Below are 144,179 nucleotides of genomic sequence, written 5' to 3' on the forward strand. Positions count from 1 at the left end.
TTTGAACTACAGGTTGAACCTTAAGCAATTCTTGCTTCTAAACTCATTTCATCAACATTTGACAAGGTTTGCAGATAACAACCATACAAAACTATTTAGAAGTATACAGTAAAATTGAATCGTTGTAACTAAATGTACTTACAAAACACAAACTAAATCAAACCCATGTTTAACAAACAAATTTGTATGCTTACAAAGATTTTTGCCTTGTAAAATTTTAAAATGTTTAAATATTTTCTGTTATGTATATTTAACATGAGTCGTTGTACAAATCGTTTATAATAAAAATAAATCTTGTAACCTTCCATCTTTTATTTTCTTTTAAATAAAAAAAGAAACAATAACAAGTTTAAGAGTTGGTTGAAATTGATTAATACACATTCAAACTAGGTTCAGCACGTGGTAAGATAACAATTGAATCGTGGATCCATTTTAAATTAATTAATAAAACTTAATATAATGCTTAGAAAGGAATAATTAATGAACAACGAAATGAAGTATAACCAATATCAGAATTGTGGGTTTAGGGCTTTTAAGCAGAGGAACCAAATTTTATTTATTTTTTTTAATTGGGAACAAATATAATAATTATTAAATTTGAAATAATCAAAAAAAGTACTAATATTAATATAAGAATGAGCTCACAGATACTGATGATGTGGGGTAGATGTTACTAGTCAAGCAATGATGGATCAGATACCTCAGATGGGGGAGCCCGTTACGGTACGATATGTAATGTCCTTTGGTTGCTGCGGATTATCATTGTGATGATCTAAAGCAAAGTAATCAAGAAAAATTAGATTGGATATGCATGGTTGGATTACACTTGTAATAAATCAATTATTTGTTACCTGATTTCAAAATTAAAAGTACTCTTCAGTATGTTATAACATTTTATACAAGGAAAAATTTTAGTCACTACTTATAAAATCAATTTTTTAGATGTTTTAAATGCTCACTATTTTGAAATATATGACGAATTCCTAAAACTTGTATTTATAGATTCTATCAATGTAAAGAGGTTACTATAGTTTGGTCACAGTTTGTTGATTAATTTTTTTTAAGTTTCTTGTGATAACGCACGTGGTTCTTTGTTTTCTGCAGAAATGTATTTTTATATGTTTATATGGAAAGAATAGTCTTTCATATACAGAAATTACCACCGTCTAAACATTTGAAGAATGGGACTTTAAATGGTTATACGTCTTAAATTACAATTATCATTCTAGAAACCATCGGATAATGTCTGACAACAAAATCTGCCCACACTGCTACTGAAGACCGAAAATATCCCTGAGGATATCAGGTATAAGATCAAAATTCTACGAGGACTTGATCACGAATTCTTTACCTCTATAATGTTCCTTACACTGCTAAGAAAATTTTGGTGACAAATGAAAAACATGTCTAGATATAATGTGACTTCCGCTGAGTGAACAGCACACTGTGTTATTCTTTTTGCTTTGAATATTTTTCTATTTAGAATAATTTATACTTTCTTTTTAAATTATGAAAATACACAAAATATATAGTAAATTCCTGATTAGTGTACTACGCTACAAAAACTAATGACTTAGACTTGGATGCAACAAAATTGATACAAAAGGTTAACTCTTCACGTGTAAACAAAGGTTTAACTATAAGTTTATTTGATGATCATAATTATTGTGCTAGCATGAAACTTGAGTCATCTAGAACAACTTTCCTAGTGAAATTAAGGATGACAACCAAAACCAAACTGGTGCCAACTAGGAATAAGAGTCAATCTAAATGAATAGTGTTTACAAAATTAGTCTTTGCAATGCCAATGTCTGATTAAACGTACAGGGATTAATAATCATAATTTGTTATCAACTGGATGTCCAGCTTATTGGGTAACAAATTGAAACTAATCTTTTTGTTTTTTGTGAAAAAGAGGAATTTTGCAAAACCATATGGATATCATTTCATGATCTTTTGTCTGATCACTTGTCTATGATATTGACCATCAACTTAAATATAATCCTACACTGGTAAACAAAAGGGCTAACTGGGACAGGGATTATTGAATAGTTGTTCTAAGGCTGAACATTCTCTTAAAATCCGGCAAGGACATAGATGATGCCACTGAAATATTTACTTCTTCCGCAGAGGCTTCTGCTTGATAATCAACTACTAATGTAGTTAATTATACATTGTACATAAAACAAAAGATCTCAGAGAAACATTGCTTGCATAGAATCTGACAAAATTCAAGGTACAATATAGATAAAACAAATTTTAATAAAGTTTTAAGACAATTGAAAATGATGTTAATCAAACAATGTATGGGTTCAGGGACTCCCAGTCAACCTTGTCCTTACTGACAGACTACTCGTGAAATGTGGCCAAAACCATGAAACCGCCTCGGACCCCAATCCCTTCTACTTCTAAGCCTGACGGTAATTGGGCGAAAAGTGAGGTAGATAAGGCAGAGGTTTTTGCCAATCATCAACATTTTAAAATCTAACTCTGTCCTGTAGATAACAAATTAATGAAAGCCCTGCAATAAAGGACTTCTAGAATCATCTAACAAGCTTTCAATGCCGACGAGCTATTTCACATCTTTACAAGTGAAATAATCAGTAAGAGAGCTAAATGTTAAACAAATCTGAATAAACTCATTGCGGGTGAGTTGAAATAAGAGTTTCCCAGAGAAACATTTATTTTACTAGCTATATTGTTTAGTCCCATTTTAAAACTGTAGTACATTCCATCTCAATGGAAGGTAGCAGAAATAGTGGTTATCCCTAAACCTGACAAACCACCTCATCAATTTTCTTCACAAAAACCTATAAGGCTTCTACCAGATTCTACAAAGCTTTTTGAAATGGTTGATTACTGAGCTAAATGTGATTCGAAATCAGTTTGTATTAAGATGTAGCCATTCAACAATTGAACAGATGCTTAGAGTAGTCAATCAAAGTAAGCAAACTCAAGAAAAAAACTAATTCTGTTCAGCAGCATTTCTTGATGTAATCCAGGCATAGACAAAGAGTGAAAAGTTATTTGTTCCAGATAAAATCACTTGCTTCTACCTCATTTTATATATTGCTATTAAATATATCTATCCGAAATATACTTCAGAAACAAATTTAAAAACAGATCTTCAGATCTGAAAAATATTTAACCTGGAGTTCCACAGGGGAGTGTCTTAGACCCTCTGTTGTATACACTCTTAAAGCATGTACTGTACACCAACAAACTGAAGGATCAAGGGGCAAGGTGATACTTTAGAAAGATTCCTCTGGCCACATAGAAATCAAGAAGATCTGGTATTTTGTTTAAATCTGTTAGCCAACAGGTAGGACATCCAATTGATAAATAATTATGATTGTTATTATCTACATATTTAAGTGGACTTCTTCCTCTAGGATTTACCAGCCTACAACCCCACATTACATGTTTAGCATTGTAATCACCTCCAACCACGAATCAAGAATCTAGAGAGCTGAAAAACTTATTAAACCGTTGTTCTGAAATGTTAAATCTACATATAGATAACATTGTTCTTTACAATAGAGTAAAGAAATAGTCAACTATTGGGCCCATCCAATCTTGAATATTATTGACCCATACAACACTGGTATCTTGAATATTATTGACCCATACAACACTGGTATCTTGAATATTATTGACCCATACAACACGGGTATCTTGAATATTATTGACCCATACAACACTGGTATCTTGAATATTATTGACCCATACAACACTGGTATCTTGAATATTATTGACCCATACAACACTGGTATCTTGAATATTATTGACCCATACAACACTGGTATGTTGAATATTATTGACCCAGACAACACTGGTACCTTGAATATTATTTACCCATACAACACTGGTATCTTGAATATTATTGACCCAGACAACACTGGTATCTTGAATATTATTGACCCATACAACACTGGTATCTTGAATATTATTGACCCATTCAACACTGGTATCTTGAATATTATTGACCCATACAACACTGGTATCTTGAATATTATTTTGCTGGAATTTAGGAAGCTCATGATGTTTTGTAGTGTTCTTAATAAACACAGCACTCTCACTTGGAGTGGTGTTATTGCGATGGTTAGTGCTGTAAACACCAAAATTAGAAATTTTAAACTATGATTCATTGGCATTCCAGAGACCAATCCTATAAAAATTATTTATTTTAATTTTGTGGTGACGGTTGTCGATAGGTTATAATTAAGATATTTGTTGGCCTTGTCGGGATATGAGCATTTCAAATTTGTTAAATATCTTATAGAAATTGAGATTTTCTCCAAACTCAGATCAACCCGATGTTACCCAGCATACAACAGAGATGATACAGATGTTGCAGTAGAGTCATGAGCCTGTTATACAGACGGATTTAGGCTTTGGGCAAGTGTAACAGCTGTACCATTTTCTGGTCATTTCTTATTACTTTATTTTTAAATTGTAATTTACTGGTTGTTCACTACCACTTAAGTTACTACTCGTTTTGGGAGAGCATTTGTACATCAGGAGCACATTTTACTCAATGGTTTGAATGCCGGCAGTAAGACTTGACATGCCTATGCCACTGGAACTTTTTACTTTGTACCACACCATATGTTAATGTAGAGGTTCAAGTACAATTTTGGCAATCAGTAGGAACTCGATATTCAAAATGTCCCTGTTATTTGCTCATGTCCACACCTCAAACAATTTAACATGTCAAATAAAGTCAGTACCACAGCCCATCACGCGTGGTGTACCTCAAGGCTCTGTATTAGGGCCGGTCTTATACATTTTATACACAAATGACCTATCTAGCTTCATGCAAAATCTCGGACAAACGCTGATGTATGCAGACGATGCAGTGCTCCTACTAGGTAAAAAAAGAACCAGATCAACTTGAAATAGCTGCTTACACTGCTCTGAATATGGCTTTTCAATATAGCCATGGAAATGACCTTGTGGTAAATGAAAATAAAACTAAACAGCTAGTCCTAGGAAGACACAAGGAAATTGCAGGGAGACTACCAGAGCTGGAGTTAACAGACACTTCAAAGTACCTGGGCATAATAATTGACGACCTCCTTACATGGACAGACCACATAGACTCTCTGTGCAAAAAGTTGAGCAAAGCATTATATGTAGTTCGCAGGATAAAAAGTACATGTGACACAGCAACAGCCAAGACTGCTTACCACGCCCTATACGAAAGTCACCTTCGATATGGGATTGCTGCCTGGGGAGGCACCTCAGCGAACAACATGCAACGTCTCCTAGTCGATCAGAAGAGAGCAATCAGAATTCTTAGCAACCTCCAGCAAAGGGAATCCTGCAGGCATCCATTTAAAGATCTAAGAATTCTCACTGTTGTCAATCTCTACATCTTGGAAACTATCACCTTTCTCTATATTAAGTCACCTGAAGCAGCAAGAACCGGTGCACAATATCACAATTACAATACTAGGCATGCCACCAACTCCCAGTACACCGACTCACTATGACAGAGAAGAAACCTACCTACGCAGGAGCAAAGTTATGGAACGTCCTCCCAGAACACTTTAGAAAGACTGAAAAACAGCAATTTGTACGAAGACTGAAGAACTGATTACTGGAGCATCCGTTTTACCAACTATAAATGTTGTCCAAAGAGCCATTCTTAAGACTGCCCTGTGTAAAGGTAACCGTTATGCATCATCTACACTTTTTAATGATATGGGAGTTTTGGGGGTCAGGCAGCTATATGTAAAAACATTGGTTTTGTATATGTATAAAAACAATAACACAATTTTTAGACGAACTAACCATAGGTACGGAATTAGGATTTCGGTTTCAGTAAATATTTTAACAGATAGATTAACTAAAAGCTTTACATTAACTAATTCTCATTATATAATGCAAATTTTGATTAGAAATTTACCGAGACCATTAACTGATTTTTGTAATATAAAAATTGGAATATTTAAGAAGCTACTGGTTAAGTGGCTTACGGATTTGGGAGGGGAGGCAACGGAGAACGTCATTGCATCCAATTACAGATAGGATTTTCTTTTTCTTTTACTTCAAGCTCATGTCTGTTACTAGCCTATGCCCGTTACTTTACTTACTTTTTTTTAGCTCTATTGTAATGGGAGCTAGGTTTATGTATTTATTTATGTACGCAAGTGTGTTGAGTGTGCTACATATTGGAATTGTATTTGATTAAAACTTATCGGCAATGTGGGTCGACCTGTCTTTTCAACGACTCGTGCCCACGCACAGGCTTGCCTATGTGGGTACTTTTTTCCTATATTTTAAGTAATGTTAATGTTTTTAATCATACTTGAAATTACTATAGTATATATAACTCTATTATGGAATTGTAATTTCTTTATTTGGAAATAATAAGGTTTTGAATTGAATTGAATTGAACTGAAAGAATTTTATGAGTGGACTAATAACAATGAAAGTCTAACTGTTTATATTAACTTGACAAAATATTCCATACTAGACTTCCATGACCCTTGTTCTTATCTCTATGATAATGTACAACAGAATGTAAATAAATAAATAAAATTAGCAACAGGCTCTAAATCTATACAAAAATATAGATAAAAGATCCTTTGAACTTGCACTTCTTAGGTTCGATAGGTTTCTAACAGTATGGCCATACAAGCTTCTAAAGCTGATTTTATTTCTGTAGCTCAGTAGAGAAGTTCATGTTTTTAAGAACCCATGTAGGACCTGTTTTTATTGATTTGCTAAGTATGAAAACTCACGTTAAGCTCAGTTAAGTGCTTAATAAGAACATGATATGCATCAATGGTTACAGTATTATTTTTACCTTGTCTGTGATAATGCATTTGTACGAATAAGAGTTACTCGTTATTTACTTTTTCTATGTGTGCAAACATAGCCTCCTTTATATTGGAAATATTAAGGACAAATATAGGAGGAGGTCTTACTTCCGTAGGCTTAGTATGTTCTTCCTTTTTGGAATTCAATTTAACATCCATAGATAAATTATAACAATGGAGAATAATGTAAAAGTTCAATATTGTTAGGAAATACAATAATTTATTTAATTAATAAGCATTATGATGTAAGCATGCAAAGATATTAAATTATTGGTACACTGTCTGCAATTTTGTGTAGGGTAAATAAACTATGTATATTGTCGAGTAATTCTATAAAAATGTACATTATAAAAAATGCACACACTTTGAAAGGCTATACATTCAAATTTTTTATAGTATAATATTACTCAAATATTGGTTAAAAAACTAATAATATCACATTTCTTTAATTTTTGGAATTACTTGTACAATTTAAATAATTTTATTCAACTAGGCTACTTGTACATTTGTAATTTCTTTTTCATATTATTAAGTTATCTAACCATGTATTGATGCAAATTTTAAGTAAAATAATAGTGTAATAAATAAAATCTTTATTTACAAAATGCTTATAGAAATGCATCTAATCAGTTTAATAGTTGAACATATAAAACTTTAGGATTCGTTCAGTTGCTGTAAACCATAACATGAACAATGTAAGTTTTTAACTCAATCGTAACATTTAATATTGGTGCAAAACATTTGCACACCATGGTAAGTAAAGTAGTTAGTTGTTTAAGCATTACTATCGTATTAGAGAATTTGAAATTGGTGCCACATACATAAATAGGAAACTCCAACCCGTTTCCGGTGAGCTAGTGAATGTACTGCAACGCAAGAGTGCGCTGAAATCAAATCTTGTCATCGACTTTTAACATTTACTTTCTATTTTTTTTTTTACTTTTTCTTTAATACTCTATGATCGCGACCATTACTCTTATATTGGTTGAACCGAGTTGAGTTGAATCTAATTAGGTATTACAAAGCATAGAGTATAAAAGGAAAATAATCAAAGGCATCAGTCTAGTTTTTGTAATTTTTTATCAATATAATTCAAATATCAAAGTTTGCTTGCATACTTAATTATTAATTATTCGATTTCAACGCAACATCAATGTATATTATTTTTCAGTTCACAACACATAATTAAAACACAGTGTAATGATGTATTTGATAGTCAAGGGCTGTACCTAGACAAGCAGCAAACTTGTATAAGGTGACACACCTTGTGAAGATGAAGTTTGAAAATATCAAAATCCATATACTCTTACTTTTAAGTTCATTATTGACAATGGTTGATCTGACTAATATAATTATAAACATTTTGCCATGTCTAAATTGTGAGATAATAAACAGGTTGTTGTCGCTGTAACGTTACACGTAATTATAACAAATACCCTTAATCTTGTTATCCTCTCAAAAGGAGAACTTCAAATATTGGTGTATCATATCGTAGTTCTTTAGTTAATTTATATTATTTTACAATTTTCTATTTCAACTTCTACTCTGCATATAAACCCATTATGTGTTGATTATTCAGTGTGTGCTACAGAATTACAAGTCGGAAATATGCAATAATTTGTTTATCTAAAAAGTTAAGAAGTTTTTACCAGTTACGATATTTTCAATTTGTACATAAATTTAAATGCTTTGATAAATGGCCTTTCTCTATGTGTCATCGTACGATTTCGATCTAGATCTCTTGTGCGTTTCGTTGACACGAACACTGCACCACACCGCCAACATCTGGGTATGTTAAAAAGAATGTTAATTATAAGATTTGTGCAAATTTTCAGTTTATGTAGTAATTTATTTGAATTTTTATTTCTAACTTTTTCCTAAGTGCATTATTTGTAATAATTACGCATACATTTACAAATAGGTCAGGTGTTTCCTAACCCTAAAATTCATAGGTTATGTGTCATGTTCTTACAAAATATATTTAAAATAAAAAAAAATATATTTAAAATCAAAACTACGTTACAAAGTATTATGTTTGATCAATAAAATAAAGTTTACTTTAATTGTATTAAATAAGCCACTATATTCAAATAACATCATTGCCATTAAAAAAAATAATAATAATGCTTTACCTCCTCAAACAGTATGCTTTGTGCTAGTATATATTTTACACCATGCACGAAATCAGTTTTGAGCTGCTACTTATTAAACTTCTTGTTCAATTGTGCACCTAGGCCTATGGGAATGTCCTCTTATTCATCAATTATAAAAATTTTCAATCAATTAAACTTATATGGGCTTGGCATAATAGGGCTTAAAGCTGGTCTATATGCTGCATTTCCTTAAGAGGCCAGCAAAACAATTGATTATAAATATCAATATTCCAAACAATCTATATAACTATCATTACTGCAATCTCATTTATAGTAAATATTGGAACATACTGTGTTGTTATTACCATATATTTACAATTATTGTGTAAATGGTGAGAAAATCAAATTTCATGGTTGATTACCGTTTCATTTGTGAAAATATAATACTAAAAGTACATTGTATTTTTACAAAAACATGATTTGATAGTGAAATCAGTAAAAGGCTGCAGTTTGATAAGCACCTAACACTTGAATGATCAATAATATCGAATCACCTTTAGAACAATTTAAATGCTGTCAGACATGTTTATCCTGTTAAGGAGGAGACTTTAATAAGCAGCCTGCTACACTCGTTATTCAATTGCGATTATCGAACAATTCAATATATTATCCAACTTCAATGTATGTAAAAATAGTATACAGAGTTATAATAAATTACTGTAATAAGAAGAAAAAAACAAAAAATTTTACAATAAAATTACAAAACAACATAACCAACTATGGCCTAGACTTAGATGTCAAAGAAACCTTACAATATACCTTACCTTATATATATAACTTGCCCAGCTTGATATCAATAAGTAACCTCTTTTGTGAAATTATAGAAAGAATTCTCCCCATCTGTTACCAGGAGCCAAACGCACATGTTGAAGCTTATTAAACAAATCTCACCCTTGTGACAAATATCTTGCATATTTTCCTCATATTCATCGCTATTTTCAAAGTCTCAAAATATTAGTTACTTTTTTTTTCTCTTTTTTTAAGCCTCAGCTACAGCTATGTAGGCTTCGATGTTCACTGGTCTTTAACTTTTTACATGATTGGCCCTCCCCGGGATTTGAACCCGTGATCTCTCAGTTAGAGTTTTTCCTACAGGACTAAAGTTACTTCTTGTTGTTTATTGTTTACATTAATTACTACAACTAAGAAGTTGAAATCATATGATAAGTTAAATAAATTGTAATATTGAATTATCATTCGCATAAAAACAATTGAACCATTTGATAATAGTTATTGAATAACAAGTGTAGGCCGCTTATTAAAGTCTACCCCTGTTAACACGCGAGAGATCGCGCCCGCTGCAGTTTGCCGCGCTTTTTTGATTTCTTTATATTTTTGTTTGCAGTGATGCCCCAGGATAACAGGGTCTCGTTTTATCCCTCCCAGTACATCCCTGCGCCTAACCTTGACAACCGTTAGTCTGTCGCCGGCTTTATTTGCGAGTGGTGGAATTTTTGTCGTAGCTCTGCACCTGCCGCGGCAATATGCCTTCGCGCGATCTCTCCCGTAGTGCATTCTGTTAAATCTGAGAATTTTGGAAATATTTCTAAATCTTCAATATTTTAATGTTTTTGTGTTTTTTGTAATGTTTTCGAATACATACACACTTCTTCAGTTAGTTTAGACGATAATGTCCACTGAAACAAAATTAGTAAACTTGTACTAATTTAGGGGTTTTTATATTTTAACTTTTTTATGAAACTTAGAAAGAAATTTAATTTTTCGTTAACATTTATAATTTTTCTTTTTTATAAAATTGGTTTCTTCATTTGTACATAATATTTTATTGAATTAGTAATCTTTTGCCTAAATATTGATTTATTATTATATTATAACGTTTTTGAGGCAATTTATTTTGTTTTAAGGAAATATACATATTATAAAATTTATTTCTTCCTCATAATAAAATACTTTATTGTAATAAAATGTTTCATTTAAAAGCCTAATTTATATTATTGCGGCAAATTGCTCACACGCGACCTTTTTCGTACCAAAAAGTCACCAATTCCGATCCAAATATACAGTGTATCATAATAATATTTCTCTTTGTTAGAACTTAAGTGCCCAATTACTTTTATTAGTATATACTGAAAGACAGTAATAGAGACAACACACAGTTTTTTTTTAAACTTTTCTCACCAAATTAAAGCTGCAATTTGAGTAAAAGATGAGCGTGAGCAATTTGCCGTCGCGCGACCTCTCGCGTCCAGGATGTGAGTGCGATCTCTCGCATGTTAAGTAATTGTAAGTATTATGGTGCTCAAACTTTGTAAAAACAAACAATCCTAGAAAATAATACAATCTTAAAAGTCTATAACGTAATTTAGTTTGACATTATTGTTTCAAATTAATTCAAACAATCATGTGTATGGTATTTAATTTAGTTTAATGGCTATTAGAGATGGAAAATACTGTTGATTATCAATAACCAATTGCGGAATAACATGTTGAGGTATTACGTTCCAGTAATCTGTTACCTTGGTAACATGTTAGTTTACAAAAATTTAACTAACTTAACTACATTGTAACATAGACTGATAAAGTAATAAAATTATAAAGGGTTAGTTCAAATTTTCACTATATGACATAAAATTGAGTTCTATGAAGTCCTTATCTTCTATACATTATTAGGCTATGCATGCATACGCATTTTAAAGGTTTTAAAAATACACATTTAAAAATATCCTTTACAAGCACTCATGTAATCTGAGCTAGAATTTGGGTACTATCTCGAGGGATGTTTTTCTTATTTCACCAGAAATGCATAGTGGCGCCAAAGTCCACATAATGATCAGGAGCATTTCTGATCGGTATTTTCTCAACCTCAGATCATGTACCAGAATGTCCAACTTCTTCAACGTCAGATCCCATTGTACAATCTAGGATATGATTTGAGGTCAAAATGGCCTCGGCTGTTACTGATAACCGAGAACACCCAATCATTCAGACCAGCTGTTACTGAAATAACAGTAATCCCGGTAATAGGTTACCACTGAATTACCTGTTACTGACAATTGCATCTGTACTGGCAGCAAATAGAAGGGTTATGTACTTGTTTTATTTGTATCTGACATGTTTATCCTTAAAATAACAGTAAGTAAATGTTATACTGTTTCGTTTGTTATATTACACACTTAATCCTAGGTTCTTTTATATTTACCATAAAATTATTACTTTTTATACTGGAATTTGAAATACCTAAAACATAATTCAGTTTAAGTAGTTATATTGATGACTGTTTACTCATAAATATTGATGATTCAATATTATTGATAATTTGAGTATTGGACGCTTATTATATTGCAGCCCAGCAACATGTAAATTGGAAATAATGATGTGAAAAGAAAAATAAAAGAATAAAACAGTATTTTGTTTTGCTACTGTAAAAATCACATTACAGACAATTTGATCAGTACCGTAGACAAGAAGATTTAGAATTTCAATTTTAGCATTAGTACTTATATTCCAAATGTTAATAATGTAATTATTCACAAAATTGTCTTTGAAAATTTTCATGTATACAAATTGCACTCATAGATTTCCAGGTGGAGTCACTGAGGAACACCAAATGAAAAGAATGGCTTTGCAATTGATTTTTTTTTCAATATCATAAGGAAGCTGAACATATTATATTTTCAGAGGACATTGTCACAGGAGTCGAGATGTGGGTTTGACTCTTAGAGTCTAAACTTACGGTAAGTCATGGCCAGGAGCATTTCTGATCGGTATTTTCCCAACCTCAGACCATGTACCAGAACGTCCAACTTTTCCGTCGGATCACATTGTACAATCTAGGATGTGATTTGAGGTCAAAATGGCCTCTGCTGTTAACGGTGCCACATGAACTCACCAGCTAAAGTCAATGCCATCCAGACAATGTTATAGCAATCGTATAGGCAATGTTTGACACAGACATGGAACCTTGTTGTCCAGTTAATGCAGCAAGAGACAGTAATAAATCGAACCAGTTACTACATTATCCCGATTAAACTTCGACATGCGATACAGAATAAATGATGTAGCCTTCTGACATTTAGAGTATTGTTTCTGTATGAATATTCTGCCATTGAAACCCTAAACCTTAACACATCTTATGGATGGGAACAGATTGACCATTCACTGCGCGGAAGCGCTTTCACCACAGACAACAAGGTAAAGAAGCAGTAGATACCGACCATCCACATGCTACAAATTTCTTTCTTAGGCTTACATAACTTGTGTCATAACTTACACCTACGATTTTCTATTCACAGCGTGTTGAAATATTACCCAAGTACATTCTCGAAATACGGTAAAGAAGCCATAGTTGTGACATTGATTGGTTGAGCTTCATCCAATCATTATGAAGCTCCGTCCTTTGTAACTTATATAGATAAGTGTTTATTATAGGCAGTTTCGGTTAATCATCTATTGCAATGTACTTCAACTAGGTCTGTAGAACATTATAATGTACATATATTCAGTTAATTTTGTAGTACGGACTAATTATGTGGGAAATTTAGTAGGCTTGAATCAGGTTTTGTAAATTAAAAAAAGATATGTATAAGAATAATAAGAAAATCTCTCGAAGCATCTTGCAAACCTCTATTTCAATAACAGAACAGATTTTTTAATGTTCACATACAATAACTATAATAATATTACTATAATACCAGGCAGAGGCATTTCAATATACTAATCATAAAAAACTATCCATCTCAAAAAATAGTTAAAATTACTTAGATATTCAATTTTATAATTAATTCACAAAATTACTATGGTAAGGTTTTTAGAGAAAAAATTAAGCAAGTATTATTTAGGAAATACTGTCTAGTAGGAATATCTCCAGCTGGCTACTACTTCCTTCCACAGAGAACGAAAACTAGCATTAGTAGGAAACTCTTCATCTGGTACCGCTTTCTTACACAGACTAGTATTAGTAGAAAAACTCCAACTGGCTACTGCTTTCTTACACACACTGTGAACACTAGTACAAGTAGAACAATCTCCAGCTGGCTACTGCTTTCTTACACACACTGTGAACACTAGTACAAGTAGAACAATCTCCAGCTGGCTACTGCTTTCTTACACACACTGTGAACACTAGTACAAGTAGAACAATCTCCAGCTGGCTACTGCTTTCTTACACACACTGTGAACACTAGTACAAGTAGAACAATCTCCAGCTGGCTACTGCTTTCTTACACACACTGTGAACACTAGTACAAGTAGAACAATCTCCAGCTGGCTACTGCTTTCTTACACACACTGTGAACACTAGTACAAGTAGAACAATCTCCAGCTGGCTACTGCTTTCTTACACACACTGTGAACACTAGTACTAGTAGAAAAATCTCCAGCTGGCTACTGCTTTCTTACACACACTGTGAACACTAGTACAAGTAGAACAATCTCCAGCTGGCTACTGCTTTCTTACACACACTGTGAACACTAGTACAAGTAGAACAATCTCCAGCTGGCTACTGCTTTCTTACACACACTGTGAACACTAGTACAAGTAGAACAATCTCCAGCTGGCTACTGCTTTCTTACACACACTGTGAACACTAGTACAAGTAGAACAATCTCCAGCTGGCTACTGCTTTCTTACACACACTGTGAACACTAGTACAAGTAGAACAATCTCCAGCTGGCTACTGCTTTCTTACACACACTGTGAACACTAGTACAAGTAGAACAATCTCCAGCTGGCTACTGCTTTCTTACACACACTGTGAACACTAGTACAAGTAGAACAATCTCCAGCTGGCTACTGCTTTCTTACACACACTGTGAACACTAGTACAAGTAGAACAATCTCCAGCTGGCTACTGCTTTCTTACACACACTGTGAACACTAGTACAAGTAGAACAATCTCCAGCTGGCTACTGCTTTCTTACACACACTGTGAACACTAGTACAAGTAGAACAATCTCCAGCTGGCTACTGCTTTCTTACACACACTGTGAACACTAGTACAAGTAGAACAATCTCCAGCTGGCTACTGCTTTCTTACACACACTGTGAACACTAGTACAAGTAGAACAATCTCCAGCTGGCTACTGCTTTCTTACACACACTGTGAACACTAGTACAAGTAGAACAATCTCCAGCTGGCTACTGCTTTCTTACACACACTGTGAACACTAGTACAAGTAGAACAATCTCCAGCTGGCTACTGCTTTCTTACAGTGTGAACACTAGGAAAATCTCCAGCTGGCAGTAGTCAGCAAGCAGAAGCAGTAGCTTCCTTTCACATGAGCACTAGTAGGAAAATCTCTGTAGCATGTTGCATCCGGTTGTACTCACTCCTAATCAGTTATAAATAAAAAAAATCAAGCTTTTTTTGATAATACGTTCTTCTAAATCCTTGAAGGGAATTTAAACTGTAAAAAAATATAAAGGCTTTGTTAAAAATATTAATAGTTCTTTCACCATCTAACTTATTAAAATAATTATGGATTCGTAGCAGTAAGCTTGGTTTTTTTTCCTGAAGTTATAAACTTAAATGTTAGCAAAACTCTTGTCACTATAATTTACAAAAGTAAAATTCCTAAATTTGTATTAAAATTTATTATAGAATGGTTTCCAGTTCAGTGGGTTTAAGTTTTAAAGTGGGCTGTGAGAGGATATGCTTGTTGACTAAGTTTTATTAAAATAACATAAACTAATTAAAACATATACTATCATAATGAAATAGGGAGAGGGAAAAACTCCTCTCATAAGTTTTAACTTCAGGGAATTTGGGAAACCCAAGGAACAGAGCCCTATAGATATATTTCAAAGGCACATCTGGTGTGTAAGAGCTTTCCATTGATGCCGAATATATTTATATGCAACAGTTTTAGATACCTAAACTTGGTGTACAAAAATTAAGAAATTCTTGCAATAATATAAATTGTAGATCTGAATTCTAACATTATTTTATCTGCAACTCATACTATACTCAACTAGAACTTAGATGAAGCATCTATTTGAAATGTGTTATATTCTTATGAATGTCTTGTGGTAATAAAGAGTTCTAAACACATTATGTTTGCAATTTCAATAATGCATCAATTTCGCTTTCCAGTCATAATGCCTCGAAACAACAAAGCGACTGAAGAGACGGACAAGCTAACTCGTATTGCCATTGTCAACACAGATAAGTGCAAGCCGAAGCGATGTCGTCAAGAGTGTAAAAAGTCGTGCCCCGTCGTCCGTATGGGGAAACTTTGCATAGAAGTTACGCCCAATGATAAGCTCGCTGTTATTTCCGAAGAACTATGCATTGGTTGTGGTATATGCGTAAAAGTAAGTGTTGCTTTAGAAGATAAAAGATCTAAAATGTCATAATCGAAGATATACGAATTTATTCAGTATATTATTACAGAGTCCATAAGTTAGCGCTAGCATATATGATTTAAAAGACACTTATGGTTAAACGCATAAGTTGAGTACATCATTAGAATATTCTACACATAACACAGCTATGGTGGGAAGGGTTGATTCAATGCGAATGTTGCGTTTAGCTCCAGTTCACTACTTAGTGCAACGTCTGAAATGTGACACTCACAGACCTGACCCCTTGAATCTGGAGTCCACGTTTTCCTGAAGAGATCCGATAAAAAGTCAGTGACACAGACGTTTCAAACGAACTCGGCATCGTTTCCAAAAGAGCTCTTTTGTAGTCAGAGTGTCTCTGATGTGGAAACGATGTAAAAAGTTTATTTTAAAAGTCTTTTATCTCTAACTGTTTTGGATCTCGTCAGACAGACGTTGACTCCAGATTTCAGGTGTCAAGTCTGTGACAGTGTCAGATTTCAGATGCTGCTCTGTGCTGAAGCTAAACTGTATTACATTTGAAGACTCTTGGAGCAATTGGAAAATTTTTAAATATTACTAAATGTTAATAAAAACAATAATTTTCAAAATCGTTAATTTTTTGGGTGAGGCCTTCATTATCAGGTGACTCCGCAAATAAATGTTGTGTTCTGTAGAATATTAATCTAGTTTTTCAAATATTCCTATTAGAAATAATAATTATATTTAGTTGTACTTTATATTTTATGGTAAGGACAAAACTATTTATATATATATATATATATATATATATATATATATATTATATATATTTTGTGAAAAGTTGAATTGTAAAATCATATGCTGTGTTTAAATAAAAAACGTTCCGTATAGTACGTTTGCATGAAAAACACATTTTTCTAAGTTGTTTAAATAAAAGAGGAAACTCCTTTAATTATTTTCCAATATAATAAATAACAATGTGCAGGCAGTTGTTTGTTAAAAACTTATCCAAGTCTGAGAGACACCCTACCAGTGGTGGTGATACTTATAGGCCTTTTTACTTTAATGAAAAACGATAAACATTAGCTGGTAGCAAGAGTTGTAATCTTTTTTACCCAGAGAAAAATAGTGTTTAAATAGAACCAAATTTATAAATATATATATACATATATATAATTCAAGATGTTTCACTTGTAACTAATATTGTACTTGATTTTTTTATAATTAATATATTTTTTGAGCAATTTACAGTCAAATTTATTTAGATGGGTTGTTTTATTTAAGCAGGTAGATTGCATTCCACTATTTCTTATAAACAAAATTAATTACATTCACAAATCTATAAAAGAATCACAAAAACTTTTACTGTGTCCATTAGGATTGCATTTCTTTATTTGAGAATAATATTGACATCTTTATTTACATAATTATGTAATTTTTTTGTGACTGTGTGAATCAGCTGCAGTCAAAGAGTGGATACTTAATCTCATTTACTTCTTAATTTTTCAGAAATGTCCTTTTGAGGCAATTACGATTATCAACTTGCCAAGTAATTTAGAAAAAGACACAACGCACCGCTATTCGCAGAATTCCTTCAAGCTGCATAGGCTGCCAATCCCACGGCCAGGAGAGGTGTTAGGGCTGGTGGGGACCAACGGTATCGGCAAATCCACTGCCCTCAAGATACTGGCGGGCAAACAAAAACCCAACCTCGGTCGCTACTCGGTAAGTCACTGGGAATTTAAATAAAATGTAAATAAAAGTTCAAGCTGCATAGGCTGCCAATCCCACAGGGCTGGTGGGGACTAACGGCATCGGCAAATCCACTGCCCTCAAGATACTGGTGGACAAACAGAAACCCAACTTCGGTCGCTACTCAGTAAGTCACTGGGAATTTAAATAAAATGTAAATAAAAGTTCAAGCTGCATAAGCTGCCAATCCCACGGGGCTGGTGGGGACTAACGACATCGGCAAATCCACTGCCCTCAAGATACTGGCGGGCAAACAAAAATCTAATTTTGTTCGCTACTCGTTAAGTCACTGAGAATCTTAATAAAAGTTCAAACTATTGTAGTTTTGGTCTATGAAAAATAGTCTAATATGTTTTGAGCAATAATTGTTCTGTTTGATCAATTATCCGAAACGTTGGTTAACCATAATCTATACATAAAAGATTTGACGCCATTTATATTATTGACGAATGTAAATAAAGAATTGATTGATTGTTGCTTCATTCTTTTAGTAAAACAAGGAGTTTATGTGTGATGAAAAATTTGTTTGTATCTCAAAGAGGATTAACATGTATATCCTATAAGAAATAAATTATTAGTATTTCTGTTACAAAATCTACCTACTTTTTCAAACTGTGCCGGAAAGACTATATTAACTGTCGTTAGTCATCACACATTTGGGTTAAGTTTAATAATGGAATTATAATACAATAAACTTCTTGTATTTCTCAAATTGTTAATTTTCAAATTGTTTCGTGTCTTTCATTACATAACAAATTTGTACTGTAACCGTTTCCATTTATTTTTTCAACATTCTTGATTTTTTTTATTCGTTCCAATTGTGATTGATCATTAAGTAATGATACATTTTCCACGTTCAAGCTATGACATACTCAAATTTTCATATTATCCCGGAAAGGAATGAAACACTGTAGAATCACCAATTACAAAGCCCCAAAATGAATGTTTATCTCGATATTGAGTGACATGTTCCTCAAGTATTTCATTAACTTTGATTGTAAGAAAGAAATCCAGTGATCATAGTTATATAAATTGTTAAGTAAAAGATTCTGTATTGTTGACAGAGTCCGCCAGATTGGACAGAGATCCTGAGTCACTTTAGAGGTTCAGAGCTGCAGAACTACTTCACTAAGATCCTAGAGGATGACCTGAAGGCGCTGATCAAGCCTCAGTATGTGGACCAGATACCCAAGGCAGTGAAGGGAACAGTTCAGCAACTCATGGACAAGAAGAGTGAGAGGGACAATCAGGCCGAGATCTGTGAACTGTTGGGTAAGTAACCGACCTCTGTTACGCGTGTTAATCATTCATTCTATCACAAGGGATTTTCCCTTAAGTTATTATTAACCTTATGGTGGCCAAATTCGGATTAACTAGAAGCAAAAGTGTTAAATTTCCAATTTGTGGAAAGTTACAAAATAAGTGGTTTTCATTTATCAGTAACATATTCCGACCAAATATTTATGAGAATCCATATGTAAATAACAGAAGTAATGAAACCTCATGGTTTTGTTAATATTTCACTTGAAGTTTTTACATTCTATGTATATGTTTGTGTACACACTAACGGCATCTGGATGGCAGTAAACATATGTACAATCACTAAAATGTACATATGGCATAAACCTACTATGTGTAGCTTCAATTAAATATATTCTGAATAAGAATATAGGTAGACGTGTGTCTCAATATTTTTTTAGATTACGGGCAGGATAGTTCCAGATATAAAATATTAAGTTTACAGTGGGCCATACTTATTAAAACTACTGCAAGTAAAAATTTGTTTTTTTGTTGAACTCAATATATATTTTGGAAGTCAATTTTATAATCCACCAAGGAATGTAAAAGATTCAGGATTTGAATTGTTGAAGTTTCTAAAGTCATTTCTCTCAAACTCTACAAAACTCTTTAAAATAGCTTAATATTTTTTTGTTACTTTTTCTTAACGGGCATCTCGAAAAATTTTGCCACAAACTCCTATTTTTCTATAATACTATATGATTTAGTAATGAAAGTGATATCCTGCACTGGACATAAGACCATAAAAACTATTTATTGCTACCATCAATGGTTTTCTGAGGGATGGTCATAAGGCAAAAACCAACAGTTTCATAATAATTCTTTAAATGCTGGTGAAACAAATATGAAATATTGGGACAAGTCAAATTTAAACAATACTAACAAAAATTGTTAGACTATTTCAATTGTTTCAGTACTGAGTCATTAATTAAGACGTAGAACCATATTAATAGACTTTATTAAAAACCAAAGTTAAAGAAGAAGTGGATTTATCGTAACGTTTTTGTTACTTTGTTGATATCCTAGTTTTAGCTCCCCTAAAGATTTCAAATATTTATATTCTAAAAATAGTACTTTTTCTTTACAAGATTAATACAAAAGACAAATCATGTGACCAATTACTCTGCATGCTGTTTGCAATGTAGCAGCCGGCCAATTACTCTGGATGCTGTGTGTGATACTGCAGATCACCAATTACTCTGCATGCTGTTTGCAATGCAGCAGCCGGCCAATTACTCTGGATGCTGTGTGTGATACTGCAGATCACCAATTACTCTGCATGCTGTTTGCAATGCAACAGCCGGCCAATTACTCTGGATGCTGTGTGTGATACTGCAGATCACCAATTACTCTGCATGCTGTTTGCAATGCAGCAGCCGGCCAATTACTCTGGATGCTGTGTGTGATACTGCAGATCACCAATTACTCTGCATGCTGTTTGCAATGCAGCAGCCGGCCAATTACTCTGGATGATGTGTGTGATACTGCAGATCACCAATTACTCTGAATGCTGTGTGATATGGTGGGTCGCCAATTACTCTGGATGTTGTTTGCTATAATTTGGCCAAATACTCTCTCTGGAGGCTGTTTGTGATATGGTAGCTGGACTTGCAGCACCAATCAAGCATACCACAAAACCGCTGAAAATGAAGTAAAAATTACGTTCACATATGAGTTATGAGAAACTTACTGAAAAATCCTGTCTTCATCCAGTAGAATAATTTAAAAGATAGCATACCCAGTTAAAATACAAAACTTGTTAGTGTAAGTATAATTTTTTTATCGCTTGATCCGATAAATTAAAATATATGGTAAACAATTGTACCATATAAAATATAATGTATATATTTTGATTAGCACTAATTAGAATATAATAGACTTTTCACAGAAAATATACTACAATAAATATAAGCTAAGGACAAAACCGGATGAAAAAAATCTGATTGGGAAATGTTGTGTTGAGCCTGATATTGTCTCTAAAAGATACCAAGAGCTGTAGAAAATATGCTGTCACATTGGCCATGAAACTGTCCTATTGGGTGAAGTTGTCACATTTGTCTATGGTCACATCCGCTTATGTTGCAAACAACATTTAAAAACTAGAATTAAAAAAACAAAGTTTGTGATGTAGATCACTGGCTTTAAATAACTCACGATATGTACACTTTAAAATAACATTGTGGTGCACATAAATATTTAAAATAATTTCCATAAACAATTCAAATTGTCGTGTAGCTTGCATTATTTTGCAGATCTCTCCAAAATCCGAGGCCGGTCAATAGAAGATCTGTCTGGTGGAGAGCTGCAGAGGTTTGCTTGTGCCATGGTGTGTATCCAAGATGCGGACATCTTCATGTTCGACGAACCCTCCTCCTACTTGGACGTCAAACAGCGGCTGAAGGCTGCCGTCACCATTCGATCCCTCATCAGACCTGAGAAGTGAGAACCCTCATATTTCTAAAAGTTGATTCATACCCAGCAGGGATCACTTCCGGCTGGTTTATACCTTATACCTTCCAGTTGAACCTACCACTAGGCCCAGCAAAAGCCGATGTGTCGCTTAAATCTGGCCAACCTCATGGATGACCAGGATCGGCACGTCACCAACCGCAAATGTCGAGATTCTGGGGTACAAGGGCAATTCTTTAGGTAGTCTACTGTGGGAGATGGCTGTTGGAGTTGGTGGGGTTTGTTCCCCAACCTCAAGAGGTTCTTGCTAGCCTCAACAAGGGTGTGCCACCCCTGCCTTCTTTGACTGGAAGGGCTGGTTTAGAGCTGGCCTCCCCTTCTTCCGGGGAGACATGACTTTGAGATTAGTGCCCTCAATTCTTCCTCATGGATCTCGATAGGATGCGGCCACTATCCCCTAACCTTACCCATCCTGAATATCCTGTCACTCCGGAAGCAGCGCTAAGGTTCTTATAGGACTAAGTGAAATTTATAACCTTCTTTCCTAAGAGAAAAAAACCCTCTGATTCCCAGAGCAGATAGTAACACCACCATCACAACTACTATGTTGTCCAGGACCTGACTTAAAGAGTTAAATTTTTTTATCTATTCTATTAACCCTTTTAGGACCGTGCGTTTTCAGATTTTCTATGCCTAAAAGACCGCCTTGTATTTTTAAAAAGTGTAAGGGTTTGGGGAAAAAATGGTATATTCTGAAGTAGTGGAGATATTTTAATAATCTTTTCTGCATGAAGTGACTAACAATAAGAAAATAGGTTTTACTTTGTGCAAATCTAAAAAAGGTTTGTTAACACCTATAAATAAAAGCTTTTTGAAAAAAATTTGTTTTGGTTTACAGGAATTTTGTGTAATCTAAAAAAAATAGAACAGTCCACACATATAGATACATGTATTTACAAGTTATTGCTTACGAGATTGCAACTTATTTCAATATTTTTCTTCAATAAATGGCTGAGATACGAGGAAAAATAATAATAATGGTAAAAATTATAGAAAATAGATAGAAGCAGAAAAAGATAACTTAATGACAGAGAACAGGCCAATTAAGCAGTAATGAAACAATATTTTGTCTCTAACTCAGTTATTTCATGGTCTTATTAAGTTTGAAAGTTCATGAGAACTATTCTAAAACTTACTCATACTAAAAAACTAAAAATAAATTATTTTGCACACAGAAGAAATGTTACAGAACTGCTGACAAGTCCTAACAAATTTTCTGGTCTTTCACTTAGATCGGCATCACTACGTAATAAATCTTCAATACTATCCTCGTTCAAATGTCTTTTAGTCATTTTGAAGCACGATAATCGTCTAAACACAGTGAACAAAACGTAAACAAACTCGGCAGGCCGCGTCAGTCAGCTGGCGCTGGCGATCGCGTGTTGGTCGTGGCCGAGAGCTAGCGCTACCAACTGCGCAATTTATCATTTCCCACTCCTCTGTGGATTAAAATTTTACTAAATTCAAAGACGATTGTGAATGTAGAAACTATCAATAGATGTGGAGTCAAAATTTGGTTGAATCAAAGTTATTAATTATTTTCTTATACCCATAAAACCAAACTACTGATAAATCGTTAGTTGGTATTTTTAGCCTAAAAGACAAACTAACGATATATCGTTAGTTGGTCCTAAAAGGGTTAATCAATGAACGGTTTTGTATTTTTAACCAAACTATAACAAAAAATTGTTTTTATTTTAAGTGATTTGTTTTGTTCTAGAATTAACCATCCATTTTCATTTTTTATGATGACCTGTTATTGAAGTATCCTTATCATGAAAGTGATAACTTTTAGCGACTGATTTTTAGGTTATACCAATCAAAAGCCCATAAGTTGATATGTTTATTGGTCTTCATCTTTATTGTAGTCTTTCCAAATGACTTCCAGATTCCAGAGGTTATTTTCAATTAACGGTGTTCGAACGTGAAGTATTGTTAGAAATGTGTTGTGTTATATATATTTGTATATTTACTAATATTAAAAACGTTTAATTAAAAAAATGTTAAATTGCCGGCAAAACACTTATAACATTGCTTATTATTGTTTTTATAATAAAATTTGCTAGAAAGTAGTTGTTTTGAATTTACTGTACAACTTGTATTAACCCATTGCGGATCACTGACGAGTTGGGCTCGTCACGCAGCGGCCGCACGAGCTCAGGTCGCAATGACGCAGACGTACATGTTGGCGGGTTTAGTCTAGACAATGGCCCAGATGTTGTAATCGCTTCGCCCGAGCCGCTTTATTTAGACAATGATTTAGACATCATCCCTGCCACCCGGAACCTTGCTCACGTGTTATCGTTCCTACATCACGGATACCCTAGCAGGCCCATGTTCCATCTGAACGAATACCTTCACAGCTGAATTTTCTAGTATACAATAGCGAGCCCTATGCGTGCACCATTGCTGTTTGTGTGGCCGCTGATCGTAAACTAATTCGTGTCCACGCGCCAAAACAATACGATCCGCAATGGGTTAAAGCAACGTATAGATACGTTAATATAAAATTATTTTTTACTTTAGGTTTAGTTTTCAAACAATGATTGTTTTTATGAAACCTATTCACAAATTTTGTTAATGGTTTAAAAATAAAATAAATATAAGAAACTTGATTTAAATTCTTCTTTAACTTCTGATTGTGATGAAACAACTAAAAACATCTCGACTTTATTATACCTAAACATTTATTCATAATTGTTGTTTATTACCAATTTTAAATAATATATGGGTGTTTTTATTTATATTCCTAACTTCCATAACGTACTGAATCGGCGTTGAAATTCATATTCTTGAATTGGCACACCAACTAATTATTGGCGGTACTATTTGTATTCCTAAATGGCCAAACAGAGATATATCTGTGTCTCAATTTGTGTTCCAAGACACCTATGCATCAATAAATGTGTGCTATAATTTTAAAATATTACCAGTATATGGACAATATGTCCTTTAAATTAATTTTAACTCTCAAAAATAACTATATGCCATCTGATTCTTTGCATTCCATTTGCCATGACGACAACACAAGTGATGGGCAAATTGAGAGTTTTAAAACCTGATTTCAGATATTAAAATATTTAATCCTGATTTTGGAATTGTAAATTATAGTACCTCTTTTTTACCTAAGTATGATTTAGGTAAAATTATACCAATCCAATTTCTGTTATTCATAAATCTTGAAGACCGGGTTATAACATACCATTCTATTTAAAAGGAAATCACGGAGATTTACAGAAATAGCTGTATTTTAAAAACAGAGTAATATTCCCGCCTTCTTCAATTTTATAAATCATAATATTAGTTTCCTGAATATATTTCTTTAATCTGCAAAAAATACGGGCATAGTACATCCCCCTCCCCCGATCCCCTTTTAGGCCTTATTCTGCCCATCCTCTTGGGCCACTGGCCTGTGCGAGGATCTTATGAAACAGAATAAGGGGGAGAGTCGATACAGTACAAGGTCAATGGTACTGATAAAAAGTGCAACGGTCACAGACAGGATTCGAACCTGCGCTATCTCTAACTCACGACTCAAATTCCAACGTCTTAGACCACTCTGCCATCAGCACTCCCATTTATTTGTATTACTTAAAAAAAGTATTTTGAAGTTAAAATGTTTCAAACCAACTCTAGTTATGGAAATATATTATATAAACCTAATATAATTTGTAGAGGAAATATTTAATAGTGAAGTAAACACAAATTAGCGATCATTTGTTTGTTTCCTGTCGAGCAGCTGACATCAGCTTACATGTCCAGTGAAACTCAGGCTATTACAGTTTTGTTTGTAAAAAGACCCAAACCGTAAAAAAGGAAATCCTAGCTGCTAAATTGCCTCAACAAGTAACAAGTTATTCCTGAATTCAATTAGCACTATTCAAGAGGTGATTTTTATGTCGTCCATTTGATTGTTTGGATATTGTATGGTTGATAATCGTTAGTCTAGACTTGGTTAACATATTATTATACACAAACCATAGCGGACCTCATTGTATACAAAATTTTAAATGTTGTACACAGATTCATCATCGTAGTAGAACACGATCTGTCAGTGCTGGATTACCTGTCAGATTTCATCTGTTGCCTCTATGGAGTGCCGGGGGCCTACGGAGTAGTCACTATGCCTTTCTCAGTCAGGGAAGGTTAGTTCCTCTATTTACTTGTTTTAAGTAGACTATATGATAGAAAGTGCTCCAAATGTAGCGTACAAAGTAAATGTTTTTGGACGTGGTGCTCCTAGGAAACATATACCTGTATCTGCCACAGATGAACCCCTATTTCTATCAACTCTGACATGTCAATCGAGAGATAAATATCATTTATCATTTACCTAAAACTAAAAATGGTACATGTAACTACTGCATTTTTGTTGTGGTACATTTAACTACTACACATTTTTGTGGTGGTATATGTAACTACTGCATTTTTGTTGTGGTACATGTAACTACTACACATTTTTGTGGTGGTACATGTAACTACTACACATTTTTGTGGTGGTACATGTAACTACTGCATTTTTGTAGTGGTACATTTAACTACTACACATTTATGTGGTGGTACATGTAACTACTACACATTTTTGTGGTGGTACATGTAACTACTGCATTTTTGTACTGGTACATTTAACTACTACACATTTATGTGGTGGTACATGTAACTACTACACATTTTTGTGGTGGTACATGTAACTACTGCATTTTTGTAGTGGTACATTTAACTACTACACATTTTTGTGGTGGTACATGTAACTACTGCATTTTTGTTGTGGTACATTTAACTACTACACATTTATGTGGTGGTACATTTAACTACTACACATTTTTGTGGTGGTACATGTAACTACTGCATTTTTGTAGTGGTATATTTAACTACTACACATTTATGTGGTGGTACATTTAACTACTACACATTTATGTGGTGGTACATGTAACTACTACACATTTTTGTGGTGGTACATGTAACTACTGCATTTTTGTAGTGGTACATTTAACTACTACACATTTTTGTGGTGGTACAGTACATGTAACTACTACTGCATTTTTGTTGTGGTACATTTAACTACTACACATTTATGTGGTGGTACATGTAACTACTACACATTTTTGTGGTGGTACATGTAACTACTGCATTTTTGTAGTGGTACATTTAACTACTACACATTTATGTGGTGGTACATGTAACTACTACACATTTTTGTGGTGGTACATGTAACTACTGCATTTTTGTTGTGGTACATTTAACTACTACACATTTTTGTGGTGGTATATATGTAACTACTGCATTTTTGTTGTGGTACATTTAACTACTACACATTTTTGTGGTGGTATATGTAACTACTGCATTTTTGTTGTGGTACATTTAACTACTACACATTTTTGTGGTGGTATATGTAACTACTGCATTTTTGTTGTGGTACATTTAACTACTACACATTTTTGTGGTGGTATATGTAACTACTGCATTTTTGTTGTGGTACATTTAACTACTACACATTTTTGTGGTGGTACATGTAACTACTACACATTTTTGTGGTGGTACATGTAACTACTGCATTTTTGTAGTGGTACATTTAACTACTACACATTTATGTAGTGGTACATGTAACTACTACACATTTTTGTGGTGGTACATTTAACTACTACACATTTTTGTACTGGTACATTTAACTACTACACATTTATGTGGTGGTACATGTAACTACTACACATTTTTGTGGTGGTACATGTAACTACTGCATTTTTGTAGTGGTACATTTAACTACTACACATTTTTGTGGTGGTACATGTAAACTACTGCATTTTTGTTGTGGTACATTTAACTACTACACATTTATGTGGTGGTACATTTAACTACTACACATTTTTGTGGTGGTACATGTAACTACTGCATTTTTGTAGTGGTATATTTAACTACTACACATTTATGTGGTGGTACATTTAACTACTACACATTTATGTGGTGGTACATGTAACTACTACACATTTTTGTGGTGGTACATGTAACTACTGCATTTTTGTAGTGGTACATTTAACTACTACACATTTTTGTGGTGGTACATGTAACTACTGCATTTTTGTTGTGGTACATTTAACTACTACACATTTATGTGGTGTGTACATGTAACTACTACACATTTTTGTGGTGGTACATGTAACTACTGCATTTTTGTAGTGGTACATTTAACTACTACACATTTATGTGGTGGTACATGTAACTACTACACATTTTTGTGGTGGTACATGTAACTACTGCATTTTTGTTGTGGTACATTTAACTACTACACATTTTTGTGGTGGTATATGTAACTACTGCATTTTTGTTGTGGTACATTTAACTACTACACATTTTTGTGGTGGTATATGTAACTACTGCATTTTTGTTGTGGTACATATAACTACTACCCATTTTTGTGGTGGTATATGTAACTACTGCATTTTTGTTGTGGTACATTTAACTACTACACATTTTTGTGGTGGTATATGTAACTACTGCATTTTTGTTGTGGTACATTTAACTACTACACATTTATGTGGTGGTACATGTAACTACTACACATTTTTGTGGTGGTACATGTAACTACTGCATTTTTGTAGTGGTACATTTAACTACTACACATTTATGTAGTGGTACATGTAACTACTGCATTTTTGTACTGGTACATTTAACTACTACACATTTTTTGTGGTGGTACATGTAACTACTACACATTTTTGTGGTGGTACATGTAACTACTACATTTTTGTAGTGGTACATTTAACTACTACACATTTTTGTGGTGGTACATGTAACTACTGCATTTTTGTAGTAGTACATTTAACTACTACTCATTTTTGTCGTAGTACATTTAACTACTACATTTGTGTAGTGGTACATTTAACTACCTACCACATTTGTGTAGCAGTACATTTAGATGTTATACTTTTTAGCGGTTCATTTAGCTGTTATATTTTTGTAGTGGTACATGTAAATACTACATATTTTGTAGTGGTACATTTAACTACTACACATTTTTGTAGTAGTACTTTTAACTGTTTTGATTAGTTTGAAATATTTATCTTGTTTTATAGTAAAATAAAATTTATTTGAAACAAACAGTTTTTTAAACTGTACTTTTTTATTGTTATAAGTAAATACGCTAATTTTAATTAAAATGCCCTGTTTTATACTTTTTTGCTTTTACCTTCTATAATTTAGTTATTAGGTTTATTGTCTAGTTACTCTAGTATTTTCTTTATTCAAAGTAAAACTGTATTTATAAAAAGAAATTTTTTTTAAGAACTTTGCCTTTGTCATTCTTTAAGTTACATCCAAAGAGATAGACTTATACCACAACAGTTACTGTTTTCTAGCCGAAGAGGTTATCATTGAGAAACTAATTCTCCAATTTGGTCTGTTTTGCCAGTACACTTAATCCAAAATGAAGTGCCCAAAGAAATGTTCATTGTTTTTGACCTTTCCAAAGCAGCATAGAATTTATTAATATCATTTTGGCTCTTAAATTATACGTATATAATTTAATGTAATGTAATGTTTATTATTACTAATTATAAAACTGGCTTGTCTACTATACTGAACTCATTTACAACTGTTAGGTGAAGATCAAGCTTCCAATATGGCTGGATATTTTTATTATAGACATTAAGTTTAACGTTGCCAAGTTTGCTTACATTTTTATTTATTGTAAACAGGCTAGGGTGGCGTGTTATTCTTTCATGTATACTTGAATGTATATACTCATGTTCAGCTAAGTAACGCAATGATCACTTTTATTAAAATCTATATCACTCCACTCCACTCTATATCCTCTATATCTATCTTCTTTTTCATTCTATATTGTATAAAAGTCTGCTATATGTATTTATTTTGTTTGTAGTCTTGTGCCGACGTTGCGGAGAGCAGTCTGTTGACTTTTTAGTTTTTTTATGTGAGAGCAAGCTATAAACTGTTTGTGTATTGTTTATCTGTTACACTGACCAGCTACTTGTTTTTGGTCAGTGACTTCCTAATTGTTTTATTTATTAATGGATGTAAATGTTGGAAAATAAATATTTATTTATTATTTTTATTATATTCATAAGTTTGACAATCAATATGTATTTTCATATACGTTTTCATCTTAGGAATAATATATTTGACAATATTGCAACCAGAGAATTTAAAACAACAAACACAGGAATATATAAAAATAATCACAGTTGTAGAATATGTGTTGGAAATGTGTAATTGCTACAAATTATGTTTGAATGAAATTGAATTTCAATACATTGTGTTTTATTTATTTGGTGTCATCAATACCTATACACTGTAAATATAATATTTAACATTTTGACTGATATATATTTAAAAATTAAAAATATCTCTGACATTTTAGTAAGCTAAGAATGTTGTAGAGATATTTGGTTAGTGACATTTCTGTTTTTGGAACGAGTGATCTAGTTGTGGTGTCGTTACAGGAATTAACATCTTCCTGGACGGGTTTGTGCCGACGGAGAACCTGAGGTTCCGGGACGAGTCACTGGTGTTCAAGGTAGCAGAGAGCGCCACAGAAGAAGAGGTGAAGCGGATGAATCACTACGAGTACCCGGCCATGATCAAGACAATGGGGGAGTTCAGGCTGGAAGTGCATCAAGGCCAGTTTACCGACAGTGAGATATTGGTGCTGCTAGGAGAGAATGGTACCGGCAAGACCACTTTCATCCGCATGTTGGCCGGAAACCTGCCCGCAGACTCCGGTTCCGGTAGGTAGCCTAACATTGTGTTTTTGGGATTGAGTTCATACGTATGAACGATCTTTGAACAAACCGTAGCTCATCGTTTACAAAGCTTTAAATCCTTTGGCTAGAAATTTCAAAAGCGGACCAATTATTGAAAATTATAATTTATCAGTAAATTGCTTGTGGTTTAAGGTTAGGATAGGATATGATAGGTTAGGTTAGTTTAGCTTAGTTTAGGTTAGGTTAGTTTAGTTTATGTTTAGGTTAGGTCAGGTTATGTCATGTCCGTCATGCGTCAGGTCAGGTCAGGTTAGGTTATGCTATATAGGATAGGTTGTCCTTTCTGTACTTACACACTCTGTTGTAATTTGAGATTCAACACTCAAGTGCTACAACAGAATTAAAGATGTGTGAATGTTTTGAGAAACAACAATAACTGTTATCGGAGTAGTTGTGATCCAGTCCTAAATCTAGCCGTTATGTATGTTTGCACTGTAATATGGTTAAAGTTTCAGCCGGTCAGTAAAGTTGTATTCATTTCAAGGCACATTTCCTTGCTGAAGTTCTTATATGCACAAAAATTTGACTATGGTGTGTTACAATACGTTTGTGTCATTTAGAATCGTACAGTCCTGTCCTATGGTGGATAAAGTAGCAAGCATTGTAATACTTTTATTGCCGTTGAAAATCACGCATAACCGCCAGTGTCTGTAAAATCAAATGTCAATTTACACCTAAACAGTCTTTGTTCATTTTTCCAAATGTTCTCAGAAAATTGTAAAATATAATGTCACATTGCAGTTATTGTGTTTAGAATTGAACGCTTCACGTGTAAATAAGGATTTTATACCAACATTCTAAGAGTGACAGTTATTTCAGTTGTTTAATTTACACGTATGTGATTTTCATATTTGTATTTATGGATTAAAGAATTTGTATTAGTCTATAAAAAACAACTAAAAATATATTTATAAAGGTAGCTTCTATTTTTTAATATTTTATTTATTCAGAAATGCATTATGTGTCCAACAGAGGAATTTGGACCAAATATTAAGCTTAATTTTTTGTATTCAGTACCAAATCTTTATATAATTTACCCATATATATATTGTGAGATCAGAAACTACTACACTATCTTATAAGTTATAATGTATAAGATTGTAATACTGTTTCTAACACTAAGTTCCCTCCACAAAGAAAAACAATTTGTATTTACCCATCACCTTGTGGTAACTGGGTTCAATATGAAAAATCTGTTTTAAAACTGGGTTGGCGTTTGAAGACATCTCTGGTGAAAAGCTTGGCAGCAAGGAACCACGTTGCAAGCAAATTGCCTGGTGGCAAAATGGTTAAGCTGAACACAACTTCTGGCTGAAATCATAGAATCTTTTCAAATTTTGTAGTTATAACTTGATCAGTTGTATATAGTTTAAGAATGCAAGGAACCAGAATCAGATGAGGTGTTACTAAAAACTGAATTGAGACTTTTCATAGTAACAAATACAGAATTTAAAAGTTTTGCAGTCTGCCGGATTGAGGTTAAAAGTCAACAACTGTTGCAGGGGACTTGCCTCAGCTCAACATCAGCTACAAACCACAGAAAATCAGCCCCAAGTCCCAGGGGCTGGTGCGGCAGCTGCTCCACGATAAGATCAGAGATGCTTATGTTCATCCCCAGGTCAGTGAAACAATGTCATGTCATTACTGCCCCCATAAGAATAAAAGCCCTAACTCCAAGAAACAAAAAATTTTCAGGAAATGAGGATTACTAATTTTTTTTACCTGCATTAAACAAGTTTAGCACTTTAAAAAAAGGTTTATGCTAAAATGTTATTGATAGACCTACAAAATATTTATGTTGATGTGAAATTTCATGGATTAATTTTTTTTTAATAGAAAAAGTGAGTTGGGGCTTTTTATGTCACAGTTTGTTTGGTCTGAGGCGCACCCTTGAAAAGCCCTAACTCCTTCTACGGGAGTTAGGGCTTTCCATCGTCAAAATGGACTTGTTTAGTTGCTACACCTAATTGGCATAAATCATATTTTTAAATGTTCCTTTAGTGTTAAAAACTGCAGTTTAAGAAAACAAACCAACATGTAATGTTATTTATTAGAATTTACTCACATAAAAACTAATTGAAAAAGTACAAAAAAATATGTATCAAGTAAAAGTTTATTTTTAAATTTAAAAGCTTGTTAAAAACAATATATTCCTTTAGTCAATGATCAATTTTTAATTTGTAAGCTAATTAATAGAAATAAGAAACCTATCACGTTATATTTGTTGACATTAATCAATTTAAAAAAGTAAAGTTAACAAGTACATACAAATATTTCAACAATTTACAAAACTTGTAAAAATAAGTTACTTAAAATGAGAAAAAGTGTTAAATTGTAGGCGGCCTACTACTAGAAAAAACTAAATATACATTGTTGTGTTTTAGACATGACTTAAATAAAAAGAATTAGAAGTAATCTATGCACAAACAATGTTTTTTCTGGCACAAAGTAATTAGAATAGATTAAATTGTAGACCTATTACACATTTAAGAGATACTGGTGATAAATAAGTCCCCACTTATTACAGTTTAAACAGTAATAATAATAATAAGATTAATTGAAAACAAAAACACTTCTGCCATTTATAGAATTGATCACTATCTACTTTAACTTTTGGCATTAACTTTTGGAAATTAGTTTTTACTCATCACAGTCAATCAAGTCTTGTTCTCCTGACTCTGGAAGACTTGTCCAAAACCCCCGACGGTTGGATGGCATAAGGGGACACAGTTTTTCAATAATGTCTTTCTTTTTGGTTTTATTGAAACCCCGAACTTTATTTATTTTTTCTGGCATAGGAAACTTTTTGATATACTTAGATTGAATAAAGTTCAACTCTTTTGAAGGAGATTCTTCATATTTCGTAGAGTACAAAAGCGTAGTTTTACCTCTGTCAGCAGTTTACTTTCACAACATCTTTGAGATATGGCACATTTTCTCGACACTTAAGCTTTTGTTTAGAAGAACAGTCTTTCCATTTATACAAGTCACTTTCACCAAGTTCTTTGATGTCTACCTTTCCTACATTAGCTTTTTCAACACATTTAACAAAGTCCTGGAAATCATAGACCTTTCCACTGTGTTTCATAGCTAACTCAACTTGAATGGTGGAAGGAGCCAGCAGCCATAAACGTGTGGCCTGGTTCAAAGTAGAAAACATCAATTTTATCAACGGAAATCTCGGGGCAGTAATTTACAAGATAAACAAGGAAGGTGAACAGAGCCCAATTTTTGTTTTGTCCCGCACAATTGTCCAGCCAAATACAAATATGCTTGATATCCCTGAAATGATAGAAAAAGGAATAAAATGCATTTAAGATGTCTTCTTTTTTCTTCCACTTATTGACTCGTGCCATAAGACTACTAGAGGCCTAGTTTTTTTATTTGGTCCCAAGAGGTACAAAACTTTCATTGAACGCTACCATTCTTCTTGTAAAAACTACCTCCTTGAAGTTGTCCATCCTTGGGCAGCATGATAACTTTTTGTAGATCAGCACAAAAATATAAGGTATCATCAGAAGAATAACTAATGATAACCAAAACACACGTTCATGACAACATTAACTTGATAGGTTGTTGAGTTACTAAGTGAGAACAGCTGCAACAACAAAAAACTCTAGCCTAGTCATGCTGCTATGTTTGATGAAAGAAGGCCCTAATTCCAGGAAATCTCCTACTTAGTCTTATGAGAGAAGGCCCCAAGTTCCTTGATGCTCTCAGGTGGACTATTGAACCATAAGTCTAAAAGGCCCTAATTGCAAACTGCCTATGCACTTAGGGTGTTTTAAACATTTAATTGTTACATAGGGCCATCTTATGTCAAAAACCACGACATTTCAGAGTTAGGGCCAATATAAATTGTAGTAATAGTGACCATGGAGTTGAATTTAGGGCCTTTTTATGTCATAAAAAGACGTATTTTATCCCAGTAAATCGAAAACAACAAAAAAAGTCAGTTTAAAAGATTTTTGGAGTTAGGGCCTTTTAACTTATGGGGGCAGATTAGGCATTATCAGTCGTTTTAAAGTCAGTGATGAACAAGAAAACAAAACTCTGTACTATAATCGCATATCCCATTTATGTCTTGTGTCTAAAATCTTTGCTAGTTTTCAACATGTCAAATTATTTGGCACTATAGTAAAACCTGGGTTGACCAAACTCGGATCAACCAAAATAGTTTCATGAACGATAATGTGTTTATAAATAACTAAGCGAAATAGTAGCTAACCCCCAACCACAAGTTTCATTTCCTATACCTTCTACACTGAGTACTGCATAAAACGGTATGTCATTTAAAACTGGGCAACCCTGAATGTCTAGAAGTGGCACATCTTCTTCTAAGGGACAGCCAATTGCCATGCACTTAAGTCTCAAGGGCCTTATGTGCACCCTGGAAGCACACCATGAGACCTACCAGTCTAGATTTCAGCAGTTCTACAAACCACCGAACACAAACTATAAGGTCCTCCTGGGGAAATTCACCACCCTTGTCCAGACTACCAAAGATGGCATACCGCTCCCTTGCTATTGCAGGACAGTCAAAGAGGTCAGGAGTTTCCTCCTGCTCGTCACACATTCTACAGAGCGGATTCTCGTGAAGAATGGCAACTCTGTGAAGATGCTTCCTCAGATGACCATGTCCTATAATTAGACCTATAACCTGGGAAAACCGATCTACTTAAAAAGAGAAGGTCAGACACCACCCTGAGGGAAGGCGACTGTAAAACCATTCTGCACATTCTCAGATGTGGATGCAACCTTCACCGTCTCTCATATTCAACGTGAACCCATTTCGAGACAGCCCTAAAGGATTTACACTTAGAAATTCCACAGAACGGTTAAGGTCCCGTCATGTTGAATGCTAATCACTAACTTCAAATGTCGAGATATTGGGGTGCAAGGGTAGATCATAGGTCTAGTCCACTGCAGAGGATGACTGTTGGAGCTGGTGGGGTTCCTTAAGGCAGCTGCTAGCCTAGACAAAAGGGCGTGCTACCCCTATCCACTTTGACTGGAAAGGCTGGTATAGAGCTGGCCTCCCCTTCTTCCAAGGAGACATGACTGAGATTAATACTTAAATCCTTCCTCATGGATCTTGAAAGGAGGCAGCCACTACTCCTAACCTTACCTATCCTGAATTCCTGTCGCTCCGGAGTCAGAGCAAAAGTTCTTTTTGGACTGACTTCATTTCTCAGCTTCTTGTCCTAAGAGAACAAAATTATACAAATTCCGCCTCTAGGAAGAAGAGTACATGTGTGATGATGCATTGCTGTAGGGACTGTTTGGACAAATAACGTGTCCTTGAGATGAGATGATCAATGACGTGAATCTTTTCTTCCCTCACCACTACATTTCTTCGCATCAGTTTCTATGCCACTTCGCCATACCAACCGACTCACACCACTCTATTAGTCATAGCCCCTCTTGGTGCCACCCCCAAAGTGTAACACAGGAATTGTTTGTAGGTCATTTATTTCCAATACACACCCATTCTAATTGGTTATTTTTAGATCCAATTGGGTTAACCTACGAATTGACTATCTGAAATGGCTTTCCGCCTTTATTTCAGTTAAGTGGGATTTTACAATATTTCATATCAGTTCATACACAAGTATCAAATTTGTCACGGTTTTCATGTACAGTTATATGTTTGTTGTCAAGACTTTATAATCTATATGAAACAGTAAAAGCACCAGTTATCCTAACTAAATACCTGTGGTGGGAAAGGTGCTCCCCACATGCAGAGTGCTGAAAATGTGTTCCTCTATGTATTCATTCTTGTTTTGAGCATTTTGTAATAATAAAAATTACGGTACTTTGTGATTATACCGACCACACCAGTATGAAGAACACAAAAATATAAATTTATAGAAACAAACACAATAGAACGAAAAACAACTCTTTAATTACAAACTTACAAGCATTTCCAGGTATTGTGATCGGTATTGTTGTCGCTGTTATCTTATCTTTCTCGAGAATCCCGATTACGGCAGGCCGCGTGGCATCACATGATTTGCACGGTACATAATTGCCTTTCCATTACAATTCAATTTATATTTCTGATCAGCCCCTCTAGAATTTGATATTTTACTGATAGGTACTATCTCGAGGGATGTTTTTCTTTCGTTGACATCAGCGCGAGACATAAAGCCCGCGCTGATGGCCGAAGGCACTCGCATTTTGGGTGGCGGAATGTAATTAAGAATAAAAACAAGTTTTGAGTGTTTTTTTCAATAAAGAGTTTAGTTTTAGTTTGGTAATGTTTGTTTTTGTTGAATTTTTGTGTTTGGAGCAATGTAGAGGTAAAACACGGAAGTACAACAAAGCGACGCACCAGGTGAACGGGCGGCGAGACTCTGCAATCACGTTATCTACTAGACCGCTCGACTTTGACCTCTGTCTGAGGATGGGGAGGGGTTTGCGATAAGGCAATTCCTGTTTTATATTGACGAAATATTGTTCTACGCTAATCTAATAATCAGTAGAAGCAAAATTTCATATAACGATTCATGTCTGGGTGTGGTCGGTATAATCCCAAAGTACCAAAATTACATATCTGAGACATTCGACCCCTATTGCAGATTCTTGATTGTTAACTCTTTAAGTGCCAAGTGCTTTTGACGGACAGTGCTGTCAGTGCCAAGCATTTATGATAGTTCTCACTTCTCTCTGTGCCAAGCACTCTTTTTGAAGCTTGTGTAGTATTTCGCTAAATAATTTTTAATTTTATCAAAAATCAACATAACGAGATCATTTTTTTTGTATTATGTACAGATAAAACTGGGCTATAAACTAAAATATCTATTTGAATGATAATACATGTGAACATGTTTAAATACCATAAATAATTTTTTATTTTTTATGATTTAAATTTGTTTATAATTTAATTAAATAAATATTTTCTATATGAATAGGAACTAATATACCAAATTTCAGAAAAGTAGGTATCTGTATACCTTAGTTTTGAATTTTGTTGTGTTTGTGTGCAGTGTCTAAAATCTGCACCCTTTTGGTATAGAAGCCGACTCTTATATTTGGCAAATAGCTTTTACCAACTGTATGAAATTAATTCAAAATGGATGTTCCGTTTTTTATTTGATTTGATATGTATGCAATGAGACAAAACTGGTTTCAAAATCATTTACAGTGCATGGTTTTGTAAAATTAATTAAACTTGCATTACTTCAATTTACAATACAAAATAAAAGACTCACCACATTTTTTATCAGTTTCCTTCAGACGTGATGTCAAAATAAATAATGTTCCATCACACAGAAAGTAGGCTGCTAGTAGTCCGTCAGTTATACTTCAGTAAAATCTATATACAATATACTATTTACAAAAATAAGTTTTTACAAAATGTTAACAATTAGTTACACACCTGGGAAGGCTCACTGTCACTGCCTTTTACAAATTAAACTGCAGTACAACAAGTACTATATAATAACAAACTGTGGATTGCTGCATTTTGTTGCATATTTGTTGAAGTCTCAACAAATTAACCGATAAACTCTTGAGATTATTGGATGCTTTGGTGTGCACTGGAAGGAATTCCTAAAACATCTCCTTAACAATGGTAGACTGGTATAGTAATCCTGTATTTCTATCATATAAAATCTAACTTGCCCAACAAGAGTGAAACAAAACAATCCTATGTTGGTCGTACGGGTTGTAATCATCGGTCTTGCATTGTTCTTTCTGTCACAGTTCTGTACGGACGTGATGAAACCCCTGAAGATGGACGACATCATGGACCAGGAGGTGCAGAACCTCTCGGGAGGAGAGCTGCAACGTGTGGCCATGGCTCTTTGTCTTGGCAAACCAGCTGACGTCTATCTAATCGACGAGCCTTCCGCATACCTTGACTCCGAGCAACGTCTTATTGCAGCTAAAGTCATCAAAAGGTAGCTAACTATTAGTTGTGTAAGAATACTAAAGGACTGATTCACCCTGTCTTCCTTAGCCATCCTGATATCCTCAAATCAGGCAAATAAATTATGAATTTTAACGTCCACACCTAATTTTGTTTTCTTTCTGTTCTCATTCACGCGAGAAAATTTAGCACGAGGATGATTCTTATACCAACTGTTGTCAATTTTTGTGTACTTTTTAACTAATATCTATGTGAGCAGAGTGACACTTTGTTTATCTGTAAAGTAATTAGACTGGGTCTGATAAACAAAATTTATTGGTCCAAAAATAGTTTACTTATACATTAATACATCGCTGCCAACACAATTCTCCAGGATTCCCTTGAAGTCAACTGTTGTAATCTTCTTCAGAGATATACCCTGTAAAAGCCTGTTAGAGGGTGGGAACGTCTTTGGAACAGTAAAATTTCGACCCTTTGCGAACAGAAAAAATTATTACTAGATTCACATCGGGGCACTATCAAGGTTACGATTCCTGCCCTTAGCCACAATGAAGGCAGTGTAGATTAGAGCATTGTCATGGTGAAACTTCCGAAGTCCTCTGTTTTGTCCATTTTACAGGTACGCGTAGGTGTGCGCAGACTTCTTGTGTAAAAACGGCATTGACAATTCATCCCAAAGGTTCAAATTCTTTGTGTAGCACTTAGTGCTCTTAAAGAAAAACAATGAACTTTGCATTTACCTTGGATGTGGACATTCTTACTTTGTTGGGGCCACAAGATTTGCGAGGTATACCACTCAAATCTTTGGCTCTTGGATTTGGAGTCTTACTCAAACACTGTTGTTACCCAAAAAGTTTGGTTCACTTTATATCCCTGTCGGAACATATCCCAGGAAAAGTCAACTCACTGTCATGCAACACTTTCACACAAACCTCCCTCTGTTCAAATTACCAAAATTAAATTTTTTAATCGCAGGTCAGAATCAGGAAATGTTTTACTTTGGCTACATTTTCTACTGACCACTTGTTGAGGGGCCTCCAGATCACTAGGTTTCTCCAATAGTCTCCCATCCTTTCTTGAACCCACTGAAGCACAGGAAAATCCTTGACAGGACATCTTTTACGTTAGCTTCCTCCTAAGAATAAATAATTGTACAATTTGTTTATGTCGGTCAATGTGCACAATGAAGCGTATAACGTATAGGTAAAATTAATAACAGTAAACCTTAGATATACTGAAAAACGTATTGCCCCCTCCTCCCCACTGAGCTTCTAAAGATCCTTGAAAACATTCTTCCAGCAAAGTAATCCATTACCACTTAAATAAAGTCAAGAATCTCGGAAACAGTTTTGCCCAGATTAAAGCAAAATTTTACTGTGTATACTACTCCGGTAAATGCTCTATTTTTAATAACAAATATTTAAAAAGTGCTTTTGCATATGCATGATTCTCACTGCGTCAGAGCTTGTGCGATCGCCGTTCTTCATATAATTACTTTTTTTTCCTTCGTGAGGGAAAAGAACAGTTTGTCCCCGCGCTTAGTCCTAAAAGGACCTTTGTGCCTCCCTTACTTTAATTTTGTGTCTTCAGAATCCGAGGCTTTTGCAAAAACCGATCAGATTTGAGGGCTGCTGTTCTCTGATTTCCTTGGGGCTGAGGAGATATGCTCGCAGGAATCTTTTCCGAGTTTCTAAGATGGCAGGATAATCTAATCAAATATGCTCTGCTGATTCCTCAGAGTCTACATTTGTTAGTCTGGCCAAGGCCTACCCTCATAAGATGTTTCCTTAGAGGACCATGTCTTGTAAACATTCCTAATATTAGTCTTATATCCTCCTTATTCTGATCTAAGAGAGCTGTCCACCCTTTAATGTAAGGAGAGATAAACATTTTGGAAGTCTTAATTCTGAGGCTCTACTCCAATTAATGTTTCTTATCCTCTTTTCCCAATCTTTGACCAGAGCTTTACTGTTGGAGAAGGCTCTCCCGCAACCTGGCTCAGGCCCCACCATTGTGGATTCCGCTCCCTTTTTGACGATTATATTACCTTACATATGATTACCTTACAACCATCACAAATCATGTTGTCAGCAAACTTGTTCATAATTGGAGACGTGAATGACAACCAGTCTCATTTTTTTATTGGCAAACATTAGTTTGGTTTGGCCTCTGATTACATAAATAAATTGAAAATATTATTAATGTGAGTAGTTCAAATAATGCTGGTATTACAGTAAATGCTGGATCAGAATCCACTAATGAAAGTATGTTATTTGTATTTATTCTCCTTGAATACTCATCAGTACAATTCTTCCTAACTTATTAAAAAATATTCTTTGGAAAACTTTTGAGTAATAGTGGTTTAATTATTTGAATTGTGTTTCAATCCTGTTTCTCATGTCGAAAGACTAATACCAATAATAATATTTATAACTTTATAAGTAATTCTTTAATCTATTTAAACTGTATGATTTGTCATCCAAAACAACACCATTCAAATTAATGACCCTTATAAGTTGGATGATTCATTGATCTTATAGACATTAATGAAAATGAAAAGATATGTCAATTGAAACCTTGTTCTTCCGACAAGAAAAACAAGAATTGAAAGGTGATAATTGAACCTTATAAGTGAAGAAATATGCAATAAATAAAATATGCTGTATTAAAATTAACTTATCAATTCTCTGTGTTGCTGTCAGATTTATTCTGCATGCGAAAAAAACTGGTTTCATTGTGGAGCACGACTTTATAATGGCGACATACCTGGCGGATCGAGTAATTGTGTTTGAGGGGTCTCCTTCAGTGAACACGGTTGCCAACACGCCACAGTCACTGCTGGCCGGCATGAACCGGTTCTTGGAGCTGCTGGGCATCACGTTCCGACGCGACCCCAACAACTACCGGCCCCGCATCAACAAGAACCAATCGGTCAAGGTGAGTACCGTGTCACAGTTGTTACAATGGCTGATTTGAAAGTAAGTCCTGATATTGTCCAGCACTCAAAAAGGGACAAAATACAATGCAAAAGTAAGGAATATTTTTTTCACAAATTTAAAGGGGGCAGAGGCCCCCTTCTCTTCCAAAATACAAATAAATTAATTCAAAATGCTTGATGTAGTTAAATAAATACATGTTAACACTAAACGTTGGAGTGAATATCCACGAATATATCCATAAATATATTATAATACCTATTATTGATATATACACTTACACTAATATGGGATCAAATCAAATCAAAATGATCTTTTTATTCATTCATTTGCACATTTTGTACATCGAATAGTGTCAATTTAATGAAAAATGTAGTAAAATTACAAGATATAATTGTAATGTAAAGTTTATAATTTAATTTTTAACTGATACCTAACAAGTATTAAACCGTATGCACTTACTATTACAAAATTTAATATTAAGGTCCTAAGGGAAAGTGCTTAAATTCTTCTAAAGAATATAAAGTTTTTCTCCTACCAAAAACTCTTTTAACTTTCTTTTAAAACAAGTAAATTTACCCTCACTTCTTATATGATTAGGAATTTTTCTTAAAAATTTATTTCCTACATATAATGTTTTTTTTTTTTTTTTTTTTTTTTTTTTTTTTTTTTTTTTTTTTTTTTTTTTTTTTTTTTTTTTTTTTTTTTTTAATTCCAAACGATGACAAGGGATCATCACAAATTCATTTTTATATCTGGTGTCATAGTGATGCACTACATTACTGCTACTGATGGATGTTTGATGTTCATACATGATGGCTTCAAAAATATAAAGTCCATTTTTATATAGTTAATATATTTAATTCTTTAAAACGTTCTTTAACAGACTCAACAAAATTTAATTTTAAAATGGTTCTGACACATTCTTCTTATTGCGTACAAGCCACAATTAATCTTATTTATAATAATTTTGGTGTGAGCATCCCATAATAAGTTATTGTCAACTGTTAGTATTCTTCAATTTCAATGAGTGGAGTAATTGCTTGTTTATTTTGTTTTGTTTTGTTTTAAGACTTAAGCATTTTGTTTTATCCGTTTTTAGATCTGTTCTTTTGTTTTATTCGATATTTTTTAATTCAAATCATCTGCGTATAGACATAAGCTTGTAGACGGCTCAAAGCTTAAACAGTTTTTTAAGTAACAAAGGAAATGGAGTGGTCCTAAAAAGATCCATGGGGTACTCCTAGCTCAAATTTTGACAGTTTTGTTTTGTATTTCAATTTTAAGTTATTTTTCAATTTAGAATGTACTTCTACAAATACATTTCTGCAAATAAAAAAGATCAGCTTATCCTTAAAAAAACTGCCAGTTGTGTAAAAAGAACTATACATATATGTAATATATGTTGTACAAATATATTTTTTTACTCATAACTCCTGCACATTTTGGTGTTGGAGTAATTCATTCAAGTAATTAACAAAATAAATAGTCTTAAAATAGCTTAAAACCGTAAGTTCTGGAGACCTATTCTTAAAATTTTTCTGGGGGAGTACCCCCGAACCTCCCAATACATAAAGGTGTTCCAGATAACCCGGTTATTGCCCCCCCCCAAGTATTTTCCTATATCCACCACTGAAATTTTTCCTCTTATTTCAGGACGTGGAGCAGAAGCGGGCCGGTCAATATTTCTTCCTGGAAGATTAATCCTACAAGGCTATCTTATTGGTTTGGTATTATTATTACAAGCTCATCGGAATAAATAAATATGCCGAGTATATTTTTGTTGTGATTTAACCTTGTGTTCTTCTTTTGGAAAAATCCAAATATTACTTGTACCATATTTTACTTTTGCTCCAACAATGAGAGTGTGTGTATTTCCAGGCAAATAACTGGTCTGGGCTGTTTAAGCACTAATGTATTTGTACGCAAATACGTCTTGACCATGTCCTTGTGCCGGCCAATATTGAATGAAAAAAGTCAAAGATTGTCTTATTTTACTAGGTGAGTTAGGGCATCTGCTATTGTTAGTCTTCAGCTTCTTGAAGCACCAGTGTATCAACTAAAATAAATGTTCATGCAACAGTTGGCTATTCTGGGAATTTCAAAATAAAATTACAAAAGCAAATCAGCTGGTAATGGAGTGGCTTACTGACTTAAAGATGCCTGAAATTAGAATAACTTTTTTTATAAGTGATTTTATGTCATGAAGTTGTACAATAATGTATTTAATGCATACAATAACAGTGCTAAAGTTAGTAGAGCTTTTTTACAAATAATAAAATACCTTGAGTTAAAATTAATTACACGATTATTTTTTTTACACGTAAAAATAACGTTTTACATTCATCTTAAAAGTATTTGTAGACATCATATGGAAATGTAATAGTAAATTTAATGTGTTTTTGTGGATTTCCGCAGTCAGGCTGTGATGTTTTCAAATCAATTTCTTAGCGAGCACCTAAGAACTAAGACAAACTTGTGTGCAAAGGTCGATGTAAATCTGTGATGTCGTTTCAGAGATATTGTGATGAGTCAGTCAGTGGAGATATATATATATATATATATATATATATATATATATAAATGCTGTTGTAAGTAAATGAAGGGAAGATTCAGATGGGGTTGATATAACCAAATAAAACATTAAAGAGGACAATTAATAAAAGAAACAAGGCAAGGATGGTTAGGGTAAAGTCATAGATAACATTTTGAATCCTCAACATAACACATAACATTTTTATTGCCATGGATAAAAATTATCAAATGTTAATATCAATAAGTACAAACCTTCTCAAACTAATTACAAAACTCTGTTAATAAACAAAACAAAAATTACAGTTTTAACATCATAAATACATTATATAATACTGTAAACAATTTTAAATAAATATATACAAAATCTTTCATGCACACTAGATCAAAAGAAATGAGTCATTGAAAAACATTGAAAATATTATTTTTTTATATTTGATTTTTTATAACACATTATGTCAAAACGTAAAGAAACACTGGTCCATTTTCAAGCAATGTGCCTTAAAATTCTGATAAATAACTAATTTAAAATTGATCAAAGCCAAAGCGTGTTTTACATATTTCACTGTGATAAGGATTCACAAAATGTGAATAGCCTTTACAAAATCTGAATTTTGTTAGTTACTTGAAACTAAGAACATATTTAATTTACTTAGCTTGTAATAAATGCTCAAGAGATCAGTCTGTTACTTGGGAGTTTTAATGTCATTTATAAAGATTATTCAAAGAGCAAATGTACATTAATTTTGGCGACTACATATTTAGAACAACTTGACGTTATGATGAAGGAAAGGGAACCTGGGTAGGGTTTTGGACTGCTCCGGCCAGCAGCACAGCATCTGAAGGTGCGTGAACCAAGAAGAACAAGAACGGACGATCAAACACAACTTTGTTCACATCACGTTTTGATCTCCCCGACGAACCCAACTCTGAAACACAACACCAGTATCAAAAGTCAACCCAGGTGATGTATACACTGAGACAACAGACGTGACTGATAGCTCACTACATAGTATTCCCTGAGTACATAAGTGCCACTGAAATACATTAAGAAGCTTTTTCTAAAAAAAATATATATATGGAGTAATAAATTATTACATATGATTTAAATTGCCAGACACGTAAACAGTTATAGACAGCTGACAGTTATAGTACAGATTTTTTTTAAAGTGACATCATTCTTTGTAACTTGTAGGCGGACTTTGATATCACGATTTCAATATTTAATATATGTCTAAGTCAAGAAAACGATTACATAACCCGTGAATAGATTTAAGTATCTTTTAACCCTTTCGCTACTCACCCATTTTGGTGCCCACCAAAACTATTCTCTTAGCATGTTGTGATACAACAGGAACTTACCACCTACAAGTTTATGGCTCTATTGTAGTAAATACATGATCCACCAATTAATATTCCTTTAGCAAATTGTGGTACACTGATTGTTTACTGACTTTATTCTCTTAGTATGTTGTAATACAACAGGAACATACCACCTACAATCTATGGCTCCATTGTAGTAAATACATGATCCACCAATTAGTATTCCTTTAGCAAATTGTGGTACACTGATTGTTTACTGACTTTATTCTCTTAGTATGTTGTAATACAACAGGAACATACCACCTACAAGTCTATGGCTCCATTGTAGTAAATACATGATCCACCAATTAGTATTCCTTTAGCAAATTGTGGTACACTGATTGTTTACTGACTTTATTCTCTTCGTATGTTGTGATACAACAGGAACATACCACCTACAAGTCTATGACTCCATTGTAGTATATTCATAATCCACCAATTAGTATTCCTTTAGCTAATTGTGGTACACCGATTGTTTACTGACTTTATTCTCTTAGCGTGTTGTGATACAACAGGAACTTACCACCTACAAGTCTATGGCTCCATTGTAGTAAATACATGATCCACCAATTAGTATTCCTTTAGCAAATTGTGGTACACTGATTGTTTACTGAAGTCTATGGTTCCATTGTAGTATATTCGTGATCCACCAATTAGTATTCATTTAGCAAATTGTGGTACACTGATTGTTTACTGACTTTATTCTCTTAGCATGTTGTGATACAACAGGAACTTACCACCTACAAGTCTATGACTCCATTGTAGTATATTCATAATCCACCAATTAGTATTCCTTTAGCTAATTGTGGTACACCGATTGTTTACTGACTTTATTCTCTTAGCGTGTTGTGATACAACAGGAACTTACCACCTACAAGTCTATGGCTCCATTGTAGTAAATACATGATCCACCAATTAGTATTCCTTTAGCAAATTGTGGTACACTGATTGTTTACTGACTTTATTCTCTTAGCATGTTGTGATACAACAGGAAACTTACCACCTACAAGTCTATGACTCCATTGTAGTATATTCATAATCCACCAATTAGTATTCCTTTAGCTAATTGTGGTACACCGATTGTTTACTGACTTTATTCTCTTAGCGTGTTGTGATACAACAGGAACTTACCACCTACAAGTCTATGGCTCCATTGTAGTAAATACATGATCCACCAATTAGTATTCCTTTAGCAAATTGTGGTACACTGATTGTTTACTGACTTTATTCTCTTAGCGTGTTGTGATACAACAGGAACTTTATTCTCTTAGTATGTTGTGATACAACAGGAACATACCACCTACAAGTCTATGGCTCCATTGTAGTATATTCGTGATCCACCAATTAGTATTCCTTTAGCTAATTGGGGTACACCGATTGTTTACTGACTTTAATCTTTGAACATGTTGTGATACCATAGTAGCTTACCACCTACAAATCTATGGCCTAGTTTTACACAAAGAACAGAATTGTTTACTGCCTGAATATTTGTGGCGGAGATTGATAATGAACCACCACAATACCCAATGGTTTTTCACAAGCAGTTATCACAAAAAGTGGGTGAAACAATAATCAAACAAATATTTTTTTAATATTAAAACGTGCTAAAAATTTTATTATAGACGATTTAGCCTTTTAGATTTTATTTCCTTTTGACTTGTACTTTTAACCATAAGTGTCTAGTATGTATTTTATTTTATACTATCTTGTTATACTGTGTAAATGTATAACAAAATGACTTTGTCAATGCATTGTAATATTGTGGGACGACAATAAACAGATTCTTGATTTTTGATTCTATTTTTCTAGGGGAAAAGAGACAAGTCTCTAAGACTTTAGCACCTCTCTTATTTAAGTTTAAACCCTGAAAATCTGAGATTTTTACAGTCATTTAATTACTTACTTTCCCACCAAATACAATATGTATATTGTGTGTGATTATGTAAACAGTTCTAAAATTATTAGTTTTAAATTAATTTCCATTTAGGTGGTTTATTGCATTCAAATTTAATAGACTCACTACATTCTTAATTTTTTGTAGTAAAACATACAATCTTATAATATTGGAGATTTACATTTTCCAGATAAATGGTTTAAATTTATATCCAATATGCAAGTAAAACAGTTTTACCAACCCAACTGAGTGGTGACAGAGCCGACTGAGTTGACAGCGACAAAGGATGTGGAGAAGTAGGCGTTCTGTTTGATCGACCGAACATAGTTGTGGGAGTCCGTAAACAGTTGGCGCACACCCAACTGGCGGACAAAGGGGCCCAAGTCCAGGTCGCTGGTCAGTATTGCCAACTGTGGCAGAGACACGTGGGTCTCCACAAGTGGCAGTGACTTGACCATCTGCAGCAGCTTTTCTTTAGGCAGGGATGACACGACCTGTGCTACGCCGTCTGGCGTGTCAGGGAGTAGCAGGATCAGGTAGACTCGACGTGACTGGTACATAAAACCATAGTAGATTGAGAACACCGTAGACCATATGACAGATAACTTGATAAAATATAAAGCAATTTCAGAAAAGAACCACAGATATGCAATTGAAATACTAAAGTCAAAGTCAAATTGTTTATTGCGAAAACATGGTAACATGCATAGCAAACGTCTAGAAATTTGAATTAAAACAATTTTGTCATTTATACCACAATATCCATTCTTACATACAGTTTTCGCATTTTTTCAGTCTCATTCATACGCCAATTCTATCCACTTCCAATGTCGGCATTAATCTTTTAAATGATCTGTGTCCCAGTTGTGTGCCATAAATTCGCTGACATTATAAAACGCCTTTGACGCTAAAAAGCATTTGAGGCAAATTTTTAACACTTGGGGTGTTGGGGCACTTTTTATGGAATGTGGCAATCTGTTGATTAAATGAACAGCAGCCTGTTAGGGCAAGTGCTCGTAAGCAACCGTTCTGTGTCTTTCAGTTCGGTAGCTGCCTCTGCCTCTAGTCTCATACTCATGTATGTATTGGCCCCTTCTCAGGGCACATCTTGACTTACAGAACAGAATTGTTTGCAAAATGTAAAGACTTGGCACAGTCAACAGTTGCAATTGTTTGGAAGCTATTTTGTAGGATTCTTTGAAATCTATTTTTGCAATTATTCAAATCGTTTTTTTTTTTTTTTTTAATTTAAACTAACTAAACGATAAGTTCATATACAAATTCCCCTTTTGCTGACCAAAATATTACAGCTACAGTATTCATAAACAAATTAGTGTGTTATATAGATAGAGACTGCAGTGAATAAAATGTGTGCCACAAAACTTTTGTTTTGTTACGTTATTTAGTTACATTTGACAAAATGTCTCATTGATTTCTTGAAGGCCAGGAATGCAGATGTCCAGTTACTTCTTTTTTATAATCATTGTGGATATGCCCATTTTTTAATTTACGATATATGATCTGAAACACTTTCACACATCATACTCTGCCCCTAAACAACACAAAAGTTATTATCCGTAAATAACGGGCAGCTGCACAGCATGACAGTTGAGACGGTACAACCGGCCTGTACGGAATAGTCCCACCTGCGGCACCAGGGGTACAGTCCCTGTGTCCCCTGTCTCGTGGCTCAGGTACATGAACACTTTCAACTAGTAGAAGTCTTTCCAGTGACTCTTAACTCACTCTAAGGTCATTACCTGGAGAGGCAGCTGCACAGCATGACAGTTGAGACGGTACAACCGGCCTGTACGGAACAGTCCCACCTGCGGCACCAGGGGTACAGTCACCGTGGCCCCTGTCTCGTGGCTCAGGTACGTGAACACTGTCAACTAGTAGAAGTCTTTCCAGTGACTCTTAACTCACTCTAAGGTTATTACCTGGAGGGGCAGCTGCACAGCATGACAGTTGAGACGGTGCACAACCGGCCTGTGCGGAACAGTCCCACCTGCGGCACCAGGGGTACAGTCACCGTGGCCCCTGTCTCGTGGCTCAGGTACGTGAACACTGTCAACTAGTAGAAGTCTTTCCAGTGACTCTTAACTCACTCTAAGATTATTACCTGGAGAGGCAGCTGCACAGCATGACAGTTGAGACGGTGCAACCGGCCTGTACGGAACAGTCCCACCTGCGGCACCAGGGGTACAGTCACCGTGTCCCCTTCCGCCAGTGTGAAAGGAGCCGCCGCCTCGTGGCTCAGGTACGTGAACACTGCCAACTGATGGAAGTCTTTCCAGTGACTCATAACTCCCGAGTCACTCTGCAGCAACACCACATGATCTATACACAGACAACAACCTGTAGACTTGCATCTTCAATGGAGTAACCGAATATTGTTACTTCATAACAATGCATTTAGGAAAGGTTTCATAAAGCTATTATAACTGCTAAGTGATCTCCATTAAAACAGACACCTTAGAAAGCCAAAAAGACTGCCCCGAAAATAACAATCCTGAAGTTACATTTAATCCAAATGTGTTTACATACCGTTAAAACGACAGTGCTGGGCTCATTTCAGTCATTTTATTTCTGCCAGCAAAACATTAGTTAACAATCTGAGTTTCCTTACTGGCCCCACATCCAGGTCCACATAACGCCATGAAGGTAAATATACAAGAATAATTAAGAAGTTTTGTGAGATTTTATATATACTGCATCATTTTCCAGGTTACTAATATGTTGGTAGTGGGACATACAAGACGTCTGATTCAGCACTTGTGAAATGCAGTGGTTCTCTCTTCTTATTTCTGGTGGTGTATTATGATACCTTAGTGGCTTACACATTAGAAAACAATCTTTCAGTAACAGATCAATGTCTTCTAAGGTCATTGGTCTCATTACGGGGCATGGTCACCTGAGGAAGCATCTTCACAGAGTCGGCATCCTTCAGGAGGATCCGCTCTGTGGAAGGTGTAATGAGCAGGAGGAGACTGCTGAGCACCTGCTCTTTGATTGCCCTACAATAGCAAGAGAGCGGTATGCCATCTTTGGTAGTTTGGACAGGGGTGGTGAATTTTCCCAGGAGGACTTGATAGGTTGTTTTCGGCGGTTTGTTGAACTGCTGAAGTTGTAGACTGGTGGGCCTCATGGTGTGTTTCCGGGGTGCGCAAAAAGCCCTTGAGGCTTAAGTGCATGGCAGTAGGCCGCCCCAAGGGGAAAAAAAAGAAACAAAAGTCCAGTAAGTCGTTGCATAAAACATGTTCCATACTTTGTATCATGTAATCAAATTACAATCAGACTACATGTGGGCCACTTTATAGTTCTGTTCCAAAATATTAGGTTACAGGATTCAAATGTGTCAGTCAAAATTACAATATTATTATTATATTAAGCACCAAATCTCACAATACACTCAGTACAATAATAGTTAATAGAACTAATAAAATAGTCATTTGCAAGTAGAGAAATACATGAAAGATTCACTATCGTATGTATCAACAAATCTATAAAAAGGGCACAAATTCTTTAAAGAAACCAATAACGCACAGAGGTACAATGCCTAAATACTGGGTTGTTAGCACCACTACAGATTATTACTTACAGGGTTGTTAGCAGCATTAAGATTGTTAATTAAGGGGTGTTAGCATCACTAAGGGTTGTTACTTAAGGGGTGTTAACAACACTAAGGGTTGTTACTTAAGGGGTGTTAACAACACTAAGGGTTGTTACTTAAGGGGTGTTAACAACACTAAGGGTTGTTACTTAAGGGGTGTTAACAACACTAAGTTACTTAAGGGGTGTTAACAACACTAAGGGTTGTTACCTTAAGGGGTGTTAACAACACTAAGGGTTGTTACTTAAGGGGTGTTAACAACACTAAAGGGTTGTTACTTAAGGGGTGTTAACAACACTAAGGGTTGTTAGCAGCACTACAGGTACATTGATCATTATAACAATATCTTTTGTATTAGACTTCCCATTTAGAAAAGACACTATAGAAATATAATGAGCATACCAACAATTTCAACTCTGCTAGAAATAAATTGAGAAAATGCACATATAAAATCAGTAATTATAAACAAACAAAAAAATTTTTTGAAACCAATCTTTTTCAGCGTTTTGCGATTGTACATATGAGAGGAGAGTGGATTAACCCGTCAATGTGGGGATTTCCAAGACAGGTTTTATCGTAATAGTTTTTGTGCTATAAATGGATTTTTTTAATCTTGAAAGCTATTATTATGGTCATTATTCAATAATGAATGCCTTATACAACATAAAATAGCAGATTTCTTACTTAGGACACCCAGTGTGCTGACTGAATCGTTTGAATTTGAACCGTTACGTTCACGTAAAACCACCGCAGTCGGCCTCTGTGACTGTCTCGTAAAACCACACTGAAGGGTTAAAAGGGCGTCGTTATTGTATGCAACCACGCCAATCCTACTTTTCCAGTCCTGTCCTATTTATTTCCCTTTTGTTTCATTAAGTTACTGGCAATGTGAATCTTTTTAGTATACTTGAAACGTAAACATTGAACAATAAAGTTGACCCGATAATTACTTTTACAAAAACCCTAAGATTGTAATGTTGTAAAAACAATTGTTTCCTTACAAATTCTACTCTTATTAAAAATAAAATTACATTTGTGTTCTGCAATATGCATATTCCAACTGAGTCCCATAGCCTACATATGACACGCCGACATACAAAAACAAGGAGGGGGAGGCCTACCCTACCATTTATGTTGCAAGTAACAAAGACATACCTGAAGTGTTAAGGGGGGTGGAACCGACTGACACATTGGCCCTGTAAGAATCTGTCAGGATGTTGTAGTATTGCTCAGGGAAGTCATGGGCTGTAAGCATCGTTATCTTGTTGTACGTTCCCGCAGCCTCTTCTTCTTGTAAAGCTTTCTGTGGAAGTCAATGTTATATTACAATTTCAGAGAAACCCTTCCAATTACTGTAATTACTAAATATTATCAATCTCAATATAAAAAATGTATTGTTGCCACCATGCCATCATCTGGTGTTGTCATGCCCTCATACTGACAACACATTTGTGATTAATTTGTGAAATATTAATATAGTACGTAGTAGTGTTCAAATAAATAATACAATTGCTAAATAATAATGTTTATAAACTTTTGTAAGATAAACAATTTCCTTATATAGAACTATAGTGGTGACATTGGTACAAATTTAGAAGTGCTTCAGACTGATCTAGTATTGTTGATGAAACAAAGCTACAATATAGTAAGGAAGATATTTTACTGAAAGACTTGGAAACTTTCACACTCAATAAGGCCGCTGAGATGTGCAGCTAGTAAATTGCACCACTAAATTAAGGACTACGTAGGCTAGTGGCATAAAAGCCTTTATAGGACAATTATTTTCATCGTGGACACCTTCAATATGACTGATAATTAGTTCCATTTACGACAATGCTCTAGTACGTAGCAGAGCAACGTTCAGCTGAGCCATCGAGCTAGCAAGCATCGAGCCTGATGGCAGCCATCCAGCTGCGCCATCAAAGGCTCTCGTGAAGAACGACAATAAGAGGTTAGCAGCACAACTAAGTGACCTAGTGTAATAGCAGCCTATTGATGAAACATCTGAAAAACTGAGTCTGCTGATCAAACAATTTGCTGAGGAATAATTTTTGAAAATTTTATATTGTGCGATTATTAGATGTTTGAATAAACATTTTTAACATAGTATATATTATTCAATAGTGTAATATTTTGTAGCATAAATGCATGCATACATATAGATTGATATGTTGATATTCTTGATACACAACTGACATATCACCTTCTGGTTATGTACTAAGCACATGATGGACCTTGTAAAAGAAAAGTACCAGGTCTGAATGAATTACGCTATTAATTAATTCTTCAGTCTAGTAAACAGTTCTTGTTTGTGACCAAAAAGTGTTTCTGAGCCATATTATAACATCTTTAGTATTTGGTATAATCCAGAGGCCACTATTTTTGGAAGAGTTTTTCTTACCGGGGACCTAAAAAAAACTACATTATTAGACAGAATGGACTTTATTTGGCTTACTGTGTCTCTTTGTTAATAGTAACTAAGAAACTAATGGATCTTAAATTTAAAACTATAATTTCATGTTATCAAAACATTTATACATGCATCACACTGAAAAACCTAATTTAGCATTAGGCCTGCTGTAAACAATTTTTAATTACAATTGTATGTAGCCTATTTCCTACGTGACTATGTTATTCTAGGCTTATCTCTGCATAAGTGTACTACAAATTATTTTTCAATTGGTATTATCTGGAGGACACTATTTGACTTACATTGAAAATTACATGTTGTTATGATGGTCGGTTCTTGTTTTCTGCCTCCTAAAAGGAAGAGATGTCGGCGAGAAGTAGGCCACTCTGTCCCTATCTAATTCTTGTTATTACGTGATATAAGTAGGGTTAGATTAGGTTATCATGAACATGGGAACTTTGGGATTATACCGACCACAGCCAGACATGAATCGTTATTTGACATTTTGCTTCTACTGATTACTAGATTAGCGTAGAACAATATTTTGTCAATATAAAACAGGAATTGTCTTATCGCAAACCCCTCCCCACCCTCAGACAGAGGTCGAAGTCGAGCGGATAACGTGATTGCAGAGTCTCGCCGCCCGTTCAGCTGGTGCTTTGCTTTGTTGTACTTCCGTGTTTTACCTCTACATTTCTCCAAACACAAAAAATTCAACAAAAACAAACATTACCAAACTAAAACTAAACTCTTTATTGAAAAAACACTAAAAACTTGTTTTTATTCTTGATCACACTCCGCCAACCAAAATGCCTTCGGTGCTGCCCCGCGCTGATGTCGACGAAAGAAAAACATCCCTCGAGATAGTAACTATCAGTAAAATATCAAATTCTAGAGGGGCTGATCAGAAATATAAATTGAATTGTAATGGAAAGGCAATTATGTACCGTGCAAATCATGTGATGCCGCGCCCTGCCCTAATCGGGATTATCGAGAAAGATAAGATAACAGCGACAACAATACCGATCACAATACCGGGAAATGCTTGTACTTATGTAATTAAACAGTTGTGTTTTCGTTCTATCATGTTTGTTTCTATAAATTTATATTTTTGTGTTCTTCATACTGGTGTGGTCGGTATAATCCCAAAGTACCTGAACATGTTACTAGTAGTACCAAAGTTAAAGATAACCTTTATAAACGCTCACATGATCTAAGCTTGAATTTGAGTACTAATTTGAGAGATGTTTTTTCTTCATTCGCGAGAAGTGCAAGGCCTACTGAAGCTGCAATGATGGCCAGGGGCATTTCCAAGCGACGTCAATCATGTTGAACGATCTGGCACTGATTTAAAGTCGGGAAAGTTTAACTTTAACTTTTTATATTTATAATATGTACTTTTTAGTATGTATAGTCTAAGTACAAATAGTAGATAGGCACTGAGTGGCCACCTTCTTGTCAATATCACTTCCTTTCAGAAGATTGTAAACAAGAACCGATCGCCATAATGACATTTAATTTTCACAGTAAGTCAAACTAAGTATGTTCTTACTAATAATGTAGTTTTAATGAAAAAAAATTGTTAAAAAGCTTACTGGTCTGTGGATAATAGCAAATTACCGATTTTTCACACTGAGTGAAATTAACATTGGGTTTTTTTTGGGTTGATTAGTAAAAAAAAAATAGATCCTCTACTAAAGACGTAAACTTGAAATACAGGTTATGTACATTAAATAGTGTCAGGTCTATATTATACAATGTCAGTGAAATCTCTAGGATTGAACCTGTTACACTGCATGTCTCAGTTTATGGCAATAACAAGGAAAAAGATTAAATATTTAATTCAAATTTGTAGTCTAATTACGGTTATTAATTTTTACTTACCTTTTAATCTAGTGTGCTAAGAATTATTTTATTCATCTGCTTCATCAGACAAATCCTCTCCTTCCTCTGGTTTTTTAATGACTTTCCAGTTTTCTGCTGCTTTTAAACATTCCTCGGCATAAGTTTTTATCTTCTCTTTACCTTCTTCATTTAGAAGTGACAAAGCCATAAGAAGCTCCATCATATTTGTTGACATTATTTTTTCAGCACATTCTTTTCCACTTTGAATGACATTTAACAAAATGACAATGCCTCTGTGTTGCATTTCAAAATTTGGATTGGCAAGTAGTTCCTGGAAGATTTCTAGCCACGAACTGACATCAAACAGTTTTTTACAACACTTTTTACTCATTGAAGTCAACATGGCCAACGCTCCGGCGGCAGCTTGTGCAGTGTCCTCATCCTCTTCACCGCACAATAGGAACAAAAATTTAGTTTTATCATTTTTACCTTCGTACATTTTTATAACATCTGGAGAAAGTATCATGTTAGTCATACACTGTGTAGCAGCCCTTCTTAACATAAGGTGCTCCTCAAACATATAACTTTCTATTCTCGTAACACCACCTTCCTTTACGATTCTATTTCTTATCGTTTCACTCACACCAGCTAAATTACAGAGAGCCATCAATGACTCAAAGCTCTCTAATGCTGCGCAATCTGGATGTAGTAACATTACTAGAGGCCTTATTACCTCTACACATCTCTGGCCAGGAAAAGCGACTTCTGGATTGATAGTAATGCCAATTCGTGATAATGCTTGAGCTGCATATTTCTTCCCTTTCTCCGTTCCCTCAAGAGCCATTGGCAAGAGAACTTTGGCACCACCTTGCTGAACCACAACGCCGCGGAGTTCTTGTACGGCACATATCGCATTGAATACTCGACAAATAAGTTCCTTACAGTTTTCACTTTCTGTCTTCGAGAGAACCACCAAAGCACTTGTTACTCCTTCTTTTGCCAAAACAATGCAACGTTTAGTGATAAAATCTGGGTCATCTAATTCATGGTCCTCTGGGATATGATGTTTCGCAAATTTTGCGAGCTCAATCATTTCTGGGATCACCTCTTGTTTTTCATATGCATTGCACAAATTTACTAAGGTTGTAACAACTGGATAGACACTGGCTTGGTTCCCAGATTTTGCAAGCTCGAGCATTGCATGGATTGCTTTCTTATCTTCAATAAGTTTTTCCTTAACATCAGCATCTAAAGTAAGATAAGACAAGCCTTCAACAGCCCAACGTCTCATATCTGGATCTTTAGCAGGATTTATAAGAAATCGCCTGCACGCTTCAGCAAGCTTTGTTGTCGATCCATCGGCAAACGGACGGATGGAAGCATCAGTTCCTCCCATGCTCCCGAGTTTGCACAAGCCCACTAAAGCTCTAACACGTATTCCGTCATCCTTAGATTGATAAAGTTTCTTTAGTATGTCCACCCCCTGTGAGATAATACTTTTCACTTTATCTTTTTTAGAAGCTGCGGCAATTATACACTCACAAGCCACTTGCTGTTGCAGCTTATCATCAGTATTTGCCATGACTAAGATCATTTCTAACATGCCATCTCTTGCTACAATTGTATTACCTACATCTAATGGACCAAGTAAAAGGCATGTTAGTGAGACCACTACTCTTACTTTTGATTCAATTTCAGGTGTTATCAATTTTCCTTTGATGTAATCATCAACAGCTTCTAGATATCTTTCACGAGCTTTGTCATAGTACATATTTTCGTATATTCGAGCTAAGCAAACAGCAGTAATGGTACGAGTTGACTCTGTTATTTCCATAGCTGACTCGTACTTATATTCTTGAAGTTCACTTGCTACTTCCATAAGTCTCTGTAAACCTTTGATCTCAACTAATGTTTCAGCCCAGTTTATAGCTTTGTAGTGAACGTTACGCATGATAAGCTGAATTATAGCATCCCTAGCTAAACCTGTTATAGTTCGACTTGTGGTAGAATAAACGAGACATGTCAGTAGTGTGTCAATCTCTTTTTTGTTTTCTTCGCAAAGCTTTTCATCTGGCCTAGACTCTGGTTTAGAATCAAGACCACTCAATGTATTCAATATCACTTGCAGACAGTACTGAGATGCATTTACTTGTTCCTCTTTAGAACAGTTCAAGATTTCTAGAAACCAAGGTACCCCTAACTCGACTAAAACACTTTTTGTTCTCTGCACACTATTTTTACAAAGTTCCCCAACAATGCGTACCCCACTGAGGAATATTTCATTATTTTTCTCTAGTTTTAAGAGATTACCTATTTTTTGAATAACACCTGCCTCAACAAGAGCTGAGGCACCTGCAGGTTCACGAGCTAAAACCAACATGTTATTCATAGCAGTTTCACGTTTATCTTTTGGCTCTTGTAAATCAAACGCAATTTGAAACATAGAGGCAACCTTATTACTTGTTTGGGCATTTATTCGCAACTTCTCCTGAACTATTTCATGAAGTCTACTCAAAACAGGTTGAATAGCTTTATTTCCTGGATCAACAGAGTGAATTTGGCGAGCATCTCGATATGCTTCTTCCACCCTATTTAAATTTTCTAATGCCTGACACCTACGAAACAAAGCTTTAGGATCATTAGGCACAATATCCAATGAACTATTACAATCATTAAATGCTTTTTCATAATCATTCAACTTTAAATAAACAGCTGCCCTGTTTTTAAAATAAATTGCCTTCTCTGTCGAATCTTCTCTGGTTAGTTTAATAGCTTTACTGTAACATTTTAATGCTTGGTTTAAGTTACCTTCTTTGAAAGCAACATTACCTTCCTCCTTTAATTTCAAGGGATCTTCTGAGTGAACACTAGCAACATTACCTTCCTCCTTTAGTTTCAAGAGATCTTCTGGCTCAACACTTTCTTTCGTCATTTTATAACGAAGATAGTTAAATTACTTCGAACAACACACGTGCTAAACACTCTGTTTACACTTCGGTCACTAACCTACTGAAAACGGATCAACTATACTATCTAGAACAATCCACTGCACTATTTTAAACCTAGGCACACCACACACCGTCTTACACAATATTAGGAGCTCCTATTTAGGTAAATGTTCTACCATAGATGGTAAACCACCCAACACTGACAGCTGATTCCATCAGACGACGCAATCAGCTGTTTGCATGTTCGGCCTTAAAATTGTACAGCCAGTAACAGTAATAATAAAACTTACTGTATTGTACAGTAATAATAATACAGTTTATATTTAATAATAATAATAAAACCTACTGTATTCTATAATGCTTTTATATGCTATTAATGCATTATAGAAATCATATTTGCATAATGTTATTCTTTGAACTTGAACTGAAAATTAGCACATTATATAAAGTTAACACATGCCTGGTCACAATCTGTTAAAGTAGGTTATTGTGATAATCCAAATACTAGACAGACACTGCGTCATAATTGTAGCGAAAGTGTTAATACATGTAGACTGAATAAACCAAACCTCAGCTTGACGGCAATAATTAATTTAGTTTTGTATTGACCAATGAATTATATAACGTAACATACCAGTCAATGGTATTGACGAATCACAAAACAGAGACTTTCTTAGAAGAAATGTAGGTATTTGTGTGTACTGACTTATACAACGTTGAACACGGAAATATATAATAATAATGATATAGCCTATGTCTTGCAGTTAGTTTAAACAGACTGAAGCGTGATTGAGCTCTGTGACACTGAAAGACTGAAACTTTTTTCGAGTTTACATAATATTATCATTGATAGTCAATACTTTGAGATACGATACTAAGTCAAAAGTTTAGTTATATGTAATAAGTCAGGTTTATTATAGTTATTTTGTTAGTTTTTTTGATACGGTACAGTGTTTTTTAAACCCAATTTGCAAAAGTAGACCTTTACAATCGACCATCAACCAAGATCAGTCTTCCATGTTGTCATTTTGTACATCATATAATCGTAAGCGTTTGGACGTTTAGTATGGGCTTAAAAGAAATAATATAATTGGACTTTTTATTGACTTTGTAAGGTCGTAAAATTCTTCTTTTTTTGTATCGTTGTAATCATTGGATAGTTTACAGTTATATTTCATCATTTCTACACACGTTAACGAATCCAATACTGTACAATGGTTTACATTTTTTGACTGGTTTTTATGACATTTAAGCTGAGAAATTTTTGAAAGCCGAGAGCCAATCGTCATTTAAGAATAAGAATATCTCTATTCATACAAGTATTTCGTACATAGATTTTTAAAAGTAACAATAATTTTAAAGTAATAATGTAAGAATCACTTTCACTATATTGAGCACTTAACACACTCATTTCAATATACCATTTGCATGATGACTCTTACATCAAAATAAACTACAATCAACAAAAAAGGAAACATGCTGTAGATGGAGCTTATATTGGTCACTGTTAAATTACATTAAAATACAAAACATATATTTAATACATATTATTGTGAGGCCTTTCGATATCCAAGATACCTTTCATCAGACACATCACAAATAATTTTGTGATGTGTCTGATGAAGGTATCTTGGTATCTTGGATATCGAAAGGCCTCACAATAATATGTATTAAATATTGGTTTTGTATTTTAATGTAATTTAAAAAGGAAACACTTTACTTATATGATCATACTAACCAAGATTTTAGTTAAACATACTTTTATGAATAAAATAGGGCCTCTAAAGGCAAAGCTTGTGCAGAGGTTCATTTATGCTAAATTAAATTCGTGATAGCTCAGATAGAATGTTGTCAATTAATTTTAATTAGAATAACTCCCATTTATCAAATGTCTGCGTTACTTCTAAATCTATACTTATTTGCCACTCTGATCCGAATAAAACGTTTTAACTAATAGTATGCAGAAGAAAAATTATATTTTATTTACTTAATAGCCATAATTTGAACAGTATTGAATAAATGTGAATAATTTTAATCACACATTTCTTTTAGTATTGTATTAAAACATTTTCGGCCCCCAAAAAATAGCTTTTCTAAAAATGTTTTTAAATTGGGTTTTGGAACTACTATTTTGTCTATTGTGCTTTAATTTTATTTTTGTAGTTAATAATTAATACAGGGCAAATGACCACTAGTGACATTAAACATTTACACCTTATACACAAACAAAATGTTATTGGAAAAAATGTTTAAGCTTATAAATAATGGATGAGATGGCTCGTATTTATATTTTATTTCAACTAATCCAATGAATTTCTTTTGTTGCATTAAAAGAGGCTTTACATTTTTTCCATGGGTTCCGCCCCAGCAAAATATTCCGTATTCAATCTATGTTTACCAATGAAAAATATAACATTCTCATAATTTCCTTCGTACACATATTTTGTAGAAAATAAAAGGTCCTTAAGATACTATTTAGTTTTTTTTTCTTTACCATGTCTATGTGTTTTTCCCAGTTTATTTTCCCTATCCAGCAAGATTCCCAGGTATTTCTAATTGTCTCCCTGTATTTCAAATTGTATAAACAAGCACACAACCTGGGTTTTCTTTAAATCAATAGTTAAAGGAATTTTCCCCAAACAATTTATTTTCAGTCGTGCTACTGTCAGTGAAGATCAAAAATGAGGAAACAAAAGCATTAAAAATGTGAAACAATGATTTTTCTCAGAACAGATATTTCTAGTTTTACTCACTATATACTATATTAACCACAAGACGCATAAAATACATGTTATATCAGCGTTTAGATAACCTATTTTCAGACCCTGAAACTAGCGGACGTTTAGAGACTCAGTCTCTAATCAGTCTGTATAAAAATACTACCAATTGTAGTAAACTCTCGGAGAAGAAATGACGTTTTAAAGTTGAATAGAAAATTATGTAACCAGTAAACAAAGGGAACAAATTTTAAAATAATTTCTGCATTAAAAAAAAATATATTTTAGATTGAAACAAACTTCACTGTTCCTACATAATCATTGTTACCTACATTAAATAGATTAAATTAAATTAGTTTCCAAATATATTAATTTTAATTTTATTGTATTACAATCAGTAAGTTTTTGGTCAGAAATATCGATATTGCTGATCGAAATACTTGCGATAAAGACCACATTAATGCCCAAAGTGAATGGTTTCACTAAAATTATTACTCATGTTGGACACGATATATAATTAAATATTTTATAGTACAGTAATAAAAATATTAAATAAATAAAAACGCATATTAATGAGGATACACGTGAATCCACATTACAAGTCAAAACATTGGTTGATTAAATGCACATCAATTCTCAACTGCCAATTATCACTATGGGCGTGATTTCGTCGGCTATGAATGCGGCTTATTTAATATTTAATTGAGTAACAAGGCAACTGCTTAAAATCCATCTTGACTTCTGATCTACTGATGCAGATAACAAGGTAAGACTTTAAGTGTTCGTGACAGAACTATTGGAAATAGATTATATTAAGTTAGTTACTTAATTTATTGAAAAAAACATACATTAAATTATTAATTAAAAACCAACCTTATTTTGACTTTAGAATTGTATAAATGATTAGTTTAAAATAACTGTGTCAGGAATAACGAAATATTCTATATTAATTTAAAGTAAGACAATTATTTAATTTAATAAGAGTCTGGATTATAAGCTCCTCCATGGTTCACAATCGGTAAGAAAAAAAGCAAAAGATATACGAGGCGTGGCAGAAAAGTAATGAAGACTTTTTATTTAAATTTTGTTTACACTTTGATATTATATCACATTTAAAGTAGTTTCTTTGGGCATCTATACAGCGGTGGAGACGTTGGTACCATCTTTCAACACGCCTTTCTCATATCAAAATCTTATGACAGAATCTGACGAAAAGTGAAACGATTCAAACTCAACACTATACTCATTAGACTTGATGTAAGTCAACGGTCTGACCTCACCAGAGCCCCTCACTCGTTCGATGTTCTCATCAGTTTCCGATGCCTGAGAGAGGCTCCTCCCAGAATGAGCTTCATCTTCAACTAACTCTTGGCCTTCTAAACAAAACTGCCTCATTCCACCAAAACTTGATCTCTTTATGATGAATGTTTCTCCACAACCTTTTTGAAACTTTTCAACAGTCAAAAATCACACCCAGCCTAACACAAAATTTAATGGCACACCGTGTTGCTCCAAACCATGCTGTTCCATTTTCAAAACACACCACACTAGAAACATTTCACTTATGACTTTCTAACGGGGGTTACTACGTCAACTGAACAAGGTTGAAAGCTGTACTGGGTCTTTGGGATAGACTACCAAAGTACAAGTTGTGATAAAGAGAAGGTTGCAGTGTTGCCAGATCTTTCTCAATGATTCCAGCCTCATTACTTTAATGCTACACCTCGTATATCATTAGTCTGCTGACTAATGATTGGTCACACATGTTGTATTAGACATTACATAAGATTAAGATCTTACAAGGTTTACATTGAGAGTAAGAGGAAGAAGGTCAAGGCATTAACCATTTACTTTTTGAATCTACCTTAACATATGGAAAGCGTTAAACATCCCTATAATGTGCATGGCTACTTTAAAAGTTGAACTTCCAGTAGATATTTTTTCAGTTTACATTCGCATAACTTAAAGGTACAATTGGACCTACTTATAAATAATAAGTTTTCAGAGCTTTATGTTATAATTCACCTTTTAAGATTTGCTTTTTATGCTAAGTTTATTTGGATTTACCATAACAAAATAAGTTGTAATTTATTATTTATATGTAACTATGTTGTAAATAATGTTTAAATTTTTGTGGACCTGTCATAGTTTCAAACGAATAACCGAAATAAAGAATTAATTTAAAAAATTAAAAAGCCTGTCTGAGCAATACGTGAGTGTTTGAGTTGTTTTATATACTACATAAAAATACCCTTCTAAGTTAACGTTGGAACTTTGGGAGTCCGCGGGTAGAGCCCAAATAGCTTATTTGATCTTTTATAATCTATGCCCTATAGTCAAATGTGTTTCAAATCCACAAAAGCCATGTGTAGAGTGTAAGAACTTTCGAGTGATGCCAATATGTACATTAAAATAATAGTTTTTAATAACTAAAATCGTCGTACAAAACTGAAATAATTCTTTTAATAACGATGGACAATAAATTTCCCCCAAACATCTTAAACAACTCTACCATGATTGAAACGCATATAATAAAATCATTTAAACACAAAGCTTTACAATTATTTTAGAATGGGCTTTTTGATAAGCATTACTGTAATAGATTTGTATTTCGGTTTAGGAAACTATATAAGTATATGATCTTGTTAGTGTATGGTCAAAAGGCCATAAAAACTAACGAAATGTGGTACTAAAATACTAGTGATACTACATAAATACTACATAAGTTAAAACTTGATTTTCTGTATAAAGAGTTTTTTTTTAATTTTAAATATTTTTATATTTACTTCAGTAATACTAGGGCGTGTATTATAGTGTTTTTATTGCTGAAAACAATTTTATTTCATTTATATGCTATAAATTGAGGCACGCCTGGACTGCCATCTGTTGAGTAAGAGTCTCAGGTAGTAAATATTTGAACTGTAACAATCAAAGTAACGTGCTACAGCCCTAGCGTTGGTTCTCGGAACTAACTGAAATAATTCACTGGACTCTGAGGACACACCTCGTTCATATCAATGATTTATCTCCTGTTTAACTAATACAATCAAAGCAAGCATTTAATGCTTTTCACTTTGGGGAGTGGCAGTGGCCAGTCAAATTCAAAGTGAAATTATTACATCACACAAAATGTTTAACAAGGGTTAAGTTATGTACCTTAGTCCAGGCAATTATCATTTTCTCAAATAACAACAGTGGAGTTTTAAAATTATTTCCTGTTTAATATATCAAACACATTATGTGTACCCGAATTTATGATTTCTGGTTATTAAATTCACACTTACCTCGCATTCTAGAAGAATATTTCTGAAGCCAGTACGGAGAAGATTTTTGTCCTCTGGCCGAATGCGGAGCACTCGACGAGCTTCTTCTGCGGCCTTTGAGTCTAGAGTCTCGATAATCATGGCAAGGCTCGCGGACAGACCCAGAGGGGCAAACACCAGATTCTCTCTGCCGGGGAACAAGGCCTTCAGGAACATATAAAATTGTTATTGCTTCTTAAGGGTGAGTTAGATGTTTAAATAGTATAATCCATCTTATCTGCCATCGTTTTTTTTAGCTCAGCCTTGAAAAATCGTTTTGAACGAAACTCCAGATCTAAACATGTTGCTACAGTTAAGTTTGATAACTGTAACCTTAGGAAATAGGCACTGCATCATAACTATGGAAATGTTAATTTGTGGATGCGGAGCCGATTTCCTAAGTTAGTTTCTAAAGACATGTATAATACAGAATGAGGTACAAACCGTTCAGGGCTTATCATTTACATTTTTACCAGTATATCACATCTAGCACTGTATTAAGCAATGTTTATTAGTATAGTTATATTTTAGACCCTTAGAATTGAATTAAGTTTATTGAGAAAGAGTAGAGTAGGGAGATGGAGACAGAATCGTAAAGGGTAATTCAATCACAAGCAGTTACATAAAAATAACCCGGACTTGGGATCCATATAACTTAAAATGGTCGAGGGCATCCATGAATGGGATCTCTGTAACACACAAGTGTGGGGTAAATTATCTTCAATAGGGATAAGTAGTTGGTTGCTAATAATTGTGGTAATAGTTGGGATGATCAAAAGCACAGCTTAAACAGACACTGAGGAACCAAACAATTTCTGCACACCCTTGTAGTAACCTATGGCAGTAACTAATTCCAAGATCTTAATTGCATGCATGATATAATTAAGACCTATAATTAAGCCATAACGTTTTTAACGTTTCATCGATTGAATGATTAAAATTCGTACATTTTCAATTATTGTGAATTAAACAAAATATATAAAGACAACGTAGCCTAATTTGGGCTATATTCAACAGAAATGTACATATAAGAGGTATGCTTGAAAATTATTACATTGTAATGTACACTATCAATAAATAAACGCAGTGTTCACTGAGCGTTAGTAAAGTCTATCACTAGTGGGGCTGGAAAAATTCCATTTTTGTCACGATAGCTCGAGAACGAAACGACTTACAGATTTGAAGTTGTGCATAAAGCTTCATTTATACGTAAGAAGCATTGAGTTCGATTATAGGGCACGTCACTCCATAGGATATGGCTGAGCGTTCGCATTGGTCTTTTTATCTCTTTAAAGCCTCAGCTCTCGGCTATGCTGGCTTGTTTAATTCACTGTGGCTGCTATTACTGTATGATAGGATCTCCCCGGGATTTGAACCCGTGATCTCTCAGTTAGAGAGCCGTGACTATACCCACTAGTCTACGGATGAGGGCAATGGTCTTATGGGTAGCCATGATAGCAACGAGAAAATAGCGTAGCAAACTGAGTACAATCATATGGTATTTACATGTGACATACAGTAAAACATGTAGCTTATTTATATGGTAAAGAGGGAGAAGTATTAAATTAAATTGGAAGGAATTATTAAGAATCTGTGACAAGATTTTATTTCAACGCACTTCCTAGTTGTAGTAATCTCCCTACCTTACCGGAACCTTCATTATTGAAACACTGATACGTCAGTCAGTGAACAAAAACGTGAATGCATTATGTGGCAAGATATCTCGAGGAGGACTTTATCTGCTGACTTTTTCCATGAAACTTCATCCTACATAGTCAAGAATGAATCTATAATGGTTCAACCATGGAATTTGGCTGAGCATTGTTGAAGCCTATCACTCAGTAAGCTGACACAATTTCTCTTTTGTTTGCCAAATTAATGATGTAAACATTTCTTTTATATGTCATTCTCTGTTATTATATCTGTCAATAGTTGAAATGAGCTTCATACTTGAAATTTTGGATTGACCCACAGCGAAGCCTTGAAGGTTGAAGATGATTTGGCGTACTCCAACCTTGTATTAACTAAACTAACAGCATAAGCTAAATATTATGTTAGTATTTCCTCAGTTTAAAAGGCTCTTCAAGTAAGTTGGCAATTCATTATCACGTAATCGTGCAAAGGATGACAATTGTGTATGCACTGAATATGTTTTCTACATAGTAGTCAAAGTTTGTGGAGGAGTGTATTAGTGGTATAATAATCCAGTTTCAGAAAATTCAACGAATTGGACAAAAGGTTGGTTTATGATTCGTGGTGGATTGTTTTTAGGTGGTTATTAAAACAATTACCTGTGCTATCTGAAGGAGAAACTCTTATTCTTGGCTGTCGTATTGAAACTGGTGTTGTCACTAAGTAATCTAGTTTAAATATAGTTCACCCTTAACTGGTAAGGTGGGTCTCGTAGTTTTGTGATATTTTGTCGCTCAAATTACATGTAAATTCAGTTTAATTGCTCCTGGACAGGACTACGTATTTCAGATCGCAAGAGCTTATATACAGTTTGGGGCAAAATTTAAAGTTGTCGTTGGTCCCTCCGACCCCCACCTCACCATATTCGGAGTCTGCTATTGTTAATTGATTTTTTCATTGCACCTTTTTGAGAAACTGCAAATGGCCCTGACCTTTCAGATAATGTGACAGTGACATGTTTAGGGAGGTAGGGAGTGAGTCTAAGGTAGATAATCAAGGAAAACACTAAGGATGACTTAAATGATGAAAACAGTTCTCATAATACATAATTGGAAGTGATTATTTTAGGACGAAGAAAAATGTGAGCATTTCATGAAGAAAATATATTATATAATTCTGTCTCACTAATATGGCAATATTATAATGTTGGCAAATTTTATCTTTATTTACTAATATTTAAGTTCGTTGAAAAAATGTATTTAGCCTCTGGAGGGTTTCAGTTGTACGAAACAATGCTTGTTAATTTTAGAAATTGATTTAGACCAATTTTTGTATGCTATTAAAATATATAGAGTTGTATTTAAGCCACACACACACTTTAAAATAATTCAGAATTATAACATTATTTGGTGATATTTTTTCTCATACAGATAAAACAGTTTTGTATGTTTTAATTGTATCTAGAAAATTCTCAAACTCATTTTGCATTTCATTGTTTTAATATTAAAGTTTATTCGCTTTATAAAAAGCTTTTGTGTGCGTATTAACCATATCTTTAAAATGAACCATTTCCCACAATTGTACGACGAAAAATAAGCTGTGTAAGTTTTAGAAGTTTAATACTATTCTCGTAGTGTAAATAACAAGGTCATTTCACTACAACAGCTAGCCTTTAATGAAACCTCACTAACATGATATAGCGCGCAATGTAAAATCATAACTGTCTTGTTATTGTTTAGACCTCATCAGCTATCATAGCGATCCATTTATAAGTTTTAAGATTTCATTTAGTGAAATACTCATTGTCAAGTTAAACCAATTTTACACTTTTATCTTGCTATATAATGGGTTTGTAGACAAGCACTTTTTAATTTCATCAAGACGAATCAAATTCCAGCAATATTCGAGAATCCAAAGTACATCAAAACAACTTCGTCATTTTATTATCAGGTACACTTAATTTATAACGAAAATGACAAACATGTTTTAAACCCTTACGTTATAAAGTTGACAATAATAAAATTTTAAAACCTAACTAACCTAACTTTAACTAATAGAGAAGTAAGCTTCGTGAAGGTCGTCAAAGAATCACTTCACGTAACCAATATAACTTACATAACGGATTGATCCCTATATCACCGTTAAGTGGATGAGGACGGCCGCGGCAGGCATGTGACGTAATTCACAGGTATCATGTAGCCTCACGCTACACTGACTAGTAACTGGATATATGTAAACATGGCACATTCAATTTATTTTTACAAGCAAGCCACTTCTATTCTTATACCCATACTACGTAAATCTGTCACATTGTTTCAAATTATGGGCACGTTTTTCCTTTCCCGTTATCCATTAACAGTCCTGCTGATGTTGGAATGCTATGGTACATTAATAATGAAATGTAATGCCAATTATTTGTACTAATAAGGATAATAATTGTCTTTCTTTACTATTTAACCTATTCCTATTCGGTCAGCTGATGCAATTTAACAAATTAAATAAATTACTTATGACTTAAAAAAGCAAAATCATACGAAAAACTGGATTGTCGGTAAACTTAAATTAAATTATTTTAATCAACAGTAAAGGGGAAATAATTGTAACTACTTACAGCACGATGATATTTTTAGTAATTATTCAGAAAACTAAATTTATTTAATACGGATTAGGAACTACTTAATATTTCATAGTAATACATACATCTACACAAACTCCACGGTCGTGTTTTTATTCAAAAGTAACATTTTGCAGAGTTCGTGCTTTGTTTCTAGTTTATCAAACGGCACTACAGTTTTATTTCCTTGGATATAATCCATCCCGGAATCCTTGCATTTAGAAGGAACGACTTTTATTTATATATATCCAGATATTTCCAGTAATCTAATATCCAACCGGTAACCGGTTTATCTGAATGATTGTAAGATACTTTGATTGGAACGTCACCATTAAGAAAACGATAGAAATTTGAAGCTCAATTTACCCTGTAAGTACAAGTTGCAAGAATTTCTAATCTCGAAGTAGACCTGCTTCACCAAACATGCAATTAAAAATGTTTTACAGAAATATGGTTTGCCGTAAACACAATAAAGAAAACACTACAGATTTAGAAATTATTAATACAAACTATATATATATATATATATATATATATATAGTATATATATATATATATATATATATATATATACCAAAATATTTAAAGCAGGGTTTTATTTATTAAAAAAAGTTGTAATACGAATTAATGGTCTCAGAACATCTAATTGGTATTTGTTATTTTCATTTGCTCTGTCTTAGAGATTAAAAAAATATAATTAAAAAAATTATGAATTACGCTTGAGTAAAACAAATTTTAAGTTGTGTTAGTACAATTTTTTTAAATAAAAAGTACATAACACGGATTTTGTACTAACTTAAATATTATACAAGATTCGAAACACGGAATCTGCAATGAAATAATTTTCCGCGTTAAAACAATTAGCTTTAGAGTCAATTAAAGTACAACATGAAGGCACAAATTTTAGTCAGAGCGTAAGCTCTTGGCATTTTCAATATATATATATATATATATATATATATATATATATATATATATATATAAATAAACTATATATATATATATGTATAATATTATGATATATTATACCTAAATACAATAATAATTAATAATTATTATTATTATTATTTATTATTATTAATATTATTATTAATATTATAATATTATTATTATTAATAATTAATAATAAAATAAGCTATAGTTACAAACACATCAAAGAATGTGGTTTTAATTATTTCTTTTAACTTGTAAGTCAAATTTGTAGATGTGCAAACATTAATGATATGCCCATGGGCAATGACTGAGGAGGTGAATTTATAAAATGTTCTTTGGCCAAATATTAAAAACATAGCTTTACTGAAAATTTTAGGGTGTATTTTTTGTTCTTTGTAAAATCTTCGTTAATTTGATCTTTCATTGTACTATTTTGTTATTTCGAGTACATAATTTTAGCACTGTTGAATAGAGTAAAAAAGTTACAGTTAAAGTTAAATTAGTATTATAGGCCATTTTGTTGTCTGTTGATGACGTCCTTTAAGAGAATACTAACCCCAAATTTTTTCTGGGAAGTTACTTTATATAGAGCTGACCTGGGAAAGTTATCTTCTTAAAGTTTTTTTTTTTTGAAGAGTTTGGTCAGGTATTTATGTCATGGCTATTAAAATTTTGTTCTCAAAAATGTACAAAGTGACCTACTATGGCCTAATCCATTCAAATTTTCAGAATAATTGAAAGTTAAATAAAAGAAAATCTTGTAGACATTCTTTAGGGTATTACAATTAATTGCTGACTGCTTCGTCTCTTTACCTTTGAAGTGATTACGTACTTCAGACCGAATGTGTAATTCCATTAATTGCAGGAATGTTCACCAATATGATACCAAAGACAGGTTTATACTTTCGAACTCAGCATCACTATTACATCTTCCGCAACCAGCGGTCAAACTAATCAATAAGCTAATTATTAAACATTGTAATTTTCTAATTTCTAAAGCTTTCTACTCTGTTGATGACCTTATGATGGGGCGGTGCAATGTCTACAACAATAGTGGACCTGAAATACGGTAATTGTTATAATCGTATAAATTCAACTCTGACTATGTGTATAAGGGTGAACATATTGTAAGTTACGAATGCAAAATCAATGTTTTTATTATTTTATCTTCAACTAGAAGTTACCCTCGGCTTTGCACTCAATTTCTTAGACGTTTCACCTGTATGAGCACTTTTGGTTCGAGTGAATTATATTTCCAACGCCAATGTTGAGTTTTACCCTCTTGCAATGATCAAATAAATTGCCTAAAATATTTATGAACATTTTAAATGACTTCGGATCTAGTATATTTGTTCCATAGTTTATTTTGCCTTGTTTCTCAATCAAGAATATATTTATATATATATATATATATATATATATATTAGGATTTAAGTGTACTAAAATAGCATCTCTACTAATAGGTTTTAGTTAACCTTAGTTAAAGGTTAGTTAATCTTGAATTTAATTTTTATACTTCGTAATGAAGTGTGATATAATGCCCACTCAACCAATCAGAACAAAGGCGCCGTTTTTTTGCCATAAGTAGAGCAACCAAAACACGCGGGCTTTTAAACATAATACATAAAATATTGATCGACATTATTTGCTTAAAGAGTACTTTGACCCAATATTGAAGTATCTTAGCGCATTGATATGGATACTTTATTGATTTAGTAAATAGCTTCGGAAATGCCAAAAATGTAAACTTAAAAAAATGGTTATTATGGGCTATTGTTTGGAGATAGATATGTGCCATTGCAGAGTTCTTTGTAGGCTTTATGAAATGTGCAATTCCTTAGCACATTATTTTGTTATAAGTCGTAAGGTATAGTCAGTGTTAACAATGAAAGCGTTCAAAATATCAATTTTTGCATTATATAAACTGTTCTCTACTTTCTATCATTAAAATCATAGTATATCATATCTAGGAACCTGCCCTAGTTTATAAAGAAGCCGACAGTGAAAACTGTACCAAAATATACCAAAAATCAGAACGACACAAAAAGCGAATTTGAATTTATACTGTGTCTGGTGTCATGGACATCGTAACGTAATTTACGAAACATTAAAACCATTAAACTAGGTGTTTTTTGAAAGGGGGTACAAGTTCGACTTCGTTGAACAGAAACAAGAAAAGTATCAGAGCAGTCTTTGATTGCATTTCACTTCTGTATAAAAGAAACGCCAAGGATCAGAGTTACCTGAAACATCTTGGGGACGAAGGTGTTGCTGAAGGCTGCGGCTAGGGGAACACCCTCCGAATCCATGTCAGCTGACAGCACCCTCGCTGTCAGGGCTACCAACGTGATGAGCTCTGTAAGTAATGCATGTAACATGTATATGGTGGAGAAAACGTAATTTGTGTTTAGTTGATAAGCAAATGGCAAATGAATAGTACAAATCTAAAATTATCTTTTACTATAGGGTGGAATATCGAATATTCTTTTCACAATAGCGGGATCTTGGATATTGAGTTTTAGTTAGGGGCTTTTGGCGAGGGTTGGCCTCATCACAATTGTTTCTATAAAATTACGGTCCGCGCATGTTTTTAGAAGAATATTCAGCTGTTTCTGGTTTTGAATTGATTGCATTCTACTCAAACAAATTTTGAAAATTCAATTCCGAAATTGTCTTTAAAGAGTTGCTAATCACGTTAAGTCGTATTTTCAATCCGTCTTAGTCTTTGATTTTACTATGATAATATTCTTTGTTTGAAGGTTATTTTTGACGATGGAAGGATTGTGAAGGAAACAGGATTTTTCCAGACATTTACCATCGTTCAGTGAAACAAGAAATCAGTAACACTACGTTTCGAGATCTGCAATCTGATCTCTTCTTCAGGTAAAGAACTAACCTAATACATAATTACAAACTAGGTTAAAATAAACAAATCTTACCAAAGCGTTGTGTGGCACGCCTTAGTCAGGAATCACAACCTACATGTTGTTTGTCAAATTCACTAACTCTATAAACAGTTCTTGGTTAGTTCTTTACCTGAAGAAGAGATCAGATTTCAGATCTCGAAACGTAGTGTTACTGATTTCTTGTTTCACTGAACGATGGCAAATGTCCGGAAAAATCCTGTTTCCTTCATGATAATATTTATGATATGTACAAACGCTGGTCAACTACTGGCCTCACATCTGTGGGTCCACTTATATCAAGGGAATAAACTAAAAATGTCTTTAAAAATAGGAATTCGAGTAAAAACCATGATTGTTTCAATTCAAAAACTTAAATTTTAATACGCATAGTCGAAAGGGTTGATTCAATGGGAATGCTGAGTTTAGCTCCAGTTCACCTTCCTCTTAGTGCAGCGTCTGGAATTGTGCACTCTGATGACGACACAACTCCAAATTCCAGGAGTCAAGTATGTCCTCCTGCACTAGGAGGAAGCCGAACTGGAGCTAAACTTAACATCCACCTTAGACTTTAGTGTATCAATGATAATAAATGGTTAAACATGCAAATATTTCAGAATTAAGTATAGGATGTTCCCTTAAGAAACTCAGTTTTCAGATACCGTACGTTTAACAGTACGTTAGTATTGAGACACAAAACTCAGAGTTTTTGAAGTTAAATGTTTATGAATTTGAGACATAATACTATTTATAATCCTGGTTTAAACTTATTACAAGATGCGTGCACATCCGGCATCTGACAAGCGTTTCGTCTCAAACGTTGGCTCTATTGGTCTCTTTATTCATTCTATGTGGTTTTAAAAATGCATATATACAAACAAATATTAAGTATATAAAATATTCATTGTTGCTCCGTATCATGTAACTTTGATGGCAGTAAAATACAAAGCTAAAAAGGTCAATTACGTTTTGGAGAAAATATTTAATATATATTTTTCATAAATATAGGCTACATGGTTTGTCAGAAGTCTGGCTACGGATGTAATAGTATGTCCACGAAGAAATCATGTTCGTCTATGCCTCACACTTTTACAACACTTCTTTTCAAATGAGACATATACGAGTACAATATTTCCTATTTGCTTTAAGAGTTACCATAGAACACTATTCGAATTTGTATTGTACTCATTTATATGATTAACAGAAAACTATTATACAAAAATAATTATTTTAATTTTATTGTTAATCAATATAAGACTGCAACAATAAAATATTGTTAATGTTGAGTTTACTGGGCATGATAACCTAAATATTTCAACTTAAACTGTCATAAAATGTATGAAAAACTTGGTAGAAATGTAACTGAAATGTTTACTGTTACAATACGTCAATAAATTAATATGTAATTGTGTACATTGTTAGTTAACTGATAAAAGTCATTAATAGCTCTTTTATAATAAACATTTATAATTTATAATGTCAAAAACAAATGTCAGAATAGTAACATAAATAATTGAGTAAAAATATGACTGTTTTACTTCATTTAATTAATGGACCATTGTGAATTAATTTCCACATACCCACTGGAAAAGAAATCTTGCGGTTACTATCGCAGTAACAGTCATTCCCGGTAAGAACAAATTTGTACACATTCAAGGATATAGAACATGTATGAGCCATAGAACATGTATGAGCCATAGAACATGTATGAGCCATAGAACATGTATGAGCCATAGACATGTATGAGCCATAGAACATGTATGAGCCACGCATATGGAGCCTCAAGCCTCCTTGCCTCAATTATGTAGTATCATTTATTTAATTTGTGAAATTCGATTAGGCGAAGGTATTTTTGGATGTTTTATAGTTATAAAAGTATACAGTTATAAATTACTTTTTCTTGATTCAATCAAAGGGAAAATCGTGATTAAAGCCTTAACAGGTTAAACTAATCGAACTTGATATATGGCAATACGTACTATGATTTGAATTTAAACACCTTTGAAGTAGATATAATTTGAACATTTTTGACGTGACAACGTCTTAAATTAGGTTGCGGCTCGGAGTCACTCATGAAAAAGTGTAACGCCCGGTAACGTTACGATGCCCGTCCAGTGGGTCCGCCGCACGGGATAAAGCAGATAACTGTGGGTCCGCCGCACGGGATAAAGCAGATAACTATGTTTATTCGTGAAAATGTGGAGTGCTTAGATTCGTCATTTACAACAACTACAACAATAAAGGTAAATAATTGTACACTGATATTTCATTATCGTAAACTATGATTGATTGATTAATTGTTAGATTGACACAAATAAAGGTAAATAATTGTACACTGATATTTCATTATCGTAAACTATGATTGATTGATTAATTGTTAGATTGACACAAAAGTTGAGAAACTGAGTTTATAGGTTATGTCATACTATTGACAAATGTTGATAGTGTTAAGTAAATTATTAGTTTAAATCACTCTGCAATCAATCGTAATTCAGTCGATTGAGAAGAAACAGCGCGTATTGCTAGTCAAACATTTAAAATAACAAATTATAACCTCTAACCTGTCATAACAGTGCGACCAAACAAACGAACTAAACCGACCAATCACCACGCGCGGAGTTAGAATTTAACTGTGTTTAGCAAGAATTTCAAATTCCAATTTTAGTAAATGTTTTATTCAACTTTACCATTTACAATAAAAACTTTTAATTAATTTCAAATTATGTACAATGTTTTAGTAAACAAAATATATTTCTATAGTTAAAATTTGTGCAATTCTTATTTTCATTCAATTCCTTGTTCCTATTGTGCAATTTAATAATATTCATATCAATAAATATTCTACCGAGAAAAAGACGTTGTCACGTAAAATCTTCGCCCGTAAAACCGACTTTACAGGCAACCATAATTTTTTCTCCTACATGGGTTAGTGGGTATTTTCGAACTTTATAACACTTTTTTTATTATTTATTGCGAAATGATAATTAAATTTTTAGACCTAGGTATCGCGTCTACTAAATGTACCTTATGTGTTCCATATTGTATACACACGTAGACTTTTTGTAGGAGTTGTTTTTTTATTTATTACATAGTTATATTTTAATAAATAAATATCCACTTAATAATAACACGTATCCCCCTTGGTTTACATTGTATTATTCAATTCGAAACTTTTAATATGCTCAACTATGTATCAAAGTTTTATAGATTTCTAATTTCGGGTTTTTATTGTTTATTTTGCAAACTGTGTATTTTTTCATTAGATTATTTATTTTCTTGCTTTTCTGTATGTGGTTGGAGGAACTTTTACAACGCTTTTGATTACTTATTCCAAGGTTAAAAATATCTGCCTTTAATAAAACCTAAATAATTGTAACTATTTTGTACTCTTTGATAATTATCCCCTCTCGGCAGCTAAACATAATAAATGTTATTACTATATCAAAAAGGCAGTGTCTGTGATTCTTTAATTATTTTTATAGCTGTGTTATTTTATTTTGGAGAGTAGTCAATTTGTCTATGAAGGACACAATTAGTTATATACAATTTAGTTTTTTATTCTAACACTTGTGTACATTTGTGTGCGGCCATTGGCGCTCCTGGATTTTAGTATTGTTTCAATTTGTTCGGAAAAAAGTTCATTTACACAGATGTCCTACTTACAGGTCACTCCACGTCGAAACAATTTCAGTGTAACATCTGTTAATGAAGTTGGCTCTACCACAATAAGGCCGAAATATTTCAAGAATCTAATTGTGTAAGCAGTGTTTCGTCGCAGTGTTAACCGGAAGTCGTGGATGTTTATTATGACACCGGTCACGTAAGCCTAATAACCAAGAAGACTTTACGTGATGTATTTTTAATTTGTTAGAATAGTTCAAACTGTTTTCACAAGTGTATAAATAACATAATTGTATAACATTACAGAATTGCACCGAAAGTGAGTTGGCATTTTGTAACGCAGCTGTTTACACACAGTTTCGTTTCTCAGACTGTGTGGGAGATTTGCTTTTGTGAAACAATTGCAACTTTCGCATCAACGCGATTTCGATCTTAATTTGCTAATGAGGGAACTGACACACAGTATCACTTTCACCGTCCACCTTGCGACTCCTTGGCTTATCTCAACTACGCAGCTTTACGCTGGAAATGTCCAGGAAACTTGTTGATCTTGGTTGTCCAACACCTGAAATATTCAATGTATAACGTAGATCACGGGGACAGTTTAAATATTAAAATAATTATTTAGTGTTAAGCAAACGTAACGTGTTTATACTGAAATTTCAACTTTGCAAACATTTAAGGTTATGTTTTAATCGTCGAGTAAAAATTGTTATTATTCGTATGTATAACAAATTAATGTGTTAATATGCATATTATTAATATATCTTAATGAAAAAGATAAAAGTATCCACACACCTTAGGACAGGATGTGGACGGTAAACAAAAACATTACCCTAGCCAAAGTACCGCATTATGCTAATCTTATGTCGTGATTCAAGTCACACAGAGATCGCTTACCCTTTTGGGATCTGTAACACTGTGACGATCTGACGGTCTTTTGAGACTATATGTGTCTTTTAATAACAATCCGTCAATAAGTACGATAACACCATAACCATCTGATAGTTTCTCGAAGGGTATATTCATGTATTTATTCGTTCAATCGATTTATTTGTTCACATTATCTAGATAACATCGGTTGTCAGTGTATTAATACTTTATTTCTACAAAAGGCCACCTGTTAAATGATTACTTTGAATTATATATTTTATGAAATGTAACGAAGTAGGCCTATTTGTAAATTCTTCTAAGCGTACGATAAATTTAACTAAATAGCAGTAAAGTTGCATTTTCAATTTGTTTATTTTTCTTAAATTAAAGAGGACGATTATTAAAACCCCAATAATTAAAATATTTTGAAGGATGTTTTCTAATTACTGTAATTAGTTGTGTTTTAATCGCCAACAAGGATGTGGAGCGCGCGAGAAAGTGAAACTGGTTAATAATGGAGGCCGCAAAAACTCAAGGACGAATCTGCGTAAACATTATGCCGCAACAAAGTGTTGGAATCACGTGACTGGTGAGTTGACTGTAAAACGGTATAACCACCGATAACAGCTGATATAGAAAAATGCACAGTTTTTTGTACACAAAATTTAACAAATCAGCTGTAGCGAACTGGTGGGCAGAGCTAACCTATACACCTAACCTATAAGGGCAATCGACTGAGACAAGAGGAAAGTGAAAGTGAAAGTTACCTGATAACATAGTGCGGGAAAGATGCACCCTTGGTAGCGGTAACACAGATACTGGCCGCCGCGAGACGAAGTAGGTCGCACAACCGGTTGTTTGACACAATGACATAACCTCACTCACCACTTGCACTTGAGCATTAGCATAAGCGATGACGCTGTGTCAGGTGGGTCCTAAGTCCATTTAAATGGTTATTTTACAGTTTTAATTGCCTCTGACACATCCCTCAAGAAATTCTGTTGTTTATTATGACTGCGTTAACCCCTAAATAAGCGATGATGCTGTGTCAGGTAGGGTCCTAAGTCCATTTAAATGGTTATTTTACAGTTTTAATTGCCTCTGACACATCCCTCAAGAAATTCTGTTGTTTATTATGACTGCGTTAACCCCTAAATAAGCGATGATGCTGTGTCAGGTAGGGTCCTAAGTCCATTTAAATGGTTATTTTACAGTTTTAATTGCCTCTGACACATCCCTCAAGAAATTCTGTTGTTTATTATGACTGCGTTAACCCCTAAATAAGCGATGACACTGTGTCAGGTGGGTCCTAAGTCCATTTAAATGGTTATTTTACAGTTTTAATTGCCTCTGAAACATCCTCAAGAAAAGTCTGCTTTTTTATTATTACTGCTTTAACCCCTAAAACGAATAAATCACAGTGAAGATTTTATACTCGTAGTATTAATTAATGCACACAGATTGAATATAATTCAATTTGCGTTCAGGAAGCGAGGAACTTATTCCACTTCTAGTCGTAGCCCAGACCAAAGTGGTCAACAGTTGAATTAAAGAACTTTGGTAATGTTGTCAATTATGACTGTAAAGTGTAATTGAATTGTTACATAGGCCAGTGGCAGTTCTTTATTTGCAAAAGTTGTTTTGATAGAATATTTATTGGCCCTGTCAGTTGTTGGTAGCGAAATTATGAGGTGTTATTGATTGGGACTGCATCCACATGAGTGAAGATTGTGTGGCAGAAATAGTGTGTGGCAAAGCTAGTCTTTTTAAATACATTTGTATCTTTGTCAGAGCGTACTAAATATCTTGTGTTTTTTCTTTTTTTTTGTAACATATTATAACTACTGTTTCTACCGTTTGCCAGTAGAAAGCGCAAAGCCTCGGTGAAAGAAAAAGGTACAGCGGAATATAGCAATGCAGAAATATCTTCTCATAGACCTTTACATAATCAAAGCCAGTACTGCATTCGTGACGTTTGCCACCCCCCCCCCCTCAACCTGTTTAAAGCTATCGGATTTCCTTTGTTTGCTTGTAGGAAATCGTCGAAATTCAATATAAAATTATTGCATACCACTCTATTTAACAAGACTTATTTCAATATGTTCGGTGAGGAATGACTAAATTAAATTTTACGTCCAAACCAAGCGCAACACTAAGTAGGCTACTGTTTTCAAGCCACGTTTAGCATATCGGGTGTATTTATTTGTCTTATAAAATGCATACTTGTTGAAGTACGACGTAAAACAAGTATTTTTGCACAAACTTAATTTTTTCTGAATTACCAATAAATATATAGAACAAACTAAAAAGGTGTTTGGGCGAGTATCAAACACATGTTATAAGACATCTTGCCATTTTATGATTAACTAGCTGTTTCCCGCGGCTTTGCACGCTTTTCGTAAGCTTTGCCCGTGTATGTGAACTTCTGGTTTAATTTAATTATATTTACAACGCCGATGTAGAGTTTGCCTTTTTGTTACGATCAAGAAAATGTGTTTATGTTTATAGCCATTGTGCACGTACATGTACTTTATTATAAAGTGGTCTAACACTCAAACTTTAAGTTCAATCAGAAATGTATCTTAAAAACAAATACTGCATACATAATAACTTAGCGCCTTCAAATAGTGCTTGGCTATGTAATATACGTAACTGTCTCGTAATTGCAGTTTATAGTGTGCAGGCGCTTTGAAACCTTTTATCTTTTGCAGCGCCGCTTGGTGGTGAGTTACATCAATGGGCATAGCTTATAAACCTTCTCCGTGGAAAAATACGTATACATACAAATTTCTCATAATGGTCTGTCTAGTATTTTGCGATTACACAAAGGACAAACACACAAACATTAATTTTTATACATATAGATAACACTGCTCTTGTGAGGCTAACATCATCAAGATGGCCACCAATACATCGCCGGATCTTAATTCTCTGTCTATTTAACCTATGCGATTCTTTAAGGTACACCACTCGAATTTTTGCGATAGAGTGTATGCAGTTGTTAAGATTAACTGGCAATAAAATCAAAATGAGGTAAAAATAAATAATTAAATTTTATATTTTAGCCAAAAATACCGGTTAAGAACAATCGTTACAATCGATGAATTTGATGAAATCCACACTAAACATCGAAGCTTCCCAGTTATAATTAAGAATTATTTTACAAATAAACTACTATATACAATTGGAATTCCGAATTTCTTACTTATCGGTAAAATACTTAGATCTCGGCTTTAAAAATACATAAAACCCGAATCAATCAGTGTAATAGTATTTGTCATTTAGTAATCTATGTTTATTTAAAGTTTAAAATGCGTTAGCTTTATTGCTTTCTGGTCACAGCAAAATTGGTAATCGGGTTTAAAATGGGAATTATTACAGCATGGAAATATATTCAATTTCCCATACGTGCCTGTGTACTATCAATCTTGCTGTGTTATTATATAGAACACACTAATTGTCAATTTTAATGTAATATGTTGTGATATGGCCAACGAATATTTGTGAAGGGCGTCATTTTGGGGAAAAATGTAGTACTACAGTGTCTGATTGATTCTGTAGATTTGTCCATCATGCCAACACGATTAAACGGAATCTTATTTAGTCCTTTTTTTTCTTATATTACTCGTATAACCCGTAATTTTAAGTTATATATATATATATATATATATATATATATATATAAACAAATATTCAGTATTTAAATATTCGTCGTAGTTCCGTACCATGGAACCTTAATGGTAGTAAAATATTATACTAAAAAGGTCAATTGGATTTTTGAGAAATCTATGTTCCGCATAAATAAATTTTGCTAAATCAATAAGTGCAGTACAGTATATCGCAAAAAGCAAATAAATAATTATCTTGAGTTTACTTGGACCACAGTACCACAGACGCTGCTCTAAGGTGAAAAGGAGCTAAACTCAACATTCTAAACCTCTGTTATTTGAGGATTAAGGATCAGTCACAATAAAGGAAGCAGTAAATGTTGTGTTGATAAATATGCGAATATCCTTGAGAAAGTCTCGTTTTTATAAAAGACACATAGACTACAGGATGATTTTGTAACATTACATGAAACCTCAGCTAATTACTTGTACCATAAAAAAAGGTCTGTAGGCATTGTTTCCAAAATGATTTGTTACGACCATACGTGTGTATGTAATGTTTAATTATAATTAATTATTGAACGCTTGTAGATGTTATTTTATCTAATTAAGTTATTTATATTTGAATTTATTGATTTTCCACTTACTTGAATACAACACTACTAAAAGTTTATGTACGGTATGTTTGTGAATGGTTTAAAAGAGTTTTAACATGAACTTTATAACCGATGACGGCGGAGGGTACTATCTTGGACACTTGCAGAATAATCAAGTTAGGATGAAACATAATTTCAATCCATAGTTGCAACTGGTAGTAACTTTTATTTCGGTTAATATATTTGATGATTTGAATTTCTTACTTACGTTTACTTATTTACTAACGATGGTGACAATTACAACATTAGTGATTGTGCCTGACGTATTATAGCTTGAGGCACTGATTGGAAATGTTTTCATAGCGGTTAATAGAGAGAGAACTGAAATGTGAAAATACGTAAACAGCTGAAGGTGGCGGAACGATGTTACGCGCGTGCGCATTGCTGACGAACACTTCTGCGCATGCGCGTCTCTCCAACATTTTCTGTACTCACTTCACAGCCAGTAGGCCATGTGATTTGTATGTTAGCTTCACTATTTATAGACTTGAAGCGGTATCATTCTAATATTCAACCTTTAGAATCTAAATGACAACACTATTACAATGTCTGACACAACCCGTTGAATTTATGTTTTTGAGGTTATTATCTGAAGAAGAGTTCAAAGTGGAATTAAATTATACAAGTTAATATTTGTAAAAGACCTCTTTTAGAGATAACGATGTGTTAGAAAGCAAATTGTTACATGATTATGTAACAGAAGAGTTCAGAGATTTTATTTACATCAACCTTCTTTGTCGTGTAGAATCAATTATGATTGAGATAAATTAATTTTTTGAGTTGAACTAAACAAACTCTGAAAACGCACTTATCTATAAAACACGAGATAAGTACAAGTGTATTTTAGCAATTATGTAATTTTATTCAAATAAATAGGGTACCAAGCGTCTTACTTCTTTTGGATCTGCTTTTCGTGTTTCTTGCAATGCTACTTCGGACACACGAACCACTACTTGAAATATTCTAACTATTTCCTCTACTTCTCAGGTTTTATTAAAGGAAATCACTATATAAAGTAGCAATTCCGTAACTCCAAAAGTTCATGAGTTACGGTTGATTAATAGTCCTCCAAACTTCAGATGGTTACTTTCTCACACCAGAATAAGCAAAAACAGTAAAATCAAATTGTTAACAATATACATTGCATAGCAAACTTCAATTATTAAATCTAAAAGTATGTTATTCAACCCACATCAAGGCTACATTTAAACTTACAACATTCAAACATTCACTCCACATTCATTCCATGCCAATTACGCCCACTTTCGGCGCTGGAGTCAGTTTCCTCATCGCGTGGTCTCCCAGTTGAATGCCAAAAACTCATCAACACTGTAAAAAGCGTTTGACGCCAGGCAGAGTTTGGCACGAGTCTTTAACACCTTGGGCGTTGAGGCAGTTTTAACTGAGTTTGGCAATTTGTTTATAAAATGAACACCTGCATGTCCATAAACCACCGTTCTGTGCATTTCCGAACAATAATTATATATATATATATATATATATATATATATATATATATATATATACCTCTTTCCTCATATTCATGTATGTTTCGTCCTCTGGTTAAGGCACATTTACACAAACCAAATAAGGTCGTATCTAAATGTAGAGACATGGCAAAGTCAACAGTTGCAAATTTTTGAACGCTATGCTGCGCAAATACCGTACATAAACTTTCGGTATTGTTTTATTCAAGTAAGTGGAAAAATCAAGTTCAAGTTAACACTCTTTGAAACCATGCTTAAACGTAACGTACATAAACTTTCAGTAGTGTTGTATTCAAGTAAGTGGAAAAATCAAGTTCAAGTTAAAACTCTTTGAAACCATACATAAACGTACCGTACATAAACTTTCGGTAGTGTTGTATTCAAGTAAGTGGAAAAAATCAAGTTCATGTTAACACTCTTTGAAACCATGCTTAAACGTAACGTACATAAACTTTCAGTAGTGTTGTATTCAAGTAAGTGGAAAAATCAAGTTCAAGTTAAAACTCTTTGAAACCATACATAAACGTAACGTACATAAACTTTCAGTAGTGTTGTATTCAAGTAAGTGGAAAAATCAAGTTCAAGTTAAAACTCTTTGAAACCATACATAAACGTAACGTACATAAACTTTCAGTAGTGTTGTATTCAAGTAAGTGGAAAAATCAAGTTCAAGTTAAAACTCTTTGAAACCATACATAAACGTAACGTACATAAACTTTCAGTAGTGTTGTATTCAAGTAAGTGGAAAAATCAAGTTCAAGTTAAAACTCTTTGAAACCATACATAAACGTACCGTACATAAACTTTCAGTAGTGTTGTATTCAAGTAAGTGGAAAAATCAAGTTCAAGTTAAAACTCTTTGAAACCATACATAAACGTACCGTACATAAATTTTCAGTAGTGTTGTATTCAAGTAAGTGGAAAAATCAAGTTCAAGTTAAAACTCTTTTAAACCATACATAAACGTACCGTACATAAACTTTCAGTAGTGTTGTATTCAAGTAAGTGGAAAATCAAGTTCAAGTTAAAACTCTTTGAAACCGTACATACATAAACTTTCAGTAGTGTTGTATTCAAGTAAGTGGAAATTCAAGTTCAAGTTAAAACTCTTTGAAACCATACATAAACGTACCGTACATAAACTTTCAGTAGTGTTGTATTCAAGTAAGTGGAAAATCAATGAATTCAAATACAAAACACGTAATTATATAAAATAACATTTACAAGCGTTCGAGAGTTAGATTAATTAAAAATGATATACACACGTATGGTCGTAAAAATCATTTTGGAAACAATGTCGTACATATCTGCACGAGTCTATGAAGTTCAAATTAGCGATAATGCGAATGGCTTTTTTGTAATTTTAAAACTCTCAAAAATTGACTGTGCACACAGGCTCCCCATTAATTCCACAAGCAAGGTGAGATGAATTAAGCCGTAGTCCGCCGTAATCAGTACCTGACTCGGGCAATATTTTGCCAAAGATCTTCCGACATAAACTCCTAAGGATAATTTGGCACAAACATTATCAATGTGATTTTTCCATATCAACCCTCGATCACTCCATGACAGCCCTGTAAAGTTGCCCTAAAGTGCTTGGGTTTTCGTCTAACAGCACGTTTGTGCTTTATCTTTACAGTCTAAGAACGGAGAGACAATTTGTAATGTACAAGCACAAATCTTAACTTCCTCCGCATATGATTATTTGGGAGAAATCAAAATGCTGCAGTCGCTAAATAGAATAATATTGTCGCGGGTCCCAAAAAGCATTCTTGAACTTGGTGTAAGACAATGTCATGCAATGATCAACTCTGAAGGGAATTGGAATATGTCATGGGAAGAATTGCATTGGTCGCACGTTGAGGACTGATGCAGTGTGGATCCGGAAAAAGGAGACAACGTTGGAGAAAAAATTGAAAAAAGTGCAGAAAACACGCAAATTAGCCAAATGGAAACCAGGATCATTATGAAAATCAGGAGGACCCGGACAACACATTATGTGTTCCAAGAATGTACCAAGTTCAGGTTCTCTTTCCTAACAGGGAATATTTTACAAAAAGTTGGATTTCCAAAACTGTTTGTATTTTTACACTCAATGTACCTTATGTCAAGAACCACTCAAGATGTACTAATTTTTAATCAACTAAAGTTAAACTAAACATGCACAGGAAATCCCCAAAAAGTTAGTACTATATTTTAATCGTACTGTTTACCTAAAGAGAAATTTTATTTTCAAAACGTTTACTTTTTATTCGTTATGTGTGCCAGAAACGTCTGTCCACACAAAAAAGCAAGGCAAAACTTTCAAATAAATCATGAAAATTTAACTTGAGCGAGATAGGACCATCGGACTCCACTAATAAATAATTATTAATTACCTAAAAATGAGTGCATAAGTTTTGTACACAATTAAAAATAAGACTTTTGTCTCCATATTGCGCATACCGTGTATACATATACGATAAAGTAATTTGGTAGGTTGTTGCGCATTTTATGTTTGTAGTTCAAGATATTCTAATCTACTTTGAAGTCGTAGTCCTAAATAAATTATCTACGTGATTAGTGCAATTTAAAGTAATGGAAGTATACGTTGCTTATGTAGTCCTACAAGTACTTAGTCTCCGATGTTTTTGTAGTTCTTAATACATCAGTGTACTTTGTTTTGCAGTTCTAAATACTACAGTGCACTTGTTTCATCTGTGCTGCAGTTCCGTTTTATTTGTAATACATTAGTTGAATGGCAAAATGAAATATTAAGTAATAACAAAAAACTCATTATCCGAGAACATTGAAAAATTTTGACAGTAAAATTACACACAATACTTGAAAACACCAACAGGTTTAATTGAAGAAGGAGCTCTTCCTTTTGGAAAAAATATTTTCTGTTATTTTCATAAAAGAAAACTCACAGTTATCCATTAATTTTAATGTTATTGGATAATTGTGAGTTTTCTTTTATGAAAATAACAGAAAATCAAAATGTTTGTTTTTATTTTCGTAAATCAGGATCTGCATCCAGTGGAATCTGTCCGGAACTAGTAAACCTCAAGTTGTAATTTTAGTGTCCAATACAATTAAGAGTGTAAATTATATCTGTAAATAAAGACGCTTAGATGATATTTTAAATATTTCCAATGATGCATTAGAATTTTTTATCGATGAAGAAGCAGCCGTTGCATTGCTAGAAAAAGGTAAACACTGGAAAAGTCACATGGGCAGTGTTCCACGAAGCTGTGTGGCAATAATTATGGGAAATATTTTTGTGCCGTAAGGTTTGCAGTATTGTTTTGTATTTAAAGATTCCCAATGTATACACAGGAATGACGGATTCAGTTAATTGGCTGAGCGTTAGATAAGCCTATTACTCGAGGGGATGGAAAATTTCATTTCTGTCTGTCTATCTGTCGGACGATATATCGAGAATGAACTAACCTATAGAGCTAACGAGTCCGATGACAATTCATGCCATGGGCTTTGGCTGAGCGTTAGGAATGTTTATAACCCATATATACTCAGAATGGGGAGCAGATACACTGTTACGCTAACATAACGGTTGTACTAGTAGAGGGAAGATACTGACCCCATGGGCTTATACAGGTTAAATTGTTCTTATGGGTTATCATGATGACAACGAAAAAAATACCAGGATAAATAAATGTTTAAACAAAATGCATCCTATCATATGAACATGTGACATTTATATTCGTAGAGTAAAACGAAAAACTAATAGAGTGAAAAGACAATAAGAGAATTTTATTTCAGCACTCTTGCTTTGTAGTACCCCCCCCCCCCCCCACCAGCTCTCCGAAACTTTTATTATTTGAATACCACTAGTTGCGTAACTGATCCTCACAGGAGTTTCGTGTAAAATTTTAAATTCTACGGCTCAGTTTATTAGGATACATATGCTACTATGTCATATAAAAATGTAGTATGACTGTACTCAGTTTTTTTCAAATTGATTTATTCTGACATTTTCTCGTTTCTGCCATGGTTATCCATAACTAGAAATGCAAAAATATTCACTAACGCTCAGCCAAATCCCATGGAGTGACATACACCATCATCGAACTCAGTGTCGCCTATATAGAAATGAATTTTTATGCAAAATGTTTAGGTAATTTTTTTCGAGATACCGTGCGGTCTGTGGTAGACAGACAGACAGACAGAAACGAAATGTTTCCCGCCCCTCGAGTGATCGCAGAATTTGTAAACAAACTAAGTACATCGTATGCCATTTTAACATAAGACACATAGTAACAATTAATGTAGCCTGGCGAAAAGAGCTATACACCTAACTAAGCCCGATACACGACATGTGGTTTGCGTACTTTTAAGTTGTAATTAGATCAAATGTATTGTAGCTATTAATGGAAACCATGTATAAATATTTGTTTTAAAACTTATTACCACTTAGTTTGTTTCAAATCTGGCAATAGTTAGTGATTTTTTTTGTTTGTTTTTTGACTTACAAAAGCTTAAGTTTTTCGGGGTTTTGTATGTTTGCCTGTCAGTATTATCATACACAAAATGCTTTCTAATATCGATTAATATGATGAAATCAAATACAACATTTATTGCTTTAAATATTTTTGTTCCTTGGACAGAAAAAAATTTGCCTCACCTAATAGCATTTTATGTAATTTTTTCGTTATGTATAAACCACAAACTAGATCCAAAATCATTTATAGCCTAGCTAGTGTACTATTGACGATTTCATGCGAATAAAACTTTTGTTATTAAAAAACAAATTTTTGAATATATTTTCTAGGTGAATCTACCTTTTCATGAATAACTATCAAACGCAGATCCGCAAAGTGGGCGGCCCTAAGTTTTCTACCTTTCCTTCCCCTTGGAAAAGGGGCAAAACATTATGATCTTTGAAAGAAGAAAACCTGTACGGCAAGCTTTTATATTACATTTTTTCAGTTACTAAAATGAAAGTTAAAATTCTAATCTCGCATGTATAAAAACATAAATTCAATTTAACACTCGGAAAAAAGACTGAACTGCTGTTGACAATGTTAAAAACGGCAAGCATTTCTAGGATTAAAGTACAGAAAAGCCAGTTTTAAGAATTCTGGACACGCCATACACACAACATAACTTTAATTTTTTTATCTCTGTTCGGAGCTGAAAATTTCAGTTGTACAGTCAACTCGAACAAATAACTTTTGGTGGGACGGTGTAACGAAAACGGCAACAATGACTTTTTATTTAGTACCGAGGACGGTGGTGTAGAGGTATTCTGATCCCGCTTCAATCAAAGCAGCGACGCTCCAGGGACAAGAAGCGTACGGAAATAACGACCACAATCTTCCGAACCACCGGAGCCGATGAGGTCGAGGTTGAGTCAACGATGTGCGTTCATTTGCCACACGTCGCCTGTCGACCGAGTGACTGCGGTACGGAGAGTGTGTACTCTGAAGCGCTGCTCTGAGGACGCGTGAAATGTATTAAAAGTGAGGCGATACTGGGAGCACAAAGGAAAGTTAACAAAAGCATGAAAGTAGCGTAACCGTAACACAACGAGGGGGAGGGGAGGGGGTGCATGGATGGCTTCCTCGCCTTCGCTCTCAGACGTCGTAGTTTAGTAGACCGTGGTGCGCTCTACAGTCTACCGTCATCACTTCGGTGCCAGTAATCCGGTAGGTGTCAGTAAATATACCCTAACCTATGAAAATTCCGTTTACAATATTAGATAATAAATTAAATACAATACTTCTTTTCAGGAAAATTTTAAATCAATAACACGTCAACAGATAACAAAATAAGATGTGTGTTTGAGTGCTACCAAATATAACGTAGAGAGTACAAATTATATTAATCAATTTGACGAAATAGCAATAGTGGGTTTCAACGAACAATGACGTTTTTAGTATTATCGTAGGGAATATATTTTCCATAATTGCTAAATCTTACACTCCATTTCACCCCTGTGTACGTTAAATATACCTTTCCAAGTTTAAGAAAGGGCCTACTACTCCTAACTATACAGATAAACTATTAATTCGTTCATCCATTTCTTTATGTCATTTAGTAAAAACTGCTCAAAACATCAATTTTTATGTTAAAATCGCCTTTGATTTAACTACAAAAAATTTAAAACTTCCGGTATATTTAAAACCTTTAGATTCTATTTAAAATATAGATCTTCAGTGTCAGAAGAAATATGAAATAGTATATCTAAATTTAGTAAGCAATCGCATTTTCCCATACCTTCATACTCTTTTACTACCTGAACACTTTAATGACAGCAAATAAAACCATATCAATGTCCTATATTAAAAGTACTGTACAAGAATGTACAGTAATATGAATGTCTAACAAAGTTGGGCCCAAAACGAACCTTGCGGATTACCGTATCTCACAATTTAAAGTTGTTTTTTTGCCGAGAAAATATCTGTACTTTTTTAAACAAAAATGTTGAAATGGTTGTTGCGTGAGAACCTGTCTCAGTCGATGTTTTCTTCGCATTGATGATTAATAGGAAACCATTCGTACCTGTCTTTCCTCTTTTAATGTACTTCTTTCAAAATTTGGTCGTGTTTAATGGGCTCATTTAATGAGCGAGCAGATAATTTGGAAAAATTCCCAACAATGTCCGATTACAATAGTAGATTGTTATACTCACATGGAGGTGCTTTCATATAATCGTGTGGCTTCATATTCAGCTCAAGACCATCTTGTTGCTGTGCCGAGTCGGGTCCGAGAAGATGCAGGAACTGTTCACCCCCAGTGAAGAAGACTTCCCCCAGCATGACCGAGATGTGGACCGCAAGAAATCCAACCGCTGGTTCCGTCGTCGTTCCGAGCCTTTCACGGTCCACAAAACAGGTGAGAACTTAGAAGTGCAAACGTACCCCAGTTGTAAGGCAGTAAGGAACATGAAAAGTCTGGCTTGCTGCGCTCATTCCAGTGAACAGCCCTTAATATCCTTGGCTTGGTAAACTGTATTGGCAGCTTAGTGTAATATCCCCCTTCACTTCCGCAGGAAGCCGTACGGTTACCGGATCGCTCATACACACATATTGCACTTAGTTTGCCGGTCAGCTAAGACCAGCTGTTTACTGGACATATCCTTGTTCTCAGGGCCGTACTCAGCTTTGGCGGGCCCCGTCCAAGAACGTAGCTAGGAAAAGAATTTAGAGGTGGGGGGGGGGTTCCAGACAACTGATATTTTCCCGTAGTGGACAAAGAGTAAGGCCCCATTTTGTTCCTTGACCCTTTTCTTTGTTGAGAACGATCTTTCAGCAGTACATGGCAGTAATGCTGAATTATTTAAATAATAATAATCGTTTACTATAAAAAGTATTGAGAAAAGAATTTTGGGGGGGGAGGTGGGGTGTCAATACATCTGATATTTTCCCGTAGTGGACAGAGAGTAAGGGCCAGTTTTGTTCCTTAAAAAGTCCTTGACCCGTTTCTTTGTTGAGAACGATCTTTCAGCAGTACATGTCAGTAGTACTAAATTATTTAAATAATAGACTAATAAACGTTTACTAATAAGTAATTGAGAAAAGAGTTTGGGGGGGAGGTGTCAAGACAACTGATATTTTTCCGTAGTGGACAGAGAGTAAGGGCCAGTTTTGTTCCTTAAAAAGTTCTTGACCCGTTTCTTTGTTTAGAACGATCTTTCAGCAGTGCATGTCAGTAATGCTGAATTATTTAAATAATAATAATCGTTTTCTACAAGTTTATTAAGAAAATTTAAAATTTGGGGGGTTCGCACCCCTTGAACCCCCTTGCTGGCTACGTCCTTAGCCCCGTCATGTACCGCCCCGTCACACTGCTACACCCCCCCTCCCCCGTTGACCCATTGATAACTCTTATTATTTTTTGAATGATAGTAAGATGCAGTAGTAAGTTACAGTTTTACACTGAGATATCTCATCCGTCAACAAGATCCCTTGAAATAGACGTGTGGCGGGGCCGTGCCCGGGCCCCCTGAGAGCCGGTGTGAGTACGGCCCTGCTTCTACTATCCATAGCATGCAGTATAAAGAACACTGGTCTTACAGAACGTGAACTACCAACTTCACGGTTCACCGCGTGTTTCATGAAATCCGATATAGCTTACTGTACTCTGGAGAACAATAAACAATGCCTTTGAGATTGCATCGTGATTTTATCTGTCAAGAACACTTAGCCTATATACAGCCCATTCTTTTGGATTGTCGTTATTGTATATTTTCCTCTGGCTCACTTGCTTTCAATCCGCTGTTTCCACATTCAGATTGCTGCTCCTGAATGTATCTTGCTTTCAATTTAAATCAAACTTAATTAGTAACCTTTTGTTATGTATTGCGTGTTGGTGTTTTTGTTTATCTTTAATTATTAAGAATGACATACAACAAACTATAAACTTTATTAAATGATACCAATTATACGAGATACTTTCAAATATTTTAAAATGCTTTAAAACATCCAGTTAAAGAATCCTGCCCATCTAGAAAACTCAAGTTTAATAAAATGTGTACAATATAATTATTGATAATGATAGTAATAAATTAGTGCAATAAACCATTGGTCTCTATAAATTACATGATTAATGAATTATACAGATTCTCAGACCCCACTCCCTCCAATTACTTATCATTCCTTTATAATTTCAACAAGAATCCCCTTTCCCCTATCTGATTAATTACGTATGTTTGAAGGAATGGAGAAATTTTGTGTACATAAGAGTTGTTCATTACGGATAACCGGTATTTCTTAAGTAGGATCAGGACATCAAAATTGTTCAAACCTCAAATGGAACTCGTATATCCGAAAATGCTTTATTTTCAGTTTGTCTGTGTTTTATTGAATCTTATTATTTTTTAGGGTTTTATCTACAGTTATTACGTTTGGTACAAGTATAATTATGTAAGTTAATAATGTTTTGCTATTTTCAATATCAACAAGGCGACAGTTTTTAACATTCGACACATTTTATGTCAAATGAAGAATTGTAGGTACTAATACACATTAGATTAATGATATATGTATGATGAAAGAACACAACCAAATGTACACATTACGTAGCTATGGTAGGAAGGGTTGATTTCATTTGAATGTTGAATTTAGTCCAGGAATCTACAACTGCAGATTCGTGCGTCCAGTATTTATACAATGGTTTGCAACTGCAGATTCGTGTGTCCAGTAATTATACAATGGTTTGCAACTGCAGATTCGTGTGTCCAGTAATTATACAACGGTTTGCAACTGGAGATTCGTGTGTCCAGTAATTATACAATGGTTTGCAACTGCAGATTCGTGTATCCATTATTTATATAATGGTTTGCAACTGTAGATTCGTGTGTCCAGTAATTATACAATGGTTTGCAACTGCAGATTCATGCGTCCATTATTTATACAATGGTTTGCAACTGCAGATTCGTGTGTCCAGTAATTATACAATTGTTTGCAACTGCAGATTCGTGTGTCCAGTAATTATACAATGGTTTGCAATTGCGGATTCGTGTGTCCAGTAATTATACAATGGTTTGCAATTGCGGATTCGTGCGTCCAGTATTTATACAATGGTTTGCAACTGTAGATTCGTGTGTCCAGTAATTATACAATGGTTTGCAACTGCGGATTCGTGTGTCCAGTATTTATACAATGGTTTGCAACTGTAGATTCGTGTGTCCAGTATTTATACAATGGTTTGCAACTGCAGATTCGTGTGTCCAGTAATTATACAATGGTTTGCAACTGTAGATTCGTGTGTCCAGTATTTATACAATGGTTTGCAACTGTAGATTCGTGTGTCCAGTATTTATACAATGGTTTGCAACTGCGGATTCGTGCGTCCAGTATTTATACAATGGTTTGCAACTGCAGATTCGTGTGTCCAGTAATTATACAATTGTTTGCAACTGCAGATTCGTGTGTCCAGTAATTATACAATGGTTAGCAACTGCGGATTCGTGCGTGTGTCCAGTAATTATACAATAGTTTGCAACTGCGGATTCGTGCGTCCAGTATTTATACAATGGTTTGCAACTGCAGATTCGTGTGTCCAGTATTTATACAATGGTTTGCAACTGCGGATTCGTGCGTCCAGTATTTATACAATGGTTTGAAACTGTAGATTCGTGTGTCCAGTATTTATACAATGGTTTGCAACTGTAGATTCGTGCGTCCAGTATTTATACAATGGTTTGCAACTGTAGATTCGTGTGTCCAGTATTTATACAATGGTTTGCTACTGCTCATTTGTTTGTCCGGTATCTATACAATGGGTTTCAGCTACAAATAAAAATTCTCGTATTTTATTTTCACAAATATTACAAACACAACATTAAAAAATGTACATAGTATAGTTATAAATTAAGATTTGACTTTATTTTACGAACTGTACCACAAAAGACAACGTAATATTACAACCTCATACGTCTGACAGTTATCAAAAATGTGTTTATTGTATTTAAGTTTACGAAGTGCCAGATGAAGACAGCTTTGCTGTTGTAAAACCGGACAAAATAAAAAGTATAATAATTGGGGGTTTTGTTTGTTCTTAATTTAGTGATATTTACGAAGTAAGTAACCAATACACGCTCTATCTTCAAGATTATCTTTGTATTACAATGCAGTAAAACGATTATTTATCAGTGATAACTGGCTCAAACCTTTACTGGTCTTGATAAATTTGGTTTCGTTCGTTTACAACGCATTTGGTTGTATTTATAATGTTAAAGTGCGCCCCATTCCCCCAATACTAACAACTGGCGTCGCCATTTCTTATTTTCATAGTCATTGAATCATCATCATTTGATAGTTTTTCCTAACTAGCCTTCTCAAAAGAATGCTTCCAATCATCAAAACTTTCTTTTATTCTCAGTTTGGAACAGACAGACAGCATGGCATCCAGAATCACGGCCCCTGGATTTCTAATAATAGCCCGTTCCTTTTAAAATTTCCACCATTTCGTATCATAACAGAAAATAGATTTACTGAAATTCTGAGTGAGGTTTGAACTTCTTTATTTTTTTAAATTTTTTTATTATTTCAACGGCATAACCATTTTAACAAGTAAGTTTCAATTGTATCTAGATACATAACAATTGACCAAAGAAACTAATTAGTAGACAAAAACAAAAACAATAGAATATGCAACCAGTAAACAAAACAATAGATACATGATGAAACAAATAGATATGAATTGTAAGATGCATAACAAGAAAGTATAAGTAGGTAACAAGTCATGTGCAACAATAAATAGATAAATATTATAACAATAACAAAGAAAGATGCTTAACAAGAACGATGCAAAACAAGAAATGAACTATTACGTAGGTAACAGTTTTGAAAAACAATAATACAATAAAAGACTGAGACACAACACAGGCAGGGTAGGTGTAGAGACGAGCCAATAATAATAACAGCTACAGTGATGCAAGCCGGCTTTTGATTGCAGATTTGGATGCGTTAAAGATGTCGAGGGTGGATGGAATGTTGTACCCTAGCCGCTGAATCCTCAGCATTGGGCCATTTGCTGCATAAGAGGAGGAAGCTGCGACCTTGGTGAAAGAATTCATGGCTCTGGTTCCAAACGATGCCTTGAAGTTGATTTTTTCTAGAAGGTCAGGGCAGTCCAACTCAGCGTTGATCAAACGGTAGAGAAACATCACATCCTGAATACAGCGTCTAGAACTGAGTGATGGTATGTTCAGGAAAGTAGCAATATCTTGTATGGGGACCTCTGTGTATCTATAACCAAGACGAACCCCAACAAGTCTCAAGAAACGTCTCTGTATCTTCTCAATATCATCCACAAGGTAGTGCTGGTGCGGTGACCAAACGACGCTGCAGTACTCGAGATGGGGTCTGACATGTGCATAGTACAAAATCTTCAATGAGTGAATGTCGTTAAAGGGCTTGGTGAGTCTCAGTATCAAGCCCAATTTGCGAGCAGCCTTATTGCATATATTCCTGATGTGAAGTTCCCAAGATAGATTAGATGATAAAGTCACACCAAGATCCTTGACAGATAAGCTTCTATGAAGTGCATGACCTCTGATTGAGTAGGTGTGTAAGACTGGAGACTTATTGCGGTTGAAAGTGATGCAGCTGGACTTGTCAAGGTTGAGAGTCATTGAGTTAGCTTGAGACCATACATCTACTTTTGTGAGATCGTTCTGAAGGAGTACAGCATCTTCAGCGGTGCAAATCTTCATGTAAAGCTTCAAATCGTCTGCAAAGAGAAGATGTTTGCAGCGAAGACGAGATGTGACATCATTTATGTATAGGTTAAATAATGAAGGGCCTAGGTGAGACCCCTGAGGTACACCAGACGTAGCAACAAATTCTTTTGAGATGTGTGATCTGTATCGCACTTGAAGGATTCTGTGTTGAAGGTAACTCTCAAGCCAACGGAGAAAGGTTCCTTTGAACCCATATGCTTCCAGCTTCCTTATCAGAATGGTGTGGGACACTCGATCAAACGCCTTGGTGAAATCCAGCTATATAGTATCAGACTTGTTGCTCTGAGCGTTAGTGCGTCAATTATGTAATCCTGAAATAGGACAAGGTTTGTCACAGGAGATCTGCCAGATGTGAAGCCGTGCTGGTGAATGTTGAGGTGAGCTTTTATTTTGAATTGAATAAGGTTGAGGACAAGTTTCTCAAATACCTTTGCAAAAACGGATAATATTGCAATAGGACGATAGTTTGTGACTGATTCTTTTGGTCCTTTCTTGTAGATTGGTACAATATGGCTCCTCTTTAGGGCTCTGGGAAAAATGCCAGTACTAAGAGATCGATTAAACAGTGTAGTTAGTGGTGGTGATAGCAGATCAGCACAATATTTAGCAGCAGCTGGAGTGATGGAATCAGGTCCAGGCCCTTTGTTTACATCAAGGCTGAGAAGAGCACTATGAACTTCGCCAAGAGCGACTGAGCATGAAGAGAAGACATCGATGGAATAAAAGTCAAATGAATTTATTGTAACAACGTTATGACCTATGCGTAGCCTATATCTACATATACGTTTTGTTTCATGTTTTATTTTTCCCATTCAAATTTTAGTTTATCGCTTAATCCTACTGACGCCTTATAGTTAAGGTGAATTAAGCTAATTGCAACAAATCACACTGAATGACAGAATGATGAAAATAATGCGCATGACTTATGAATAAGCAGTGCGGGCGCCGCGCATGTGGAGGGGATTAAAGAGGATGGGTTGGAAGCTGTTATGTGGTTTGAAGATGGGAGGGGAGGTTATAAGGTAGAGACGGACAGTACAGCAGATGGTACAACGATGCCATAAGCACTTACAAAGACCGCTGGACTGAAGTATCGACTGCATTAGTGTTGGGAAGAACGGGTCCTTGGAATGATCCGACTCATTCGGATCAGATCACTGAAATGAACTGGCTCGTGAGCCGGATCTTCAGACCATTCAGATCACTGACGTCGCTCACTCCGTCTGCTCGATCAGATCATCGAAAATGCCGATTCAAAATAAACAATCATTTAGTAAGTTATTTTATCTTGATCCAATCAGTTATTTTAGTTAGCCTACTTCATCAGTTTTGCTTTTAACATTGAAAATATAATGTAAAAAATTAATTTCGTTTTTTTGTTCTGTATGCCATGAAATGTAACTGATTAAAAACTCATCGTTAATATTATCTGTACAGTAAAATAAATTTGAGTGGTTCAAAGGCTTTGTAAGTGAAAAAATAGTTTTCAACGAGCTGTAACTGCCGTCCATAATTAAATCAGATTTTAAACAGTTTTCCTCTGTGTCTACCAGATCACTCAGATCATAAAGAACTACAAGAATCAAAGAATATTAAACTGGCTGGCGACTCTCAGCTCACGGGTCGCGACGCGATGGTTCGTTCAGTCAGGAGTCGACTCGCCAAATGACGCGGCTCTTTCATCACATAATCTGACGGATCTCAGATCATTCCGTGACCCGGATCAATGAGCCGGTTCGCTCATAATCTGCGCATCACTACACCGGCCAGTAAAGTTGCGAGAGAACTTGCGCATGCGCAACTCCTGTCGCATAATGTGACCAAGGATAACGATTTTAATCGCGAGTACTGACGCAAGTACTTGCGCCAGCTGCATCACTGGTTGTTGCGTGAGTCAATGCAAAATTTGTTCATACACGACAATAATAATTCTGTATTGTTTAGAATTTAAAACATTTAATGTCCGACACACTTTTCCCAAACAACTGTCTAAACTAGTTACGAAACCCGTCTGATCTGCTTGTACTAGACAGTTTTATTGTCCGACAATGCTCTCAAATTCTGATGTACAACTGCTACCAACTCTAAGACAGACGCAAACTCAGGTGTAGTTGTAGTAGTTAGACTCGTTTCAGCGGTTAACGGCCGGGGTCGTAGGCCAAGTTTCGCGTGATAAAAAGTACTGTAGCCTACCTGACTAGTCGTAATTTAGACTCGTAAATATTATTGTTCCAACAGACTCTCTTTTCCTGTTATTACACAGTGTTTATTAGTTTCGTTTATCATTGATATTAGTGTTATCTTAAATGTGTTCAAACAGTTGAGTTCTTTAAATGTTTGAAGTTCAGTTTCACTTCGGTTACATATTTTAATTAGGTAAATATATATATATATATATAATCCGTAATCAGTCCTAACGATAAATTTGTAATATTTATCATTTAATTTAATCTGGCTCTTACATGACAAACTTGGAGCTATGAATGGTTCAATATTCATATTCATTCATGATGTCAAATGTGACAATTTGCATCAATAGACAAAGATAACCTAAAAAGTAAGATGCGACTCCCTGACTTTTTTCCTGTTGGTTCCCGCTCATTTGTAACAGCTGTAGGAATGAAATATCACAGTATCAATTGTAAACCAGCTGCAAATCTGGCATAACCAGCGACGCTAAAGTATACTAAGAAATAATTTTATACACAGAGTGTTCACAAAAGTGTGTCACAAAATTGTGTGGCTGATAGTAATCGATCATTTCAAACAGTGTCATATACATAGGTCGAGAAACCTCTTGTTAGGCTGCTATAGTGTATTTTGCACTTATAAAAAAATATTTATAAAAAGTAGTTAAGCTAAAGAAACCAAATTTGGCACATAGGTTTAGATAGATAAGAAAAACAATTACAAAAAATTAATTGTGTTATTTTCTTTAATACTAACAATATGGCGTCTGTTGAAACGTTTGAAGTCAAATCACAACAAAACCAGTATAGTTATAAAAGATTGACCAGATACCAACTATTTAAACAATTTCATTAAAATTCAAACATACTTGTTTCAACGAAATCCGTCAATGTATAAGCGAGCAGAATCACTTTAAAGGTAGGTGATTTTGCACAAGCCGGGAGCAGCAAGCATTTTGTCTTTTGATAGGCATCAGCTGTTTTACATAGATTATAAAAATGTTAAACAGATACCAGCTATTTTTTTAAATCTTTATATTAATTCCATCGGTACTTTTTCCAACGAAATCCGTCAATGCATAAGCGAGCACAACCACTTTCAAGATACGCTTGCGCAAGCCGAGAGCGCCCAACATGAACAGTTAGTTGAGAGGTATCAGTTGTTTGTCGCAAGTTTGTGACAAACTTTAGTGACCACCCTGTATAAATAAGTTTATCTTTGGTGGTTTCACTAATTTTTTGTATAAAAATCTCTAACCGCCAATCCTGTTATGCACCAAAATAGAGGTAGAAAATAAATGAATATGGGTTGGATAGAATTGTTTTAGGGAACAATCAGTGATAGGGATAAGCCAGGCTGAACCAAACCAAGATAGGTATAAAACAATATTTTGTTCTTGAAGGAAACAGGATTTTTCCGGAAATTTGCCATCGTTCAGTGAAACAATAAATCAGTAACACTACGTTTCGAGATCTGCAATCTGATCTCTTCTTCAAGGAATAACTAACCTAACACATAACCATAATACATGTATTAGGTAGTTATTACCTGAAGAAGAGATCAGATTGCAGATCTCGAAACGTAGTGTTACCGATTTATTGTTTCACTGAACGATGGCAAATGTCCGGAAAAAATCCTGTTTCCTTCACAATCCTTCCATCGTCAAAAATAACCTTCAACCAAGGCTTTTGTTCTTTCTAATCCTTCTAACCACTTCAAAAATGTTTGTGTAAATTTTCTAAACACTCAGTACTTTTATTTTAATACATAGTTCATAAATACAACAGTGACCTCTAAGGAGTCTGAGTTTGGGTTAAAGACAGTGAGTTATAAATCTTGCTTGAAGCAGAGGATTTTTCATATTTTCCTACCTACTCTCATTCCTTCTCTGCTAGTTAATTTTCCTGAGCGAGCTTTAGGGGAATGGTTTAAGCTAAGCATTTAAAAGGGAAACTTCCCCAAGAGCGTCTTCTTAGTAATAACGACTAATTAATATGCAATCTCCTCAACTATACGTATTATTCTCAGAAAATTATTCTGACTACAACACTTTTTTAATTTAATATATGGTCTGATATTAGTTTTGAAAAGGAGACTATCACTAGAAGCGAAGATTGTGATTATCTGATCATTAAGTAGCTTATTTCATATGATAACATGTCCCCATACTGATTGGTCTGATGACGAAAGCACAAGTGAATTACAAGTGGTTTTATAATTCTTTTTATACCATTGTCACACATATCAAGCTGTTAGAATACCAACATATAAACTTCATTAGTAAAATTCTCTCAGATAGTTTCAAAAATGTATCGTACTAAACTTTATTTTATAGGCTACTTAATTTTGTGTTTCAAAGTTGTTGGCATTGATCACCACACGATCCTGTTGCAAAGGCTGGACTTTTTGAAGAAGAGAGGAGCAAAATTGTACAATTTGTTTGTGAAGAAAATGTTGCACACAGATTGATTGTCTGATAAGATTACAATAATTATAAGTATACTAGATACAGAATACTGTGTAAAATTCTGATTTGACAAAGTACGCTCTGGTCTGAGCTATTTGTGTATGCGTTTAATTCAATAACCTCATTTTATTAATTCTACTCTTTTTCCTAAATATAGAGATAACGTATGAGTTTTTTTTTCTCGTATCATGTTATTGATTGCTAATGTGTTTAATTCTGTATGGTCGGAGTTATTTCTTATTATATTTATATTGGTTGTTTTCCATTGTATTGTACCATTATACCGGTTGTTTCTAAGGCATTGATTTATTTATTTCAAATTGCAACCAATTCAGTAGTTATTATTTATTCATTTAAGTTGATTTGTTACTGTTTAAACATCACTTTGATACAGGGTCTATTAATTATATTATTGTTATACTGCTTTGTATGCATTAATATTTGTTATTGCTAAATGTTTCATAGAGCTTATTTCTTGCCATTTATATTGAGTTTAAGATTGTTATTGGTCACTATTAATTTTATTGCCTACTTTTATTAATTGTTTATTACTCATTTAATGTCATTATTATTTGGAGTTGCTTACTCTAGTTATTAAGATAAACATTGGTGGTAATATTTGTTATGCAATTTATTTTATAATATAGCATTTTTACCTGATCTTTTTTGTTCAAGTAGTGATTATTATAAGATTAATTATTGTTAGTTATCTTGTTAATCTTGAGCCAAACAAAAAAATAACTGTATTAAATTGTTAAAAGTAGTTTGTATGTAAATAAAGAATAAAGTACTTATTGGATATGCTTATCAAGTTTCACAAAAATTTTTTATTCAGTTTCAGAAGCTTCCATGTACCGAGCAAACAGCAGGTTTTCACTGAAAAGTAAGTAGAAAGAAATTATTTATAGTCACAAAAAGATATATTAAGAAATGAAAAATAAATATCACTTTGTCTTAACAAAATAGGTAGTTTAGAATAATGATGATGTAGCAGCTTCGTGTTTTTAAATGGCATAAGAATTCCATCAATAACAGGGTTACTTTTCCTCATTGTCACTACAGGAATGAAATCCTAAAATATGAGCATTTAGCTCTCCAGAAAAATCGTTATATGGATAAATATTTGATATTACACCAACATTTTGTAACAGTTATGAAAACATTCCTCTAATGGTTATAAAAAATTATACAACCACCAACAGGCAAATGTACCAACAAGAAAATAATCTGCCCAATTTCAAAATAGGTTATGGATGGACTCGTAAATTCTAATGTGTGATTTACTAAATCTGTGTAATTTGCTGAACCTGTGATTTCAGCCATAGTCTGCTGAACAAGTTGCAAGTTGTGAGTTAGAGTGTCATAATGGTGGGTGATACCAATTCAAACTTTGATGCGTTTGTGGGCTTTTTCAACGAAAAACATCCCCTAACTGCCATAATACCACACCATAGTATTCTGACTGTTTGACCCATAGTAACAAAGTACCTAATGAACGATGTGATGTGTCAAGATGTGATACCAGTACAGATACTTTTGAGCGGACCTCGTAGTCAAGTTGAAGATATAGTACCCCATACTGAGTGACACAAAAACTGAACGAGAAAGCTTGAAAAATTGTCGTCTGAACGCGAGTAACCTCAAACATAAAGTGGCTAGACCACCCCAGGGGAGATAACTTCTGGCTGGTTTATACCTTCCAGTTGAACTCACACAGGGCATAGCAAACATCGATGTGTCACTTAAATCTAGGCAACCTTATGAATCTCCAGGAGCGGCACATCACTAACCGCAAATGTCGACATTCTGGGGTGCTAGGGTAGTTCGTTAGGTCTAGTCTACTGCGGAAGATGTCTGTTGGAATTGGTAGGGTTCCCAAAGAGACATAGACATAAGGACGTGTCACTCCCTGAGGGGATGTGACTGAGACTAATGCCCTAAATTTGTCCTGATGGATCTCGGCAGGAGGCTGCTCCTACCCATACAGAATATCCTGTCACTCCGGAAGTAGCGTAATGGTCCTTTTAGGACTAGGTGTAATTTTAAGTTTCTTGTTCTAAGAGAAGTGGCTACACAACAATGAATAAAACACTTCAATACTGAAATAATAAGTTATTTTGTCATATTAACAGATTTAGTGAGAGTTGTGATCACGCAGACACCCACTGCATCCAGTAGCCCTGTCAATATTGAAAATAATCACAATGTGGTAAAATGGGTTCTTAATAATGAAACAGAAAAAAATGGATAAACAAACTGTACCTTGATGTTTAAGTACTCCCATTGATTACAGGTGAAACTGTAAGCGGGAGAACACTGGACTATCTGATGCAGTGTTTCTGGGTATGTTCTACGGGTTGCCACCAGACGACGACGTGACATCAATTACTTCTACAATTCTAGGACTTTGATCCTCTATCCTACTGCCCCTGCCCTGTCAGCAGACAGTGATGTTGCACTTCGAGCTGACGAATGCTATCCTGGTGGTTGACAATTTGTACGGTTGCGTTACTGTCTTTAAAGTGAATGTCATGTGATGGATTATCATACAATTAAGTCTTCTAATACATATTATGATGTCAGATACTTAGAAAAACACCTTTTATAAGACAACTATATTTCATTTTATAAATACAAATTGTTTCTAGTTTCTGTATGTATACGATTATTGTTAAAACTACTTGTAATCACTGTTAACTCAACATTTTATCTGTGGATTTTATCTACTACTCGTAAATCGGATTTTTTAAATGGATTTTCTAGTTGTAGCCCAGATCCGTCTATATTGTTTCAAGATAGCCTAAGATGATTATTTGTTAGCATGTAAAAAAAGCCGTGTTCAAACCAAAACAAGATTCGAACCCGGGTCCTTGGGGTGGTAAGGTGAGATGCTTAATGCTCATCTACCAGTGCTGGCTGAATATTTAGCAATGGTTGATGTGGTGTACACTTGTAAATGCATGACTTATATTATGTCTTAAAAATATTCCATTACATACCTTCAAAGTTTATCACTACTATATTAAAAATTGTTTTACTGAGTTTATTAACAGCCTTATGTTCTTTTCATAATTATATCTTTTAGTGATTTAGAGTATTCAATAGAATATGTAGGGATGGGTCGATAATTGCTATTAGAATACTACGTTACTTAGCATAATTGAGGTATTGAAGATTTTCGATACCCTGGCTCTTTTCACTTGATTCCAATGCAATAGTTAAAACATACTTTTGTGAACTTATGATATTTTTGTCTTTACTCTGCAATAAATGAAGCATTTATAACGCTAAATGTACTATAGACAAGGACCAAATTACGCACTCTAATGTGTAGAATCAATACGATGAAGGACCGTACTGCTGTTGTTACATTCAAGTGAGCGATCCATTATCATATTTACTATTTAGGTCTATGGTCTAACTATAATGGTATACTTTATTTAAAACATAGTTTCCAGATACTTATTTTGAGCTACTTTTTCACAGAAGCAATCCTGGAGGCCGGATAGTCGAAATATGAATATACTACTGACATGGTAGTAGTAGCATGCTAGAGACGAGAAGCACTCCTACTGGCCAAATTTCCCTTAAAACGGGACAAAACAAAAACATGCTTGCCTTTGTTTCTATTGGTTTATTCTATTCTATGCATGTGTTTTAAATAAGTAAAACTAAAACCGGTAAAAAATAATTGGTGATTTATTTGTATTAATGTTAAATTCTATTTATTTTTTTTTTAAAGTGATTTGTTACTTTGATATCTTGAGAATGAGTACCGGTATTTCACAAGAAAATAATAATGGAATCAGAATCAAATTCGGAATTGCGACCACAATTTTGATACCGGCCCATTCCTAAAATAGATATTCTATACTAATTTCCAGTTAATTACGAAACCAAAAATGCAAATAGATCTCAGAATTTAGTTTTTAAGCACATTCTATAGGTAGGTTATAGATATATTGGCTCTGAAGTGTACTTATTTATTTATTCTGATTTACTATAATCATTATCTAATCAAATATAACAAATTTGTTGTTTACATTCCAGTGTTGTAAACATAATTTATTTATTCATTAAGGTAATAAATAGCAAGAGATGATTTCAATTTAATATTTTTAGTTCAGTTGTATTTTAGCTTTTAAACTTTAAAATGTGTGATTTCATTGTACTAGTATATCAGTCCTACTGTACACCACTATTATTTATTTTATACACAATTTTCTCACAAATGTTTGAAATGACACAAAGAACTAAACTTTCATTCTTGAAAATGTACTAATTATACCTAAAGATTAATTCATATATGTAAGTCTCAAATAATGTTATTGTAATTATTTATATAACTGTTATTTATATTTTGACTTATTAATAAATGTGTTATAAAAAAGTTGCTGCGTCAATTATATATTGCAATCTATTTCAGCGTATTATTACTTGTCATTTTCAATTAATTGTCAAACACTCATGAATTTATGCTTTATATTAACATAAAATATATTGCACCCCAGGAGTATCAAACCACTTCTGGCTGGTTTATACCTTCCAGTTGGACCTAACCCTAGGCACAGCAAAAACCGATGAGTCATTTAAATCTGGCAACCTTATGTATATCCAGGAGCAGCACATCACTAACCGAAAATGTTGAGATTCTGGGGTGCAAGGGTAATTCAATAGATTTAGTCTACTGCGGGAGATGACTGTTAAGAGTTGGTGGGGTTAGTTCCCTAAGAGTCAAAGGTTCTTGCTAGCCTCAACAAGGGTATGCCACCTCCTGCCTGCTTTGACTGGAGAGGCTGGTTTAGAGCTGATCTCACCTTCTTTCGAGGGAACATGACTTAGATTAGTGCCCTAAATTCTTCCTCATGGATCTCGACAGGAGGCGGCCCATACTCCCTAACCTTACCCATCCTGAATATCCTGTCACTCCGGAAGCAGCGCTAAGGTTCTTATAGGACTAAGTGCAATTTATAAGCTTCTTGTCTTAAGAGAACAAAAAAAAAAAAACCAAAATGGTGTTAGTTCAGTCAGTGAACAAGGAAAATTTACACGCAAGCGTGAAAACCGACTCCAGCGCAATGGTACGGTACATACTTTTCGAATATGCCTCATATGTTTCATTATTACAAAATGAATTATTATAAAGTTAATTTAAGGAAAAATGCTTGAATAAAAAGCAGGAGGCAGAAAGTGCACCAGCCACACTACTGATTTTTGATTAGTATAAAAAAATCATTATTGTGAACTACAAAATTAAAAACATAAACATTATAAGAGAAGGCATCATTTTCTTCGGTCAAACCAAATTATTTATCAATAGATTGATTAACTCTCTGTGAGGTATGAAAATCACACATAAACATATGTATTAAATAGTGAAACTATATCTTTTTTGGAATTAAATATTATTACTTTATTAAATCTGTTATAACCAAATGAAAACCAATATAGTATAATCTCATTGGTTTAGAATTTAGTGAAATTATTTTATCTTATGGCTGTGTGAGAACTATTTAAGGTAAACTTCATGTTATATACACCAATACATCCGAGCCAACACCAGCCAGCTCATCAATAGCTTGGTGGTAATTTAATTAATTGAAAGAATAAAATATATAATCCTTATTGGTTACAGATTGGCATTTAGTGCTCTGGAATGACAACAAAAAGGCTATTTTAACGTGACCAACAATTTAATATTACTTGCAGAAGATATTTGTTCACGATGACAGTTGTGAAAGATCGCGTGTACCCGATCTGGTACACACCAGGCTTTTGTAAAGCGTGTCGTGTGCCCAATAAGGTACACATTGCTGTGCATTTCATTATTGTGTTTTTATTGTTTGCCTGTCTTTGTAGTTTGCTAAATTTGATCCCATGCTTAAATAAATACCTAAGACTATCTTGTACCCCGTCGACCGCACAATTACTTAATTTTTAAGGTAAATTATTTTTCTTAGGTACCCATTGGAGTAAATGGTGAAAAATTGAAAAAATACAATAAAACAATTGTTTATGTGCAAAATTGTGAAGCTTACACACCTTTCTCGTTATACTTAAGACGTTTGATGTAAAAAACTGATTACGCTTTTTTCCCATTATTATTCAAATATTTAGCAGCAAATAAAAAAGTCCAGAAAAATGGTGACATTGTGAACATGTCAATTCTAATCAAGTTGTGATCAAGGAAAATAACGTATAAAAACAATACTATTTTATTTTATATAAATAATATAACAAAATACTACAGTATTAATAGATGTACATATAAAGGCAATATCACAGCAACCTCATTCACTTCTGTGTTTGTTTCCAAAAACACCAGAAAATGTTCTTTAATCTTACACTTTGAGGAAAATGAAATAGTTACATTATTTACACAAACAGAAAGCATCTGAAAATTCGCCCACAATCAAAGTCACTTGTGTCAGGATCTTGTCGACTAACTGGAAGGTAGTGTTGCCCGGAAACTCGGGAGTGACTGCCTGTCCCTTAACGTCATAGATGCCTAAAACAAAAGTGTTACTTATTTTAATCAGGAAATCTATACATCTGGACTGGCAATAGTTATTTCTTGCATGTTAAGAAATATTTTTCAAAATTCAGAATCACATTAGTACAAAGTACATCCAGAAAGTACATTCCATAAATATTTCTTGCCATTAACTGCAATTGCTGTTTTATACATGCATGGTACAACCACTGTTTTATTATGAAAGAGTTTATGCAATTTTGTGTAGGCTACTTATATTGACTTAGCAATGATTGTTTGTAAAACCACAGTCACGAAGTGCATCCTAATTTTTCCACAGATCTCTGAGGTCCCTAGAATGGACCAAATTTGATAAACATTCAATGTAAGAAAATGGGTGAGATAGTGCATGAAAATGTGCATGATGATAAAAATTGAGCATCTACCTCTGATAGCTGAAACGGTTTGTAAGATTTAAGAAAATTTTAAAAATACTCTACGATCACAAATTTTGTTTCCTATGGAAGTTTTTCATTTCAAGATTGCTTTGCACCCTGTTTCCCCCAATACATAGACTGTGTGCACTATCCCATACTTTATTTTGGTTCCTTTCAATTTCAATAACATTATTAGAATTTTTAGTACAAGCGGAACACAGAAAGTGTTTTGCATTTCACTTAACACATGTTCAGTGTAGCTGCAAGATTCACTAACTGACAGTAATATTTCAGGGAGGCAAAAGAGCATGTACTGAATAAATCCGAAACTTAGTGCCCACTATGTAACAACAAAACTAACATCATCCTAAATAAATACATATTTTATTAATAGTTCCTTCATTCTACTCGCCCATCATTTTTTCCTTCATCTTAATGTTCAGTCTCCTTTCCCCAGATCTCTAAAAAACTTGGTTAACCATTAAAACATTTGTAGGTTGTAGTGAAACATTGGCACAATACAACTAGCAGCTCTGGTGTGAGTTCAATTAATAACTAATTCAACATAGTCAATTTCTTTCTGGTTTGAAACTTTTAAAGATTTATCCTAAACAAAACATAATTATTCCATGATCAAAGCAGAAAATTTCCTATCTCCATCTTTTCAAAAAAAATAAGAAAGACACTTACAAGAATACCCAACTATCTTGAAACGATGAACATAAAGAATTTTTGTACAAAATACGAGTATGAAAAAAAAACATTAACATCAACACTAGTCTGTTCCGTATGCGTCAACTAACTTGAAGGCAAACATTATGTAGCACTATTATTAGATAACAACAGCTTTTGACTACTTAGTGCATAACTTAGCTTCAGGAAACTTGTAATGCATGAATCAGCACAAGCACAGCAAAACATTGAACAGCAGGCTATCCAGATAGGCTTATAAACAAGTTGTTAACATGTAGGAAAGCTCTATCTCTGGTTGTAAATGGTCCATATAAATAGAGGAGTCCCACAGGGCTCAGTCTTGGGTCTCCTTTTCTTTGTTCTTTTTACAAATGACTGCAAGGTATATAAACTGAAAGTAGAAATTACCATCCATGCAGATGACATAATCCTACTTAATAAAAAGAACGCTGCACACATAAGCTTTGTCACATCAACAAATTCAATACTACAAAATGATAAAGCAATTAAACCATTAAAGATATTCTAAATAATTTCGACCGAAGACATGAACAACTTGAACACATTTCATCATCACAAACAAAAACATAATTTGATCTACTAGGTGTAGCAATTAGTGATGTTCTCAACATACTAACAACTTATTGCAGCAAAGACAGCATAGCACACCGTTGTCAAGAACATTAGATGTAGCGTGAAGGGACTTCAGAGCATACTCTAGCAAGATCTTAATGCTTAAAAAAAGCAATAAGAACACTATCGGATCTTATACCACAGGAAGCTGCAGATATGCTTGTAAGTTAACTTTTGACTGCTGTACAGGCATTATACTCTGAAGCTTTCCAACAGTTTAGACAGAGTTGATAAGAACGAAATTGGTTCACTCCAAAAACATCCAGTGAGCAACTTACTGCCTACTTTTCACACATCGTAGCAGACAATACAGCAGAAACGTGTTGTATTGAAAGAAAAATGTTCAACATCCGGCCAAATAATATAAAAAAAGTCTCATATAGACACAACTCAAGACGTACTCTCAATCCGGGGCTCAATGCGAAACCTTTCTAGATCATGAAAGTTCTTTGACTTGATCTTAAATTTTGATCACTGATTATTAATTGCCACCAATTATAAACAAATCTGATATACATGACGCGACCAGAGGTAATGAACCGCTCCACAGCTGTTCTGACCTCGATGCAACGGTTCTGCGTCTGGACTCACCTCTATGATGGCCTTGTCACACGCCACGAGCCGAGCCACTGCCAGCCGCTTGTCCAGATTGTCTACCAGCTGGAGGAACGTGTAGAGCACGTCTTGTGGTGCTCCACAGCTGTGGAGGGTTGTGATCACATGTTCCATCGGCAGTGACACACGCAACTTGGGACCCCTCAGCCAGCCCTGGAAGAACATAGAACAAATATCGATACATGAAGAAACCAAACATCACCTAATACTTATTCAATTTTTTTTTTAACTACAAAAGATCTTCGTCACATCAATTTATTGATTTACATCACCTTATTTTAAAACAACAGGAGCAATTCCATTAATACAATAAAACCAACTTTCCACAAAACTTATGTTAAACCATTGTATTACAAAAGAAGTATTTACAAATATAGAATATGTAAAGAGGTCCCTTGTTATGAAGAAAAACTAAATATATTCTAATACTGAAGTTTAAAATAATAGTGGAAATTTAAATTTTACTTTTCTCTATACATAATATAGGTAAATATTAAGTTTGCTTAGAGTCGGTACTCTAATACACTTATTAGAGATGTAGCCTCGAAAAGTGTTTGATACAAACATACAATAATACATTTTTTTAACACTTTTTGATATATTTTATTTTGTACAATGTACATTTCAAATTCAACGAATTCATCATTAGGTACTTGTAGGTTAAGGTAAATTATGAAAATAAATAATTGAAACCAAATTGTCATATCCTTTAACTACCTTGGTGGCTAAATTTTTGTATTTAAATTTACATGTGACCAATGTCTATAGTTTAAAAGTCTGTAGAATAATACATTTTTTGTTAGAAAATCTTTGTCATTTCTTAGTACATTAGGATTATTAATAATTTATAACATTCTAACAAAAGATTTATTATTGTATACTTGTAATACACTGTTTAATTCCTCGCGAAGTTGCTAATGATGTGGGCATCAGCATAAGGTCATGCTTAAAACTGAGATGCTTTGTGTCACCAGTAAAGCATCTACAAAAAATTCTCAACTGGCTCGTCCATCATCGCTTCTACACTATTAGTGAGTTTATGAACAAAGAGTATTATTTATTGTCTATTGAAGGAAATAGGAATTTTCAAGACATTTTCCATCGTTCAGTGACAAAAAAAGTTCAGTACTACTAAGTTTTGAGATCTGCAATCTGATCTCTGCCTCAGGTGACTAACCTAACACATAACTACAATCCAGGTTAAAATAAACTAATTTTACCAGACCGTTGTGACATGCATAAGTCAGGAATCACAACAACCATGTTGTGTGTCAACCCCATGCATCTAACTCTAAAACATGTACTTAATAAAAATAAACTATTAAAACTGAACTACAGAATACAGGTCACAATAGATCTGCACACACCGACCAACCACAGAGAACTAACCAGAGGCCAATAGTAAGTGGCGATCATCACAGCAAAGACAGGATGGTGGCAAAAAAGTATACAGGATTGGGCCTTTTTTATTATTGGCTTATTTTAGACGAACTTCTCAAAACCATACTGTGAATCCGCATTGGTTTATTACAATTCTCTAATTTGTTTAATATTTTGAGATTCTTTCTCAAAGTTCATTTTTTATAATTCGCAACAAAAACCAATTGGCCTAATTTTGTCTGATCAGTTGGCTTCCTAGCCCCTTCTTTGAACCTCAATAAATCATAATGTTTAGCTCAATATTTCTGTATGAAATAAAAGTGTTCAAAAAGACGATAGTTTACACTGTCTAGCGCCCAATAAAATCTTAAAATATCACAAACAAAATCTAATTTTATTAAATTTAATTTTGAAGCCTTTATTCAAATTTATGTTTAAACACTGAAGTTGGTTTTTATTGCTTGTACTTTATATAAATATTGGTTTACGTTCAAAATCATTTCTATTCTGTTGGGAGTCGAATTAATAATGTAGACAGTATTGTTAAAAAATAAACAAAGGTATAAAGTATATTGTACAAAAATAGAAGGGAGTGTCCTGACTTTTTATTTACCCGTAGAAGGAATTTATCAAATTTGTATAATTTTTATATTAACAATCTTTGCATACCCACCTTGGCAGTGAGGAGTGCCTGTATGTCTGGCCAGGCCTGCAGCTTGGCTCGGGCGTTGATGGCCGTCCACTGATACTGTTTATCACTGACTCGCTGCTGCTGGGTGAAACATGCTGGAGACAAGGGTCCCTTCACTTCACCCCAGTGTTTCTCGCACAACTCTGATAGGCAGTCCACCACAGAGTCTCCTTCTATGTGACTTTCTCCTTGCCATTCTACAACCACTCAGAACGTTTACAAGTAGCTAAGGTTAAAGCAAAAAATGCAAATTTAAGTTCGAAAAATAATTTATAACTACGTAATGTGAACTGAGTGTCGTCTGGCTTGATGAAATCCATTCAGGACTGAAAAAATTACCCTGGTCCTTAAACTCTGGGACTGAATATTTTCCATTGTTTTAAGTAAAAAAAGCAAGATTCTGTAATATACAAGGGGGTATCCAAAAGCTCCCGGAACAGCTCTTCTGTGGTTCAAACTTCCGCTGCTAGCTGTCGGTAGTACAACTCATTGCCATGTCAGTGCCGCCTAAATCTTCAACCTGCCTTGTTCTGTTCTTCTGTCTTATTTTCCTTTTTTATGATGGAAAATTCGAGTGAACAATGTGCAGCTGTAAAATTTACGTTACAATTGATCGTTACGTTTTTTATTGTCAGTCAGAACATGATGCACAAACTTGGCAGGGACCCTTTTCATTCCTAAATCTTCAGATAAAATTCACTGTACCAACCTCCAAGATAGCCCACTAATCTCTGATGGTCTGTCGGAAAGCAAAATTATTTTAATTTTCTGACCGCTTTCATCTGTTTGGGCAGTTGATGGACGTCCGGAAAGAGGCTTGACATTAATGTGTATATGTCGCCATTTTTAAACCAAGAAAACCACTCGTACACTTAAAATTTTCCCCACAGCAACATCTTTGTAGGCTGTGTTCAACCACTTTTAACAACATTTTTACTGAGCAGGAAACAAAATTTCACAGCTGTTCACTGTTTACTCAAACTTCCCTCCATAAAAAAGGAAAATATCACAAAACAACAGCAAAAACTGTCACTACAGAAGAACAGAACAAGCCAGGTTGACGATCCAGACGGCACTGAAATGGTGATGAGTTGCGCTGCTGACACCTAGTAGCAGAAGTTTGTACTGCAGAAGCCTCGCCCACAGCAGAGTTATTCCAAAATTTTGTGTGGACCTCCTCGTATTGTGGGGGGGGGGGGAAATCAACTGGTCTTCTTTTCACAGCAGATCTTTAGTCTTTGCGCAATATATACTGCAGGACGGGCCGTGTGCAAAGACATTAAAATGTGTTAAATTGGTTGTGCTCCTGCACGATTTACCAATAACTATACAGTCTTTAAAATGCCTAAACAGTGAACTAAGTAAGAAAAAAATGGTGAAGAACCAGAGTTCCTTATAAGTTTTCTGCTTATAAGAACTGCATGTGTTATATCGACGGAAAATATTATAATACGGTTTCACTGTCATTTGTTTTGTAATTTAAAGCACAATATACAATATATTCTCAAATACATAAATGTTTTGCATACATACATATATATATATATATATATATATATATATATATATATATATATATATATATATATATATAAATATATATATATATATATATATATCTGAACACCCATTTACTTACTTCCGAAACATCAATGCCAGTACAATCTAGAGGAGTAGATAAAAATTAAATACAACACATTAAAAAAGTTTTAGATCATTAACGGTTTGTATTAATAGTTTATACAAAACCAATAATAAATCACTAAATCAGATCATACTGACCTACCTAAAAACTTTATATAACTGTCCAATATATGGTAGTCTTTATTGTCGAACACATGGTTCTTCGCACAAACCATCAGCCGTTGCAGTTGACGTTGAGTGCTCTGGGATGCCATCTCAAACTGCTTCATCTGTAGACAAGGTTTCAATTATAAAGGCTGTGTTAGCAACTGGGTTATCTCTCAAATATTATTATTAAAAGGCTAATTGTATTAGTAAAACATCTAATTAAATGTAGAATCTGCTAAACCTATTTTGAGATAACTGATATCTATAAAACTTACCTGTAACACACACCATTGCTTTCTTTGTCTTAGTGTTATGAAAAATAACAAGTTTTCACTTTTTTCAAGTTATTACATAATTTTGAAATATAACATTATCAGTGTTATATTTATTCAGTGAACTGTAAACGGAGGAAATTCAGATACACCTTATGCTGTATTATACATCTTTACTTGTAATTTCATAGAGAAATACCATAGTGTACGGTACTTTATAAAAAACCAACAGGATTACTACAAAAAAACTTAGTTACTGCAATAGTAGTTAGATCAGTCATATATAAGAAGGAAAGGAATTCTTCAATCTTTATTAAAGAATTCAGCAAATGTGAGGTCAGTTAATCAGCCACCTCCTCAAGACCCTCCTTAGGTCTTGCTCCTTCAGTTTTTTTAATTCCTCAGGAAACTGATTATGCAGTCTGCAGCCAATATAACTTGGTTTTTGTATATACAGGATTATCATAAAAGAATGGTGCAGTTCTGGACACGGTTTATAGAAAATCCTAATTACTTACAGTTAATGTTGTTTATTCGTCTAATTTGTCGTCTCAAACAGTTTTTTTACGTAATTAATAAATTTCAATAAGTGCGCCCTTAGTCGCTCCAAATGATACTCAACTTCTCTCCAAACATTCGTTAACATTTCTTCGGTTATGGTTGTTATTCTGAAAGATCTGAATCTGAATCTTATTGCTTCATTAATCCTGTGTTTTAAGTGGTTCAGGTCATGAATTTTTTTGAATAAACAACGCTTTTGATGTACCCCACAAGAAAAAAATCACAAGGTGTTAGGTACACTGAAGCACGATCTTGTTGGAAATGAAGTTGAAGAAGTTGTGTGGTGGCTCTCTTCCAAATTCACGGCGGAACGCACGTTGAACTAAAATTACGGATTATAATTCAGCCAAAAATACACACTTAGCTTTATCTCTATCCGAGAAAGTAGTAAATCACTAAAATCACCAAAACAACAATACAATAACTGATTTTGAGGCTAGAACAGCTTATAAACAAACTTTTGGGGTGTAGACTTTCAGAGATACCAATATAATATCTAGAAATTTCCCTACTACCTTCCCACGAATTACTGAAACCGCACCATTCTTTTATGATAACCCTGTATATATATATAGAGAGAGAGAGAGATTAAGCCTGTGTTAGGAAGTCACAAACGAGAAGCGTGCCTGGTGTGGTGGTTGTGGAAGTCGTTGCGAGGGCACTTTTGCTTATCAGCGTACACTATCACCTCTCGCACAAATAGGCCAATCACTGTCAGGATCTTTAATGCTTGTGTAGGAAACACTCAAATTAAATTATCCCCCTTTCTTTTTGTACTATGTTGTTTTTTCTGTTTGAAGTTTGTTTTCGACAATGGAAGGATTGCGAATGAACAGAACTTTTCTGGACATTTACCATAGTTCAGTGATACAACAAATCAGTAACACTACGTTTCAAAATCTGCAATCTGATCTCTTCCTCAAGTGAATAGCTTACCTGACACATAACTAAAATTTAGGTTAAAATAAACCGGAACATTGTGATACGCATAAGTCCGGAATCGAAAAACCATGTTGTATCAAATCTAAATAGACTAACTCTAAAACATGCACTAAATAATAACAAAACACTAATTATTAAAACTGAAATTCAGAAGACAGGTCACAATAGGTCTGCACTCACCGACCTGCCACATAGAACTTATATGTGTTTTACTGAACACATACATTGTTTTACTGATTTTTTGCGGGTTTTTTTACAGAGACAGTTTATAGAGTTTTAATACATACTTTTTATACAGAAATAGGTATTTGTAATGCCTTTTAAAAAAAATCGTGTTACTTTTTATACACTGTTCACTATCCGTGTTTGTGTCATCATCACACAAAAAAAATCAATCGTCTATATGTGCATTGTATATTACCATGGTACAATAAACATTAAATAAACTAAAGCATAAAATACCTCAGGATGGGTGACATGCAACAACAAGAACAACATGAGGTAGCTGTCTGCACTCTGTGACTACAGTGAACACATCAAAGTGCACTCATAACAGAGGAAGGAAGTGCTGACATCTGGTAGAAAACATCAGAACTACTTGTGCAATGCGCGGTTGTCATAGAAATGCTTCTTGCAGAACAAAACAGGAACAACATAAAAATGCGTAATATTATGTAAGTAGCACATCTTTACGCAATCACATTAACATTACTCCAAAATCGTAAAGGGATTATTAACTTTCTCATAAATTTTTAATCTTGATTTTTCAACATGTTTGAGGCTCTAAAATAAACATTGCCTACTGGCCTTTAATACATAACGAATTTGCAATTCTGATGATGGAGAAACAACTAAGCACTAGCTGGGGTTTTCCTGGTATTTATTATATTGTAATAAATTGTACGAAATTCCATTTATAGAATCATAATAAATGTTTAATGACAAAAAACTGGTCTCAGAAACACTCGAGATAAACTAAAAAGCAGAAACCCTAATATATATATATATATATATGTGGTAAAATATAATTAATTTTTACAGAGAAGTCTACTTATACATAACTAGCAGTAATCCGCGGCATTGCATGCAAACACCATCTGAATAATAGGGACGCCGTAGGCACATGCTTTTTAAATGGCTTAATGAACACTCCTGAAAATAAGCGATAGTCACTAAAAGATATTCAAATGTCCCTGATCAGTTTAAAGAACAAGACTTGCATTGGAGAGTGGAACAGTCTTTTTGTATCAAGAAATCTTTATTGTCTTTAAGCATTTATGACAATGTAATGAACAACATCACTTTTTCTCACAAGTAAAATGGCCAACTCCTATAACAGCTTTGACATCCCGTAAAACAAGTGAAATAATTTAGACTTTAAATTAACTATGAGTACCAACGAAATACACTAATTTCTCTGCAACACTCTATAATGTGTTAATAAATATCCCCCACGATTTCAATAACAACTATCTCAGGCCACTGCAGTGTTGAAATGTAACGGTCTACATTATTTCATTGCTCATAGTCAAGAAGTTCAAAAGTTCAACGAAATTGCAACTGCCTCTTATTTCTGGTTTTGCATGTGTAAAAGCACGTCTGGTTCAAATTTATAATTAATACATCAATTTATTAATATTTCAGATGTCATAGTAAACTTTACCTTGTTGCTACAATCAAACAAAATATTCATAGGTACGTATGAAAATCCAATATCAGTCAAAAACGTCTACTGGTTTCAGGCACTTTTGGTATCATAGTAGCGTTTGGATTGATGTCATGATACATATGTGGATATGAGAAGCCTGCTTCATCTACTTTCGAATCTTGTAACCTACTTCCGGTCTAAGGTATTTCAGTGAAGTTAGTTGTTGAGAGCATAAGACATATGTCAAATTTCACCTTCTAGAACAGAGGGGAGTTGGAAAATAAAATAAAGTTCTTCTAGGGTGTTGCTAACTTATTTTATCACCTGGTTGATCTTCATGAAAAATTCATAGGCCTACTTTGTCTGTTGAGAGCATAAGGCACGTGTTCAAATTTCATCGTTCTAGGCCATCTGGAAGATGAACCAGAAAAATTGTTCCTCTACGGGTCGTAACCCCATTCCACCGCCACCATGGGTAATTGATCTTCATGAAAAATGTTTAATTTGTCTTTTGAGAGCCTAAGAGACATGTGTGTCAAATTTCACTTGTCTATGACATTGAGAAATTGAAAAACAAGACATAGTTCTCCCAGAGGCTGCAACTACATATTCACACCTAAAGAAGTGTGATCTTTGTAAGAACACTTTAGTTTTTTATATTTAAGTAATAAAGCATACATGTGCCATATGTACATTATTTGAGACATTTGGAAGTTAGAGCATTAGTGATAATGATGAATGTGTGAGGAATTTGAATTTTATTACATTATAGACATGGTTTCTGTAACACAACAAAATACTTACCGAAGCGTCCTTGTTCTTCCCCAGCATTCTGAAAAATGAAAATGTGTTGAAAAATAAAATATACAAACCCTGAGTATTAGTTGACAAACAATATCATATGATACATTTACTGAGCTGCAATTTTACTGACAATGTCAGAGTTAAAAAATTACCAACCAGCAAATGTCAAATTTTAAGGAATTTAAAAATGATGCATACTTAATTCAAAAGATGATAAACGCAATTTGTCTGTCTATCCATATGATATCTCAAAAACAAATTTATCTATGAACTTGAAATATTGCATTAAGCTTCATTTCTATATAGGCAACACTCGGTTTGATGATGGTGCAAGTGACTCATAAGATTTGGCTGAGCATTAGCAAATATTTTTACATTAGTCTTATGGGTAACCCATAGTAGCATCGTTCCAGATTTTATCCTCTAACATTTTGAAAAATTCCTCTAAAAAATTCAAGTTAAAATTTCTAGAAGTTTTAAAGAATTTGTATAACTTAATTCTAATATTTGTCCACTATTCTCACAGACACAGTTGATACAACTACTTGTGTAAATTGTATTTCTGTGATTCTTTTTAGCTAGTCAACTCAAACTGTCATCTTAACACTAGTGCTGACTTTTAAACGGCGTTCTTTCAGGCTACCGGATTTATTTCCCACACTTAGATCTGCTCAACAGTCAGCCCAAATGTAGCGTGTTTCTCACCCACCTAAATCATCTTTAGCAACATCTTAATTTACCAGACTGCAATCAGAATCTCTTGAATTCGCACGTAAGATCGTGCTTGAAAAATTGAGTTCGCATCCTGATTGCCATCATTCTCAAAAAGGTTACACTGTTGAATGCCTAACTCACAATAACGCATTTAGGCAAATCTATTATTTATAAAACGTTCTTGCAGTGGCAACTTCCAAATCCAAAAACAAGAAAACAATAACATTCTGTTTTTAAATTCAAGGTATAGTTTCTTAGTTGACCGTCAGAATGTAGTAGCAATTAAACAGCACTACTGTGGATTATAACTTCTTGAAATTTTATGGCCTCACTGTCGAGAGCCGTCTCGTCAATAGATGTTAAAACGAAAAGGCCAATAATAAGCAGTCATCTGTACAAGCGAGTTGAAGGTACAGAGTTTTCTCGTGATCACCACCCATAATCAGTTATGATCAATATATATATATATACCGGGTGAGTTTTTTCAAGTGATCCAATAGCTAACTTTTTAATTACACGACTTAGCACCACACTTTAAATTTGGAACTTGCTCAATTTTAAGTTTTACTTAAGAATACACTTTCAAATTTGTTTAAGATGGCCGCAATTTTCCAATATGGCGGCCAACTTTAAAATCTTTTATGGAACATCCTGTATGTTATGTTTTTAGATTCTACTCTAAAAAATAAGACATTTTTGCTTTTGAGAGTTTTTCAATATCTCTAATGGTTCAGGAGCTACGTGGACTGGAAGTTTTCATCATATATATGACAGTAAGGGATAGGATATGACTTAGTTCTAAAAGTGTAGATATTTCTCTGAACCTTTGCAAATTCCTTTAAAATGGAGTGGTATTCTTGGATTTTTTAAAATTATCAGATAGTCTTCAAAAGTTTAAGAATGGCAGGAATTGGATTGGTACTGATTTTGTTTTAATCACACTCCGAAGACTAAAAAGCTATTAAGATTAAGTTTCGGAATCGTATTTAAGATAATGAAGGTACGAAGGATAAATTAGCTTAAAGGATATGAGTGAAGTGATCCTGACAATTTACAACTGGGATTAGGGATTATCCCTTCAGTCACTATCATGAGCTGTTGTGTTTGAAGTATTAGTTGCATTCTTATTTTCTCTATCAGTTCCTTTCTTTAGTGTTAGTTTTACCGGTCTGATAAAAATATTAGTCTCTATGGGAGTTATATCCGTCTTAATGTGGCTCAGGGTTAATACTCTCAATCTTTGTGTGCTGGGGTAGACACTAGTTGCTAATCTACTCACTCGAGAAGATCAGTGAGCTCGGCAGTTCGTACACGTGTAGACAAGTACGCCACGTAGTGTGTAGCAGCCACTGGCAACTCGAGCAGAATCTGATTGAAATACGTTTTCTTCAATGTCCGCGACAAGAAGATCACAACCTGTTCACAAGCAACACGAAACATGCCGTAATTACAATGTAACTTGATGAGTACGCTAATCTTAAAATTAAAATTCTCTGAATAATTACTAAATAAATTAAATGTGCACATGTGTAACCACAGCTGTGTCACGTAGAAAGAGATAATGTTCATTTTTATACACATATATCAGCTTATTCACGATAAAAAAGCAAGTCAAATATAATGGCCAAACATGTCAGCAAATAAGCGTGTGTGTGTGTGTTTTTTTTTCATATGCAAGATAGAAGTATACAGGCTTTACTGAGGTTACATCCCAAATTTCAAATCTATAGCTCATTTTATTACACACAGATAAACAGAAAGACAATCATTAAAAAAGATGTTGACACATCTTGTAGAAATGATGTTTCATGCAAAATATAAACCCTACATATGAAATCTTTTTCAACATACCTTGCCACATGATACATTCAAATTTTTGTTAATTAAATTGGGTTTCATATCAATGTTTAAATAATAAAAGTCTACACACCGTCATTATAAAAATATGATGTACGTGTTGGGATAGTTAGGCTACATGTGTTAACATTTCACATTCATATTAGTGTATTCTTGACATCCTGAGGTCACTGGCTTGTGGGAGGCTAGGTGACCACCCGCAGCTTCTAACAAAGGTATATAAAAGTGTAATTAGATCTAAGCTGGAGTATGGTTGCTTTATTTTTGGTCATGCCCCAAAAGTCAACCTTAAAAGCCTACAAATAGTCCAAAACCATGCTTTAAGATGCATTCTCGGAGCTATGAAATCTTCCCCAACTAATACTCTGCATGCAGAGGCAGCATTACCACCCTTACATATAAGGAGAGAATTCTTAACAGAGAAAATATTGTTTGAAACACTAAGTAATCCACAACACCCATGCTATGTGAATATAAGATATTTACATGCAGTAGCTTATCATCATAAGTACTGGGTCAAAAAAACCAAACCTCTATACATGGAACTGGTGAACACAGTAGATAATCTGGCGAATCTAAACAATATTGCAGTAAGTGATTCAAATCTTTTGGAATTCGTTGATAGCCCCCTACTGCTTAAAAACTTTAAAAATATCATACAGTTGGGAAAAAATCATTACTCCCACCAGAAGCCATTAAAGCATTATTTCTAGAATTAATGAGAAAGAAATATGAAAACTATCTAAGAATTTACACTGATGGCTCACGAAGCAAGGATGGTGCAGGCTCTGCCGTGTATATACAGGACTTAAAAATAGAATACAAATATAAACTTCCAAACCAGGCATCCAGCTATTCCGCAGAACTGTATGCCATAAAGAAAGCTGTTGAAATAGCAAACGAACAAAATTATGATAACATTGTAGTATGTTCTGACTCAAAAGCTGCTATACTAGCCATAAAGGCAGCAAGTTCAGCAGATTATGAAGAAAATCTGGCATCAGCCATTACAATCTGCATGATGAGAGGTAATAAATACTTCACTTTTCAATGGGTACCAAGTCATGTGGGGATAGGTCCCAATGAACACGTAGATAGGCTGGCAAAAGAGGCAACCCAAGCAGGTGAAGAACCAACAGATTTTAAAGTGTCATTGGAAGATTTTGTTGGCGCAATTAAACAATCACTACTTGCCCCTGATAGCCCCTCCCCATGGTATAATAATTACAAACTGAGTAGAAATAAAATAGTAATGATAAATAGACTAAGAATTGGACATGCTTGGGTTAATGAAACCCTATTTAAGATAAATTGTTATTTCACTCCGTTATGCCTCAAATGCAATGCAGGTTCCATAGAAAGTCTTCAACATTTAATCTTTGATTGTGTGCAATATAACGACTTCAGACATGAATTGCTCACTAAACTGAAAGCGAAGAAAATAGATCCACCTTATATATTGAAAGATCTTTTAACGAGCTTTGATATGGAAATAATAATGGAAATTGTAAGTTTTCTTAAATCTATAAATAAGGTAATATAAAAAAAACATACTAACATAACTTAAGTCTTGAAAGTGACCTGTCTTAAGAACATGAATGTCTTCACCATGGGTTATAACAAAATGTTCTCTCCAGGGCCCATTTCCTGTTTCTGGACTAGGAAGCCGCCTGAAGGGTCTCTGGCGTGAAGCATTCTATCCTTGGAGTTGGGTGCACAACCGTTCCTATTTAATCCTACACACATCACATACCTTCCTTAAAGAAATTCCCCCAACTTCTTTCAAAGTAACACAACAAACAATAGGAAGTATTAACAATAGACTTAAGGTTGTGACTTAATAGGTTGTGACTAAAACTAACAAATAAAAACAAAAAATAGAAAACAAAACAGAAAACACCCACAACACCGAGAACACCAAGAACAACCTTGTCTCCAAGCATACAACCCTCGTGGGTACTGAGTGCAATAGTGAACTTACTGTGTGTTAAAAGTGTAAACTGGTCATACATACAAGAATGTTTATCGAGGTTCTATGCTCAAAGTAAGCAGAACCTGCTGAAATTCAGCAAACAAGAAGAAAGAAAGAAAGAGTTTGTTTAGAAATTTATTTTTGTGCAATTTTCTTGTTGCCGCCATCGTTACTCCTAACACCAATTTAAAAATATTCACTGATGCTCAGCCAAATCCTGCAAGGTGACATGCACCATCATCGAACTCAGTGTTTCTCACTTGAAAACGAAGCTTTGTGCACGATTTTAAGTATATAGGTCAGTTCGTTTTCAAGATACCGTGTGGTCAGACAGACACACAGACGGAAACAAAATTTTTTCAGCCCTACAAGTGATAAGCTTCGCTAAATCTCAGCCAATAAATACATCTGCAGCTGCATCTTGTATCCGAGTCATACATGGTACACAGTCTTGCCCATTCTCTTCACTTTTAACCCTTAAAACGAAGAAGATTTAGCCTAGATACAGTAATTATGCACTTAGCATTTTTTAATTTTTTTTGTTATCAAGGTTCAATTTATTTTATTTTTTGAAACATGAGTTTTTAAACGCTCAGCTATGAATGGTGGCTGAAGGTCATAGCCGTACATATATGTATCCAAAGACGACACATAGATAATAACACTGGTTATAGGTTTATTGTCAGCAAGACACACATACCAGTTTGCTTCACAACAGTCGCTTTTACTGAATGCCGCACTTTAAGGGTTGAATGATTTTACGTCTCTGTATATTTATATCACCTAAATGAAACATTTAGGTGGGTGTAGTGTTTGTACTTCTTCCAAAAATGGGGAAACCCAAAAAGTTTCAATGTCGATTCCCCACTTGTGTGCCTCATTTTAAAGATCTTGATACAAGAATACAAATGGTAAAAATGGTATCAATGTTGATACTGTCCAAAATGGCAACCTATCCTAAATATTGGTAGTCGACTCTCAAAAGTTCTATTGTGGAGCTTGGCAGCATGTGATCTCGCTCTGCAATAAGTAACTTTTGAGAATAGTAATGAAACGTACTAGTTCAAACACAATAACTCTGTTGTAAAAATAGTTTAGCTAGCTCCTTGTTTATTTCCATAGTAGATTCCACTGAAACCCACTACTCTTGGGTTATTACTGAGAAGAAACTTTCCAGTGAAGTCTCTTGGAACCAGCTCTATAGTGATACTGAGCAATCATTAGTGGCTTTCTTATTTTAAGAAAAAAATGTTGATTGATGAAAAACGTCTTAACGTACATGTTTGGTGTTTATAAAAATCATTCACAAGACTAGTAAATAATTTGGAGCTTGATTTGGGTACAGTATAAAGATTATTGAGTATGTTTTAGTTATCATTGTCATATTATTATTTTAAACATATGTTGTACTCGACAATATTAATGGCACTAGTTTCTTTATGTAACAGTACCGGAATAAAAGTCAACATCCACACAAACATTAAGTAAGACTTAAACAATTACCACGTATCTCACATACTGTAATGGACCCGGCCACCATTAATCGCTTGAAATAATTCCAGGACTGAGGGTTACACCTAAGTATAAAAATAAAATATTACTCTTGGGTTATTACAGTCAAAATGGAGTCTCCGTCTCCCACAGCGACGGCCTCTCGAAGAAGTTGTTTCTTGGACTCGATTGAACGAAACAGTTCCAACATAAACGGCTGCTTCAGCATCATCTTCCGGACTGTTTTCTTGGGATCTGGCGTCGTCCACATCTCCTGAACAATACATGAGATGAATAAAAGTCTGAAAGGTTTAGATTCCAAATTGTCTGTAGATTCAGCATCATCGTTAAATAGATATGACATGATCACAAGATATTTTACATATTCCTATACAGGATACATTTGTCTGTTTTATGAAACTGGTGCACTGGAATATCCAAGCCCAAGTGTGATGAGACAAAGTAATCTTTATTTAAATAGATTACTACAGATAATCTATTAAATTACATATAGATGCCGATGGCCGAGTGGTCCGACACGTCAGACTTTGGATCTGAGCTAGAGATAGCGCAGATTCAAATAATTGTATCAGCACTATTACCAGTCAAATCGCATTATAATCTATATCCATTCAAAAGCCTGAGTTTTTTTCGTATTTAGTGGTCTCTTGATCTGTACCAGTATAACCTGTACAACATTATATATTTCTGTTTCCAAGAAAAAAATTACTTACAATTTAACTAGTCTAAATTTATGTACTGCTTTAAAAAATTTTGATACTTTTTTCAAATTTATTAAGTATTTTATAAAGTGTTATTATTAATAATAATATATTTATATATTTGTTATTAATAATAATTTTTATACATTTTATAAAAGAGTCTGCAAAACCTCACAAAAGTATATGCATTTCACAAAATACGATGGATCCCTATAGTCAAGTCCCTTATAGCCTCAAAGGACAGATAGTTTCTGACAAAGGCTTGAGTTTATCCATCAGATTTTAACATTTAACATTTGGAGCCGCATGCCAATATCAAATTCTATGTTTTACTTAAGACCAATTAAGTATATATTTTTTTAACACATAAAAAATTACGTAACTTATTGCTTAACATCTCTGTAAACAACGATCATCAGTTTATAGTAATCTGAATGTTGAGTTTAACCCCAGTTCATTTCTTCTTAACTACGTCTGGAATCTGACAGTCATAGACATGACATGACAAAATAAGACACCTTTACTTTACTTTACATGACACCTGAAATTATGAGTCAAGTTCGTCTGAAGAGACCCCCAAAATGAACTTACATCGTTACATGGATGAGCAACCATGCTAAGAGATTTTGTCTAAAACATAGTAGTGACAATTGTGCACCTGATGAGACAATGAGAATACCTCTTCACCTAGATTATAATATATTTTATAGTCTGGGTATCTCTGGTGTCGGAACGATGTAAAGAGTTCATTTTGAGCCTTCGTCACCCACTTTTTTCATCTCTTCAGTCTAACATGACTCCAGATTCTAGGAGTCAAGTCTGTGACAGCGTCAGCGATGCACTAAGAGGGAGGTAAACTGGAGCTAAACTCAACATTTACATTATTAAAGTGTCAGTACTATAACACTGTAGTATTATAACAAGCTCACCTCAAGTTGCCTGCGGAGTATTCGAACCTCTTCTGCTGAGTCGAGACCAGTTTTCAATGTCATGTATTGAGGTGAGTCCGCTTCCAACACTTTGAAAATCAATAGATCATTAATAAGTCTATCGGAAAACCACTAAAACGTGCTGTATAAAAAGTTTTACTGTTGTACTTCAAGCTTTTTACTTTAAATTCATTTGCTCAACAGAAACGATAATACTTGTAAATCTATTGTAGCTTGTAACGTGTTAATAAGAACCAGAGAGCATCCCAGCTCGCTATGATTACTTGTTGTTCTTCATTATTGCAAACATTGTTGCAATCTAGTAAACCATTTTCATTCTAAAACTACCTGCTATCCACGATTTTGTGCAGAACATTTTTCTGAATAACAGGAATACCATAGTCTGAAAGTACGGTTAATGGTGAATTTTCGTTAAAACCTGAGTAGGGAAGATCAGTTAGTTTTTTGACATCCCATATAGCCAGTGATTACGTCACATATTCCACCAGCTTTTCACAAAGTAATGGCTAATTCTCTACATATTTATTTATTTATCATTTTTGTTGTGGATTTAGTGTATTTATTATATAAAGCATTACATTTTAATTTCACACTTTGTACTTATATTTTACATTATCGCTTACTTGTTATTATGTCTTATTATAAGTTATTATAATTCTCACATATATATTATATTTATTTATTAATTTATTACTACATTTATGCTTTTGTACTAAGAATTTTTCACCTTGTACTGTTTAAGTAGTAAGCATTGACCACCTATTTACGAACTAATTTTAGATATGATTGTTTTTATTGATATATCTTCTTTTAAATTTGTTCACTGGGTTAACCATTGGAAGTGAAATAAATTAATCTGATGTCTACCCTTTGATGAAACCGCCATGGTGTTTGACTTTGTAAACTCATATCTCTCTCTAGAAAGTACATTAAATTTAATATCTGGCCCTATTAGAAGTGAAACTAAATTTGCTCCTTGGTATTCAAAGGATAATAGCGTCTCAGTATGACTAAGATATAGTATTGGCTAATTAAGTAACGTAACTAGGAGTTGGCTTTGGGGAGGGAGGGGGGTGTGGAATAATCTGATTGAAAAGCACACCAAATCGGAGGTATACAATAAATCTATATTTAAATACAGACATGAATAAATTTAAGGCAAAAATTTGACTACTCCAATTCAAACAAGTTTTTTTGCTGTTATAGATATATTTTTTAAATATTTTAGGACCTTTTAGGAGGATTCCATCCCTTTCATCCCGGCTCGTTAGTTAAGCTACTGGGCCAATTAACAATGTTGATCTCAATATCTTTTTCTGGTAGAAATGAGAATTTAATTCCAAGATTCATTGAGATCTGTAAGTGAAGTAAACACATAGTTAACAACTTCTCCAGTAGTCACCGTTTTGGAAAGACACTCTTACTAAGTTGTTCTAAATCATGTACGTTACTTATGGGTGGTAACAGATATCATGCTGTGTGATTGTATTTTCACGTGGCCTTGACACATTCGTGGTTTTTAATCAGTGGTCTTTTATCAGATACTCAGACACCACCTATATGACATGATATAACTAATACTTACTACAGTTCAGAGATTTCTCTGATATAAGCTGATGAAGCTCAAACTGTGTAGCGTTCTTGTTGTCTGTAAACAAATAAAGTTTTATTCAACAACTAATATATTATACATATACGGTAACTATTTATACAGTCTAGTTTTGCCAATTGTAATTGCACTGACCCATAACAGCAATTGTTTGATACATATTTTATACAAGATCAGAAATTAGTTGCTGCTGATGGAGCCTTTTGTGTAGGTTCCTTGTTGCCCTCACTTATTGTCTAGTATAAGCCAGGTGTTGTCTTCTCAGGTTATGGGTCTGATTATGGGACATGGTCACCTGAGAAAGCATCTTCACAGAGTTGGTATCCTTCGAGAGGATCCGCTCTGTAGAATGTGTGACAAGCAGGAGGAAACTGCTGAACACCTGCTCTTTGACTGCCCTGCAATATCAAGGGAGCGGCATGCCATCTTTGGCAGTTTGGGCAAGGATGGCGAATTTCTCCAGAAGGACCTGGTCGGTTGTTTTCAGCAGTTTGTAGAACTGCTGAGACCGTAGACTGGTCGGCCTATGGTGTGCTTCCGGGGTGCGTAAAAGGCTGTTGAGGCTCAAGTGCATGGCAATAGGCCACCCCATAGAAGAAGAAGGGTTAAATAGATAGACCTACAATTTACAGAAAATATTCGCTATCAAACATAGTGTAAAATAGTTGGAGAATTCAAAAGTATGGACTAACTGAAGTACGGTTTCATTTTAGATTCTTTATTATTAGTCATTATTAAATTAATTGTGGCATCTCTCTGTGTATAAAGATTACTAAAAAATATACAACTTCATTTTTGAAGGCAAAATTATCACAAATCAAACAACACCTTTTTTTACTGATTCAATTATAACTTCTATTATACATTGCTAGTACAAGATCCATCTAGAAAGTAACAAAAGGCCTACAGCACAACAGTAAATCTTGGTTCAGACAATGTCTTTGCTTTTCTAATCTTACAACCAAGTTTAACCCCATTATTTTCTGAATTTTGGGTGTTTTGAACACGTTTAATGGTGTCCACATGTGTTTGGTCCTACTTGTCTTTGATATACAGAACACTACTGTAATATGATTGACAATAAATGGGAAGATCAGTGTTTGTGAGACACTGCATGTCAAATGAAATACATGATTTACAAAAAAAAGGCAATCAGAATTATACTCAATTTACATTAGTTAGATCCTGCAAAGGGCCTTTTTTCGGAATTGTAGATCCTAACTGTTCAGCCAGTATACACATGAAACTGTATACATATACGTAAATAAAATCAGCATCCAACTACCTACTCTTGGCCTACCCATCATTATAACACCAGAAGCCGTGATAAGCATGCATTTCCCTGTCACAGTTTGGAGCTGTTTGATGGAAGCCATTGTATGCAGGAATTAAATTCTTCTATCAACTCCCTAGTAATTTAAGAAATGAAAATAATACGAAAAATTACAACTTATTTAAAAGAGTGCCTGGTGGAAACTCCTAATAGCATTTTTTATTTTTGTTTGTCATAGAATTTTTAAAAGTATTCCCACCGTTCGTATTGTACCATGTACTTTTACTGAATAAAGTTGATTGATTGATTGATTGGGATGGTGTGAATACTTGACCTGCAATGGAAGCACCATCGGAGTCACTCTGTCTCAGACCTGCTTGTACCTGCTGGAACAGCTGGGCAGTGCCGTCAAGTGAAATACCACACATCTGAAGGCTGCTTGACTCTCCAAGACCACCCTCATTCTAAAAAAATACAAAAACTTAGATAGTATATAAACAGGCTGCTTGACGCTCCAAGACCACCTTTACTCTAAAAAATATAAAAACGATAGTATATAAATAGGCTGCTTGACTCTCCAAGACCATCTTCACTCTAAAAATATAAAAACGATAGTATATAAATAGGCTGCTTGACTCTCCAAGACCATCTTCACTCTAAAAAATACAAAAACTTAGATAGTGTATAAACAGTCTCTGTATCTTGTGCAAAATGTATCCTATAATTAGATTTGAAAATTCTAAAATAACAATCCTCACAGTGACTGTGTGGGAAGATCCATTGTAAATCAATGTCGAACAATTAAATGTATATAAGTTTATATATATGGAGTAGGTAGTGGAAGTTCTGATCAAATCCATAGCTGATACAAGAACAATAGAAGAAACTAGAAACATAAAAAAATCTAACATATCCTGTATGAGAAGCTACCTAATCAGTGAAGTTAACGGTTAGAGATGACAATCATAATTTCAACGTTATTAATGAATTCTGCTCATCCTTCTGAATAAAACTGTGTATGGTTTCAGGAGAATAAAAATCATAAATAATAATGGATTTCAATATTGGAAACGGAAATGTCATTTTGTTATTTATGATTAATCTCAACTTATAGCTGCCAGTAGTAAGAGATCTCATTACGATACCGCTTCTTCTGCGATCGTGTTGCTTGCTGGAATTCTGTGCTCCCATTCCCATTGGTTCCAGTAATATAATATTTCATAATTTAACAATGAAGCCTTCAGGTTAATTTGTTTAGTGTTTAAAATGTTAATTTGACAACACTGTGGATAGGTCAAAGTTAATACTAATTTCAACTCATTTAAAAAAAAAAACACATCATTTCATTGGTTTAAAGATTATTTTCAAAACCGATTCCAAGTTGTGTGACAAGTAGCCAATACCCAGAAACTCCAAGGGCACTCGGCACACTCTTTTTTTTTTTAATATACATTAACAATATATTAAAACTAAGCTTTGGAGGTGAACTTTCTTATTTACCGTGGGTTGCAAGAATATCCCTCAAAAAACATGAAGCGCAGATGCCAGAAGACTGGGTAGATACCATACGACATTGTAGACAGAACCCTCACCATTTGAGGTGATTGAGGTTGAACAAAACATGGTCAAAGAGTAATCAGTTCAACTGGACATGGTCTACAGAAAAAAACTTGGTTGCAAGACCCGATCTATCAAGATTTTTACGATTTTTATGGTGGATAATGATAACCCACTCTATATGAGGTATAAGACTTTGTGTGGTAGTCCATGGAAAACACATCCAAAGTGTTTTACATCTACGAAGAAAAAGAAAGGCCGTGCCCAAATAACGGAGCAACTACCAAATATTCGAGAAGGAGAATTTTTGTCACCAGATCAAACACATAAGCGTAAGTTGACCATTATTTATTATTCTAGGTTAGATAGCCTAGGTCACATCGTGAAAGGGCCACTCCCTAAAACTGTCTTTTTAAATTTGAACACTTGTATTTTGAGTTACTTGTAGATAAAAGGTTGAAATCGATTTAAGATTACAAAGCACTGTTTAATTTGCAGGCCTTCCTCCTATCAGTAAAGCAAAATATGAGTGCCTACAGTGCCTGATACACTACTGTACTAATCCATGTGCAGTGAAGAACTACAAGGAGCTAATCCACTATGAGTAAGGAGAAAGAACTAGCAAGATAGAAGAAATAATTTAACTTCTATTATGTGACCATCACTTGTCAACTTTTAATTGTAAAACCATAAATAAAACTATGATATTTTTGAGTGTTAACTTATATTCTTTCCAATTTACTAGGGAAGAACGTGTTAAGTACACATTATTTTAGAATAAACCATAAAAATATATGGGCTTTGCACTTTAAAAATTGTATGATGTCATTTTGTTACCAAATAGTAAAATAAATATACAAAACACTAGATAAATTGACTAAATAAAAATTTTACTAAATTTGTTAAACTATATAATTGCTCTCCTATAAATTTTGAAATATGCGACTGAACATATTCTTTCTCTGGACCCTTCAAAGTATCTGAATAGTAGAATTTAAATTCCCTTCACTCAACCATACAAAAACTGGTTTTTATGTATTGCTTAATGAAAACAAAGAGGAAAGTCTAACATATATGATATATTTGAGAACATAAAAAAATCTTCTTTCTTTGGATTACATAAATATGGGTAGTTGCATTTTTTATTGTACTTAAACCCTACACCTCATGCTTGTTGGTCTTGAAAACTTCTTTTATTATAATATTTAAAAACTAAAAGAAATTTTATGCAGATTTCATGTAAAAAAACTGTTTAATATAGGCTAGGTGATAATTAGAGAGCTGGGTACTTTGGGATTATACCGACCACACCAGTATGAAGAACACAAAAATATAAATTTATAAAAACAAACATGATAGAACAAAAAACAACTCTTTAATTACAAACTTACAACAATTATCAATTGTTAATGGGGTCAGATTCCGTTATATGGCCCCAACGCTTAAACTTTTTTCAATGAACTTAGAACGTTATAAAACGATGTAGTTGAGTAACAGAACTAACATTCCATCAATCAACAAGCATTTCCAGGTATTGTGATCGGTATTGTTGTCGCTGTTATCTTATCTTTCTCAAGAATCCCGATTACGGCAAGCCACGCGGCATCACATGATTATTTAAATTTTTTGCACTGTACATAATTGCCTTTCCATTACAATTCAATTTATATTTCTGATCAGCCCCTCTAAAATTTGATATTTTACTGATAGGTACTATCTCGAGGGATGTTTTTCTTTCGTTGACATCAGCGTGGGGCAGCCGAAGCCCGCGCTGATGGCCGGAGGCACTCGCATTTTGGGTGGCGGAGTGTGATCAAGAATAAAAACAAGTTTTATGTGTTTTTTTTTCAATAAAGAGTTTAGTTTTTGTTTGGTAATGTTTGTTTTTGTTGAATTTTTGAGTTTGGAGGAATGTAGGGGTAAAACACGGAAATACAACAAAGCGATGCACCAGCTGAACGGGCGGCAAGACTCTGCAATCACATTATCTACTAGACCGCTCGACTTTGACCTCTGTCTGAGAATGGGGAGGGGTTTGCGATAAGACAATTCCTGTTTTATATTGACGAAATATTGTTCTACGCTAATCTAGTAATCAGTAGAAGCAAAATGTCAAATAACGATTCACGTCTGGGTGTGGTCGGTATAATCCCAAATTACCGAGAGCTGTGACAGTTTGAAAATTTTGACGAAAAACAGTTTTTTGAGCACAGCGAACGAACACAACCAACAATCAACTTGACCATATTAACTTTATGATCTTGTCATTAAGCACAACTTTGTCTACTTAATCTTTACTGTATCTCTTATAGTTTCCCAGATCCCTTCAGTGTGCATACAATTTGGAACACTGTATATGCCAATTTTAACTAGGAACAAAGATGGGCTGCAGTATAAAAAGCAACCACCAACACAATCAAATCAGGGTATCAAATTATCGATTGGAAATACCTAAACTATTGAATACAAAACATTCTAATAACATTTTATTTACAATTATTATTGCCAGCTCTTTTAAATGTATTGAATAACAATATTGTTTTAAATTCATTCAAGCAAAGTAAAATCATTTGTGTGATAATTGAGTCATGACCACAAATGCAATGGTGATGTAGCCTACATGTGTTATTTATTACACAAGCCGCCAGACATGATTATCGTTTAACGTAATAAAATGTACTTACACTATTTTGTTACACTTTTGGGTAGACAATGATAAGCGGACCCGGTTTTTATATCGATTAGTACAATCATCAATACTTAGTATTCATTTATCGAATACGCGTTTATAAATTACATTAGCATAATATTCCAATTAATATAATACATAAAGTGATAATCTTATAAATAATAAATGAGCTCTAATGATCATACAAACATCAGAACTGGAAATTTAAAAAACTCATAAATAATAATGAAATGATAACAACATAAAAAAAACATTTATAATAATGCAAAATATTTGTGTAATTATTTATAAGTTTTCACCTGGGTAGAAATTTTTCACCTCATCAAATATTTTACAGAGCGGATCCTCCTTAAGGATACCAACTGTATGAAGATGCTTTCTCTGGTGACCATTTCCCATAATCAGATCTATAAACCGAGAAGACATCGATCTACTTAGTGAGAGGTCAGATGCCACTTTGGAGGAAGGCGACTGTAGTACCATTCTGCTCATTCTCATACACGGAATGTAAAATTTTGCATTTTAACTAGTCTTGGCAGGTACAACTTCAGGCTACAGTATAAATAAGTGGCCACCAACGCAATCAAATTATCATTATCGATTTTAAATATCAATACTATCAAATACGACATTTGACCTATAGATACTCATAAGTAATTATTGCCAGCTTTCTTTATTTAGACTAATGACATCATTACCAGCTGTTGCTAGTGATGTCATTACCAGCTGTGGTAATTTCGTCTATGTAGAAGGCTAATGACACGACAGGCACAATGGTGATGAATATGCATATGTTGGCTCAAAATAATTTTATAAACACTGAGCAATGTTTATGGTTACAAGGTTATAACCTTGCTCCTTTAACCCTGGAGAGGGCGCGTGGTGTACAAACTTCCGCAGGAGACACGTTATTGTTTATAAAAGAAACCCCGTAGCCCGCACTTCCCCCTCCCACTAGCACATCTATCCCCACCTCTCCCTCCGCACGTACCATTGATCTCAGCCAGTTTCGTCAAGGACACGAGGCAGTGTAGAGCTATTTCAAAGCGGTGCGGTCTGTTGTACACCACGCGCCCTCTAGTGTGAACTGTTGTGCGGACTTTTGTACACCACGTGACCGATTAGGTTATGCAATATCGTTGTTCAGTTTTAAAAGTTATTTTATTATATTAGAGTAATATTGTGTGTGTGATGGATGACGAAGAGAGACGTTTACTGCAATTAATGCAAAGTGTGGAAAGGGAGGAAATAGAAGAAGCTCGTGCCGCAGATGCAGAGAGAGAGCGTTTACAAAGACAGTTGTTTCCGGATGTTCAACAATTGAATAACATAGAAACAATTGATGAAAATCCAATTGAGAGAGAAGGATCGGAACAATCAGAAGATGAAGAGAATTACAGTGAGCATGACACAAATTCAGAAGTTTCGCTTGATGACTTGGCAGGCCATGAAGAAGATTTCAATGTTCAAGGTAATGTAAGAAGAGGAGAGAACTATATTCTTGGCAAGGACAACGTAACGAGATGGGATACCCATATGAACACTGAGAATTTACGAGGCAGAGTACGGCGATACAACATTTTACGAGGTGAGAGACTTGGCGTACGATTACCTTCTCCAAGAGGTGATGCCACTACAAAAACTTCACCTATTGAATGTTGGAAACTCTTTTTTCAGACGAATTTGTGGATAAAATTGTAAATTTTACAAACATTTGGATTGAAAAAAATAGACAAAACTTTCTCAGAGAGAGAGACGCAAAGTCAACAGACCGTGACGAAATTCACGCTGTACTGGGTCTTTTGTACCTGGCTGGAATGTTAAGGTCTTCTCACACAAAACTAGAAGATTTATGGTCAACAGACGGTCTTGGTATCGAGTATTTTAGGTCAGCCATGTCCTTGAAGCGCTTTAAGGTTTTGTTGAGAGCATTAAGATTTGATGACATTAAATCCAGAAGACAGCGTAAAGCTCTAGACAATCTTGCACCAATACGTGACGTATTTGAGGAATTTGTCAGCAAATGCCAAGCACATGCACTGAGTGCTTTTGTAACGGTTGATGAAATGCTCGAGGCATTTCGTGGTAAATGTTCATTTAGGCAGTACTTACCAAACAAGCCTGCTCGTTATGGCATCAAGATATTTGGACTGTGTGATGCAAGGACATATTACACTGCCAATTTGGAGATATATCCGGCAAGACAACCACCAGGACCCTACAGGCACAGCAACTCATCAAAAGATGTAGCTATTCGGTTGACAGCTCCGATTTCAGGGACCGGACGCCAGCTACAACAAATGCAAAGGAGGGGTTGACACCGTGGATCAAATGAAAGCAGCCTACTCTGTTTCCAGAAAAAGCAACCGATGGCCATTGACTGTGTTCTTCTCCATGCTGAACATATCTGGCATCAACAGTTTTGTGATATTGCGGAGTGACGTTGAGGACGCAGGTGACAGAAGAAACTTCATAAAATCTCTGGGAAAAGATCTATGTAACCCTCAAATGATAAAAAAGGCAGGAATGCCACGACTGCCTGTGTTACTACGGAAAAGGATCCAGCAACTGTGTGGCCAACCAGAACCAGCCCGTCCAGTGGTCGAAGAAGATCAGCGTGAAACTGGAAGGTGTGTTCTTTGTCCAAGAGCCAAAAACCGAAAGAGTCGCACGAGGTGCCCTCAATGTCAACGCTTCATCTGCCGGGAACACACATCCTTTGCTTGTGTTACATGTGCCGCTGCAGAAGGGGATGTCAGTGATACAGACAATGATGAGTGAAGAGATTAAAAAGTTTGAGCAAAAAATTGTTTACCGTAGCAGTTTGCAAGTTATTTTTTATTTGATTTGATATTCAATTATTAAACCCTACGGTTGGTTATTAGGTTTTTATATTATATTAAAAAAGTGTATTTTTGTTTTAATCTACTTTCTTTTAAATTACATATTTTGTTTTGTAGAAATATTTATTTAAAGCTACACTTTATACTCCTCATTTATACTAAAAACTTTTATTAAAACAATTTTGTTTTGTAGTATATAAAAATATTAAATGATTTTTTTACAGTTGAACACATTTTCAGTAAAATTATTCTATTCTCAAATCCTTTTAATCAATAAGAATTGTATATAAAGCAGTATTTAATCAATTATAATGATTTAAAGACAGCAATACACAGTGCGGTCTTTTGTACACCACGCGACCTAGTACGTATGGATCAGTGACGCGCCCTCTCCAGGGTTAAATCCAAATTGTCCAGTTTGTATTGACAAGATGTAACAAACATGACGTATCTAAAAACGATCTTGAAAAGGTTTTTTTAACATTATAAATTTGGTATTATGAACACAATGAAAATCTACTGTACTATTTTAGTTGAAATCAAACAAACTATGACTTTTAATTATTAATGAATGTACTTTTGACACCATCAGTACCTGCACAAGTGCCATTTTAGATTGGCTACAGCAATCATAAGTATCACGCTGCTTAAACATTGCTTAAATATAGTTTAGCTATTTTATGCAATTTGAAACAAATACGTACATTTATTTTACATATAAAAGTATAGCTTCACCATAATATGATTTTAAAAGCATAAAACTTAATACAGTTCGCTCAAAATTACTTCAAAGTAAAATCATGTTTGGAAATACATTTAAAATTAAAATCATGTGTTTCGTTACTAATGGCAGCAAGAACAGTGAAGTACGTGTCTTATTTGTTTCACAAGCAGTCATATTTATCCTTAAATTACATCAGGTAGGCTAATGAAATGTTATGTTTTGTTGTAATTACATTTATTATATATTACATTTTAATTTGTAAATTATATTAATATTCATACGCAAAATCATATTGTTCTTTGAAATATCTATTATGTTATTTTGTCCGACATTTCGTTTAGTCTTTTGACAGTTTGCTTTCAGTCATTTGGATAGTCATGAATATCAATGATTTGAATCATTCGATTATCATAATCCGATTGTGATAGTGGCCGCTTATTATATTGCAGCCCAACTTGCATACAAAAATTCAAAAACATCTGAGAGGTCAAACGTACTAAATTATTTTGTCATTGGTTGATTTGATATGGAATAATACTACTGTATTTGAGATACAACCTAAAATTTCTAACCTTAAATTTAAAACATCAGTTATTGTGCAATATAAAATTGGTTTGAGATTGTAATAGCTAATGTGGCTAGAGTAAAGTGCAATTAATACATCATAATAAGGGTAACACATAACAAAAGGGCCGAAAGTCAGTATCCTCCTTATGAAAAAACATGTTAAAACACTAGTGTAAACATCCTTAAGATACATTTTTTATTTGTTTACAGAAATGATTTTATTACAATCATACAACTAACCCATTAATATAAAAAAAAATATATATATATTTATTTATTTATGTATATGCTTTAACACTACAGGGATTTCTCTGAAACGAGAACGAAATCAACCTGTCAATTGGCAAGTTTTGACAACTTGTTGTAAGGTTACATACTGATAATGTGATAACTCACCTCTCTATCGTCGAAACTGAAAATTTTGGCAGATGTCTTAACCTGACTTTCATTCCAAAAATCTTCATCTGCCATAACTATAAATAAATTGTATAGAACAGTAAAACTATAACAGCTTTAAAACATTTAAAATGAAAAACATACTAACTCTTGTAATAAAGAACAACTTAAACCACTTTAAGTTGTTTTTTACTCAGAAGTTTTTTTCTCTGTTTTTTCCTGAAGTCAGGCTTGGGGAAGTCCCACAAAACCTTAATGTACACTTTTTTTTCTTTCATTTAGATTTACAACTTTAAAACAAAAATTAATCGGCCTTGTGGTTGCATGTTAAACAATGATAATATTAATTGGTTTTAATACATTGATACAAAGAGTGACACATGGTTTTGAATTTAGTTTGTCTAATCACCATTCCATTATTCCCAACACCAAGGTATTACTGATGGCGAGAGAAAAGAAGAGACCTGGCCCGTGCCGGCGCACAGCTGTGTACTAGTGTGTTGCCGCGCGGTAATTTCAGGCGCTTCGCCCTACAGCCAATCCTGTGAATTGATTATCATAGCAGTGGAACAGTGAAACAATAATGGAATTACGAAACAAGGCGCGGCAACATACTAGTAGTAGCGCCTGCAAATTTCAGATAGGCCAGAATCCAGGTCTCTTCTTTTCTCTCGCGATCAGTACAAGTTTCACTATGGTAGAACCGTGTACGTTTTTCCATATCTATTTATTTTATTTGCTTTCCGAACATAATCTATAATAACGGTTATTAGTATATAATGTCCGTTAGTAAATGATTTGAATATGCTAGGGACCCCTAATATTGAAGGATATTTAGGATTTAGGATATTATTAATGCGATCTCTGCCTGGTGTCCTTCAGGCATACTCAATCCCTATTAGAAAACCTGTGGAAGAACCCAAGGACAAGATAACATTGATATGTACTAAAGCCGCGTTTACACCGGAATTGGTAACCAAAAATTGCTAACTCCGATTGCCGACGCTAGTTGCCGATGGAAGTTTGCAATTTGTATCTGCAACCATGAACACAGTTTGCTTAATTTTTACTGCAACTTGCAATCAAAAAATTAACAGTATATAGAATGTCGAGTGCGGAAGAGGTTGTACTTGCTGCGGCAGGGTGTGTTGTTCTAGGTAAATTGAGAAGACGGAGAAGATCTGGGTTCGACCTTCATTGCAGGCAAGATCAAGGTATAGTGACAGCAATCTATTGAATGGCTTAAATAGAGATGATACAGGTCCTTTGACGGGAAAAATGAGATGCAATGGCAGTATAAAAAACTTTTTAAGAAGGTCGAGCAACGATTTTGAATGTTTAATTGTTGTTATTGGACACATAATTAGCAAAAAGGATACAACTACAGGAAAGCAATTCCAGTGCGTGAAAGTTAACTTTGCGATTTTTGGCAACTGGCGACTCTTATACAAGCATCAGTTATTTGTTTAAAGTTTCAAAAAGTGCAATTTCACTCTTTGTGCCAGATGTTTGTGAGGCTTTGATATGTTTCCTGAAGGATAACATACAGGTGAGTAAATGTTAAATACCTACCGACCACGTGGAGTTCGACTAAAAATTGCCGATAAAAGTCTGCAATCATTGGTTGCCAACTCCGGTGTAAACGCGGCTTTTAAGTGTTCTGTCGTTCTCTGTCATAGTTTTGCCCTTGATTATGAATCCTTCTAATCAAGGGGTTTACATTGTTCTTTGAATCAAGGATTAAAATATTAAAATTCCCCTGAAGATTTCTATATATGTTTTTTCAACAGGTTGATTAGTACAGTTATTTAGTTTTGCAATTTGTATCTGCAACCATGAACACAGTTTGCTTAATTTTTACTGCAACTTGCAATCAAAAAATTAAGCAGATTTGTTGGATATAGTAGTTTTATTATCTTGAAATAATGTTGTCTTGCATAACTGTACTGGACATTCTAACAGAAAATGTTCTGTTGTTTCAATCTTTGCAATGTTCAATTCAGAGTGGGGTAAAATGCCCTTTTATTTTATACAAGCAAGAATTTACATTGGCATTTTCTAGCATTGTTCTCTAAATATTGATAATTGCCCTTCTGCTGAGATTACATGTTTTAAACCATGCGTATCTAGGAATAGGGTAACCATGCGTTACATGGTTTGTGTATCTGTTTACACCATCCAGCCTTAGGTGATTATTGTATAAGAATTGAAAACTGTGTTTAATTTATTTTTAGCTGATAGGCATTGTAGTCCCTAATTAGGGTTGATAAATAAGTAAGGGTTCCATTAAATGAGGCTTCTTTGGCTAACTTGTCCACAGTCTCAAGTTTTATTCCCACATGTCCCGGAATCCATTGGAAAATTGTGTTTTTATCTGTTTGTGTCAAAAGTTAATACGCCATCATGACAATGCCATCTTCTTTGAATCCCTTGCTGGAGTAACAAGACCAATTTATTGTATACAAATTTTAATATTGTTAGTTTTAAGGACGCTGTTACAATTCTCTATGAATATGTAAATAAAGAATAAATAAATAAGTTGTCTAGAGCTTTAATGGTATTCTGAGAATCAAAGAATATCAGGACATTGATGTTGTTTAATGTAAGCACGTATCCAATCGCAAATTAAATTATTACACACACTTCTACCGAGTAATTTGACATATTTTTTGCATATATTTGACAGTGTATGCTAACAGATAGTCTTTGTGGTTTGCTTCGAAGCACCTGTTTGTGAGCTGCTGAATTATAATATTAGTATCTTATATTATATTATTATTATCTTATAGCTTGGTTTTATATAACACTTAATTAACTTAGCGCAGTCTGAGAGACATTTCCAAACAAAAAACTACAAAAATGTAGCTTTGCTAATATCAAGCCTTTGTACGTATTTTTTAAAGTAAGCTTATGTTCTTTTGATACTTGTTGCGCAAGTTTAAAATATGTCCTGTAAAGATTAGTTTACTATACAATTTTACCACTAAGAGTTTATTACTGTTTAACACTTTATTTTCTGGCCAAAAATATAAAAAATATGTTGTATACATGTCCTTTCTCTTGAGAAAATAGTAATATGACTTATGTTGGCCTTCAATTCTAGATGTAATTTATCAAATCTTTTAACTGTAGGCCTACATCATTTAGGGTATACTGAATTTGATCATGGGCACTATCATAATTTTTACGACTATTATATAGCGTTATGTTATCAGCAAACTGTATTAAGTGGACTTCTTCTGGTATGTCGTTTTTTATATCTGACATGTAAATGGAGAAGATGATAGACTAATAACACTTGTGGTAAGTCCTTATGCCTTACAATAATATCATGAGGAATTATCAATGTAACTTCTATCAGTAAGCCATTTACTGAAGTGAGTAATAAATGTGGTTAGAATACCAGCGATATATAGTTTTCTCAGTAAAGTGGATAAAGTCCGACCGCCAAGAGCAAGATAGTGACGTGGTGGTGCAAGGAGGTATTTCAAAGAATCGGGATCGGCTGTCTTTCTACCCCTTTTCAATCCCACCCTTCTTGCGTTTCTTTTAGCAATCTTGCTAAAAAAACATTAGTCGTGAGTTTGAAGTGTGTTCATTTCGTAAGAGGTTTGTTCGTCGTTGAAATAAAATAATTTCTCTTACATGATTTTACTGTCGATTTGAGTTTATAAACGATGGATACTAAGAGTAGTTACAAGAGGGGAAATATATACCTAATGAAGTATGTAATGTTATTGCTCATATTATAGCTAAACGTGATGAGGAATCAAAAAACAATAATTTATTGTTTCTTTTCAAGACAACTACTGAAATGGCTGCGTTTTACATATCTAAATCCGTAAGTACTAAGTAAAAAATTAGAATTGAGTGTAAAAGGTCCAGTAATTCGTCCTTGTCAACCCTGGTAAAGAAAAAGAAACGTGTGGCTCATCGGAATGTAACAAGTGACAGTTTTGACATATTATTATGATTAATTAACAATATCGTAAACGATTAATATATTCACAAGAAAACGAGCTCATCCTTAGGAGTTCTCCTCCCTGTTGTATCTGCAAAATATTAAAAATTGAGAATTGACAACATGAAATTAGTTTATATAGACGAAAGTTAGACTCTAATCTAACTTTCTAAAAATGTTGGCAAAGTAAAGATGTAACTGGGTTCTGACTACCAACAGAGGATATAACAGACTATTCATATAACAAGTTGGCTCTAGCGATGGGTTTTTGGATGGAGCAGAACTTGTATTTCAGGGGGGTATATCAACAACAGACTACCATGGACAAATGAATAATACTAATTTTGATAAATGGGTTAGAGAAAAACTCCTGCCTGGCTTCCTCCTAAATCAGTTATTGTAATGGACGACACTCCTTACCATAACGTACAAGTTGATGAACCTCCAACGAAAGGGTCAGTTAAGTATGAGATGATACAAAGGCAGGGAGTCCATTGTGACTTGGATATGAAAAAGGCCAACTGTTGAATTTAATTAACAATTGTACAAATGGGTTGAAAAAGCGTACAAGGCTGCTAAAACATCCTGTTCATATTGTTGTCAGGCTGCCACCATATATGTGTGACATTACCCCATAGAACTTGCGTGGAGTAAAATAAAGATAAAAAGGGGAAGAAAATGTTACAGGTGCCGTAAGTTTAACTCGATTGAAGGAACTTACCAACGCCGCCATTAAAACAGTTACAGTAGAAGATTGGGCTAGCTACGTTAACTATAAAATTATACATTGCAACTTACAAATTATACAACTATGTATTACATAAATATATTAAACAAACACTAAACTATCAGATTGTAACATTATTTAATGAAGAATTTCCTCTGGTGTTACATAATATAAAAATTTTAAATTTTAAACAGAAAATGTTATGTTTTCTATAAACTGAAAAACTTAGACTCCTACACGAGTTCACTGCCACAACAACAACAACCTTTAAACTGTGCATACAATACAATCTGGGCCTAGAATGACAAGGTACAACAGCATCTAGCAGTTGACTACTAACAGTTAATTATTGTACCTGAAGGGATGTAGTAGAACACGGTAGAACCAACATCAAACATAGCCAGAAAATGACGTACTAACTGAAATAATCGCCAATGCTGCTGCAGAGACGATCGATTATAAATGTTACCAAAGTTTATAGTTTGTTATAAAGTTGTTTGTTTATTTAAAGCTAAAGTATCTTATGTCAAAATACTCAGCATATCTTTCTGAGTCCAATGCTATATTCATATAAAGATGTCATAATAAGCTGTGTTCTGAAGCTATAAAAACGTGTTCAAAAGATTCGCCAAGAGTCTTTAAGCAACGGTGGAACACATACAATTGACTCGCCAGCCAGTTAAAAAGCTACTTATTTGTTTGCGTTTGAAAGTGCTATACTTAAATTCATACTCAAACCCGGGACTCAGGAATTATAATTCCAGGACTCAGCATACAAATCCATGCCATTTTATTACCAACCGTAGAGTACAAAAAAAATCTGATTCAAACAGCAGTGAGTGGCAACCATAGATATATAAATATATTTATTCGTACATAAATAAACTTCATAATTTTATGAAAACAGCAATACCATTTACTTGACAAAATATTTGCTATGAATTTCTAAAAGAACGCATGCAACACGTGATATAGTACCATGCTACTTTAGAAACTGTCAGATCAAGTGTTCAGAAGGATTTAGATAACTAATTTGGAGTAGAGGGGGATTGGGCCAGGAAATTCCTTGTCGCAGAAACTGTAGAAAAAACCGGAAACGGTGCTTCTCATGCGATCTAGCGGTCAGAGTTTACAATACGCAAACACAGCCTTAAACTGGAGTAGGGATTGACATTCGATAGAAAACCATCGACCTCATCATCGATACCTAAATAACACCGATAGTAAAACATTAATGTTTAATGTTTCAAACATCGATATTAAAAAAAGATTATTACTTTTTTCATTTTTATTATGTGCTTGCAAAAGAAAAGTGTTATAAATTGCACGTAGTCATAGTAGTCATAGGGGCATTGCATATGACTACTCGACTGCCCCTATGGATTTACTGGATAATTTTCTTAGTTTTGGATCACTGACTTCAAGGAGGTAACAGTCGGGTGTGCTCTTTCTTAAGAACATTGTAACTAGTGATGTTAACTGCTCTGAACTTCTGGCTAAAGTTCAGAGTGCCAGTATCTACCAGCTCAAATTATCTCTTCTTCCGTGTCTGCAGTACGTAATATTTTATTTTAAAATTGCATGCCAAGACTCAATAGAACCGGAAATGAAATAACTAAATCACATTATTTCTTTTTTGATAGTGTAAAGCCCCTCAAGCATATATTTTTAAAGCACAAAAATACGCTAAGCTTGATGTTAATTTATTTGTTATTTTATTAACGGTTTTGGTATAGTATATTTATTCTACTCTTTTAAGCTGGTGTTTATACTCGTGCTCTGTGCATGATTATAATTGTTACTTGTTGCAATTGAACTTTTTGCTTATATTTTATAAGTTTTTGTGTATTGCCATCTTGTTCATTATTATCTGTTGTAAAATGGTGTATACTGTGAGTAAATAAATTGATAAATTAACAAAATAAATTGCTTATTAATGGTAAATGATCCATGATAAAATGATCTTAATTTAATTAAAAAGTGTAATAAAAATTATGGTTGCCTGTAAAGTCGGTTTTACGGGCGAAGATTTTACGTGACACGGTCTTTTTCTCGGTAGAATATTTATTGATATGAATATTATTAAATTGCACAATAGGAACAAGGAATTGAATGAAAATAAGAATTGCACAAATTTTAACTATAGAAATATATTTTGTTTACTAAAACATTGTACATAATTTGAAATTAATTAAAATTTGTTATTGTAAATGGTAAAGTTGAATAAAACATTTACTAAAATTGGAATTTGAAATTCTTGCTAAACACAGTTAAATTCTAACTCCGCGCGTGGTGATTGGTCGGTTTAGTTCGTTTGTTTGGTCGCACTGTTATGACAGGTTAGAGGTTATAATTTGTTATTTTAAATGTTTGACTAGCAATACGCGCTGTTTCTTCTCAATCGACTGAATTACGATTGATTGCAGAGTGATTTAAACTAATAATTTACTTAACACTATCAACATTTGTCAATAGTATGACATAACCTATAAACTCAGTTTCTCAACTTTTGTGTCAATCTAACAATTAATCAATCAATCATAGTTTACGATAATGAAATATCAGTGTACAATTATTTACCTTTATATTTGTAGTTGTTGTAAATGACGAATCTAAGCACTCCACATTTTCACGAATAAACATAGTTATCTGCTTTATCCCGTGCGGCGGACCCACAGTTATCTGCTTTATCCCGTGCGGATCCCGTGCGGCGGACCCACTGGACGGGCATCGTAACGTTACCGGGCGTTACACTTTTTCATGAGTGACTCCGAGCCGCAACCTAATTTAAGACGTTGTCACGTCAAAAATATATTGTTAGACAATTTACCAACACAAGAGTACATGTAATTTATAAAATGGTACAAGATTGTCATAAAAGCTATTGAATGGTAGTAATTATTTAGAATACATAAGTTGGAATTACGGAAGATTTCCAGCAATAGAAGTGTATAAAAAAAGAACTAAGACTCTTTCCTTATTCGTAACAGGTTTAACTCAAATAAAAGTATTAATGGTTAATAACATCCAAATACTATTTTACGAGGAAAATTGTAATAATTAAATAACATTAATAACAATTTCTTTGCTAATTAAAAAACCATATTTAAACGACCAAAGCATGTCATCTATATCTTGAAGAAAAACAAAGTTTCCAAATTATTTCCTTTCAGTCTACTCTTACACTGTGTGAGTGTAAGGCCCGGCATTTAAAATTATTTGTAAATTACGTTATTTTTCCACACACACACACACACACACACACACACACACACACACACACACACACACACACACACACACACACACACACACACACACACACACACACACACACACACACACTCACTCACACACACACAAATGAGCAAATGAAGGAAATAGTGGAAGCTGTGGCTAGTGTGGCTGGTGTTAATGTAAACTTTGCAACTGATGTACAAGCTGTACATAGAATTCCTACTAGAAAGAGGGATAGTCAAAAACCAATTGTGTTGCAATTTTCAAATCGGCAAATCCGTGATTCCTTCTTATCAAAGTGCAAAAAAGCTAAACTTAAATCGGCTGATGTCGTGAAGGGCGTTGGAGCTAGTACTAACGTCTATGTAAATGAACATCTGACCCCTTTTAGTAAAAACCTACTTTATCAAGCTAAGCAACTTAGGGATCATGGTTACAAGTATGTTTGGACTGAATCGGGCAAGGTGTTTGTCCGAAAGGCTGAAAATTGTCCCAAGATTCGTATTGCCACACTGGATGATGTGAAAAAGCTTATTACCGGTATCACTCATCAGTCTGGGGACAATTTGGGGGGTGTTAAATAATGCTAAAGTGCTGTGATCGTAAAATAAAATGGTTTATCCTGTTTCAGCGAATAATTTCAAAATATTTAATTTAAATATTAGAAGTTTAAGGAAACATTTTGACGAACTAATAGTCTACTTGAACAGTTTGCCTTTTTCATATAACATTATATCGTTAACGGAGGTTTGGATAAAGAGCGGCGAGGAACATCGTTATCAGCTGCCAGGATACGACATGATA

The 144,179-nt window shown here is 34.2% G+C and overlaps 3 protein-coding genes across 5 annotated transcripts; 1 reads left to right on the forward strand and 2 right to left on the reverse strand.

Moving 5' to 3' along the window:
* The first annotated feature begins 8,508 nt into the window (after nucleotides 1-8,508).
* On the forward strand, nucleotides 8,509-43,125 carry LOC124360812 (protein Pixie). Its single transcript, XM_046814727.1, has 11 exons — nucleotides 8,509-8,616; nucleotides 16,033-16,253; nucleotides 17,754-17,969; nucleotides 19,061-19,268; nucleotides 21,548-21,734; nucleotides 25,788-25,909; nucleotides 30,221-30,505; nucleotides 32,044-32,159; nucleotides 38,249-38,445; nucleotides 41,117-41,351; nucleotides 43,007-43,125. Exons 2-11 carry the CDS (start codon nucleotides 16,038-16,040, stop codon nucleotides 43,052-43,054), a joined length of 1,830 nt encoding a protein of 609 aa, XP_046670683.1. The 5' UTR covers nucleotides 8,509-8,616; nucleotides 16,033-16,037; the 3' UTR covers nucleotides 43,055-43,125.
* A 938-nt stretch (nucleotides 43,126-44,063) lies between these two features.
* On the reverse strand, nucleotides 44,064-77,437 carry LOC124360813 (protein unc-45 homolog B). 3 transcript variants are annotated; one of them, XM_046814730.1, is made up of 7 exons: nucleotides 77,317-77,437; nucleotides 71,396-71,508; nucleotides 63,956-64,138; nucleotides 51,907-52,054; nucleotides 49,261-49,478; nucleotides 47,380-47,689; nucleotides 44,064-44,811 (listed from the first exon to the last, which is right to left on the reverse strand). In XM_046814730.1, the coding sequence occupies exons 1-7, from the start codon at nucleotides 77,420-77,422 to the stop codon at nucleotides 44,660-44,662; spliced, it is 1,230 nt and encodes a 409-aa protein (XP_046670686.1). In that variant the 5' UTR covers nucleotides 77,423-77,437; the 3' UTR covers nucleotides 44,064-44,659. The 3 variants fall into 3 exon arrangements, with proteins under 3 accessions (XP_046670686.1, XP_046670687.1, XP_046670685.1); XM_046814731.1 differs by lacking the exons at nucleotides 63,956-64,138; nucleotides 71,396-71,508; nucleotides 77,317-77,437 and adding an exon at nucleotides 55,046-55,184; XM_046814729.1 differs by lacking the exons at nucleotides 44,064-44,811; nucleotides 47,380-47,689; nucleotides 49,261-49,478; ... (1 more) ...; nucleotides 71,396-71,508; nucleotides 77,317-77,437 and adding an exon at nucleotides 55,046-58,144 and having other exon boundaries at nucleotides 51,917-52,054.
* A 27,909-nt stretch (nucleotides 77,438-105,346) lies between these two features.
* Nucleotides 105,347-135,648, reverse strand: LOC124360814 (vacuolar protein sorting-associated protein 16B). Its single transcript, XM_046814732.1, has 11 exons — nucleotides 135,451-135,648; nucleotides 127,009-127,138; nucleotides 125,378-125,440; nucleotides 123,772-123,860; nucleotides 122,245-122,394; nucleotides 118,080-118,216; nucleotides 116,087-116,114; nucleotides 111,855-111,981; nucleotides 110,051-110,265; nucleotides 107,974-108,150; nucleotides 105,347-105,655 (listed from the first exon to the last, which is right to left on the reverse strand). Exons 1-11 carry the CDS (start codon nucleotides 135,523-135,525, stop codon nucleotides 105,590-105,592), a joined length of 1,257 nt encoding a protein of 418 aa, XP_046670688.1. The 5' UTR covers nucleotides 135,526-135,648; the 3' UTR covers nucleotides 105,347-105,589.
* Between the last annotated feature and the right edge of the window lie 8,531 nt (nucleotides 135,649-144,179).

Source organism: Homalodisca vitripennis, chromosome 4, assembly GCF_021130785.1.
Source record: "Homalodisca vitripennis isolate AUS2020 chromosome 4, UT_GWSS_2.1, whole genome shotgun sequence".
Lineage (NCBI taxonomy): Eukaryota > Metazoa > Arthropoda > Insecta > Hemiptera > Cicadellidae > Homalodisca > Homalodisca vitripennis.

Bases quoted from the DNA above. Each gene is read 5' to 3' on its own strand.
- LOC124360812 (XM_046814727.1), top strand. From the start codon at position 16,038: ATGCCTCGAAACAACAAAGCGACTGAAGAGACGGACAAGCTAACTCGT. The intron at 38,446-41,116 runs GTAGCTAACTAT...TGTTGCTGTCAG, and splicing joins GCAGCTAAAGTCATCAAAAG to ATTTATTCTGCATGCGAAAA. The intron at 41,352-43,006 runs GTGAGTACCGTG...CTCTTATTTCAG, and splicing joins ACAAGAACCAATCGGTCAAG to GACGTGGAGCAGAAGCGGGC.
- LOC124360813 (XM_046814729.1), bottom strand. From the start codon at position 57,938: ATGACGAAAGAAAGTGTTGAGCCAGAAGATCTCTTGAAACTAAAGGAG.
- LOC124360814 (XM_046814732.1), bottom strand. From the start codon at position 135,525: ATGGCAGATGAAGATTTTTGGAATGAAAGTCAGGTTAAGACATCTGCC. The intron at 125,441-127,008 runs GTCAAGTATTCA...ATTTGTTTACAG, and splicing joins CGATGGTGCTTCCATTGCAG to ACAACAAGAACGCTACACAG. The intron at 122,395-123,771 runs GTGAGCTTGTTA...TGTATTGTTCAG, and splicing joins TACTCCGCAGGCAACTTGAG to GAGATGTGGACGACGCCAGA.